The following is a 143,225-nucleotide window of genomic DNA, read 5'->3' as shown; positions in this document are numbered from 1 at the left end:
AGAAGCCTGGCTCTCATTATTTGCAATATATGTATGTTTGTTCAATCCCAATATACACATAAAGTGTATACAGAATTGCTACTCCATAATCCTGTGGGTAAAACAGATTTAATAATAGGGTATGGTATTTATATTACAACCGTTTTTGTTTTCAACCTTACAATATCCAGTCAAGTCACTATTTTTTGAATTTACTTAGGCTAGTACTTTTCTTCCCCATCCCCTTCAGTGTGGTTGTGTTATTCATTTATAGTACATTTGGATTCATTTGTTTCTCTCTGTATTCCATTTTTTATCTTCCCTCAGTCCCCACTTCTGCTTCCTGCTTGATGTGTGTGTATGTTAAACATCACCATGGTCCTGAGTCAAAGTTGTACAAAAACCAGAGAACTGTTACTCCCTCATCCTATTCCTATCCTGCTTGCATTCCTCATTTCCACCCCATTTCCCACAAGCCATGGGTCACCAATCTCTGTTCTTTCTGGTTTCTCCTTCCTATGTTTTTTTGTACAAATAAGCAGCTGAATATGTATTTTCTTTTTAACTACTTCACTGAGTTATAATTTACATAGCATAAAATTCACCAATTCTGAGTAATGTACAAATCAGTGATTTTGAGTAGATTAGTTGAATTGTACAATCACCACGTTAATAGCCTTCAAACATTTTCCTTGTCTCTGTTTCAGCCCCAGTTCCAGGCAACCGCTAACTTATTTTCCTGTTTCTGTAGTTTTGCCTTTGTGACCATTTCATCTAAATAGAATTATATAATACATGGTCTTTTGTGTTTGGCCTCTCGCTTAGCATAATGTTTTTGAGGTTCATCCATATTGTATCCTGTAATGATATTTCATTCCTTCTTATTGTTAACTAGTATTTCATGGATGTTTGGGTTGTTTCACTTTTGGACTCTTATAAATACATGTGTTGCTGTGAATATTCACCTGCAAGTCTTTACGTACACGTGATTTGACATTTCTCTTGGATATATATCCAGGAGTAGAATCTTTGGATTATGTGATAAATTTGTGCTTAATCTTTTAAGAAACTGCCAAGGAACTTTCCAAAGTGACTTATTACTCTTATTATGCCATCTTATTACCATCAGCAATGTATGAGGATTCCCATTTCTCTGCAACCTTGCCAACATTTGACATTGTCTTTCTTTTTAAAAATGCATTATTGATTTTTGGCTGTGCTGGGTCCTCTTTGCTTTGCGTGGGCTTTCTCTGTTTGCGGCGAGTAGGGGCTCCTTTCTCGTTTCGGTGCGTGGGCTTCTGGTTGTGGTTGACTTCTCTTGTTGCTCAGCAGAGGCTGTAGGCGCACAGGCTTCATTAATTGCAGAACAGGGGCTCAGTAGTTGTAGCACACGGGCTTAGTTGCCCTATGTCATGTGGGATCTTCCCAAACCAGGGGTCAAACCCATGTCCCTACATTGGCAGGCAGATTCTTATCCACTATACCACCGGAGAAGTCCCTGTCTGTCTTTTTTTATTATAACTGTCTAGGGAGTGTGGAATGGTATCTCATGATTATAATTTGAATTTCTCAAATAACTAATGATGTACTTTTTTTTATTTTTATTTTTTTTCCATTTATTTTTATTATGATGTACTTTTTTTTAATGTACTTATTGTGTTGGAGTAGAGTGTTAGTCACTCAGTAGTGTCCAACTCTTTGTGACCCCATGGATTGTAGCCCACCAGACTCTTCTGTCCATGGATTTCTCTAAGCAAGAATACTGGAGTGTGTTGCTGTTTCCTTCTCCAGTGGATCTTCCCAAACCAGGGATCAAAGCTAGTTCTCCTGCAATGCAGGCAGATTCTTTATCATCTGAGCCAGTGTATTGTCTTTGGTAAAATGTCTATTCAGATCTCTTGCCCATTCTAAAATTGGGTTGTTTGTCTTATTGAATTATAAGAGTCTTTTATGAGGTATGTGATTTGCAAATATTATCTATCAATTTGTGGCTTCTCTTCATTTTCTTAATGATATCTTTTGAAATGTAAAAGTTTAAAATTTCCACAAAGTCCAATTTATTAATTTTTAAATTTATGGATTTTGTGTTTTGTGTTATATATGATGTTGTATCTAAAAAAATCTTTACCTAACTGAAGATCTCAAAGATTTTCTCATAAAACCTTTATATTTTTTCTCTTAAAAGTTTTCTAGTTCTAGCTCTTACATTTAGGTCTCTGATGCATTTTGTGACTTTTGTGTATGATATGAGATAAGGGCCTAAATGAATCTTTTTTTCATATGGATATCCAGTTGTCTCAGCACCATTTGTTAAAAAAACTATCATTTCTCCCAATAAATTGCCTTAGCATTTTTGTCTAAAGTCAAGTGACCATAAATACAAGGTTTATTTCTAGACTCTTGATTCTGTTCTAGTGATCTGTTTGCCTGCCTCTATGCCAGTACCACACACTGTCTTGATAACTGTAGCTTTATAGTAAGTGAAAATCCTCCAACTATGTTTTCTTTTTAACTCTTGAGTCTTTTGCATTTCCATGTAAATTTTAAAGTAAGCTAATTTTGCAAAAAAAAAAGCACATTGGAATTTTATGTGTATTTATATCTCCTTATTTTTTACATGAAGATAACATATGACAAATAATCTTATGCATTTTGATTTTTTTTTACCTATTAGTATATTCTAAAAATCACTCCAAATCAGTTTGTAGAGATTTTCCCTATTGTTTCTTTTTAACAGCTGCATAGTATTCCACCAAGTAAACGTACCTTAATTCTTAAACTACTTGTTATGGACATTTAGGTTTTTCCTAGTATTTTGTAATTATAAATTCTGCAGTGAATAACCTTATGTATATTAATTTTACTGTTGTTGGAGATTCCTAGAGGTGGGATGGCTGGTTTAAAGGTAAATATATATTTCTCCACACTAAAGCAATAGTGCCTATGTGGCTTACTTCTGTTTTGCTCCTCAGATATTGATGAATGTGGAAATGAGCTCAATGGAGGCTGTGTCCATGACTGTCTGAATATTCCTGGCAATTATCGCTGCATTTGTTTCGATGGCTTCATGTTGGCTCATGATGGTCATAATTGTCTTGGTAAGAAAAATGGGTAGAGATGGTAATTATCATTTACCTCCTCTCTAGCACCCCACCCCTGTCTTTTCTTTGACAAAAACATATTCATTAAAAGAAAACTGGGATCAGAAACTTGTGTTTTCTGGCTCCCCAGAAATCATGCTCCCTAATAGAAAACCAGGGTAAGTATTTTAGTTTTTATGTGGTCATTCATAATATAAACCCTCCATTGCCCAAGGAGGTGGGTGGATATTGTCATTAGTACTTATTGACTTTCTGGCATTGACTTGTTACTTTTAAGATCTTTAGTCTCCTGTTAAAAGGGTCTTGACTTAAAGCTATTTCTTTAATCCTGTAAATATCTCTATTCCAGAATCATGTAAAACTATTTGTCGTAAATATTCCACATGTGTGCTTGGATCTCAGCCAGACAGACTCCCCTCTTTTTTCTTAAAAGAGAGAGAAATTCAAACAGAAACCTTCCATTAACATCCTCCTAGTACCCCACAAACCAAAAACATCTGTTAGAGTTTCAGTCTCTGAGTTAGGAACTGCAAAGAGCATTGTTTACATTGGTTCCTTATGCTAGGAATAAAACAATTTAAAAATAGCAAGCAGTGGATAGGGCTGAATGTTGGATGGTCTTAGAAGATGTGGCACACCTGAAGGAAAGTGTTTATGGCCTATTTGCACTTGAAGGCTGATGTTAGCAGTGGTACAGAAGGACATCATGGGACTCAGAGGACATCAGATTCTTTTGGCATCAATCCTTCGTGTGGTTGACCCACTGATGTCTATTTGGCTAACCAAGAGAAGCTTGAGCCAGGCCCCACCTCTACAGGGACAGCTAATTCAGATGCTCCCTTGCTATGCAGCGGAAATGGCCACTTGATCAAATGCTTTGAGATGAGCATGGTGGTGGTGGTGACTTAGTCACTAAGTTAAGTCTGACTCTTTGATCCCATGATCCCGTGGATTGTAGCCTGCCAGGCTCCTCTGTCCGTGGGATTTCCCAGGCAAGAATGCTGGAGTGAGTTGCCATTTCCTTCTCTAGGGGATCTTCCCAACCCAGGGATCAAACCGGTGTCTGTATCCTGCATTACAGGCAGTCTACTGTACTGCAGGCAGTTTCTTTACTGACTGAGCCACTGGGGAAGCCATAAAAGTCACTAAGTGAGTATAGGCTGAACTTATATTTTGAGTGTTGGGGGAAGGAGAGTATTTGGGACTCAGGCCTGATATAACCTTTGTCATGTCACCTGGAGCCCCATCCTGATGTTGACTCATTCCCTTCCTGCCTGTGTGTGGTATGAGAGGTCCAGCACTGGTTAGACCACTTGGCCTTCCAAGCCTGCAGCTCTCAGGGAGAAGAGATTGAGGGCTGGGAGTCACTAACCCCTCTGCAACTTTCTAGGTCATCAGCACCACAAAAAGACACATTAGAGACACAATCCTGAGAGCAGCAATAAATTGATATTAATTAAAAACTAAAAAGAAAAAAAAAGAAATTATATTTAGTGTGTAATTTATAGTATGTTTAAAAAAAACAAACATTTTCTGGGGGAAATCACTTATTTCCTTTTGATTAGCCAATGGCATGTTAAGGATCTGTAGTTGATGGAAGACCCATTGATCACAGTTGTGCCCAAACTCACAGCCTGGGGGACGTGTGAACTTCTAAAGAACAACACGCAGAACCATCCAGGAGTTAAGGTCTAAGGACCTTGGGTGGGGTCATTTGGAGTTTAAAAGCCTGCTCAGAAATCCCGAGGCCCCAAGTCCTTCCTTGCCTGGCTGCTAACTCAGATATTTCAGCAGACTGTTTCCATTTCCCCCTCTCTGGGGTCTCTTTCTGGGTTTGGTAGCAAGAGTCTGCCTTGCAGAAAGGCCCTGAGCATCCTGAGTACCTCTGAAGGGGCTCAGGATTCCATGAAACGGAAGGCGAGAGGAAGTACAGTGATATGTGAAGAGCGGGGCCAGCACACAGAGAAACCTCTCTGCCATTTGGACTCAAAAGAGCAGAAGCATTTTGTGACAGGAAAGGAGCTTAGTATCAAAATTTAGGAGTGGCAGTTTCCTGTGTTCTCTTGGATGGCCCCTACCTCTCCTCAGCCCCTGACCTTACGCCAGCTGCCCATATATGAGCCAGGATATGCAGAGGACAAACAGCACTGAGTTCTGGCTCTCTACCCAGCTTGCTCCAGGATCTTGGGTGCCTGTGAGCCTGAAAAACAAAATGTAGCTCTTCCAGACAGCTCACCCCACCTGAATTCCATTTCTGTTTATTGAATATCTGGGAGCACGGAATAGCTACTAGGTCTTGTAGCCTATTAACATCACTTGAGAAGTTTAAAATGACACCAGGTCTCATCCAAGGCTAGTTAGACCAGTGTGGTCTGGATATCAGCGTTCTAACCTGCAGCCAGGTTGTGAAACACTGCTTTATGCTCTGCAGAAACTTCACCAGCCTAGTGTGCACGTGAACGTTTGTATTCATTCATTCCCTGATAGCTCAGTTGGTAAAGAATCCAACTGCAGTGCGGCAGACCTGGGTTCGATCCCTGGGTTGGGAAGATGCCCTGGAGAATGGAAAGGCAACCTACTCCAGTGTTCTTGGGCTTCCGTTGTGGCTCAGCTGGTAAAGAATCCACCTGCAATGTGGGAGACCTGGGTTCGATCCCTGGGTTGGGAAGATGCCCTGGAGAAGGGAAAGACTACCTACTCTAGTATTCTGGCCTGGAGAATTCCACGGACTGTGTAGCCCGTGGGGTTGCGTAGAGTTGGACACGACTGAGCGACTTTCACTTTAATCTGAGTGCATCATCCAGCTTGATAATTTCTGATTGCTTTGGAGAAAAGGAATAGTGGGTGAAGCATGGGGTAGGGTGGGGCAACTCAGAGCCGGGCCAGGTGCGGGTGTCCAGAGAGGCAGATTGCTCCTGCTCACCCTGGTCCTCTCGGCAGGAACAGCCGGGCCAGGTGTGTCCCAGCGTCTCTCACCCTCCGGAATGTGCTCCCTTAACCCTTTGGCACGGAGAAGGGCAAGTTTGTTAGGCTTCAGGGGATGGCTGGAGTCCCATCAGTTTAGAAAGGCATCTGCTGGGTAGTGTGGGAGGATGGATGACTGTGAGATCTGAAGCTTGAAACCAGATAACAGATATTTAAATGTGAATGTTCTTGTTACAGATGCCCTCAGGAGCTAGTGATAGGCACATGGGAAATCAGGGCTGGAGAAAATAAATAGCTTTTTACATTAGCCTTCTCCTCGAGCCTCTATCAGACCTGAGATGTTTCTGGAAGTTTCCTCTTCTTTAGCTCTGATGATGCTATGCTCTTCTTCTTGTTTGTTCATGCATTGAAGAGTTAATATGTGCCTGCAGGTTACAGGGCTATGCTAAATATACTTTTAAAAAAAATCTGTCTTCAAGGAGTTTGCAATCTAGTGGAGATGGATAAATAAACAATTTTGAGGAGTCAAAAGGTACAAATTAAAAAAAAGATTTTGAGAATGCATAGCAGTAAGTGCATTGATGGAGCCGTGTACAGGAGTATGTGTGACTCAGTGGAAGAAAGGTCCTCTAGCCTTGCCCTGGGGCCATAGCACTGGGGCAAGGCTCCCTCCCTCCATGCTGATGCCTTCTTTATTGGGGCTCCTGCTCTCTCATCCTGCTACCCTCAGTATTCTCCAGATTCTTCCTCTGGCCATCTCCTCTCTCTCCTTTCCTTTTTCCCTGCCTACACTCCTGTGTTTGACTTTCTCAGCTGCCTCCAGCATTTTATCAGGACACCACAAGTAAGTGGTTTTCAGAGCTGTCTTCACACCAGGCTCAGGTTTCCCACAGCCTACTGGATCTAGCCCTGGATGTCAGCATCTCACATGTATCACCTCCCTGCCCTGCTGGGGACCAACCAATCTCCAGCCCCAGTTCCTCCTCATGTTTCTCAGCCACCTCACCCTATGTCCACATGACACCTTGTCCACAGTTCTCTTTTATTTCTTCCATCCTAGGCATCCCCTCTGTTGTCCCCTTCTCCTCCTGCCCTCAATCTTTCCCAGCATCAGGGTCTTTTCCAGTGAGTTGACTTTTCGCATCAGGCAGCTAAAGTATTGGAGCTTCAGCATCAGTCCTTCCAGTGAATATTCAGGGTTGATTTCCTTTAGGTCACCAACTCAGTGGGCATGAGTTTAAGCAAACTCCAGCAGATAGTGAAGGACAGGGAAGCCTGACGTGCTGCAGTCCATGGGGTCGCAGAGAGTTGGACACGACTGAGTGACTGAACAGCAACAGGCATCCCCACTGCCAGGGCCCAGGTCAGGTCCCCTCTGGCACCAGCCATGGCTATTTCAGGCACATGGTTGAAGCTGGACTCCCAGGTTTCAATTCTTCCCTTCCCTGTGTCCTTCCCCCAGTGCTGTCTTAGCCTTCCCAACATGAGGGGCTGACTGTTGTCATCCCAGCTCCTGTGATTTCCAGTTGCCTCTCTGGTGAAGTAGGAACTTCTTCGCCTGGTATTTAAGGTCTTCTTCAGTGTGACCCCAATTTTTTTCCCCAGTTCTGTCTCCTGTAACTTCCCTACCTGTACCATGCTTCAGTCAAATTGAATGACCCACAGTTATTTGAACAGACTCCATGTCCCCCAGCCTTCCTGCTACACGCATGCCCTTTCTTCTGCCTCCAGTCCCTTCTCCTGATTTCTCATTGAAGAAAGACTGCAAGGCTTATGCCTTCATCAGCTTTTCCAAAGAACCCATCCTGATACCCACAGCCAGATGTGACCTCCGTCCTCTGTACCACCATTTACCTTACCTCACCATTACTAGTACAGTGTCTCTTTTCCTTTGCTGAAGGGGATGCTCCTAGAGCCAGGGAATTGCATCTTACTCGTCTGTTTTATTGTCTCCTCTAGCACTGAGCTTTGGAAAGAGAAGGTAAATACTTACTGGACTGATTACCTTGTGTCCAGGTGGAGGGCCTATCTAAGGGAGCCACAGACCTGTGAGGGCTGGAGTTAATTACCTGCAGTCCCACTGGCTTCCATTCTGAGAGCTTCTGTGACACAGGGTCCTGAAGAGGGACCTCCTCTCTGCTTAGCAGGAGCCCCTGGGCTGCTGGGCAGTGGGGTGGGGAGGGGGGTGGGGGCTGGGAGTGTGTGTGAAGCAGCCCCACAGGCAAAGGCTCAGCCTTCTCCCCCTGCAGATGTGGACGAGTGCCTGGAGAGCAACGGTGGCTGCCAGCACACCTGCGTCAACGCCATGGGGAGCTACGAGTGCCGCTGCAAGGAGGGCTTTCTCCTGAGTGACAATCAGCACACGTGCATTCACCGCTCAGAAGGTAGCTCTGCTCGGCTGGGGGGAGGCGGGGAGAGGGGCAGGGCCACATCTGAGAGTCCCCCTACCCCCCAAGAGACTCTAGAGGGAAAGCACACCATGCATCAAGCCTGGAGGCCTGAGGAGGAGTGGGCAGGGTATTTCAGCTTCACCTTCCTCACCTGGCAAAGTGAGGGGGTTGGTCTGGGTGAGTTCCGAGGTCTCTTCAGACTCTCACAGTTGCTGATTCTAATCTCTAAATAGAGCACATTTCAAACATGACGATGTCTTAGGAGAAATGATGATCTGCCAAGTTTTTGAAGAAGGTGCTGCAAATCACAGCACCAAGTGTGAGCCTGCTCTTAGTGAGGAGGGAGGGAGGGGGCTGGAGCCTTCCTGTGGAGACTCAGTAAACTGCCCTGTTTTCAGCAAGAGTGGGCCTTCCCTGTATTTTCTATTTTTGGACTCTGACCTCTGGGATTCCAGGGGGCAGGTGGGCCCCTTCCCCAGGCTGCGGGGGGCTCTATTTTAGGGTTGCCTTCACCCGTATTGCCGTTCACCGTTTTGCCATAAATTTGCAGAAAACTCCTCTCCTCTGATGGCTTTCGTTCTCTCTGCTTTGTGTTTATACCTATTTTATTTTTCTGTTAGTTCAGTGGATTCTCGGGAGGGAGAGGCATTAAGTTCTTGTGGCCAATCAACCATTTTAAGTCAGTGATGTGCTTTTAATTCTTCCGTGCTCTTTCTTAAGCCAAAGACCCACACTTTGATGGCTGTATGTCTCCCATGGTTGCCCGTGCCTGTTTTTAAGGGAAGTGCCCTAAACACTAGACTGATAACTCCTTTGTGCTGCTTGTTCAGCCTCATAAGTTAAAATGAAGTGATTTTCTACTATTTTCTAATAGTTTTTCTACTATTTAATCTCAGGATTTACAGATTTATTATTTTAATTGTGGTGGTTTTAGTGATTTTTCAAGGGCTTCTTTGTGGAAGATGATTTTTGCCTCATTTTCCAAGAATGATGGCTCCTTCCTTAGCCCTCACCAGCAGGCCTGTTTGGGTGTTAAGAAGAGGAGTCAGAGAAACGGGGAGTCGGATGCTCTTATCCCCCTGCTGCTTGCTGTCAGAGTGTGAGCTGGTTACTCATAGCCCCTGGCTCTCATCAGATGATCTCTTAGCTCGTGCAGGCGTGGCCCTTGACTCAGTAGCAGGTTTGATTTTCATTTTCCTGAGGGGTTCTTTGCACTGTCCCTTGAGCTGTGCCTCGGGTCTGAGGCTGAATTAAGATGCCAGCAGCACGAGAATGATCCTGATCTCAGGGCCCCTCCCCTCTGGCTGCTCAAAGCTGCTTCCTGGAAAGTCCCTCTGGCTTCGTCTTCAGGTGGCGGGGAGATAGATAGAGCTCGTGGTCCTGTAGGCAGAGCTGTGCTTGAACACCCCCAGTATGGGCCCCACCTCTCGTGAAGCCACTGGCAGTGATTAAGACCTTCTCTCACCCTTGCTCCTCCAAAGTGATTCAGCCCCTTCTCCTGTCCCCAAGTCCCCCAGACTGATCACAGACACAGGCTCCTCAGATGCAAGACCATAAGAGCAGTTCCTTTCCACAATCTGTGTTTTCTAAATTCTTTACGATTCAGACATTCTTAGAACCCCTGAAGAGTATTTAAAATGAGCATATTTGTTTGGGGCTAAAACCCAAGTCCAGCTATTGGGGTTGTGGTCTGGAAGCACTCTGTGGTTTTCTGTTGTGTTTTAACCTGGATGCTGGGTGAATTCGCGGTGGCGTGAGCCCACAGATTAGAGCCGCTTGCAGCTGCCCACTTCCATTGTAGGGTTTTAACTCTCCAAATAGAGCCAGCTGTAAACAGTATTCCTCTAGGATGCCCTCCTTGAAGTGCATGTTAAACTCTTAGAATCTATATTAAAATAGACTTTAAAACCCACAGCTGATCCTTTAAAAATGGTTGAAAGAAATACTGCAAGCTAATATTTTCTAGAGTCGCCAATGTTATTAATAATTATATACTAAATGTTCTTTAATATAAGGGATCATACTAGTTAATTCCAAGAGAAACTCAAGCTATTTGTGTTTTTTTTTTCATCCTTAGAGACCCCAAAGTTCTGGTAAAGAGACTGTGTGTTTTCACCCATGTAATGGGGGTAGGCTGGAGAGAGAGACACGGCCCCAGCCTGCCTTTGTCCCTATTCATGGGTGCTCAGGCTCTCAAAATGAGCATTCCTCTTTTGTTTTGTCCTCTCTGAGAATATTTCTAGATGTTTGTACCACTGCCTTTTTAGAGTAGTGGGCAAGGTGGCAGGTTAGTGAGTAAGGGGCTGTGCTGTTAGGAGGGTCTGTTTCTTCCTTTTCTTGCCCTATTTGCAAGGCTTATTTTTATTCAGTTCCCAATAATATACTTCAGTGAGACCCTGGGCCAGGGGTCCCCCAGAATGGGATATTTCTCAGGTTTCTGAGCTGTTTCCTTCCTGGTGAACGAACAATCCTAAACATAACTGTCCAGGCAGTTTCTGGGACAGCCAGGACCCTAGCTGGCTCCCCCAGTTTGGACCAGTCCATCTGCCTGCCCTAGCAGTGGCCTTGTTTTGGGTCAGGGTACTCTGAAAAGCTTCGCGGGCCCCTCTTAAAAAGCCCTTAGCATTTCCAGAGTCATTTAAACTTTCAGTGTCTTCTGGTAACTTTAGGTCTTGCTTGATCTGATGTGACATCAGGGGGCAGCTTCTTTGTGCATCCCCATGGTATCTGGTGCACAGTCAGTTCTTACAAAATATTTCTTGTGCAAATGAATTGCTCTGAGAAGCAGTAAAGGTCACTTTGCAAACATCTTAACAGACTTGTAAACAGAATGAAAAAGAAAAAGAAGCAGCAGCAGTTGATTTGTATGGGAGTGTACTTTGGGGTGCATCCCCCTACTCCCAACCCTGGGAACCATCTTGTGCAGCCCAGCATCAGAAACATCGGGAAGCAGCCGGCATGAGATGTGGAGGATAGTCTCCCGTAGGGAAGGAAAAGGATGTTTCTACTGCTGCCTTTTCTTGGGCACTGTTACGTTTAGCCCTAGGTGCTCCTGGAGCCTGTTATTGTCAATGCCCTGCTAATCCAAGAACAACTGTAATGTAATTCTTAGGAGGACAGGACGCTTCCTGGAGGCATCTCCCACCTCCCGTGCCATCTTAGTACTGGGAGCAAATACTGTCTTCAGAAATCACTAGCCCAAGCCAAGAGAGAGCTCCCCTCCGACCCGGTGCAAGCCTCTTTCTGTGTTAATTGACAGCAGCCCTTGGCACGGGTGAATGGATCCCAACCACTTCCAGCAGATTGAGTGCTGGAGCTCAAACAGCTCATAACTGTCAGATAAAAAACAAGAAGGTTTTAAGAGAATGTGGGATGTATTAGCTCTTGCCCTCTCTTTTGGAATAGAAATGACATCTGTTTGAATTAAAACAATCATTCCTGTTAAGCATAAATCCATGGGTCCCATGGTGAGAATTGGAGAGAAATGACTTTTGACTTCATTAGAACCAACTGGCTAAGGTTTTAGGGGCACAATACAGAGCAGTATTGGATCCTGGAGAAGTCGAATGAAAGCTTTTTGTACTCATGTTAAAAGAGTGCCACTTCCAGTGTTGACAATGTCTTGTCAGCGGAGAATCAATGAGAACAAAATCCCTACTCTTAAAAATGTTTTAGAGTTACATTGCACAAATGCAAAAAAGCATCATATGAATACATACCTATTTAGTTAAGTTCAGTCCTCAGTCATGTCCAACTCTTTGCAATCCAATGGGCTGCAGCACTCCAGGCTTCCCTGGCCATCATGGACTCCTGGAGCTTGCTCAAACTGATGCCCATCTAGTCGGTGATGCTACCCAACCATCTCATCCTCTGTTGGCCCCTTCTCCTCCTGCCTTCAATCTTTCCCAGAATCAGGGTCTTTTCTAGTGAGTCAGTTCTTTGCATCAGGTGGCCAAAGTATTGGAGCTTCAGCTTCAGCATCAGTCCTTCCAATGAATATTCGGGAATGATTTCCTTTAGGGTTGATTGGTTGGATCTCCTTGCAGTCCAAGGGACTCTCAAGAGTCTTCTCCAACACCACAGTTCATAAATACTTCGGTGCTCAGCTTTCTTTATGGTCCAATTCCCACATCCATACATGACTACTGGAAAAACCATAGCTTTGACTAGATGGACCTTTGTCGATAAATTAATGTCTCTGCTTTTTAATATGCTGTCTAAGTTGGTCATAGCTTTTCTTCCAAGGAGAAGGCATCTTTTAATTTCATGGCTGTGGTTACCATCTGCAGTGATTTTGGGGCCCGAGAAAATAGTCTCTCACTGAACGCCATGAACAGTATGAACAGGCAAAAAAGATATGACATGCCTATTAATGTTGTGCAAACCAGGGAGAGGTTTTGAGAATGCTCTTGGGTATGATAACAGTTCCTGCAGAGTGCTAGGAGGTTGCAGGATCCTAAAGAATTGATATTGAGAAGAGGCATGATGCTGGTAAATCACACAGATGTCTGCTTTTCTGTGACCCCATCAATTAGACAGATGCATGCTGAACCATCTAGGAAAATAACTCCCTTCCCACCATATTTACCACAATATCAGGCATAATGAAAATTACAGTTTACCTGGGAAGGATTTTATAGCAGCTCAAGGAAACCACATATATGAGTTCTCTCTCTCTGTTCTTTCTGCTGTTGAACGCTGAGCCTGCTGAGGGAGGGCCCAGGAACTACCTGAAGGTGGTCACATAAGAGAGGTCCCTGGACAGGTGTCCATAGGGTGATGCCAAAATACAGAAGTAGTCACAGTCGTCTCCAGAGTGTGGATTTGGTGAGGGTAGAGAGGAGGGTTGAAATTTTCTGAAAATCATCTTTGAGAATATATGAAAAGGAGGACTTCCCTGGTGGTCCAGTGGTTAAGACTCTGTGCTCCAAATGCAGGGGGCTTGGGTTCAATCCCTGGTCAGGGACCTAAGATCCCACACGCTACAGAGCATGTTGCTTGCCTGCCCCCCGAAAAGAATATGTGAAAAGGTTGAGAATCTTCACCTGTCTATCTGCAGATTTTTGTAGAGAGATTCTCCTTTTCTGTTTGCATTCTTGATCAGTATGGGTAACAACATGGCAGAGATAAGAGTCTGAGGACAAGTTCCGGGGTTCCACAGGTTCTGATTCCACACCCAGCAGAGAGTTCTTAGTGGTACTTATTTTTTTTTAATTTTTTGATCACACCATGTGGGATCTTAGTTCCCTGATGAGGGATTAAACCCAGTCCCTCTGCAGTGAAAGCATGGAGTCCTAACCACTGGACTGTGAGGGAATTCCCTTCTGGTGGGTACTTTCTTCTCAGTGTATTGAGTGGGTTCCTATCCCTGTTGGAGAATTGAAACATCTCATCTTTTGGGTGACATAAGAAAATTTTCACATCTCTGTTAACTGGCTTGATATGAATGACATATTCTTCTAAAACATGGGGCTGATGAACACCAGGCAGGCAGGTCTGTGGCCGGCCTGCCAGCCCCTCCAGACACTCCGGGGCTCTGGATTCTGATGCAACCTGGTCATTGGCTGCATGCTGCTGTTTTGCAGAGGGTCTGAGCTGCATGAATAAGGATCACGGCTGTAGTCACATCTGCAAGGAGGCTCCGAAGGGCAGTGTTGCCTGCGAGTGCAGGCCAGGCTTTGAGCTGGCCAAGAACCAGAGAGACTGCATCTGTAAGTACAGACTGGTACCCTACTCCTGCCCGCGCTCTGGGAACCATGAGCCATCCTACCCCAGAGGTTGTCTTGTGCAGCCCAGCATCAGAAACATAGGGAAGGCAGCTGGCATGAGATACAGAGAATAGTCTCCTGTAGGGAAGGAAAATGATGTTTCTAAAGGGACCAGTCAGAAGGAGCTCACACTCAGGAGTGAGGAATGTGAATGCTGGGGGACAGGTCTCCCTCTTTCCACGGAATAAAATCAAATTTCCTCATTTGGCAACTCTTCAATACCCGCTTCCTGCTTCTTGTACAAACCTCATCGACCTCCTTTCTCCAAACACCAAATTCCTTGCTTTTGGAGGACGGTTCCCATTCTTTCATGCTTTCAAGGTTTTTCCAAGCCTTCTTCCCTTCCTGGCTTGGTGAATTCTCACTCAATGTTTATTTACTTATTTTTGGCTGTGCAGGGTCTTCATTGCTTTGTGTGGACTTTCTCTAGTTGTGACGAGCAGGGGCTAACTCTTCTTTGTGGTGCTCGGGCTTCTCATTGCTTCTCTTGTTGCAGAGCACTGGGCTCCAGGGTGCACAGCCTTCAGTAGTTGCAGCACCATGGGCTTAAGTGCATGTGGGATCTTTCCAGACCAGGAATCGAACTTGTGTCCCCTACATTGGCAGGCGGATTCTTATCCACTGTACCACCAGAAAAGTCCTAACTCAATTTTTAATATCCTGCATAACTTCTAATAATGATAAAGATAATAGGTACTTTGGGAGAGCATTAATTATGTGCAAAGGCTTATCTAAAGAGGTACTGTATCCCATTTAATTCTTACAGGCATCACCTTATGAGCCAAGTTAAGAAAATTGTGGAGAAGGTAAAGTTATAAGGTCACAGAGGGAGCAAGTGGCAAATGTAGGATTCACATGTAAGTCTAGCCTAATTGTAAGGCTTGTGCTCCTAATCACCATGCTACATGACCTCAGAAGCATTCCCCGACGGCCTCAGACAAGGCAGCCAGTTTGTATTTTGGCTCTCACAGTGTTGTTTATTCCTCAGTTATAGCACATGGCTCTGTGGGTTGAATTCTATGTTTATGTGTTTGTTTCCCCAGCTATGAACCTCTCCAGGTCAGGGATTTTGTCTTACTTTTGCCTCTTGGTCTTATCCTGGATGTGTTCAGTACACATTTGTGTAATGGATGAGTCAGTAAATGGTGTACACAGTCCAGGTGCAGCTGCCTCGGGATGAAGCAACACAATAATAGCTCCAACGGATAACAGGAAACCACCAGCTTTAAAGGTGTTTCTAAACCATTATTTATACCAGAGGAAACACTGAGGGTTTCCTTTTAGGAACTCTTCCCAAAGTCATTGGGCTTCCGTGGTGGTTCAGCTGGTAAAGAACCCACCTGCTAATGCAGGAGACACATGAGATGTGAGTTCCATCCCTGGAGGAGGAAATGGCAACCCACTCCAATATTCTTGCTTGAAAAATTCCATAGAGGAGCCTGGTGGGATGCAGTCCATGGGGTCTCAAAGAGTTGAACATGACTGAGTGAACACGCACCTCTGTTACATTTTGGGGTTTCTCAGGTTGCTCAGTGGGTAAAGAATCTGTCTGCAAATGCAGGAGATGCAAGAGTCACAGATTCGGTCCCTGGGTCAGGAAGATCCCCTGGAGAAGGGCGTGGCAACCCACTCCAGTATTCTTGCCTGGAGAATCCCTTGGACAGGGGAGCCTGGCAGGCTACAGTCCATAGGGTTGAAAAGAGTTGGACATGATTGAAGTGACTGAGCATGCACGCAGCATGCCTAAAGTCATGGACCTTTTTTAGAAGATGCCCACAGTTTGCTAGGGTTGGTTGTTTACAGTGAGTAGACCTCCGTGGTTAAGAGAGGGAGAGACAGGGACTTCCCTGGTGGTCCAGTGGCTGAAACTCCACACTCCCAATGCAGGGGGCCCAGGTTTGATTCCTGGTTGGGGAACTAGATCCCACATGCCGCTACTAAGACCTGGTGCAGCCAAATAAAATATTTTTTAAAAAAAAGAGATGGAGAGACAGTTTTGCTGGTGAAAGACTTCTCTCTGGTATCTCCATCACAAAGCAGAGCACAGCTTCATAGCCTGACAAACTAGGGCTGATGCCACCATCACCATCAGCAAGTTCTGACAGCCTCATAGGCCCCTAAAAGTGGGACTGGCTACAGCTATCTTCAAAAAGAGCACCCAGGTTCTCTGCAGGAGACTCACCTGTGGATGAGATTCAGCATTTTACAGCCTTTCAGGAGCCAGTAGAGTACCTAAGAGCTTATTTTTAAAGATTTAAAATGTTTTAAAGATATCATTGCTCAAATAATAGCATAAGATTATATTCAGATATATTATAAAACTTGAAATAACAAAAAAAAAATCCAGAATTCCATCACATAATCCAGCTGTTTTGCTTTTCTCATATTCCTATTTAGTTGTTGATATGCATATGCAATTTTTACACAGCTATAATCACAGAACATTTTCTTTCTCACAGTGCAAATATAGTTTTAGTTCTTTTAAATTAAAAAATTAAAAATGATTGTATAAGAATTTAAAGAGTCCAAAGAAACATATAACCTTCCCCCCTCACATTTCCTTTGCTAGAGGTAACCACTGTTCAGTTTGATGAATAGATAGTTTTGTGGTTGGCTTTCTTCTCCTCCTTGGCTTGTTATCAATGTGTTCATACACAGTCTTTGTAATTATTGGTTAATGTTGCATTAACTGTGTGTGAAGAGTCATCATTTCCTCTGATTACCCTCCCTTCTAACTAATCAGATGTAATCTGATGAGAGAAATCCTAACATATACATATAAATTAAATACCATCTGTTCCAGACATAAAATGTAATAGCATTTCCAAATGTTCTAGTACTTCTTCTGATAGAGCAGAGCACTAGTTTAGAATCTTTTGGTATCATTTCCTCTAAATGGTGAAAATCTCCCCTCACCTTCGCATCTCTGTCTTCCTATAGAGCGTTGCTCAGATCTGTCATTCAGCATTTCTACAAGTCTTATTGTGACTGCTTGCTTACATGGACAGGGCTATGGACTAAGTCAAGGTTCTCTCTTTTATGCACAGTGCCTAGTACATGCTAGGTGCCTGAATACTTTCTGAATGAAAATCAGAGCTCTTCCGGACTAAACACAGCCCCAGGTGTGGACATCTCAGTGTTCCATGTGTTGATTCATTTTCTCCTAGTGACCTGTAACCATGGAAATGGTGGATGCCAGCACTCCTGTGAGGACACTGCTGAAGGCCCAGAGTGTAGCTGCCATCCTCAGTACAAGATGCACTTGGATGGGAGGAGCTGCCTTGGTGAATGGTGACCCCAACACTGGGTTAGGGCCTTCCCCAGCCTGCTCGCCACTAACCGAACCCTAACCCAAACCCTAATTGTTAATAGTGTTTAGAACCAGAGGTAGGGTGTTTCCGGTGCATTTGCCTTCAAGCAGTTTCCATGCTGCTTCACATGGGGCAGGGGGAGTACTCCAGACCTGGAATGGGGGCCCTTTTCTCCCTGTGAGAACTTGGAGAGCCCTTGTTCCTCTCTTGGACTAGGCTGCTCCTGGAGCTGGTATTCTGGAGATTGGAACAACACCTCCCAAGAGACCAGGGCAACCGAAGTTACAGCTAGCCATTCATGATGACAGGGTGGCCTTTGCCGTCAGCAGAAGCCAGAGTTGCATACTTATGGCTTGTTGCCTGCCCTGTCCCATCACGATGTGTCCTTTGCTAGCTCCATTTTAGAGGTTCCCCGATCCAAGATTCTTTTTATCCTGAACTAGGGGTTCTGAAGTGAATCTGAAGCTTGCATTCCCCAGGGTCTGTGGTCAGTACAATATAATAAAAAAACTCTCTTTCTCATATTCAATGTCTATTAAGGCTCTGTGGCCATGTAACACAGCCTCATTGCAACGTGTTTTTATTGAGCAAAGAGTCACATTTCTCACATTGTTCTCGTGTCTGGGATTTCCAAGGAAGTGGTTGTGCCAGGGATGAACAATCTGACTCATTCAGTCTGAGAACTGTGCTCTTTGCGTCTCTTGTAGAGCGAGAGGACATTGCCCTGGAGGTGACGGAGAGCAACGCCACATCCGTGGCAGATGGGGATAAACGGGTGAAACGGCGGCTGCTCATGGGTAGGTGCCTCACACACACACCCAGCCCAGCCGTTGCGTTGTCCCTTTCCCTCCCCAACTTACGGCCTCAGTACTGGGGCCCATTACGGCCTCAGTCCTGGGGCCATGTGCCCTGGACCAGTTGGACCGGAGTCAGCAGCTCCTGTCTGGCTGGGGTGTGTCTGTTTTCCACTTGTTGCTGTTGCTGAGTCACCATCCAGGACCCCTGGTCTGGTGGGAAGAACGTTGGTCCAGCCATCAGCATAGCTGGTTAGCATCTGAAACTTGCCGTGGGACTTGGACAAACTGTGTCCTGGTCTTCCTCTAAAATGGATGTAATACAGTTGACCTCTTTGGGCTATCAGGAAGCTCAGTTAAGACAATAATATGCCAAAGTGCTCAGAGTCCACTGCCTGGGACTTAGTGGGTGGTCAGTATATGTTAGATCCCCTCCACTCTGAGTAACTATGAAGAGAGAGGCATTTTGGGCAGCCCCTGCTTAGCATGGCACTTTGGCTGGGTTTTTGTCCACTGAGTCTTCTAGTTCAGACTCAGCCCGTGTTAATGGCAGGAGAGATGAATGGAGAAGAGTGGCACTTGGCTGAGGGATACAGGGAGGTCTGCCAGCAGGTCCGCTGGAGCTGGAGACAACAGACAGCAGACGTTCAGTCTTGGCTGTGGGGGCGGGAATCAAGCAGCTCCTTTGATGTTATTATTCTGGAGAAAGCTTGGCTTGACCTAAATGAAACTGATCTTTTGATAGCTTCTGGATGTAACAGTCAGGTAAGATACTAAGCAGCCATTGGTTACCAGGCAGGCGACATTTCTGAGCTCTTTTCTGCTCTGCCCTATTAAAATTTTTATTTTTAATTGCCTTCGAACAGTATGTATGAATAATATTAAAACCTTAAAAAGTTAATTAGTATTTAATAGTACTTATAATGAAATAGATCATTTCCTTGTCTCATAACTTGCCATTTGCCAGCGGCCACAATTTTTAATTCTCCTGGTTGTTTCTTCTCCTGACTTACCCTTCCCCATATTTCTGAAAAGGGAAGTGTGTATAGTTATTTCTTGATGTCAGGTTTTTTTTTTCCCCTGCACCACGTGGCTCATGGGATCTTAGTTCCCTGACCAGTAATCGAACTTGCATCCTAGGCAATGAGAGCACGAAGTCTTAAGCACTAGACCACCAGGGAATTCCCTTGATGAGTCAGTTTTAAATATTGGTTTTTGACTTCCTACCACAGAGGATTAAGTTGTTAAGCTCCCTTTTGACCCCCTTCCCCAATACACACACAGACTCCCCCCATACCCTTAATATGTTGTTATTCAGTCACTGAGTCATGTCCGACTCTTTGCAACCCCATGAACTGCAGCACACTAGACTTCCCTGTCCTTCACTATCTCCCAGAGTTTGCTCAAACTCATGTCCATTGAGTCCATGATGCCATCAAACCATCTCATCCTCTGTCACACTCTTCTCTTCCTGCCCTCAATCTTTCACCATTCTTGTGTAATTTATCAACATATGAGTTTACATATTATGAATATCTAAATATGATTCACTGCTGAGTTATATAATGTACTGTAATTATATTTTCTTTGTTTTCTTAGTGGTGGTGGTGGTTTAGTCACTAAGTTGTGTCCGACTCTTTGCGACCCCATGGACTATAGCCTGCCAGGCTCCTCTGCCCATGGGATTCTCCAGGCAAGAATGCTGAAGTGGGTTGCCATTTCCTTCTCCAGGGGATCTTCCCAACCCAGGAATCGAACCTGGGTCTGCTGCATTGTGGGCAGATTCTTTACCAACTGAGCTGTGAGGGAAGCTAGTTTTCTTAGTACCTCTTACCTTTTTTTTCCCCCCAAATTTCTGGCAGAGCTCTAAAACCCTCAATGTGTTCAAATACAGCAGATAACTTGCCAATTCCATTTTTTACAAAAAAGCCCCTTCTGAGGCTTCCAGCCTGCTCCAGTGGGGCCTCACTCCTTGGGCCGGTTGCATTTCTGTCATCTTGGCCTTTCCTGGAGCACCCACTTGGAAATTCCCTTCCCCGTACTCTGCTTTGCTGGGTCCCATGGCTTCTGTTTTGTTAGTTTGCAAGGGTAGATAGAGATTTTTTTTTTTTAACTCTTCACACCCAAAAATGCCTTTATAGTTTACCTTCCCCCTTTCTTAAGAGTTTGGCTTAGTATAGAGTTCAAAGTTGGGAAGAATATTCTGTCAGAGTTTTGAATAATGCTTTGTTGTTTTGAACATTCAGTGTTCCTTCCAGAAGTCTAATTCTTGATTCTTTGTGTTAAACCTATAAGAGCTTTTCTCTGGGTGTTTTCAGGGTCTTAGCGTTGTCCCTGGTGATCTGAAATTTCACAGCAGTGTCCCCCAATGAAGGATTTGTCTCACCTGTTATACTGAGCACTCAGTAGGCCTTTATAAGAGGGACATTCGCATCCTAGGTTCCAAGAAATTTTCTTTTATTTTTCTTTCAATAATTTTCTTTACTTTTCTCAGTCTTTCTGAAACTCCTATTAGTTGACTATTGTAACTCCTGGTTTGCTCCTCAAATTTACTTCTTTTTTCTCTTCTTGATATTTACTTCCTAGGAGATCCTTCATTTGTTCCCCTAAACTTTCTATAGGGTTCTTTTTATATTTCAGCCTTCATATTTTAATTTTTCAAGAACTTTACTTTGGTATTTTGTTGTTGGAACGTGCTCTTATTTCATGGATGGTTTTCTTACCTCCCTGAGGAAATTAATGATAAGATTTTCTAACTTCTCTGTTGTTCCCTGGTATTAGCTTTGTCTTCCCCAGATTCCTTTCCCCTTGTTTGTTTGACTTGGTGTATTGTTTCATACTAGAAGCTTTCCTGAAGTGTCTGGTGATCCTCGGCTGACTTTTCACATTTAAAAGTGGAATATTGAAAAGTCACTTGGATAATCTGTCAGCTGGTGGGCTTTATGCTTGGTGGACTAGGCAGTGGCTTAGTCATTTCATCTGGAGATCTTCAAATGCCAATATCTGCAAGTCTTTTACTCGGGCAGGTCAGTTTAACTGGAGAGGAATCCTTCAGTCTCCTGCTGGGGTTATTTAGGCTTGGCTGCCAGTGTCCCAGGAAATAGGGGGATAGAGGGTGAAAGTGAGAGATCGCTCTTTTCACAGTATAGACTTTCACCTGACAGCATCTCCCCTTCCTTCCTCTGCTATTTCTGGTGCCCATGAGTCCAGGGTTTCTCTGGTCTGACTTTTTTCAGAGAATATATTAATCTTCTTTACCCTGAGTAGGGATGAGCTATGAACTATGGAATTAAGATGGGCATTTGGCGGCTTATTTGTTATACGGACTCTCAAATCAGTCTTCATATTTTAACTCCATCTTCACTTCTGTCTCTTGAGTAACTTTAGTGCTTCCAGTTCCCAAGCCCCTCTGGGATTCTGTGGCTCACACAAGCTGACCACCTGTTGCCATCTCTCTGCAGACTGCCAGGGTTTAACTGCTAGCTACCGTTCCTCCATTGAAATGGCACTTCCAGAAGATTTGACGTCTTTCATCTATTGTTTTCTATTTTATTTGTCTTTAAGGATTTATACTTAAAATTTTATTTACTCTCATTTTAGTGAGGTTTGGAGAGGAAACAGAGATAAACATACTTGTTCTGTCATATTTAATCAGAACTAAGTTTGCCCTCCAAGACTTCACAAAGAGGTAGTTTTGGGGGTAAAGTCAGTTTCTGGTAGCTAAATGCTAACAGTTGAATGAATGTTGAATAGCATTTGTGTACTACTTGGAATTAATGCAGAGCTGAAAGGTTGTTACCTTATTGTTGCTCATCTCTACAGATATGATTTAGTAACTGCAGCTGAGTTTTCACATAGCCATAACAGGTCTTTCTCCTTTCAAGGAAAGGTAAACTTCTAATCTGAGTTACTGGGCAGTTGCCAGAGGAAGTCATTGGTCTGCAGGAAGGGAAGGGTTGGGGCGGGTGATATTTCCCCTTTCTCACTTTACCCGTAACACGCAGTGAACAGAAAAGGTTCAGGTTAAAGGAAGGAACATCCTCCCTTGGCTGTGCTCTGCATTCACATCTAGCCTGCTGGAAGAGCTTGTCATACTCAACCTCTTTAGTGTCTTCACTAAAGAACATTTAGTTCTTTGGTGTCTTCACGTCTTTTAGCGTCTTCACACCTGCCAGGAACTTTTAGTGTGTTCACATCTGCCAATAGAGAGGAAAGCAGGTTGGCAAGGGTGTCCGTCCCCCCGTTATCCTATCAGGTTTCCTTGGGAGATGTCACTTATTTATTTGGCTGCTCTGGATCTTAATTGTGGCTTGTGAGGTCTTTTAGTTGCAGCACGTATGATCTTTAGTTGCAGCATGTGAACTCTTAGCCATAGCATGTGGGATCTAGTTCCCCAGCCAGGGATTGAACCTGGGTCCCCTGCATTGGGAGCGCAGAGTCTTAGCCACTGGACCACTAGGGAAGTCCTGATGTCACTTATGTAGATTGGGGATGGGAAGGAACTGCACTTGCTCTTCCTCTAATTCACCTGTGGGTGGCAGAGACTTGGGGTATGGCTGTGAATACCCCACACACTCCCTGATGTTCATGAATTTTTGTCAGGTATTACCACTGCACAGATGTCCCTTTCCTCCCAGCTGTGCCAGCACTTCTCTATGAAGCTAACTGCCTCTTTCTTACCTCCTTGGCAGAAACGTGTGCTGTCAACAATGGAGGCTGTGACCGCACCTGCAAGGATACTTCGACAGGGGTTCATTGCAGTTGTCCCGTCGGCTTCACGCTCCAGATGGATGGAAAGACCTGTAAAGGTAGCCTGGGTCTCTCCATGCAGCTGACCTGGGGGAGTAAAGGCAGTTCTCCCCCTCCACGCCTCTTGAGTGACTCCAGATTTGCTTATGATTCATATTGATCAAAAGGAAGCGTTTCTTCCCTAGGCTAGTAGAAGGTTATAATTGAGGAAGCTTAATTAGAACCGACTTAATTACAGTAACTGTAGAGAAGGTCAGCTTCTACAGGCACCATCCATTTCAGGCAGTGGCCTTATTAGAAAAAAAGCAGTTGTTCACGGAAACATTCATTTCCAGGAGATAATATCATCCTATCATAAATAACAGCCAAGATTGTTATCCAGAGAACTTAATGAATGTACCATTAACATGTAGTAATGAATAGAGACCCCAGTGACTTAGTATTTCATGGGCAAGAGTACAAAGGTGTCGTTCTTTAATGTGATAAAAAAAAGTAGATAAACAGTTACCAGATGAAACTGAGAAAAGATAAGATTAATCAAGTATCAGAAATCATTTAAAAGCATTGAGGCTATTTAACCGTTATGTAATTTGCCACAACAAATATTCTGGTTTCTTATAGTTTGAATCATGAAATTGGAATCGGAAGTATAGGAAAGGAAGCCATCTCATCTTGAGAGACCAGTGCAGGCATGAGAAAGTAATAGGGCATCCCCATTTCCCCTTAGTTTGTTTCCTTAATGCTGGTTAAGAGAAGGGCAGTGTAAGTCTGAATTCTCCAGGGGATGAGGCACTTGTCTTTCAAAACGGGTTAAGCCAGGCAAGAGAAGTTGTGTAAGATGGAAAACATCAGTAAACATCCTTAAATGCTTTTATGGGTCTCTTTCTGTTTCAGAGAATAATGAAGCACACACAATAGCACTTCAGGGACTTGTGGCTAACAAGGCAAGTACTGCTGTCTGATTTGCCGATGCTTGCCTGTTACAGATATTGATGAGTGCCAGACGCGCAATGGAGGGTGTGATCATTTCTGCAGAAACACCGTGGGCAGTTTTGACTGCAGCTGCAAAAAGGGATTTAAATTATTAACAGATGAGAAGTCTTGCCAAGGTATGTGCTGAAACGCAGCTGTGCCCCACAGTGCCACTGGTTGGATTGGAGAAGATGAAACTTCGCTCCGGCCAAGACCGGCTCGCTGGGCTTCTCAAGGGAGTTGTTAATCCAACCTCCAGCCTGTGCTTCACTTTTCTCATCTGTTAGGTAAAATAAAAACATGAGGTAGCTCGCAGGTATATTTTGGAAATTCAGTTGTTGATGATTAGAGAACACCTCAAAGAACCTGTGTGGTGTGATTACAGCCCAGAGCTGGCTGCTAGAAATGGATCACAGAATACAAGCAGGGTTGTGTTAGGGTTGAGATTATGAATACTTTCCCTTTTCTAAAACTTCCTTGAGTGTTATGGATTTCCTAACAAAATTTGGTGGCAAAAAGATGTTGATTTAATTAACATACCTTTTCTCAGGAAAAAGTTGGGGTCAACTAATTGGTCCCTTTCTTATAGGCCTTGTTTGGATGACCAGCCTTTGGTGTTTGGGGCAAGGGTAGGGAATGAGGGAGGGAGGGGATTGAGCGGAGGAGAGGCTGGGCAGTCCTTGGGCAGGATGTCAAACCCCTTCTCAGACACATTCTTCCCATATAAGGGATGTTTTAAAGGAACTTCTCTGGGTAGCTGTTACTGATATTAATAATTGTTTTGGACAGTGACAAGCTGTTTTGGGTTGAGGGAGCATCTTTTATATTTCCAGATGAGCACCTTTTATGCCCTACTGACATACAGAAAGAAACCCATAGGAAAGATGTGCTGGCATTTATTCCCATTTCATTTCTGAGAATAAGAACAGCCTAACTTATTTTGTTAGAAGTCCCACAATTAAATCAAAATCAGAAAAAAAATCTGATTTCACTTCAAATAATAAAGATGCAACATTACTTTTTAAAAATCTTATGGTCTTAAAATCTTAAGTTTCTCTCTTGGTTTTTTCTTCTTGATACATAATTTGTCAAACTCTTCACATCTAGCGCCCTTTAAAGTCAGCAAGTTCATTTTAGATAACTACTGCATGATTCTCTTCTGTTTGACTTGGAAAGAAAATTTACTGTTCCACATGATGTTTCTTAATGTATAGAGCAAGAAATACTATTTAAGCAGTGTAAACACATTAAAAAGGAATTAGAAAAGTGATCTCATTATTTTGGGCAAAGCAAGAGCCCTTTGTGAGCAGCCAAGGTTAGCTACCGAACAAGCCTACAGTCTCAGTAACTGGCTGATATTAATAACAGAATTCATAGAATGACATCAATTGCTACAGAGCAAATAGACTTTTTCTCATTTTTCACTGATCAGTCTTGGTAGAACAAATATTTGCACAGAACAAACTTACTGAAGAAATTTCCAGGACTTCTGGGAAAAGTTATGGATGAAGAAGTTTTGTAAAAGTTTGCCCCTTTTTATTTCATGTTTTTCATTCCTCCAATTCCTTCCAAATGTTTGCTTTTTATTAACGAAGTTTCTCATGGCTCAGTTGGTGTTGAAAAAGGGATCCAGCAATGGTCTAGTTGGCTTGCACTGAGTCCTGCCTTGGTCCTGGTCTGTCCATCTGGGGACACAAGTCATAACTGTTAAAATCTTCCCAAGAGTTGAGGAAGCAAAACACTGAAATTCCAGTGTACGGGAAAGATGTGTGAACAGACCAGGGAAGAAGAAATGATTAGATCAACAAATGTAGCCTCCTGAGGCTAGTTCCCATGACCTCAGCTGAAGCCAAGGAGGCTTCCATGCTGAACCAGGAAAGGAGGGGTCTCCTGGGACTGAAATAGGAGGGAGGAACAAAGCCAAAGGATTGGCCAAAAGAATCGTATCTGCAATAGAAAATTACTGAAGATGTTAATGTTAATGCTTTTTTTTTTTTTTTTTAGTGCAGAAGGCATTAAAGCTCAGGATCAACTGGCCTCCTGGGGCCAGAAGAACAAATTCTGGCTAGACCCAAAAGAGATATCTCCAGCTCAAGTGTTTTCTCTTTTTAATTGGCTATAGCTTATAACATTACTATGGGTCTTTTACCAGTTAGTAATAGAATAGTAATAATGCACAGGCAGCACCTTGATAGTTTACAAACCATTTTTAGATATGTTAGGGCTTCCCTGATGGCTCAGATGGTAAAGAATCTGCTTGCAGTGAGGGGGACCAGGGTTCGATCCCTGGGTGGGGAAGATCCCCTGGAGGAGGGTATGGCAACCCACTCCAGTATTCTTGCCTAGAGAATTCCATGGACAGAGGAGCCTCATGGGCTACAGTCCATGCGATCACAAACAGTTGGACGTGACTGAGCGACTTTCACTTCTTTTTCACTTTTAGGTATGTTATTTCACTTGATTTCATTTTAGTATCTTAAATTTCTCAGCCCTGCAAATAAGCATGGGTGAGAGAGACCCACTGAGCTTTTTAGTTTGCAATAGCACTTGGAAATAAGGGTCCTAGCTGTGAATATACTTACTGTGAGTTGCTCAGCACTTTCTTTAATACAAGTGAGCAGGGAGAGCTGATAGATCATTCTTTGCTCTGTTGTTTTTGTTATCGGTCAGCAATTAGTGTTCTTATAAGTGTGTTTTTCTCTCTGCTTGTCCCTCAGAGTCAGTTTCAGCTCCCTTCTCCCTTTGACAATTACAGATGTGGATGAATGCTCTCTGGATAGGACCTGTGACCACAGCTGCATCAACCACCTGGGCACCTTCACATGCGCTTGCAACGAAGGGTACACCCTCTATGGCTTTACCCACTGCGGAGGTGAGCAGAGTCTTTCTAGAGTCAGATGAGGCTGGGCCTTACTCCTAAGGTTTCCGGAGATCAGGGCCAATTTTTCTACCTTGGAAGCAGGACTGGACATACTAGTCACTTAACAGTAGTAGGGAGTCCCTCAACTCAAGGGAAACCTCTGCTATGGGAGATCTTCTCACATTGATGCCTTTAATTCATCAAGTGTAAAATGGAGCAGAGAGAAGAGCTGAGCTCTTTCAGCAGTGAATGCTTTATGAACTTTGTTGATGCTGTTGTACTCAGAGAATGGAGAGTCTCTCAGGAGCTGATGCACTGTCTGCTGCAACTTCCCGACAGATAGTAAGTCAGAGTACTCAGAGAGGATTGGCAGTGCACCAACTGATTCCACAGTCTTACTGTGCACAGGGGCTGGCTCTGGGGCTTGGTTCGAGCTCTTTGACCTGGTCTTCGTGCAGGTCTCTCAGCTGGAAGTGGGACCATAGACCCTATCTCTCTGCTCTGAGCCCTTGAAGCAACATCTGATGTCTCATGACCTTACGGCCAAGTAGACTATAGCCCAAGTCAGATTTGGTGTCACTCTGCACCCTCTAATCATCAGATGCATTTAGCAATCTTTGAGAATGCAGATTCTGATTCTTATTCTAAATGGCTAGACGTCCAAGATGATTTTGGGGATCTGAGGCTATGGGAACCACTGGTCTAAGTATTTCCGACCTGATCCTTGTGTCCTATGTCCTTAAGAAGAATGGATAGTAGTGATTTGTCATAGATACTGTTGTGTCTCTTCTCCTTTTCAACACATTCCTGCCATGGCTGAAAACATACTCCTCCAGTCCATCAAGAAAGTTCAAGGAAATGTTTCCTGAATGTGAATATGTATCTGTGTTTTAGTTGGAGTCACCTTCCAACTTGGACTCAGTCTCAGGTTGATGGGGATTAGTGTACATCATTTTTCGTTTTTAATGCCAAAATTTTGACAGCATAACTGCTTCGTTTTTAAAGATTTTATTATTTATTTATTTAGTTAGTTGCATCAGGTCTTTGTTGTAGCACACAGACTCTCTAGTTGTGGCACATGGGCATTTTTCTTATCTATACCGCAACTTTATGAACTATCACGTGGGGAATCCTCATTCTCTCTATCTCCCTTGGGATGTAACTCAGGAAGACAGTGGAGTTTTAACTTGGGAGCCTGTGCTGTGGCTGAGTTGGACCCTGAGAGTAGAGTGTGACCCTTTCTCAATGTGCTCGTTGGGGCAACTGTTTGGTCAAGAACGGAACTTGAGATCATCCTGGTGAGGCTCCTGCCAGGAAATCCACTGAATGGGGAGTGGGTCAGCTGGTGCCAAGTGCACGTTCTGAAGGCAATCAGCATGTTCCCTTAGTGAGTTTCAGTCACGTGACTCCCCTCCTGCTTCTTCCTCGATGGAGGGATACTGTCAGCCAGGTCAGCGACAGACGGCTGTGACAGGAGAGTGTTTTACTTCCCAGACACCAACGAGTGCAGCGTCAACAACGGAGGCTGTCAGCAGGTCTGTGTGAACACTGTGGGCAGCTACGAATGCCAGTGCCACTCTGGGTACAAGCTCCACTGGAATAAAAAGGACTGTGTGGGTAAGAGTCCCCGCGGCTGAGGCTCAGAGCAGCCCAGCAGTTCTCTCCACGGCCCCCCTGGACCCGGCGTGTGCCGGCCAGTCCTCGACTGAACTCTCCTGCCCTCAGCTGCAGCAGCCCATCTTTAAAAGTTCAAAAACAGGAGATACTTTGCAGGCTCTTTGGTGTTTCCTTCTGTGCTTCAGCGTAGGTTGGAACTCACTTCTGTTGGTTGCTTTTCCATATGAAAAGAATAGCAAACCAGAAGCTCGTTTACCCTGGACGGGGGAGTGGTGGGGAATAAGCGGGTGTCTGTGTTTGGGGCTGGGCATCAGCGCTGCCTTCTTTGCTTGGGTCTTTGGTGTGTGGGAGTCAGCTGGCCTGGTCTCACCACGAAGTGTCCTTCTCTTTCTGTAAGTGTCTGCATTTTGTCCTGTCTAGAAGTGAAGGGGGGCCTGCCCACTAGCCTGTCACCTCACGTGTCCCTGCAGTGCGGTAAGAGTGGTGGAGGAGACAGGTGCTTCCTCAGATGTCACTCTGGCATTCACCTCTCTCCAGGTGAGTGGGTCCAAGGCCTGGGGCCAGGCCTTCCTGGCTCGAGGTGTTAGAAGCCCTCACAGGTCTTCCAAGTACTTGACCAGCTGCTCCCTGACCCCTGGAGGCCTGTGCTCTGAGACCCTGTGTTCTGGGGGTTTTTCTAGTGGTTCACGTGGAGTTGGGGGAGGAAGAGACTTGAGCTTCCGGCAGGAGAGACTGTATTCTCACCCACATGCTGACAATCCACCTTCTGTCTGTCAGGACTGCAAGAGGCCTATTCTGTCACCTGCGGCTCTTCCTCTCCTCTCAGGAACAAACAGCAAAAATCAAATGACTCCGCTTTCGGGGGTAATTACCAAATCTGCGTGTTGTCTCTGGGGCTCACTGTGTGCAATGGGCTTCTTTTGTGGGGTGCTGTTCTTGGGCGTTGGCTTTGTTTGCTTTTCTCCTAATCTCTCTGATGCCGCGAGCATGTTACAGGATGTTCTTGCCTGCAGCTCGGTGCCTGCGATCTGACTCACCATATAGCAGACGCTGACTGAGTGTCCACTCTGTCGGGAGGCTCTGTGCAGCCCCAATGGGTCATCATATTGGGCAGAGGACCATTTAGCTCCGGGGCCAGGAGACTGGGGTCTCCCCAGCTCCCCGTACCGTAGAGCATCTCAGAGGCCCAGCAGGAAACACATACTTGGGGTGCATGGCATTGGTGGGGACATGAGCGTGACAGGGGAACAAGGATCCTGTCAAGAGAAAGAAGCCCAAACCCTTTTCGGTTTTTCAAAAGACAAAGAGTAACCTTCAAAGCTTTTCAGAGGCCTTGTTCTTCCGGATTTAGATGGGTTTGTGATGATGTCATGAGCATATCTAAGGAAATGGTTCTAGATGTCCATGTGTTTAAGCAAAGATAGAGGCTCAAAGCATGATAATAACAACTTGTTTGAATGGATGGAGCAGTTAAAACATGTATGAGCTGATTTATTACCATCCATACTATAGCCCTCTGGGGCTATTTTACTGTTATTTTTATTAACCAGATGAAGAAACTGAGGTTCAGAGAGGTGAAGTAACATATCCAAAGTGAGTCAGATGGGACATTAACAGAGCCAGGATTTTGACCAGGCAGTCTGGATCCAGAGTCTTGAGCACTGTCCTTCACTGCTCCTCTTGTCTGATGTTTGCACCCAGTCAGAGGGAACACTATGGTCTGTGTCACTTAGAGATTAAGGCCACTCTAAGGGTGGGCAAGCAAATTATTAACAGTTATTCAGTTCTTACTATGTACCAGACAGTAGGCTAAACATTTTGTTTTGCATAACCTCATTTAGTTCTCATAACAGCTTTAGTAGTGTAGGGACTGTTTTATGGATGAGGACACTGAGGCTTAGGGAGACTGAGTAACCTGCTCAAGTTCTCATCACAAATTGAAGGGCTGGATTGTGAATCCTGGTCGTTGGCTCCAGAGTCTAACACAAGGTTAAGACTGACTGTGGAAGGAGAGCAAGACGTTCTATGTGAGGCCCTCAAAGTAGGACCTTGCTCCCCCACAGACCCCGAGAGTCCTGGCCATGGTTAGTGGTGCCGTCCTTGTCTGGGATGGTGGCTCCCTCAGCTCTGTCCTCCCAGGACAGGCTTATTGAGGAGAACCTGCCTGTCCATTTTTCTCCACTGTCGTGTCCGAATGTGAACTGGGGGATTCTGGCCTTCCTTCTTGGAAAGGCACAGAAATGACCTCATTTGTCATCTCACAGCTGAGGCTGTTTCTGGCCCTTCCTTTGTTATGTTTGAGTGCTGGATTCATCTTAGATGAAGGGACAAGTGTAACTCTTAGGAGGCTCTTGGTGCCGTTCGTCCCAGGGTCATGGGTGCCCCTGGCTCGCAGTCTTTCTTGGTCTCAGGGTAAGAGAGGGGCTCAGGGTATGCTTCCAGCAGTGGACAACTTGCCATTACCCGCTGGGGTTTTCATTCCTTTGCCTCCAAAGGTAACCTCTCTCACTTGTTTCTTTCTGAAGATGTCGCCACCATCAGGACAAGTGTAACCTTTAAGCTAAATGAAGGCAAATGTAGTTTGAAAAAGGCTGAGCTGTTTCCTGAGGGTCTGCGACCAGTCCTCCCAGGTATGGAATCGGATGGCTGGTGCAGGGAGCGTGTCTGCATGCCGGGGAAGGGATCTGTAGCCAGCAGAGCCCTTCAGATGGGATCCTACGGTTCAGACTCTCCATGGCCTCTCTTCTCGAGAGGAAGACCCCTGCCTGGCAGCTCCATACGCCTCTGGGGTTATACATTAGGGCTTCCTTTGCAAGGTACAGAGGGTGAACCTCTGGGGAAATCTGTGAGTTAATAGCAATCAATATGGGCTTAAGATGCATTAGTAACTTGTGATCATACTGGGTTAAAATTTCTAGGTCTTAGAGTTTGCTTAAAATACAATCCAAAGAAATGAAAAAAGGTTTGGCTCAGAAAGGATCATCTTTGGTGAACAAAAATATCATATCCAGCTTTTCTGCTGGATCTCGTCTTTGGAGGCAGTGATGCCATTGGCTTCAGCAGAACAAATACTTTCCAAGTAGACCTGGCTTTATGGAAAGAGCAGAATCCAACATTCCTCTTTCTCCCCTAGCTCACATTTCCAGTATTAGTTCATAGAATAATTTTAGAGAATAAAAGAAAAATCAGGATTCATGTATTAGGGAGGGTTCTTTCCCTAGTCTACCCTCAAATAAATCATACAAACAAATAAAAGCATAGTCACTGTAGTCACATCTGGCTGCCTATTTTAAGTAACTAACCAAGGTTAATTTGGGCACCTCCATTTGATGGAATTGGAGAAGGAAATGGCAACCCACTCCAATATGCTTGGCTGGGAAATCCCACAGACAGAGGAGGCTGGGCACTACAGCCCAGGAGGTAGCAGAGTTGGACACAACTTATCAACTAAACAGCAACATTTGATTGAATATTACACAGCTATTGATTATGGGTTTTCTTGATGGAATATTATGAAGCTATTAATTATGGGTTTTCAAAGAATGTTTAATGACATTAGAAAATGTTGTAATAAAGATGAAAAAAAGTCACATTTTGTATATCTAATACAACCTAAACTGTGCAAAAAAAGCATAAGTAGAAGAAAAACAAAGAAAACTCACCATGTCCTTATTAGTGGGTTAAATCTAGGTGGAAGGATGATGAGTAATTTTAATTTTTCTGCTGAATTTTCCAAATTCCCTAATAGTGAGCATTTATACTTTTAATCGGAGGGTGAAAGCATTATTTAAAGATAGATTTGGTCTTTAGTTCATTTAATGGTATTATACTAATGTTAATTTCTTAGTTTTGATAAAGATACATGTAAATATAAGATGTTAACATTAGGGAACACTGGATGAAGAGTATGTGAGAACTCTGAGTACCCTCTCAGAAACTTTCCTATACATCTAAGCTTACTTCAAAATAAAAATTTTTAAAAATAGATATGGGAAAATAGAAAGTGAAAGAGGTTCAAAATGAACATCTGTTCAGTTTGAGATTTGAAGTGAGCCTTTTGAAAGGTAAGATGGATCTTTAGGGAAAAATTAGTTTACCTTCTCCTTCCTTTGACCCTGATGACCTGCTGATTTGAACATCCTTATAATGTTAAGAGAAGAACATGATACAGATAATTCATCAGTTTAGTTGAGATTACTTCATTGTGTGGATCGTATGTGGATCTGCTCTTTGGTTCTGGTTAACAATCATTAGTCAAAAGATTCACTGGAAGTCATGGAGTGACCAGTGAAGGTTAGAAACGAGGATGTCCAAAGCCCCGCGTTACATAACACCTTCACTCCCATCCCGTGTGCCTTCATGACTGTTTGGATCTGTTGATTCTTTGTGCCATTTATTGCTCCTGGTTATTTCAAAATGAGTCGTCACTGTTGATGTGCTTTCCAGCTTTCCTTTTGAGTTGGAATTACTCCAAGGTCAGTTTGCCTGAAAGCAGGAGTTAATTTCCTTTCTACTCCCATGCTCGTTCCTTACTTGAAGACTCAGCCCCTGCTTGAGGCATCATAGTTCAGCTTTAAAGAAATGAACCCTGAGAACATGAATGCACCTTAGCAAACCACGAGTCAGGAAGGTAAGACAACCTCTGGTTCCCGTCTTCCACATGTGTGGCTGGTCATTCAGAAACATCCAGTATCTGTTCGTGAAAATCAGTTTCGAGAGCTAAGTGGTAAAGTTACATAGGACGCAGTACCGGCTCCTCAAGATTATAATGTCATCGTGCTCCAGGCTGAGGGCTTGCAGTGTCTTGGCATCTGGAGTTAATCATCTGGTCCCCTGAGAGCTGTTCTAATGAAATGTTTACAGAGTTTGAGCGAATGTTCAGCTGAGTGCTTTGCCAGGATTTGGCTTCCGATAATTTTGTTTCTCCATACAGAGAAGCACAGCTCAGTAAAAGAGAGCTTCCGCTACGCAAACCTTACATGCAGCTCTGGCAAGCAAGTCCCAGGAGGCCCTGGCCGACCGAGCACCCCTAAGGAAATGTTTATCACTGTTGAGTTTGAGCTTGAAACTAACCAAAAGGAGGTGACAGGTTGGTTTGAAAATAGTCTCTGGTGCCAGGCTTCTTACAGCTTTCTCCTGCTTCTTTGCCTTTAGCTCTTCCTCATTCTTGTGGGGGGAAATCATACATTCACTTAAGTATCTCCTGTTTTTTTGTTTGTTTGTTTGTTTACCCCCAAACTACACTGAATTGGTTTGGAAACTGATGATTTTATCCCCAGACTACACTGAATTGGTTTGGAACCTGATGATTTTATCTGCCTCATCAAAACTCAAAGCTACCATTTTGGCCAACAAATTTCTGTTTGAATCAAACGCTGCCCAGCCTGCTAGGTGCCCAGCTCCACGTCTCTCCCCACGCTGTCTGCAGGGGGCTGTGAGTGTTGGTAGGCCCTGCAGTCAGTCTAGACATAGTCCAGTAGACACGTACGGCAGCCTGAACTCCCCTCCACTACACTCTCTCTGGTTTCTGCAGCATCTTGTGATCTCGGTTGCACCGTAAAACGAACAGAGAAGCGGCTCCGGAAGGCCATCCGCACGCTCCGCAAGGCTGCCCACAGGGAGCAGCTGCACCTCCAGCTCTCAGGCATGAACCTCGAAGTGGCTAAAAAGTCTCCCCAAACATCTGAACGCCAGATAGAGTCCTGTGCAATGGGCCAGGACCATGGAGGAAACCGATGTGGTGAGTGGCCTGCTAGCCGGAACATTTTTGCTCATAGAACTCTCTTGAGCTCCAAAAACACTAAGGGTAGCCATAAGCAAGTCTGGCCCATCCTTTCTCCCCAGGCTCCTTCCAGAGGACACCCAGGATCCCCACCCTCATTTGAGATCTACACTTGGTATTGCCCTTGCCTACTGAATCAGGAGCCCCCGAGCACGAGGAGTAGTGCCTGGTACTTAGTAAATGTCGGTTGAGTTGAGGGATGGGATGGAAGAGGCAGGGCGGATGGGATGGAAGAGGCAGGGCTGATGGGAAGAGAGAGGGCTGTCCTTTAAGGGTCTGAGGGACTGTGGTCTTCAAAGCACTGTGGTCCCCCAACTGGGGCAGGACTGCAAATATAAGGCATCACTGAGCCTTCTCAACACTCCACTCCCAACAGTTCCCTTATCATCTCCCTGTGGTTTGACCCATGGTGGCAGTTAACAAACTCTTGTCCGTAATTTTGTGGAGGGGAGAGGCTAGGGATCATCAGCTGCATTATGACATCCCTGAGCTATGGCCCAAGCTTCTGATGAAGTTCCAGGCAGGAGGAATCTGGGCAGGAGGTTCCAAAGTGGTCATTCTTGAGGTGTGTTTGTTGTGAGAGATTGTTCTGGGCATTGTGGGAGACTCTACTGAAAGAGTCTTAGACGGGGAAAAGTCGGGTCTCACTTTACAGTAATAATGGTAATGATTTGAGGCTTCACCTGTGAAGGGCATAACACTAAGCATTTTATCTACATTACCTCATTCAATCCTTATAGTCATCTGACCAGGCAGTATTTTTATCTGCATTTTACAGAAGAGCAAACTGGAGTTCAGAGAGGTAAGTATTCTTACTCGAGGTCACATGGATGGTCCTACTCCAAACCTGTGCTCTGGTCCCAAAGAAAGGTGAATTTCAATAAGCAGACCCCTCCAGAGTAAAGTGATCTCCTTTCTAAAGTGTCATTAGAGGAAAAAGGCCTGAGAAATGAAGCTTGAGCAAAGGAGTAATAAATCAGTGTTTCAAAAGAAGCAAAGCTGAGCCCAGAAGCACTTGTTCAGAAAAGTTGTCAGCAGTAGCTCCACAGCCCTATTCTGTTGCTTTGCCAAAACATACTAGAAATCATGTGTAAAATCAAGTGGTAACTGTCTACCAGGGGCTGTTCTCAAATAGTCATAATTCTCATTCCAGCTGACTCTCTTGAAAAAAAAAAAAAAAGATAAAAACAACCCAGCTGGTTGATTTGTTCTCATTTAAAATCTGAAGAGTTCCAGTTTTCATACCAAAATGGTGATGAGAATTGGCTGTTGCTGCCCTAGTTTCCAGGGTAAGCTGCAGAAACTGTCAGGGACAGGCAGGTCTGTCCTGCTTCTGTATTCCACCCCTTCGTCCCCCAAGTGCTGTCCTGGACGTAGAGGCCCTGCAGGCTCGCCAGGGAGCCTTTATGGCCAGTTAAGAGTTCAGAGAAAGCTAATGTCAAGGGCCTTGTGGAACAACTCCCAGTGAGAATATTATTACTACTACTATGGGTATGCTTCTGGGGAGTAAAGACCTCACGGTGTGGATCAGGAGTTACTTAACAGAGGCTTCATGACTGTGACAACTTGAGGAAGACACATAGTATGAGGTTAGTGTGGCTGTTGTGTGTGTGAATGTGTTCCTGCGATGCTTGTCATGCCGAGTTAGGCTGGCTTTACTTCTGAGAGAGCCCACGTGTCTTGTCTCAAGAGCTCCCTCTAGCACTGGATGAATTTTGTAGCCCTCAGGGGACCGTTTCAGGCTCACCTTGTCCGACAGCAGAGTTGACGATTTTACGACGTCAAGGAACACAGCTCAAGGAGCTACCAGTGAAGCTTTCCTCCTGCTGGAGGGAGAAAGTGGGTATAAAGAGGGGTCCTTTAAGTTAGTTGCCAGCAGGCTCCTGGCAACGGCAAACCATGGTGTGTGTGTGTGTGTGTGTGTGTGTGTGTGTGTGTGTGTATGTATGTCTGTCTGTCTGTCTGTCTGTCTTATACTCCTGGTCGATTAATGCAGTTGTGTCCAAGTTTTTCCAGCCCCATGGACTGTAACCCACCAGGCTCCTCTGCCCATGGAATTCTCCAGGCAAGAATACTGGAGGGGTAACCATTCCTTTCTCCAGGGGATCTTCCCAATCCAGGGATGAAAGCCACAGACCCACATCTCCTGCATTGCAGGCAGATTCTTTACCATCTGAGCCACCAGGGAAGTCCTGCATTAATGGTGTTAGAACCTCATAAAGACCATGCTTTACTGGTATATTCTGAACTCTGACAGCACATGCAATGAAGACAAACGGAGGATAATTCTTTTCTGGAATTATTTTATATTTGTGGGACTTCTTTGGTGGCTCAGATGGTAAAGAATCTGCCTGCAGTGCAGGAGACCTGGGTTTAATCCCTGGGTCAGGAAGACCCCCTAGAGGAGTGAATGGCTCCCCACTCTAATATTCTTGCCTGGAGAACTCCATGGACAGAGAAGTCTGGTGAGCTACTGTCCATTTATGTTTCTAGAAAAGAGCCCAAAGAGTGTTTTGAGTCACCTAGAAGGAGAGATGGGACCATTATGTTTTTCCTTTAAAATATTTTTTATTTAGTTTTTAATTACCTGTAAGTGGTACATGTTTCAAATGATATAGAAATGTACACAGGATGGAAATTTTCCAATCAGCTTCCAACCCCACTCCCCAGAAATAATCACTGTCAATTGTTTGCTGTGGATTTTTCTACATCTGTTTTTATGCAGATATAAAAATGAAATTTTATTTATTCATTCAATGAATATTTACTGAGCACCAAATGTGTGCCAGGCACTATTCTAGGTGCTGAAATCCAATAATGAGACAAAAGAGCAAAAATCTCAGCCCTCACCGAGTTTAGAGTTCTAGAAGAGGGAGACAGACCACAAACCAATAAAGAAGAAAGTATATCCTGTAGCAAATGGTGGTGAGGAAGTGAAGAACAGGTAAGCAAGGAAGTAGAATGGAAAATGCCGAGGCGGGACTTCCCTAGTGATCCAGTGGTTAAGACTCCTGCTTGCAATGCAGGAGGCGCAGGTTTGATCCCTGGTCGTGCCTTGCAGCGCAGCCATAAAATAAAATAAATAAATAAAAAGAAAATGCCAGGGAAAGGGGAGGGGTGAGGAGGAAGGTACACTACCAAAATGTAGACTGTGCTCAGGAGGTCATTGAAAAGTGAAATTTGGGAAGAGATGTGAAGGATGGGAGGAACTAGCAGTGAGAACATCTAGGGGAAGAGTCCCAGGTAAAGGCAGCAGCAAGTACTAAAACCCCGAGGTACTGAGGAGAAGGCCAGGATGATGAGAGCTGAGGAAAGGAGGGTGGAGGAAGAAAGTCAGAGCAGGGGCAGAGGGCCAGATCGTGTGGGGAGTGGAAATTGTGGTGAGGACTCTGCATCTGAGTGAGAGAAAAGCCTGAGAAGGGATTTTAGCAAAGCGATAACAAGGTGACTTATGTTTGAAAAGGATAACTTTGGCTGCTGTTTTAAAAATAGGCTGAAGGTTTGTGTGTGATAAAACAGTAAAAAATATATCAATGCAATTTTAATAGTGCTACATATTGTTCTTAACTACACAGTAGATCATGGCCACCTTTCCATGCTAACAGAGGAGCTACCATGCTTCTTTTAAAGCTTCCTGGTCTACGTTTGTTTTAAGACACCAGTATTTATTAGCTGTACTGCTGATGGTGACATTTAATTAAGCTATTCCTAATTTTCCTATTACAAACAATGCTGCAATAAATATTCTTTTTGTGCACAGGCCAATATTTCAGGAAGATGGACTTGTATGTGTTTAATTGCAGGTCGAAGGACGTACATGTTTAAAACTGAATAGATCCTGCTAACTCAGCCTCCAAAAACATACTAAATATATACTCCCTCCAACACTGTGATTGAGTGCTTCCTGCCTCACATCATTGGTAACATGGATTATACATTATTGATCTTTTTAATTTTTGCAAATCTGCTAAGTAAAAATGATGGTCATTTGAACTTGTTTTTCTTTGATTATTAGTAAAACTGAGCATGCTGTCATATGTCTATGGCCATTTTGATTTCCTCTTCTGAGAATATCCATTTTCTTTAGCTATTTTTCCATTGAAGTTTTTCTTTTCCCAACATAATTTTTAAAAAATAAAATTTAAGGCCCCAAGTTTTATCAAAGAACATAGTCACTTCTGACCAAACATTTTCTTTCTTATAATAATTTTATATAGCAAAGTCTCATTATTTTGGCATTAAAGGACTTTGAGGACAGCCCACTCTGCAAGTGATCTTTGTAGCATCTGTGATCAATTTTATCAAGATGGCAAAAAAAAAAAATAGCAATTATATTCTCCAAGGAACAAATTCCTCAAGCTCATAGTAATTCATAAAGTCCTTTGTATCTAAACAAAACTTAATAGTGACTTGGATTTCTCTTTTTCTTTCATAGCTATTTATCCTTTCAGAAAGGGTGCATTATTTAAGGAGTATACTTGCTAAAGTATAAATTTCTGTATTATTTTGAAACTTGCCAAAATTTTAAAAAGACAACCCAGACAATTGGCAAATTGGGATATTCTAGTGCCTGGGTTCTTGAGAAACTAGAAAAGTTTAATTCAAATTTTAGTAGTAGTAGCTTTCTTCTGCAGCAGTTGGGAAAAATTAATTCAAATAGAATTTATTGAGATCCCACTCTGTGGGGTGAACTTGGGATAAGCAGTAAGAATATAATGGGTGAAAACCCTGCTTTTATGAAGTTCACATTCTAATGGAGAGAGATGGATAATCAAAAAGTAAAGGAAAATATAGTTTCAGAAATTATAAGTGCTATTGGACATAATAGGAAGCATCTGAGGGGAGGAGAGAGTTCTACTCTTTACAGGGTGTTCAGGGAAGGCTGTCAGAGAAGGTTACGTTTAAGCTGAGATCTAAGTGAGAAGGAGGAACTGAGCATGCAGACCCAATGGAAGCAGGGGGTGCTTGAACAGAGGAGATAACAGCACGTACAAAGGCCCTGAGGCAGGGAGAAGCCAGGTATTTTCTTCTTAATTTTTTCAAAACTGAGAAATTATTTGGAATTGAGCAGGTGGAAAATTTCTGTTTTAAATCAAGGAAAATGTAAGTGGTATATTAGCAGTATAGACCAATATTAAACTAATATTTATCACCTAGACTTGATGGGAAATTCATTTAATTAAAAAAGTTTAAAAAACATAATTTAGTAAAATGTTGACATCTATGGAACACTTAATGCATTCAGCCCTTTGTTAAGCACCTTACCTGTGTGCGTGTTTAGTCACTTCAATCATGTCCGACTTTTTGCAACCCTGTGGACTATAACCGACTAGGCTTCTCTGTCCATGGGATTCTCCAGGCAAGAATACTGTTGTGGGTTGCCGTGCCCTCTTCCAGGGGATCTTCCTGACCCAGGGACTGAACCCGAGTCTCTTATGTCTTCTACATTGGCAGGTGGATTCTTTACCACTAGTGCCACGTGGGAAGCCCTAAGCACCTTACACTACTCTTCTAATTTAGTCCTTGTCACAAGTCTATCCTGCATCATACCATTTTTATAGATAAGGAAACAAAGGCATGAGAAGGTAAGCAGTTTTCACAATGTCATGCAGCAAGCAAGTGCAGAGCCAGGATTCAGATTTGGGTCTGACTCAAGAGCCCATGTTCCTAACTCTCAATTTGAATACTCTCACCTCTCCTGGGTACTGCCTATGCCCTGTGATTATCCTACTCATACCCAACTCATATGGAGAGTCCTCTGTGGGACAGCTTTGTGGTGGGTGCTGAGGAGGTCTGAATAAGGAAGATAGCATCCCTCAAGTGGTAACCCTCCCAGGGAAGAGTCAGAGAAGCCTTCCCCAAAGAGGAAAAGCCTTGGTGAGCTTTAAAGGGAGCACAGATGATGCATAAACGGGTAGAGGAACAGCCTTGGAGAGTGAGGACCAGCAAGATGTGCACAGGGGATCTTTGGCATTTCAGTATTACTAACCCTGGAGTGGAAGGTGGGATGTGGTGGGCAGCAAGGCTAGTGGGAAAAACATGGCCAAGTCATGAGAGACCTTGAATATGTTTATCTGTAGGTGACAAGTTCATTAGAGGCTTTAATCAGGGAGCATAAGGTCATATTTATATTCTAGAAAGAGCTCTCCGGCCAAATTGAGGGTCAGGACTGGAGGCAGAAAAACCAATTTGGGAGCTTCTGAATGCTTTGCATAAGAGATATTGAGAACATGAAGGCACTAGATGGAATAGAAAAGCAACAGTGGATTGGAGAAATATTTAGGAGGAGACATGAGCAGCATTTGGTGATAAATTGGATTGGGGACTGAGACGAGGAAAGGGTTGGGGTGAGCTCAGAGGTTTCTGACTTGGCCTCTGGTCCCCGCATCTTACCCAGCCCTGTTTCATATGCAGGAGGCGCTGACAAAAAGCCTGTGGGTTGGTTGAATGGTAAGATGAATGTGATCACTGGGGAAGAAATAATCAAAAGATTTATAGGAAAAGCAGGAAAAAAAATGGGCTCTTGAGAGGGCTTGAGAAAGAATGAAAACTCATATACAGAAAAGGAGACTGAAGGCTGAGTTTGAGTTGAAGACACGGAAAAGTGCAGTTTGGCAAGTCGAGGAGGCTTTTGAGGCAGGGAGTGAAGCAGTCAGAGAAGTACTTTAGGGAGGTGAATCTGATGGTAATGGCAGAGCTGGGGCCAGGAGGAACGGCCGGCAAGGGAGTGCACTGGAAGGTTATTGCAGTAATCCAGATACGAGATGGTGAGGAGCAAAGGACACTGGTGCCATAGGGATAAAAAATCGGGGACAGACAAAAGGGACCCAAGTATAGCATGCTGCAGCAGGGAGAAGTCTGGGATAATGTGATTTGGAGCCTTGGTGACTGGGAGTGTAGAGATGCTGTTTATAAAGAGGGTAAAGCCAGAGGGGTAGGAAGGCTTGGACAGGGGAAGGGAAGAGAAGCATTCCCCTTAGGAAAGTAGAATTTGAGTTGCAACAAGACTCCCAGGCAGAAATGTCCACAGGCAGGTGGGAGTCTAGGAAAATGACATCACCTCTCCATCCATAGACTGGCGCCCCTACCCTGCGTCCGTCCACACTTGCTCTGACCTGCCTCCTGTTAAAAGGGGTGAACAGCCCACGCTCTTTCCTAAGGCCCACTCTTCCCCTGGGGCTCCAGGGCCCATTGCCTCTCACCATCTCAAGAACAACGTTCCTGCTCTTGTCCCCACAGCCCCTGCATCTCAGAATTCTCCTTCTCTACTGGATCATTTCTAACAGCACACAAACCTACTCCTGTCTTAAAACCCACCCAAATCCTCCTTTGACTTCTTTTGCTTCTCTCCAGATCCTGCCTCCTTTCTTTGACCCCCTGTCAAGCAAAACTCCTTGAAAGACTTGTCTAAATTCCCTGTCTTTGCTTCCTCATCGACCATTTTCTTCTCCACCCTAACCAACCTGGTTTTCATTCCCAATGCATCCAGGGGAACTGCTTTTCCCTAGATTTCTAACAACTTCCATGTAACCAAATCCAGGTTGCCAGCTGTCACTCAGACTCTGCTGACCCCTCCCTCCTCCCAGAAATTCTTCTCATGGGTTCATACACTACACATCTCTGGTTCTCTTCCTGTTTCACTGGCTGCTCCCTTTTCATTTCCCATGCTGGGGGCCCCCTAATTTTTTTTATCTCTAAACATCAGGGATCCCAGGGCTCAGTCCTCCACGCCCATCCACCCCCCCTCGCCTTTTTTTTAACTCTCTTCGATGACCTCATTCAGTGCTGATAGCTTTAAATACCACCTTGTGCTGGCGACTCCCAAACTGCCCTCTACAACTCTAGCTGCTGAACTTATCTGTCCTAGAGGTGCTGAATGTTTTATCACACATGCACACACACACACAGAGTGAAATACTGTTGAATTTATGAATGTCTACTTATTTAAAATTATATACTTATACTATTGCCTAATATATATATCATTTAAAAAAAAGAAGAGATACAAATTAAATAAAATTTTAAATAGCTGGCTAGCCTCTGAAGGCACCATGCTGATGACTCAGCAAGGATAATTGTTAATGGTAGTGGCTAGAAATCATTTTCTTGCAAATAGTCTTTTTGCTCATTGCTAGTGTTTTGGCTCACTTCTTGTCAGATCTGATTAAATTGCCACTGTTTCTATCTTGGGATGTGGTTTGACAAGAGCTAGCACCAGGAGAACAAGCTCTCTCAGTTCTGCACTTCCCTGGGGTTCACCTGCGTCTACATCACTGGTCCTGCATCATGGGTCCAGGATTTCTACAAGAATTATTGGAAGCTGCTTTCTACTTCTTGATGGTTTGTTTGTTTGAGATCAGATAATATAATCGGGAAATGAATGAGGCATAATTGAAAGTCTTCTCAAGACCTGGAAAAGAAGTGTCAGTTAGTACTTCCCCACTCGAAGGTCTCTTTCTTGGGGACTTTGTATCTTCACATGCGTGTCTGACTTGTGGAGAGGTGGGACTGACTGAGGGGCCAATCTCTCTTCTTTTTTAAACAGAAGAACTTAAAAAAAAAAACTATTTTTTTTCAGTTTTATTGAGATATAATAGACATACAGCAAAGTATAAGTTTAAAGTGTACAGCATAATGATTTGACTTACATGCATCATGAGATGATTACCACAGTGAGTTTAGTGAACATCCATCATATCAAATAGTTATAGCACTGAAGAAATATGAAAAAGAAAGTTTCTCCTTGTGATGAGAACTCTTAGGGTTTACTCTCTCAACATCTATCATGTATAACATACAGCAGTGTCAATTATATTTATCATGTTATACATTATATTCCTAGTACTTATTTATCTTATAACTGGAAGTTTGTACTTATTGACCACCTTTATCCAATTTCCCCTTCTCCTACCCTGATCTCTTTCTCTGTGAGTTTGTTTGTTTGTTTTATAGCTGACCTATTGCACTATGTTAGTTCCTGGTACATGACATAGTGATTCAATATTTCTATATATTTCAAGATGATTATTATGGTAAGTCTGGTTTAGATACTAAACCAATGAACCTTTCTTTATGTCTTATTTTTTAGATAAAATTTAATATGCATGGATGTGAAAATGCTTTGTAAACTGCTGAGGTGTAGTATTCTAGCTTGGAGACCACCAGCATAACGAATGCCTTCTCAATACCAACACTTGCATGGCTCTAAAGTTTCTTAAACTCAACATGTCTAAACAAAACCTTTTCTTCTCCTCCCTCGCTCCACACCAAACCCCCCTTTACCCTCATCTCTGTAACTGGCTTCCCTGTTTGCTTAGTTGCTCTAGTTTAAAGCCTCAGTTTTCTTGACCTCTCTTGTTCTGTCATGTTCCTTATCGAATCCATTAGCAAATCCTGCCAGATCTGCCTTTTTACCTGAGTCTAACTAGTTTTCTCTTCCTCTCTTTTTATAACTCTGTTCCAAACCACCACCATCTCCTGCCCATATTGCAATGGGCTCTGAATTGTTCACGTTCCCCTTGCCTGCCTTCCATCTGTTCTCCGCACAGCAACCAGAAGATCTTTTAGAAACATAAGTCAGATCATGTCCCTGCCCCATTCAAAACCTTCAGCACACTTTGAGTAAGGGCTAATTTCCTTACCGAGACCTTCAAGAATCTATGTAATCTGTCCCTTGCTTCCTTTTAGAGTTCATCTCCATTCACCCAGCCCTTTTCACTATGCTCCTGCTGCACCGGCTTTTTTGCTATCCCTCATTTCACTCTGATCTCTGCTCGCAGAGGCCTTTCTGGGCTCTTCTTCTAAAATAGCATTCATGCAGACCACTACTCTTTGCCTTACTCTCTTCCTGGTTTGAGTTTTCTTCGTTGCACTTACCTCTTATTAGCATTCTACTGTATATTTATTTGTTTGCTCATTTATTGCCCATATTCTCCACTAGAGCAAGAGCCCCTTTAGGGCAGGGCCATGTCTGTCTTCTCTCCTGTATCTCCAGCTCCTAAAATAGTACTGGTGCTAAGTACTTAATTGAATAAATGAGTAGGTGAATCTTCATAGGAACAACAGATGACATCCCGAGGATAGTTACCAACACTAAGAAAGAAGGGGGCCGGGGTAAATCTTTGGGGAAATATTTACGCTGAGGGCGAAAGAGACATCTTAAACGCAGTGAAATCAGTCCCATTAACCAGGCATGAAGAAAACATAGCATACCCTGGGAACTCAACAAGGAAGGCATCAAGTTGGGCTCCTCTCTCCACCCCAACTATAAGAAAGTTTTCCAATAGGAAACCTGACAACACACCAAAACCTGGACAGACATGACAAGTCAACCTCTCAGCCCAAGAGGGTGCTATCTCCTGTCACTCTGAAACACTCATTTAAAAGTATTCAAATCGGGATCCCTAGGCCACAGCACTGCCTCGGGTGCCTTTGCCTCTGAACCGGGACAAAGCAGCAGCTCCAAGAGACCCTGGGAATTCATGTGGGCTGCCTGAGGCTCTCCAGAAGGTAGGGCGTGATCCTTAAGAAAACACTCAAATGCTGGGGAGTGACCTCTTTTATTAGGTTCACCATCTTAACCGCAGAGAGACCATAGTGTTTGTCCATAGCCTGAAATACTCAAAGGCCGTGGTGTTGAAAAGAGGGCCAGCCTTCAGGTCTCTTTGTCACCATTAATCCTGGTCCCCACTGGTCTCTCCCTTTTGCATCAGAAAAGCTTTCTTTTTTTCTTTTTTTTTGAAGAGGAGGAGAAAACAGCTGTGAGGATTTGAGAACGGGATTTTAATGGTCACTGAAGACACACAAAAGCTTTGCTGTGATGGTGAAGTGTTCTGGGGGCAATTGACTCCTTTGTCTGGGGCAGCAAAACAAGCTGGCTGCTCAAGGAGAAAAGAGATGCAACTGGACAGGGATGGAGGTCTCTTGAGGCCAGATCTTCAGCACATTTGCAAAGAGCTGTTTTCAGGCATCTCTTCATGACATTTCAGAATTGCTTTTTAGTGTTTGGCTCATTTTTACCTTGAGAAAGAAACAAATTAATCTGGAAGGTTGTTGGCATGGATTATTTTTGTAGGTTTTGTAGGTATTTCTCTCTGGAAGGAAAATAGAAACTGTGAGTGACAAAGATGAGTTTGTCAATGTGGAGCAGGCCTTTCACGCTGAGAAAAAAGAATCAGTGCTTTCTTTGGTGGGGGGGGAGGTGGGGGATGGACTGAGAGGCATTTCTCAGTTCTTTGCCCACTTGAGAAATTGTAACAGATGTGGGTTATTGTAAGGCTTCACAAAATGTAACCTTGGAAAGAAAAGGTTTTGGGGGGAGGCGGTCAATAGTTTTAAGGAGGAGCGGACATCCATAACAGCAGGAGTCCATTTAGTTACTCTTTGCAGTAGGAACCAGGTCATTTTTGTCCACTCATAGAGGGAGTCTTTTTCTGACAGAGGGACTGTGATGGAACAGACCAAGCTGGTCTGACTCCAAGTTATGATTCGTGGGGCTGTTGGAATCATTGTTGTCCATATGGACACTGTCCCTTTAGGTGAATGGGTGTTATGAAAACAGCCTTTCCCACAATGGAAATGGCTTGGACTAGAGGAGCCCCAGACAGCCTTGATTTTATTTGCTTCTTCCAGTCTTCGTGACAGTTGACTTGTTAGAGTCATGAAGGGGTTAGCTCGCATTTACTGTCTGCTGTAGGCACTGGATGGAGAAGGCATTGGCACCCCACTCCAGTACTCTTGCCTGGAAAATCCCATGGATGGAGGAGTCTGGTAGGCTGCGGTCCATGGGGTCGGTCGCTGAGAGTCAGACATGACTGAGCGACTTCACTTTCACTTTTCACTTTCATGCATTGGAGAAGGAAATGGCAACCCACTCTAGTGTTCTTGCCTGGAGAATCCCAGGGGGATTCTCCCAGGGGGATTGCCTGGGGGAACCTGGTGGGCTGCCGTCTATGGGGTCCCACAGAGTCGGACATGACTGAAGTGATTTAGCAGCAACAGCAGCAGTAGGAATAGTCAGGTGGGACCCAGGATAAAAAGCCATGAATTCCTAGTGCGTAATTCAGCCCCGCTTTTCATGGGTGATGAGCTGAAACAGAGTAATTATGGAAACCATTATCCAGTAGGGCTACATTTAGAGACTAAGTCTGGAATTACAGGCTCTGTCTGCCCCAGTTCAGTGCATCATATCCACTATAATGTCATTTGCCAAGAAAGGAAGAGTTTAGTTCACTTTTAATTTTTTAAAAAATATCATAAAATTAAATAAAATATATGTGAATATTATAAAAGAAAATCCAAACAATATAAAAAAGTATTAAGATTTAGATTTTAGTGTAGACTTTCTTGATTGATATCTTTTCATTGTAAAAGTAATATTTAAAGTGGCATATTTCAGCTTACTATGATTTTTTTTAAGTCTCGTTTCTGTTTTCTTTAGATTATGGAGTAAATAATGAAAATATTTTTGTTACCGGTAATAGAGAAAAAGTACAGAAGCAAATTGCACTTGTAGGATAGGATGAAAACCAATATTACCCCTTACACACATTCAAGGGCTATAATAACTAATTTTATCATGTGATATTTTGCTTTCTAGTTCTGAGCAGCTTAGGTATAAAAGAAAATGTGTTCATTCTAGTCAAACTCCTCATATGCCCCATAGAGAATCCTTGCAAAGTCTGGAATTGTGATTCAGTTGGCGCTTTTGTTCAATGATCTTTTTCCTCTTTAAACTCAAAGCTCTTGATCTCATTGTAGGTGTATTTCACAGATTAGTTGTGGGACTTTGGCAAAATTATTTAATGTCTCTAAATCTCTGCTTCTGTGAAATGACGCTAATCATAGCACCTTGCTCCTTTGGGTTGTTTCCAGGACCAAGTGAGATAATATGTGTAAAGCTTATTGCACGGTTGCCATGTCCTTCTCCAGGGGATCTTCCCAACCCAAGGATCAAACCCGTGTCTCCTACATCTTGTGCATTGGCAGCAGGGTTCTTTACCACTAGTGCCACATGAGAAACCCTGGTAGATCACAAGTAGTCAACAAATGTTAGCCATCAGAAAGCCTGTTTGATGGTTCTGATGATGTTGTTTAAGTATTATACGAGGGAACCCACTTCAGTGTATTTAGTTTATATTCATATCCTAAAATAAGATACAAGATGTGTGTTGTTTAACAACACCAAAAAATATGAACAGAAGCAGTTTATTAACTTCCTTGTAGTTTATTCTTTCAGAAGATGTTTACTAGGATTTGCTCTTTGTAATGTATTGCCATTATTACAAATATGAAGCATGCTATTTTGCATAGCTCATCTGTAAGACACTTGAGATCACATTCCCCATAGCCAACAGTCAGTTCAGTTCAGTTGCTCAGTCATGTCTGACTCTTTGTGACCCCATGGACTCCAGCACTCCAGGCTTTCCCGTTCATAACCTACTCCCGGCATTGCTCAAACTCATGACCTTCGAGTTGGTGATGCCATCTAACCATCTCATCCTCTGTAATCCCTTTCTCCTGCCTTCAATCTTTCCCAGCATCAGGGTCTTTTCCAATGAGTCAGTTCTTCGCATCAGGTGGCCAAAGTATTGGAGTTTCAGCTTCAGCATCAGTCCTTCCAATGAATATTCAGGACTGATTGCCTTTAGGATTGACTGGTTGGATCTCCTTGCAGTCCAAGGGACTCTCAAGAGTCTTCTCCAACACCACAGTGCAAAAGCATCAATTGTTCGGAACTCAGCTTTCTTTATAGTCCAACTCTCACATCCATACATGACTACTGGAAAAACTGTAGCTTTGACCAGATGGACCTTTGTTGGTAAAATAATGTCCCTGCTTTTTAATATGCTGTCTAGGTTGGTCATAGCTTTTTTTCCAAGGAACAAGCATCTTTTAATTTCATGGCAGCAGTCACCATCTGCAGTGATTTTGGAGCCCAAGAAAATAAAGTTCCCACAGCCAACAGAGAGTGAGCATTTCAAAACACAGCTTCTGGTTGTATTCTTTGCCTTTGCCTTTCAATGGCTCTTTCAGGATAAAATCCAATCCTTCAGGATAAAATCCAAAGGCCTGACACTCAAGGACTTTTTTTCAATCTATCTTTCTTCCCCAAAATTTCTTCCTCCTCTTTCCCCCCATATGTCAGATGTGAATCTTTACAAACTTCCCCTTTGCCTATCTGGGGAGCTCCTACTCATCCTTCAAGCCGTCTTGAAGATGTGACCTCTTCTAGGAAGGCTTCCAGAATGCCACCAGCCTGAATTAATAGCACCTTCCTGTCTAATATTCCAATACCAATCCTATGTTCAGTGAATGATTTTCACCTTTATACTTCTGACAATCCCATGAAGTAGGGGATGTCATCAAGTGCTTGTGTTCAAAACTATTGAGGACCACTGTGATCCCCGCCCTCAAGGAGCTCAAGGTCTAGGGAAAGAGGACCTGTAAATACCCCTAACAGAGGGTGACAGGGATCGTGGCAGATGAGTGTGCATAAGGAACCCAGAGATGGCACATGTTCTGAATTGAGGGGAATTGTATAGGAAAGTGTGGGGTCAGTGCCATCAGTTGACCTTCATCCCCAGCACTCATATCATCCTTCCTTGGGCTCTGTCCTCTCACTGACCAGATCATTTCCCCCTTTGGCTAGTCAGTTGCAGGGCTGGGACATATTTTGACGGAGCACAGGAACGCTGTATTTTATGTCCAAATGGAACCTTCCCAAACGAGGAAGGGCAAATTATATGCGAACCATGTCCAAGACCAGGAAGTCCTGGGACCCTGAAGACCCCAGAAGCTTGGAATGTGTCTGAATGTGGAGGTAAGAATCCTGTCTGTCCCTTCCTACTCCTCCAGACTCTGAAATCATTGTTGAGACAGAAGGCATAAATAACATCTTAATGCAGAAAATGTGTACTGCACCATGGAATTCCTACTGGTAGAAACTTTATTGGGCTCATCTTATTTGCTGAATAAATAAATGAAGACCTGATATAATACATTGGCAGAGAAAAAGTGTATATGTTGCAATTACATGTTTCATCATTGTAAATAAGTACCTTCTGAGACCTGAGTGATCAACCAGTGTGGAGGGACGATCTGAAAGTGTCAAAAAATGGAGAAAGTAGCTCTGATTATTTCAAGCTTTCATCTCAAAGTCATAGCTTATTGATTTTTTTTTAATTGGAGGATAATTATTTTACAGTGTTGTGTTGGTTTCTGCCGTGCAATAACGTGAATCAGCCATAAGTATACATATATCCCCTCCCCCTTGAACTTCCCTCCCACCTCCCACCCCGTCCTACCCCTCTAAGTCATCACAGGGCACCAAGTTGAGCTCCCTGAGATACATAGCAACTTCCCAGGAGCTATTTTACATATGGTAATGTTTATGTTTCAATGCTACACTTTCAGTTTGTCGCACTCTCAATTTGTTGCCCTGCTGATTTTTTTTAAAGTGTCCATCTGGCTATTTTGTTAAAACTCCGTGAAGAGTTTTTAATCATCTTCTGTAAAATATTAACTCTGGAGCCACACTTACTTGGGTTCTGTGGGCCTTTTTCCTAGTTACTGGGAATGTCTTTATTAAACAGTAGAAGGGCCAGCTGTCCTGACACTCTGTGGGCTCAAATGGATGGTGTGATTTTTAGGTGATGTCCAGGGCTGAGTGCACTGGGGCCCCAGCGGCCCTGCCTCTCTTTCTAGTGACCTCTGGAGCCAGTTTTAGTTCCCACCTTAATGACTCCAAACTCAGCTACAGGACCTTTTCTGATTTAAAAATCAGATCCTCAGATTGACTGTGTGACTCCTAGCCTCAACTTTGACCTGTTATGAAATCCTAGAACCAATGGTAAGATTGATAAGCAGGTACTTTGGGGGCATCTGTTCACACTTGTATGTGATCTCAATAATATACATATTTATAGTAAATAAGAAAACTAGTAATAATAATTTATTGAATACTTACCTGTGTCAGGCATCATGAAGGCATTTGTGGATAGTTCAGTGAATTACTCATGTGGTTGTTGTATCACTACAAAAACTTTATGAGGTTAAAGTGACTCATTCAAGGTCACACAGCCAAAGAGTAGAGGATTTAGAATCAGAACCCAGGTCTGACAGAATCCAGACTCCTCCCTCAGGTATATTTGTTAAATACCGTTATAGCTATAACTTATGGTTAGAAAGAAAACTGTGAAAACTAATAGAGGAGAAAGGATTAGGAATGTAAGAGACAACAGATTTCTTTTTATAGCATCTTGCTAATGACAAGCTAACTCCTAAGTAAATATATGATTTTAGAAATCCTTTGGTTTATGGCTGTGATTCTTGTCATAAACTAAAATAAATAAATAAGGTGTTTAAGGCTTCCCAGGTGGTGCAGTGGTAAGGAATCCACCTGCCAGTGCAGGAGACTCAGGAGACCTGGGTTCAGATCCCTTGTTTGGGAAGTCCCCTGGAGAAGGAAATGGCAACCCACTCCAGTGTTCTCACCTAGAGAATCCCCATGGACAGAGGAGCCTGGCAGGCTACAGTCCATGGGGCTGCAAAGAGTCGGACATGACTGAGCGACTGAGCGCACACACACACACACACACACACACGTGTTTAGATAAATGCCCCTGGGTCCCTGTGTTACTGTGGATGGGATTGGCTGTATTTAGTAGACTAAATGAGGGAGGCCAGGACACTCCTCAGTGTAAGGAGATGTAACTTAGTAAATATAACTGGTAAAAACCGGTAGACCCTTCCATAACCAAGAGTCTTTTTGTCCCAGGATGTAATCAGCTGGGTGACTGCAGGCAGAGAACCCTCCCTCCGGGGGCTCCAGCACTGCAGTTGCTGCCTGGGCCCAGGTAGTCCTCAGCCGGCAGCATACTCAGGCCTCCTCCATACTTCAGAAGGGTCAACGCTTGTCTCCATCTTTGCCCTGTGGCTAAACATTAGGCACCCACATACCACTTCGTCGGGGTCAGCCGGAGGGCAGGACAAGGCTTCTGCTTGCTGAGGTGGGAGCTGAGGTCAGCGCGGGCGGACAGGCCTGACCACATCTCTCTGATCTCACTTGCAGAGAGGTGGGGCAGGCGCTCCGCCGGGGCCTTGCTCACCTAGGGTCCTTCCTCCCCCAGGTCTGTGCCAACCTGGTGAATACTCTGCGGATGGCTTCACACCCTGCCAGCCCTGTGCCCGGGGCACATTCCAGTCTGAAGCCGGCCGCACTTCCTGTTTTCCCTGTGGAGGGGGCCTCCCCACCAAACACCCTGGAGCCACTTCCTTTCAGGACTGTGAAACCAGAGGTGAGGACTTGGCAGCTTGCCTTTTCCCCAAGTGGAATTTTCCTTTTGAGGACCAAGGAGTCTAGTACAGCTCTGATCAAGCCCAGCCCGAGGCGCCCTGTGTGGAACTCAGTGGCAGAGAGCTTAGATCCCCAGGGTGACTCATTCCTGCAGGATGGGCAGGGAGCACAGGAACTGCCCAGACACGGGCCTCCTCGCCCTCCCGCCTTGGCCCCTTTGGATGGGGCTGACTGCAGGGAGACCAGGGAGAAGCACACAGGTTTAGTCCGCAGGCTCCCTCTGCTCCTTCCTTCCAGGCTTCCTCTAGCGCTTCACCCTTTCCTAGAGCTCCCTGCTCCAGAACAGACCCTGCACCTCCTCTGGAGCCTTACCCGCCTCCTGCCAGAGTTCAGCCTGGAGCCTGGGGTCAGTTCTGTGCCCCTCCATGCTCACAAGCTTCTGTGCGTGAAGACAGAGCTGTGAGCATTCCTGTCTGATGGCACAGACCCTAAACTCAGAAGATACACCCGTACCTCATTCCCTTTGTAATTTTCTCAGTGTCATGAGCCACAGGTCCCACCCAAGCTGGCTATTTAGATAATTAAGTGTTGATTAGCCCCAGATTAGTAGGAAAGCAGTACTTCATTTGGGCATAAACATTTCTTTCATGAACTGTGAAATTTCTTGTGTTGCATTTGATAAAAATAGCCTTTTGTTGTTGTTCTCTCCACCCTCCCCCACTCCTGCAGTTCAGTGTTCACCTGGACATTTCTACAACACCACTACTCACCGATGCATTCGTTGCCCAGCAGGAACATACCAGCCAGAATTTGGAAAAAATCATTGTGTTTCCTGCCCAGGAAATACCACAACTGACTTTGATGGCTCCACAAACATAACCCAGTGTAAAAGTAGGTTTCTCTCTAAGGCTTTTTACGGTGGTGCTTAAGAGGGCAAGTGCCTGGGCCTACCTGGGGGTGGGGGATGGCAGGGGTCCTTGGTTCATTCGGGACCATGGAGCCACTCTTAGCCCTGCTCAGGGCTCTGCTGATCAGCGCTGGACCCTCAGATGCTCACCTGTATTTATCCAGTCTACTTCTCCAGACAGGCAAGCTGTCCTGGCTGTAATTTCCTGCTAAGGGCAAAATGTCAGGTCAGCCCTGTTCAGCAAGCACTGTTTGAGGATCTGTAATGTGTCAGGCACTGCAGGCAGAATAAGTCCTTGATTCGGCAGCAGCACCCGCTGTGGGATTGCGGAGGAAGGAGCCACTCCCTCTGTCTGGTGCTGTGCTGTGCTTAGTCGCTCAGATGTATCTGACTTTTTGTGGCCTCATAGACTGTAGCCCACCAGGCTCCTCTGTCCATGGGGATTCTCTAGGTAAAACACTGGAGTGGATTGCCATACTCTCCTGCAGGGGATCTTCCCAACCCAGGGATTGAATTCAGGTCTCCCGCATTACAGTCGGATTCTTTACTGACTGAGCCACCAGGGGAGCCCCCCTCTGGAGAGATGAGGACAGGCTTCAGGAGGGTAGGAGAAGGTTTTGATGGCGAAAGTTGGCAGGGAGCAGGAGAATGAGCCTCAGGCCCAGGAGAGCAGCTGGGAGGAAGCACAGACTCAGGAGAGTAAAAGGCTTTGTGGGAGGAAACCTCTGGACCTGATCATGGAATGTGCTGAAGGGAGTCTGAGCAGACCAGAAAGGGAGGCCTTATTGACCAGAAAAGGAAGAAAAAGCACAGCCTAAAAGTTGAGAGTTATGTTTTATTCGGTGCACCAAACTGAGAACTTAAGCCTGGAATGCAGCCTCTCTGATAAGGAACTGCTCCAAAGAGGCAAGGGAGGAGCCAGGATACACAGCAGTAAAGAGAGACCATGTCGTCGGAGCATCAAAAGAATACTGTTAATCAAAGAAAACCAGACATCTCAAGTTAAGGAATTTAACACTTCTCTGTGTATGGGAAGATGCAAGCGTCTGGGCTCACTGATATCATTCCTTTGATATGCATCTCAGCTATCTGGGGCCAGTGCCCTCTGCTTTCTCATCCTGAGTCTTCTCGGGGTGCATCCTAGGGGTGCCTGCAGTGTCTCATGGCTTGATGGCCACAACATCCTTTGTTTACTGCTATGGCAGGCAGCATTGTTTCACTGTAGTCTTGACTGCCAGGCTAGAGAGTTTGGTTTGTATTCTGTAGGAATGGAGAGGTAAGTCATTCAACGACTTGTAGTGTGGTTTGTTTGATTGTTGTTTCTAACCACCATGTGAAATTCTCTAGTAAAGGCCAAAAGACAATCTTAGCTGATTCAGTGTCATTAAGACTGCAATGGAGGGGAGCAGAAGGCCTCCCCAAACTGGAAGAGTAGGGGATTGGAGGGGTGAATCATTGTAATTTATGACTGGAAGAGTATCTAGTTTTCTCTCTATCCCAACAAAGTCCTTTTAATAACATCCTCATAAGTGCTGTCATCTCTTTTTGAACATTGTCCTTAGCAGGAAGCTTACTGTTGCTCATGATATCCTAGTCTGTTGGTAGATTAGAGTTGGTCAGTTCACAGTGTGAGAAGATAAGAATTTTTCTCCCTACCAAGATGAATGTTTCCTTGTCCTCCCATCCCTGGTCCTCAATTGTTTCTTAGTTCCTCAGGCGGCCAGTCAGGCTCAGAGGTATCCAGGGCTCTGCCCTCCCCCTTTTCTTTTCCAGGAACAAAAGCCTATTTATTTATTTTTTTCTGTCGAGAATAATAAATCCAAGTTACAACTAGAAAGGTCAAAGGTAGTCCCTTCAAGATCTTCTTGAACACATTCACCTGATAGTTTTAAACAATAAGCTCCTTAAAGGCAAGAATATTTGTTGGATGAGTGGAGAGATAGTGAAGATGTGGCTGAGGTGGAGCGTGTGTGTGTGTGTGTGTGTGTGTGTGTGTGTGTGTGTGTGCATGCCCACAAGTGTGTATTCTCCTTGTCTTTGGTGCCAGAGGCGAATATGTATCACGCCTCATACTGACTGATAGCTGAATGGAATTCTCTTCCCCACTTGAAAAGAAAACATGGTCTTGACCAGAGAGAAAAGTGAGAGTATGGCTGTCAAGTCTTCCTCAGAGATGTCTAGGAAAGGGTAGAATACCCTCTGCTGAACAGTCAGCTCTGTTTTCCCTATTTTGACAGACTGCCAGTTCTGTACCACCCGTTCCCCCAGCGCTTGGACTTTGTAAACAGAACAATAAAAAATAAAGTTATTCTTTTGTTTCACAAACACCTGCCCCTGACCTTCAAGATGAGGATAAAATGGTGCCCTGGGAACTCAGAGGGGTGGGCTCTGAGTGGAAAGTTAATGTACTTGGGCTCCCAGCAGGGGTTGGGGGGTTGGCTGGGTGGGGGCCGGTACAGACTTGTTCCCACAATGGTGTTGCTTTCAGGCCCTGTTCCTCTATGGCAGCAGAGATGCAACGGTTCTCCCTAGCCAAGCGGGTGCTGGCCGTGACGAGATGACGGCTCTGTGGTACTTTCATGACTCGTGGCATTTCCTCTTCCAGACAGAAGATGTGGAGGGGAGCTGGGTGATTTCACCGGATACATCGAATCCCCAAACTACCCAGGCAATTACCCAGCCAACACAGAATGTACCTGGACCATCAATCCACCCCCTAAGCGCCGCATCTTGATTGTGGTCCCTGAGATCTTCCTTCCCATAGAGGACGACTGTGGAGACTACCTGGTGATGCGGAAAACTGGTACGTCTCACCCCTCTGCTCCACTCCCTTTCTGAGGCCAGCAGGGAAGCCCGATGGCACACTACCTGGCTTTATTATTTTTTAAAAAAATTTTTTTGATTTAGAGTTGATTTACAAGATCATGTAAGTTTCAGGTGTACAAAACAGTGATTCAGATTCTTTTCCCTTGTAGGTTATTACATAACATTAAGTATAGTTCCCTGTGCTGTACAATATGTTCTTGTTGGTTATGCCTGACTTTAAACGGGAGATGCAGGCCTAGGATGCCACCCTGTATTAGAACAGAGATGAGACATGAGTTTATAGAGTTTGCCAAGAAAACAAAATTTAGACAAAACCACAGGTTGAGACCTCCTGTTGAACCCTAAAGGAAGCAGTCCTGCAGGTCGGTCTCCCGTTTGTGCTCACTGGGAAACCTTTTTGGCAAGGACACAGTGTCAGTGAACCTCAGGGAAGGCTGACTTCAGGACTCCAGACACAGGCCTTACCCTGGGAAACAACTCATGACTTGGGCACTGACCAAGACCAAGGGCCTGGTCCAGCCAGGAGGGACCTACCTCCTATCCTGATGCATGATCCTGTGTCCATAAAAGGATACTGCCATCAACACAGCTTAGAGGCAGCACACTGAGGGGGCTCTGCAGCTGGACTTCCTGGGTCAGAAGCCCAACTCCGCCTCTTATTAGTTCTATGATCTTGGAATACATTCTGGAACTTTCTGCCTCAGTGTGCTCATCTGTTAAAATGAGGATAATAATAGTTGCTACCTCATAGGGTTGTCATGAGGAATAAATCAGTTTATATTTGCAAAGCACTGAGAATAATAATGACACACCAGGCCACCACATAGTGTTTGCCTTTCTTATTAGTGGTTACAATGTCTGAAGTCAGGTGTGAGTCTGAATCCTGATTTTTTCACATACTGGCTGTGTGACCCTGTGTGATCCATATACTTAATCTCTCTATAAGTGAGGGAACCACTGCACCAACTTCCTCTTGTTGGGGGGAGGGCAGGGTTAAGTGAGACAAAGTCCATAAAGTGCAGAGCACACTGCCTGGTCCTAGGAAGCATGCATCCAATGGTGGTGATTATCACTAGGTTACAGCAGGTTGGCTCTAGAATGTGAGGGCCCTAACTCAGCTCCTGCATGGCTGCTGCAGCCTGAGCTGCTGCCGTTTGCCAGCCAGGGGCCTTGCAGTGAGCTGTCCCTGGGGCCCACTGTCACCAACTACATCCTTTAGATATCCAGTACTAGATTTCCAGTCCCTTCTGAGGACTCCACTGGTCCTGAAGAACCCTTGCACATGACTTGTTCTGTGGCGTGAGTATCTGAAAAGATGAGTGTCCATTGTCTGCAGGCTCAGTGGTGACTTGAACCCCATCCCCTCCAACTTCTCTTGGCAGCTTCATCCAATTCTGTGACAACGTATGAAACCTGCCAGACCTATGAACGCCCCATCGCCTTCACCTCCAGATCCAAGAGGCTGTGGATTCAGTTTAAGTCCAATGAGGGGAACAGCGCCAGAGGGTTCCAGGTTCCATACGTGACATACGATGGTGAGCACTGTGAAGCTCAGGCTGCAACATGTGTAAGGAGCAGCTCTGGTTTGAACAGAACCCACTCTGGCCAGCTGGTGGAGTGCTGACAAGCACACGTGCTCAGCAATGCAGGCAGGTTATGGAGAAAGGACATTGCTGACTCACAAGTGCCAGTTTCTAAGCAAGCATTTGGGGACACTAACTACAGCATGAAAAGATGTTTGAAAAAGTAAATAAAAGTGAACATAGCTTGATGGGGTGGAATGTGAGCGTTGGAGTTAGGCAGGTTGGGTATTATCTCTTTTGTGACTTTCTGATGCTACCAACTCTAGGCTTCATTTTCTTAATATGTAGATGAAGATAGATAATCATTAGACTTAATGTGAGAGTTCAGTGAGATAATCCATAAAGAACTTGGTTTGGTGTCTGGCAATAGTAAATGCTCAGCAAATATTAACTTATTATGATTGTGGCTTTTCTTATATGGAATCCTGAAAGTGAAAGTGAAAGTGAAGTCGCTCAGTCGTGTCTGACTCTCCGCGACCCCATGGACTGCAGCCTACCAGGCTCCTCTGCCCAGGGGATTTTCCAGGCAAGAGTACTGGAGTGGGCTGCCATTTCCTTCTCCAATATATGGAATCCTAAGGATGGGGAAAAAGACCTGAGTTCTGGTCTTGTCTCTACCACGAATTTGCTATTTAACTTTGGGCAAGTTAGATGACCTCTGGTTTTACTTTCTTCTTGTTAAATGAAGGGGTGGCCGATGTGAGCCCTGGGGCCCTATCTAGTTCTGAGACTTGGGTGACAAACATTTACTAGGAACACAAAATGAACTAGATTCTGCCCTGGAGGGACTCATAACCTAGTGGGGGAAGAGTCATCTATTCATCATGAACTTATTCATTCATCCATGCAGCAAATATTTAATGAGCATCTACTATGCCAGGTATTGAATGAAGTGCTGGAGACAATGTGGTTAGTGACAGTCATAAAATGTATATGGTATCATAGATGCTACAACAGGGCATGTACAAGGTTCTGTGTGAGGACAGAGAAGGGGCTGCAGTTCACTTTGCATGGGTTTTTGGAGAGAATAAAGCAAAGTCTCAAGAGGTTTGAGTCAAAAGAACTTGTAAGTTTTCTTGTAAGTGGCAGGAAGAACATTCAGGAAAAGGAAATGACATAGGTGAAATAATGTAGTACTTGGCATGTTGGGGACTGATGATTTGGCCAATTGGTAGGGTGCATGGGGCTCAGCAGTGAGAGATGAGAGTAGTAGGAGGCAGACTTAGGCTATGACGAGACTCAAGTGCCAAGCTCAGAAGGGTAGACCTAATCTTACAGGGAGCCACTGAAGGTATTCAGGCAGACAAGTACGAAAAGTTGGTGTTTTGGAAAAACAGTATTCTATGGAGTTCCTAAGAACACCTCACATAGTTTATTTCTAGTGTGTGATAAAATCATCATCCTGGTGCCTGAAACATGTCAGACACCAAGACAAGGGATCTCAGCATCAGACTCCTAGGTGGACACACGGCTCCCATGTGGCTCTGCCAGGAGACAGAATACCTCCTCTCCCCACGGGCAGCCAGCCCACAACCGCCCCCATCTGGGATGAGGCAGGCACCCAAAAACCACGGAGAAGCCAAAACAAATGTCACCAGAGCTCACACACTTTAGTTCAGGCTGTTCTCAACTCTGTGACACATGAAAACATCTTGCTTTTTTAATTAAAAAAATTCAAATAAAGAGTTGTCGCTTGAACCGGAGAAAATTACATATAACTCTGGTTAGGCTCATGAGAATGGATCTGGCATGTCACAGCAGAAAATAGTTGAAAAATGCTGCTTTGGCCTTGCAGAAGCCTCTTAGTTCCTCACCAGAGCCTATTTAATATTTTTTCTCAACATATATTTCAGACAAATCTGATATCTGGTTCTAAACCCAGAAGAACAGCATTTGCATTGAGGAGGGGCAGCCAAGGCTGCTACAGACTAGCCCACTGGCCTGGAGAAGCAGGAGGGCCACAGCTGTGCTAACGTGTGCTAGACTTAGGAGGACCAGTGCCAAGTGCCCTTGACCCGGCACATTCCTCCCAGCCTCCCAGGCAGTAGATGCAACTGCATCTCTTTCCTGATTTATAGATGAGGCCGCTCTGGCTTAGAGATTTAAGTAAGCGCCCGAGGACACAGGAGGACAAAGTTGCAGGGCCTTTGCGGCTCCTGAGTTCTTTCCTACAACACTGGAGTGCTTTTCCATGACAACTGGAGCAAGTGAGGAGACAGTCATTCTTAAAAGCAGAGGAAAGATTTAAAAAGAAAACAAAGATGGTGCTTTTGAGGACTTCCCTAATGGTCCAATGGTTAACGCTACATGCTCCCAACCTAGGGCTCCCAGGTTCAATTCCTGATCAGAGAACTAGATCCCACATGCTGCAACTCAGACCTGGTGGAGCCAAATAAATAAATAAGAATTTTTAAAAAGACGGTGACCTGGAAGCATTTGGGATAGTGGCAGACAGCTCTCCAGCATAGTGACAGGCATTCCTAATGGTAAACTCCTTATCAGAAGGGGGCTAATTCTCTGAGGTAGAAACTCTGCAGCAGAGGAATTCAAGATTAAAAGAAAAATGTACCCTTATTCATATTTTATAGATTTTGTATTCACTAAAATTAAAGGATAAGAAGAAAGAGACCAAATGAAGAGAGGACCAGAGAATTGTACAGACATGTATTCAATTAGTAATTATGAGTATTATCCTATGAATTTCCATTTCCCATCACTTGACTAGGGGAAACTTTTTTGAGAACTCCTCCCACACAGTTCCAGTGATGTTCTTATGATTTGTTTGGTTTTGTTGCACATGATATGCATACAAAGAGGCACTTTTTTTCTGCCTGGAATTTTAAAGAGATTGTGTCTTGCATATGCTTGATTTGAATTATGACTGTAGGAAATAGTCTAGACTTTGAAACGCTACTGCATCAAGGAGGATGATGACTGAGAATTGAGCTTTCGGATTTAGCGACATGAAGGTCACTGGGGACCCCAACAAGCAGCTTTGGGGGAGTGGTGGGGGCCACTGTTGACTGGAATGGGTTTGAGAGAGAAAGAAAAGAGTAGAATTGGAGGCGGTGATTGCTGACAGTTCTTTCAAGGAGTTTTGCTACAAAGAGGAGCAAAGACATGGGATGGAAGCTGGAGGGAGAAAGGAGGTCAAAAGAAGGTTTTTAAAAAAGCAAAAAACTAGAGACACAACAGCAGAGAGAGACTAGCAGAGAGAGAAAAGTCATAACATAGGAAAGGAAGGGCAGAATGACAGAAATAACGCCCTTGATTTGGTAAGAGAAGAGGGACCTGGTGAGCAAAGTGGAGGGAGGAGCCTTGGCTGGATGCTCTGAGGTTTCATCCGAGGGAAAAGGAACAGGAGAGGGTGTACAGGTGCTGGTGGGTGACAGGAGGTGGGGGAGAGTCTGTGGGAGTCTCTGATTGGCTTCTTAGTATCAGAGGGGTCATTGTTTTCATGGCAGCTGTGTTACCCACCAGGGTTCTTGGCCTTCCTCAATCATTCCTAGAGGCCAGACAAGAAATTCAGGCAAGGCTTTACTGGGGCCCTGCTGCAGCGGCCAGGGGAGGGAGTACAAACAGTTTCCCTTGATTGCTTGCTCACTGCTCCCTGCTCCCCGAGAGGGTGCAAGCTTGTTCCTTATATGGGGTAAGGGTAGGGATGTGTCCAGGGGTCAAGCTGGAGGGGTGGCTTAGGTGTTTTGCCCACCCCTTTAGTGGTGGTGTATGCCGAGGGCATGAGCAGTACCCTGCTTTTGCTCCAGGCTCTTCAAAAGTGGCAGTTGGGTTTTTTGGTCTCCTTGTATCTTTGGGGTCCAGAGTTTGCCCCAACTGAATATGCATGCTGTTATTTTTTGTCCCATTCAGTTTCTTTGTATTTTGTTCCAGGAGTGGTGTGTCTAGGTGCAAGCATTGCAGCACTGCTGCACAGGGCCCCAGGTCCCAGCCTGTCTCAGTTGCAGAAAGGGCATTTCTCAGAACATTATTTGAACAATTAAAGAAAAAAGTGAGCTTGGAAATAACTAAACCATAGCAATGAAAAATATGTCCTTTTTTCAAACAGAGGACTACCAGGAGCTCATTGAAGACATAGTTCGAGATGGCAGGCTTTATGCATCTGAGAACCATCAGGAAATACTTAAGGTGAGTATGTACCTAGGTGGGCATGGCAGTTACCCATGCCACAGAGGAAAGTTTCCTCTCCCACCACATTGCTGCCTTTCAGACACTGAGCCTGCTCTGGGCTGAGGGCAGTTTTGTATCTTCACCAGACTTAGTTTCTTTAAAAAACAACAGCAACAACAACAACAACAGGGAATTGTTTTTAGTGTTGTAGAGTGTTTGTTGTGTTGTTTAGTCGCTAAGTCGTGTCTGAATCTTTTGCGACCCCATGGACTGTAGCCCCACCAGTCTCCTCTGTCCATGGCATTTTCCAGGCAAGAATACTGGAGTGGGTTGCCATTTCCTTTTCCAGGGGAGCTTCCCAACCCAGGGATGGAACCCATGTCTCCTGCCTTTGCAGGTGGATTCTTTACCACTGAGCCACCAGGGAAGCTGTTTTTAGTGTTGTCAAGTAAAGTTGTATTTTTTAATCTAGAAATGTGAGGAAGAGCAGTGGGAAACTTGTTTATCATAAACCCAAGCCGGCAGCAAATCATGTTTTCATGTTTATTCTCCAAATAGTTAAAGAGTCTTGGCTCCTTGTTCATCCTTCAAGCCTGAAGTTCACCAACTTTCAGATATTTATAAGTATAAATAAACACTTGCCATATCACTAACCCTATAAATATTCCCCAAATTCCAAAGTTATCATGTGGCTTAGAAAAACAATTTTTTACATATTAAGTTTTCTGTTATAAAACTAATATGTGCTTTTTAAAGATCCTTGGGGAAAAAAAAAACTGGAAAAAAGGATAAAAATCAGAGGAAACAATTTTCACAAAGTGTTTTTCAGCTGATCAACTTACTGTCTCACAGTGGGACATTATAGTTCCATTGGCAAAATGTCATCATGTTTAAATATTTTGGCCCAGTAACAAAAATTCTGTTCTTTTTAGGATAAGAAACTGATCAAGGCTCTGTTTGATGTCCTGGCCCACCCCCAGAACTATTTCAAGTACACAGCCCAGGAGTCCCGGGAAATGTTTCCACGATCCTTCATCCGATTACTCCGTTCCAAAGTGTCCAGGTTTTTGAGGCCTTACAAATAGGTCTGCCCATGTGCCACTTGACACAGTGTTTGGCCTGTGGGCTGGCAGGACACAGCCATCTGCTTCTGCAGCCAGCATAGATGGATAACGCTGCCTCTAGTAGCAGTGACTGGTTAGAGTTCAATTTTTATAGATAATACAGATATTTTGGTAAATTGAACTTGGTTTTTCTTTCCCAGCATTATAGATGTGGAAAGAGAATGGGTTTGAGTCTTACCTGCTTCTCATTGGTGTAGGCAGCTGTCTTGGATACATCAAGGGCTGGCTGAGCTGAATTTCAGTCAACTTAAGTGAGACTCATCTGTCCTTCTCGGTCCTCACTCCTCTTTGAGGGGGCTGCCTTGTCTGAAACCTCAGCTTCTTCCAGCATAGCCTCCCTAAGGGAGTCCTCTGTACTCAGGTGTTGGCTCTGACCAGGCAGACCAGGAAAGGGGGAAGGGAGGGAAGGGGAGCCCTCCACACACCGCTCACCTCCCCCCTACCCAAGACATGGAAGGACCTGGTTTTCTCCACAGCCTTCTCCAGTCTGTGTGACTTAAATTTGATCCCAGCAGCTTGGATTCTAAGCAGTGATCACCAAAAAATACTTAAAGCAGAAAGAATTAGAAATAAAAAGGTAGAAACTCAGCACTTCCACAGACATGTGGACCTGCCGATGACCTTCCATGCTGCCGGTTTCCATCTCGTAGCAAATGCACTGTGCTTCTCTTACAACTGCAGCTGTGCCTTCAGGGCGCTGCTCTTCTGGGCACCAAGGTGGGGCCTGAACAGTTCAGATCCGACGCGATCTCCTGATGGATGTGCCTCCATCCATCATGAAAAGGAGATTCACACACCCTGAGTCAGTACCACCGAGGGTCCTCCTTCCACCTGGGCTTCCCACCACGGGGCGATGGAAGTCCAGGCGGGAGGTGGTATGGCCCAGCCTGTCACGTTTGCCTTCCTTCCCCCGCTCCAAGCTCAGAGACCGACTGGTCTCCGAGGGCACGAGCTGCACGGCTCAGGGTGGCCTCACTCCCTTAACCGTCACACCACCGCCAAAAGCAGTTACACTAATCCCGGCCTCTGAGTACCACAGAATCGTCTCACTTTCAGTCAACACGGTGGGACCTCACAATCATTTTCTCCCACAGGAATCTGATTTTTTCAATACTATTGAATTTTTAAAAACCAAAATCCACAGGCAAAAATCTTACTACAGTGAATAAAAAAATTCTATCAAATAAGCTGCCATTTCCCTAATGAAAGGGTTGCCTACAGGCAACCATAGTGTTTTATTTCAGTAACAAACTAACTCCACACACAATCAGTTCTCTACACCAAAGTACCAAAAAAATGATCAACAAATATTTCTGAAAAAAATGAAGGTTATTTCATTATTGAATTAACTTTTTACCTCAGTGATTTTTTTTTAACCTATAAGCAATATTGATTTTTTTAAAGCCCTTAATCAAAGTTTTTAAATTTATCTGAATGGTCCTAAATACCCTTTTCTAAGTCTCTCATGAAAAACTTGAACATCTTCATTTTTAAAGGTATCATTAATACAAGTCCTTGGAATTTATAATGCCGGAACTTGGCCTACATTTCTGAGTCTGACTATGAGATGAAAATTCAGATGTAATATAACATGAGTTAGTGACCTGACCGATGGGGTGAGCTGAACTGCACCATTCTGTCCAAGCATGTTAATAACTATATGCTCAGGACTGTCTGGTTCTGTACTGCTGATTTCATAAGAAGGCAGCTGATGGCAGTACCTGGGGGTTGGAAGCAGGCTGCATGAACCTGGTCTCTGTGAAACATCCTCCAGGAGCTGGGCCATGCATGAGCCACTGAGGCCCTCATCCAACTTCCTGTCTATACCCATCAACCACTCAGAGACTCTGGTCCTGTTGGAAGGCTGGTGGGCGGGGGCTACTCATACTGTCTGCTCAATCAATAAATAGTTAACTAGTATCACCTCTTTGCCTTAGGGTTGCACAGTGACAAGACAGACAAGGTCTTGTCATTTTAGAGCTTACCATTTAGGAGGAGGAGACAGACGATGAACAAATCAACATGAAAAGTATCAGCTAGTAGTAAGTGCTATGTTAAAAATTAAAATAGGTTAATATAACGGACAATGGTATGGCTGCTTTAGGTTTGAGAATCGTGAGGGTCCTTCTGGGTTAAATGATATTTCAACTGAAAAAAAAATGGCAAGAATCAGCCGTGGGCCAATCAGGGGGAGGAACATTCCAGAGAGAGGAAACTCAGGTGCAAAGGCTATCCAGGCAGGAATAAGCACGTGTGTGGATCACAGACTAGTGAGAAGTCAAGAGGTATGAGATGAGGCTGGGAAACTGGATAGGGCCAGAACACACTGGGCTTTGGAATCCAGAATGAGGGGTGTGGGTTTAATTCTAAATATGTTGTGAAACTTTTGGAAGGGGTTTAAACAGAAAAGTGGGGTAATCTGATCGATGTTTTTAAAAGAGAGCTCTGGTTACTATATGAAGAATAGGTTTTAGAAAGCAGACACGGAGGCAGAGAGCAGTTAACAAATTATTGCCACCAACCAAGCAGCCATCCAGTGAGAGGTGAGGCTGGCTGGGCAAAGGCAGTCCTAGTGGAGAGGACAGAACAGAAGGATTGTGGACATGTTTTGGGAGAGAGTCCCCAGAACTTCCTGATGATTGGATGGACAGGAAAGGGAAAGATAGCAGCTGAAGGTGAATTCTAGTTGCCCCAATAACTGGTTGATGAAGATTGCAGAAGGAGCAGGTTTGGGACATGTGACAGTTCAAAAACTTGTCTACAAATTCTCTGCTTCTTCCATGGAAAGTTGAGGGTCTTTTACCCCTCCCCTTGAATCTGGAATCTGTGACTGATGAACCAATACTCTATGGCAGAAGTAACATTTTACCAGTTTCTGGACCTGGGACTTAAGATACTGGCAATCTCTACTTCCTCTCCTTAGGAAACTTACTGGGCCCTCAGTCACTGTGCCTTGAGAAAGCCATAGCACCTGGTGAAGAGGATCCCCCCGCCCCCGCCCCCATAGCCTAGCTGACTCTCAGGTGACAGCTAGCAAAACTTGTCAGCTAGGGGAATGAGCCACCTTAGAAATGGATCCTCCAGCTGATGCTTTGCTGGGCAGTTCCCACTGAACCATACCCAAATGACAGGTTTGTGAGCAAAATCAATGATCATTACTAAGTCATAGTGATTTATTATGCAATACAATGCTGGAAAAGAAGAGAAGGTCAAGAATTCAATTTTCGACCATTCAGAGTATGAGATGTCTATCAGGTAACCAAACAAAGAGTTCAAATAGGCACCTGGTTCTGCGAAGTCCCAGGAGAGCTTGGGGCTGGAATATGAATTTTAATGTCACAGGATAAAGGGTAAAACAGATTGAGGTCACCTGGGGAAAGTATGTAGATAAGACAAGGCAACTGTGAATTCTGGGGGTCCCCGTGTGGACACAGGGACAGAACTTACAGGAGCCATTGATTAAGTCAACAGGAAGAGGTCAGAGCTGAGCTCCGCCTTCTCAGAACTGAGTGGCAGAAGAGTCTGAACACGTCCTTCCCTCCAGCTGTGGATACTGTTCTCGAGCCATTTACTGAAGTGCTGCTTTTGTGGCTGTAGCCACGTTCCCCTTGAGTTTCCAGTGCTAATAAAAGAGTGCTTGCCGCTTCACACAAACAGATGATCATCTTCACTTTGGAAAATTGCTTCCTCTGAATCACCCTCGCAGCTATTAAGTGTGTTGTCTGTAGGCACTCACTGGATTTAGGTTTGCAGGTGATTTTATAGCTGTCATGTGGAAACTTGGGAAAGGCAGCAGCTGTACAACATGAAGATTTGTGGATCTTTGCAGGAAGATGAGCCAGGGCTGCTGTCTGCTGCTCTCCACTGCAGACTCCTGCAGCCTGCTGGGAGGCAGGGGGCTCCCACACCCAGCCCAGCCTCCATCACCTCCTCAGCTCAGGAGACATACCTCTGACTGGGGCTGTCAGTATCTCCGCTTCCTTTCACACAGCAGGATGGATGCTGGGAGCCTTACCCATCTGCATCACTCTTGGTCAGTGTTTGGGAGTCACGTGGATTGGGTGGGGCTCGAGTAAAGCAGTTCCTTACCAAGTCAAGAGAACCTTGTCACCTGGGGCTTTCTTTCAGGCAAGGCATCAACTGACTCTGAACCCAGGTCCTGGGCATGGCCAGTAGCAGCCCATCCAGAAGAAATTAGAAGCCATGGTATTGCTTTTTCTCTGTGTCATCTTCTACTCCAGGGCTTGTGAACCCAGCTCAGGGGTGTCCTGGGTATTTGTGGTACTCTGCTTCCTTCTCCCTTCAGGCAGTCCTGATTGGCCTACAGGAGACCAACCTCAGGGCCCTGATAGCCCAACAAGGCTGCCTCTATGATTGACAGCTACAAAGACATAACTACCTAGAAGGGATCACTTTCCAGAGATCACAGTAGGATTGATATAGATTTAGAAAGCGAAACCACTCTAATTCACAAGCAGGATGCTGTAGTGGAATAAAACCTATCTGCCAGAAACAATGGTCATAAGTCATCATCACTTGATTTTCAGAGTAGCTCATTAGTGGAATGTACCTACAGACCTTAGTTTCTAATAATTCTTTGTTACATGTTTGCTCATTCGTTGGTTTATACATGTTTACTGAGGGCTTAAAAAGTATTTGGTATTGAGAAGCTGGTGATACTGTAGTGGGCAAGATGCTCTTGTGAAGTTTAGATTCTAGTTGGGGGAAAGAGAAAATATGCATATAGTAAAGTCAAGGGTGATAACTGTTGTAGAGAAAGTTTAAAAGAGTTGAATATGTAGAGAATGAGGAGGTGGTGGGAGGGAGTTGCTACTTTAGATAGGATGAGCTCATCATTGGAATCGTGAATCCAGTTCCCTCCCAGCGCACTGGCTCCTTAAACCAAGCCTGGCAGCACTGGCCCTGGCAAGTTCGTCTCCTACCCAGCAGGAGCTTGACAGTTGGTCTCAGGCCAGGCTGATCACAGCTCCAAGTGGTGAACGAGGCGTTTTGCAATTCCTAGAACAGGCGCCACCTAGTGATTATAAATGGGATCCACCTGCGTTTCCGTCATCCCACTGCCTTGAAGCTTAAATGACAAGGGGGCTTAAATGCCCATAATTCAAGACTAAATGTTACCAATGGGATGCTGGGGGCTAGGGCTGTGGTTTGATAACGGATTGATTGCGTGTTGAATGTGTCTGTTTAGACCATTTCCTTCTCTCTGCCTGTCCCAATGATTAATGACTAGGTAAGAAGTTATTGATCTTTGCCTGTGTGCGTGTGTGCATGTGTGTGTGCTCAGTCGCTTAGTCATGTCCGACTCTCTGCGATCCTATGGACAGTAGCTCACCAGGCTCCTCTGTCCATGGAATGTTCCAGGCAAGAATACTGGAGTGGGTTTTCATTTCATACTGGAGAATGATCTCCAGGGGAACTTCCCAACCCAGGGATCAAACCCGCATCTCCTGCATCTCTTGCATTGACAAGTGGATTCTTTACCACTGAGCCACCTGGAAAGCCCACAATGATCTTCAGGTCCTTTCAAACTATCAACAGTGCTCTGAATCATGTCCATGTCCAGAGACTCACATACTGCATTCATTCATTCATTGTTATGGTTGGACACATATTCCTGAGACAGGAGGAAGAAGGACTTGAAAGAATGAGGGGGAACAATTATTCACAAATTGTGATCTTGTGTAATATTCACTGCATGTCCTTTCAACAGCTACCACTCTCCACTGACTTGGACTGTCCTCTGATCCTACATTCTTTTTGTAAAAGTTTTGTTTGCTTATTTGCTTTTATTATTATTATTATATTATTTTTTTGGCCACACCACATGACTTTGGGATCTAAGTTTCCCATCCAGGGATGGGAAACAGGTCCATGGCAGTGAAAGCCTGAGTCTTAACCACTGAACCACCAGTGGTTCAGTTCAGGGAATCCCCTGATCCTATATTCTATCCTAGGGCTGAAGGATAGCTTGGAGGCACAGTTTGGAGTTTTCCATCTTTCCCTTGTGCAGTGCAAAAAGCAGAAATACAAACCTATCTCAAATCTGAGCTTTGTTGCTGGCTTTGCCTTGTTGTACACACTTTGTGGTTGAAAAAATTTAATAGTTTCTGAGCAGGAAATGGAACCAATATCCCAGGGAGGACAGACCCAGCAATGTGTGACTGACACAGTCACAGCCAGCAGAAGAGTGTGGCGGGAAAGGGTGTGAGGTAGTGGTGAACCCTGGCCGGGCTTGCTGGGCTCAGTCGTCTGCACCCTCGTGTGTAACGCACTGTGTGTGACCACAGGCTGGTCATCGTTACACAGTGCCAGTGCGGCTGCAGCGAATGGTGCCTGTCCATCCACAGCAGGGTGGTAATGGTGGCAAAGCAAGCACATGTGCCCAGAACCTCAGTGTTAGAACCAGGTGACTTGGTTTGAGGAAGGCAGTTTTTAGCAGCCACATCAAGCACCAAAGCTGAAGTTTCGAGTGATGTGAGTACAACTAGAAGAGGCATGGTAAATCATCACTCAGGGTTTCCAATGAGGAACTGAAGGGACTCAAGCAGCATGATTCACCTGATAGTCCCCCTCTCAGTATTCCTAATGTACTTTTCTGAGAATACATTCATTTTCTTTATCTAAATGAAAGAGTTCTCTAAAATCTACCTTTCATAATGTTTGTTTTCTCCAAGACTCCCATTGTGTCCTCTGCAGTACCTGGATTTGTCCTCTACATCTGCCACTTCATAGCTGTGTGACCTTGCACCAATTACTTGACCTCCCTGTGCCTCCATTTCCTTATATAGTATCTTTTTTTTTGGTCTGGCTATTGAGTGTGAAAACTGATAAACATCTTTTACTATTGTGATTATGTAACTGTTATTTGTTTTAATACCATTGTATCATGATTGGTCAACAGAAAATAATAGAATTCTTTTTTTAATAATAGAATTCTATATCACTAAATCTAAAAACAAAAGAAAAAAAAAGATAAAGATAGTCCCTACTGGATAGGGTTTTGTGAGAATTAGAGTTCAAACATGGAAAACTCTTGGAAAACTGCCTAGAAGGTAGTATGGACTCAATAAATTTTGGACTCATCATCATTATCTTCCACTACTTGAGACTGGAGAAGTTAAATCCAAGATACATTTTAAAAACGGGTTCATAATCTGCTAGTTTCTCCCATTTCACTGAAACAGAAAATCCTTTGGTTACAAGCTTTCTGGTGTGTTGTGTTCTAGGAACAGAAGAATTAGAGGTTGAAGTAGGAATGAAAGGTCATAATGTCAGACTTGGGTTCTCTCCCTCATGACCTTCTGAAAACATGAGACTCCTGAACTGGAAAGGAGAAATGTGCTCTTCCAATCTCCCAAGACTATCTCTCTCAGATCAGAAACAGCACCCATACACAGAGACCTGTCAGTCCTTTATCTTTTCTTATCTCCAGTCCTCACCCTGTGATGTGTGGGGATGGCAATACATCTCCTTGCTGATCTCAGAATCACACTTTCTCCAGAACTGCTCTTTTCAAGTTTAATGTTTCCAGTGTGAAGAGGTCCAGACTTCCTTTACTTCCAAGAGGCTGTGCTCAGGGCTGTAGGCAAATAAGACCGATGAAGACACCTACTTTGGCAGGGTGTGAATTCCACCTGAACTGAGTAATTTGCGTGAGCCCTTGTGGTCAGTGGGACAAAGTCCCTGATGAGACTGGAGAACATAGGCCTGGCCAAGGTGGTCTGAGCTATCATGCAGCATGTGTCTTGGAGGGCACAGAACTCAAAGTGAAGTGTGCTAATGGAGTGTAGACAGCCTGAAAAGAGAGAATTTCACCTTTCAAAAAAGCATAAATGGGAGGGGCGAAAAGGCAGTAATTATACAGTGCAGAAATCAAGCAATATCTTGATGAGGTGATCAAAATTAGCATCTTTATTAAAAGGCAGATGGACAACATGTGGCTTTGGAGGAGCACGATATCACCTACACAGTACTCAGGCCAGGAATACAACCCTAACTGGGCAAACACAAAATGAGAAATACTCTATTGTTTAAAAGAGAGGGGAGTTGAGACACAAATAACTTGCACATCAAGGAAATTTAAAACGTTTGTGTTTCAAAGGACATAATCAAGAAAGTAAGAAGGCAAAACATATCACGGGGAAAATTTTGCAAATAATTTACCTGACAAAGGACTTGTAGCTAGAATATACAAAAGCTGTTACAATTCAATAATTAAAAGACAGATAACTCAAAATTATCTGGAGAAGTATTTTTCTAAAGAAGAAAAATGGCCAATAAGCACATGAAAAAGATGTTCGACATCATTAGCCATTAGGGAAATGTAAATCAAAGCCACAATGAGACACCATTTTTTTAATACCCATTAGGTTGGCTATAATCAGAGACAAGTGTTGGTGAGGGTGTGGAGACACCGGAATGCTCATACACTGACGGTAAGGATGTAGAACGGTATAGCCATTCTGGAAGACAGTCTGTTAGTTTCTCGACAGATTAAACATAGAATTACCCTGTGCTGTGCTTAGTCCCTCAGTCATGTCCAGCTGTTTGCGACCCCGTGGACTGTAGCCCGCCAGGCTTCTCTGTCCACGGGGATTCTCCAGGCAAGAATACTGGAGTGGGTTGCCGTGCCCTTCTCCAGAGAATCTTCCCAAACCAGGGATCGAACCAAGGTCTCCCGCATTGCAGGCAGATTCTTTACTGTCTGAGCCACCAGGGAAGCCCAAGAATGCTGGAGTAGGGAGCCTATCCCTTCTCCAGGGGATCTTCCTGACCCAGGAATGGAACCGGGGTCCCCTGCATTGCAGGCAGAGTCTTTACCAGCTGAGCTACCAGCGAAGCCCAGAATTACCATATGACCCAGCAATTCCACTCCAAGAAATGAAAACGTGTGTCCATATAAAAACTTGCACACAAAAGTTCACAGCGGCATTAGTCACGATAGCCAAATGAGGAAACAACTCAAATGTTCATTATCTGATGAATGGATAAAGAAACTGTGATAGTATCCTTACAATGGAGCAGTATTTGCCATAAAAATAAATGAACTACTGATGCATGCTGCAGCATAGATGAAACTGGAAAGTGAAAGCAGTCAGTCACAAAGGGTCATATATTGTGTTGTAGTTATATGAAGTGTCCAGAATAAGTAAATCCATAGAGACAGAACCTGTAGATGACAGGTTGCCTAAGGCTGGAGAGGTTGGGAGGAAATGAGGAATGACTGCTAATAGGCACATAGTTCCTTTGGGATGATGAATATGTTCTAAAATTGAATGTAATGATGGTTTCCCAGCTCTGTGAATATATTAAAAAAACATTGAATCATGTACCACTTTAAGTGGTACACTGTATGGTATATGATTAATGTCTCTAGAAGACAGTTATTTAATAAAAAAGATGGAGGACTATATTCTTCAAAAATGTCAGTGTCATAAAAGACAAAGAAAATTGTAGACATGTTCCAGATTAAAGGAGGCTAAAGAGACATGACAAGTTCAACCCCTGACCCTAGCCTGGATCCTGTACTAGAGGAATATGTCAAAAAGAATATTATTAGGTCAATTGAAAAAACTGAAACATGAACATTAATAAATAAAATTATTGTACCAATGAAAATGTATGAGGTTTGTATTTGTACTGTGTTATACATGAGAAAAATCCCTATTCCTAGGAAATACATAATGAAATCTTAGTGGTAAAGGGTCATAATGGATGTAACTTTCCCTCAAATGGTTCGGAAAAACTTTTTTGCTTGAGTGTATGTTTGTATGTGTGTGGGCATATGTATGGATATAACCAATGGAGTAAAACGTTAATGATCTGGTTAAAGGATATACAGGTGTTCTTTGTATTGTTTTTATTTTTGCAAGCTTTGGTTAAGTTTGAAATTGTTTCCAAATAAAAACTTAAAAAAAAAAAATCACAAGGACTTATCTTCCCCAGGCAGTGTAGAGCTGCATGAAAATAGGTCAGTGAATGCCGTGTGAGTGTGTGTGGTGTGTAGATGTCTGCACGCCCAAGCATGGAGCCCTTGGCCTCTCTGCTGCCATTGACCCAAAACCCAGAGCTTGTCCAGCGAGGGCCACTGGCCTGTCACTGTCACACCCAAGCAGCATGCTTAGTTACTTAGGCGGAAGGCGGTGGTGGCCTTCATGCTCCTGAGGTAGACAGAAGTAACCAGTGTGCACTGAGCTGCCTGATAGGCCCTCTCACCCTGGACGGGGTGACAGAAAAAGATCTGGATACAGCACATCAAGCCAAGATTGTGCTGCATTCTGAGAAGCTCGCCCTCTTCACAGGGTGTGTGTACGTGCTAAGTCACTTCAGTCACGTCCAACTCTTTGCGGCCCTGTGGACCGTAGCTGGCCAGGCTCCTCTGTCCATGGGATTCTCCAGGTAAGAATACTGGAGTGGGTGGCCATGTCCTCCCTCAGGGGATCTTCCCAACCCAGGGATGGAACCCACATCTCTTACATCTCCTGTATTGGCAGGCAGGTTCTTTACCACTAGCGCCACCTGGGAAGCCCCATCTTCACAGGTGTTTCCAGATGGAAGAATTCTCCCTTGGCCTGTGAAGGGCGCCCTTTCTCCAGGTTCTCTACTTGTGTTGGGCAAAGCAAGGAAAGTAGAACAGGACTCATATTTATTGAAGGCTCACTTTGTGCCAGGCCCTGGGCTTTACATGCTGTCTTATTAAAACCACACAGAGCCTGGCCAGATGGATGAACTGAGGCTCAGAGAGCTGCAGTAACTTGGCTGAGGTCCCACAGCAAGCAAGGAGCAGAAAATGCCAAGCGAGGCTCTTTCCACCAGATGCTTGAGGTATTGAGATTTCCCCCCACCTCATCCTCCTCTCTTTTGCTGTCTTATTTGAGGCCACAGCCTGTCCTCATCCCAGGAAAGGAAACAAAATCGTCGCTGACAGGAATGGATTCAAAAGGCCCAGCCAACTTTGGAAAATGCTGGCAGGGCTGCCGTCAGCCCTGTTTAATGAGGCTGTGGTAATGTTGGCAATAACCCTGAAGGAAGAAGACAGAAATAACGCTTGTCTTTGCAGTAACCTGCCAAAGTCGACAGTCTTCAGGGCTGGATGCCAACTGGCAGGCACCACGTAGCCAGAGATACTGGTAGGCATATAACACCTGCCGTGGACAGCTGTTTGAAGAATCTTTCTGCCAGAGGGATTTGGGGTGGCACTCAGGACACCAGAGGAGGAAGGGGATTCTGCAGTTACATTGGTGGAGATGGGGAGTGAAGGGACGTGCAGACAGTGACCATTACTTCCAGGGTGTGTCCAAGGGCAAAGTCAGAGCAAAATATGCACAGGTGGGAAGGGAAGGGGGATGAAAATTCCTTGACTGTCTCTCCTTTCTCCTCTTCTCTTCTCATCTATTTTTCTGGCCTCCCACTCCCAGCACTCATCCTGTAGACCATCCTCCAAGATCTCCCTGTTACCTGCAGACCCAAAGGAGAGTTTCTAGGTGAATAGATGGTAAGCCTGGAGCTACTGACACCCATCAGACTAGAAGAACCTGCCTACAGTGGCATCAGCTCAGAGCTGAAACACAGTGATGATGTTTGAGCCTCCGGATTCAGCCATGCCTGAAATCCCTACATTTTATTTTAATCTTACTTTTATTTATTTATTTTTTTTTGCTTGCGTGACATGTGGGATCTTAGTTCCCCAACCAGATATCAAAGCCTTGCCGCCTGCACTGGAAGCATGGAGGCTTAATCACTGGACCACCAGGGAAGTCCTTGTGTTTTTACATTAAAGGGACAAGAAGTTTTCCTTTAAAAAAAAAAAAAGGAAGTATAGTTGATGTACAATATTGTGTTAGTTTTAGGAGCTAAATTTTCATTTTCGCTTAAGAAGTTTTCAACTAGGTTTCCTGTCACTTATAAGAAGAAGAACATGAATAAAATCCTAACTGAAACAGCATTAGCTTGCTAAGCATAATTTTCAAGGACAGATTCTCTTTAACAACCCAGACAGGATGTAGAGGATTTTAGAACAGAGCTACTTGACATGGTAAATTCAGAATTCAGAGGCACCTGAGAGAGAAAGAGAGGGGGCCAGCTCCTGCCCCAGCAGGCCTTGGTTTGGGGAAGCGGGCAAGATGCTCAGGTGTGAGGGGAGGAAGCATAGGTCAGAGCCAGTTCTTAGGCTTGGCAATCCCGAGACTGTCTCAGGTAATGATGGTAGCTACCTTCTGCTGAGCCCTTCCTACATGCCACAGTGTGCTATGTGTATGATTATTTCATATAATCTTTATAATATCCCTCAGAAGTAAATATATCAACAGCATCATTTTCTCGACAAGGAGCTGAAACTCAGAGTGGTGAAGTATCTTGTTGCATACTACTGAGTAGCAGAGCAGAGATTCAAACCTAGTGCATCAGACTCAAGAAACTTTGCTTTTAATAACCACATTATACTCTTCCCAGATGTGTTAGTGGGACGGGGGAGGTTATTAAATGGAGAATTAATAATAATCTTTCCTGTTGGGATAGCCTGCCAGAGTTTACAAGCTCCAATTTTATAAGCAATCTTACTGCATCCATTTTACCGATGTAGAAACTGAGGCTTAGAGGTAGGAAGTGACTTGCTCAAACTCATTTGGTCAAATGGGATAAACTACCAAGAGGTCCACAGTCTTCAGAAACTCAAAGGGGATTTGCAGGGGGTGGGGTTGGTCTTCTACCTTGACCCATGCTTAACAGCGGTGATGTGTTAGTCTGGCTGAGGAAGATCTCTGAGACACGAGGTGACCAACCATGGTTGTGGCCATAGATCCAACTGCAGAACACAAATCTCACTACAGCAAAGAGCTCTACATTCACAAAAAGATTCTCAGCTCTAGCCAAGGCCCTTTTTACTTTCCCATAACACTTGATATGGACAAATTCCTATTCAACTGGAGACATTCAGCTCCTGGTTTTCTGGGTAGGGGTGTGGAGGGAATCTAGCGATGAAAGGAGGCCCTTTCTTCTGTCAGGACATCCTCAACAAAAGGCTGCAAGACCGAGCTGAGCTGCTGGCGGATGGGGAATTGGAATCTGCCTGCCTGGCTTCCTCTCAGAGGAAAGTAGCTGTCCTGGCCAGAGCCCCAGGGGCCCTTATTGTTGGACCTGTCCTGATGGTTTACCGAGCTCGGAGGCACCTGTCCTGGAAAGACAAGGCCAGGCTGTCTTTCACTGTTGCCTGGGCGACTCAAGCTTGGAGAAGTGACCAGGCAGGGATCCAAGAGACAGGACAGAAGGGACCAGGGCAGCCACTGTTGTTTACTTCTGGCAGCATGCCAGGGGGCTAGAAGGTGAGCTGCAATCCCATCCCTCCTCTAGGAGACTGTGTGTTCAATGTGTATGTTGAGGCACAGGGAATCCCTTGGGCCTCCCTGAGGCCAGATAAGCAGCCTTCTGCCCTTCCGGATTTATTTCCCTGCAGCAGTATGTGAATTCTGAGTCTAGGGCAAGTGCTAATGGCAGGAACTGAAGGAAAGAAACAGAAGATCAAACCCAGCTCTTCTGGATCTGGGAAGTTCAGTGCAGGTTCGGGGGCAGACAGCCTGGGGTTAAAATCCCAGCTCTACCAGTAGCTTTACTTGGACAACACTTTAACTGCCTGCTGTACTTATACTAGTATTTATTGAGCATCTTCTGTGAGCTAGGGATTCAAAGGTAAGCAAAAATGGACTCAGTGGCCTTCTTGGAGCTTATAGTTAATGAAGGAGGTAAATATTCACCAAACAACCAATAACATCCCCACCTCAACCACCAAAAAAGAAATATCTAGGAGAGATGCATAGTTTATAATTAGCAACAGTGCACTCTCTCTGGGAGGTCAGAAAAGGCTTTCCTAGAAAAAACCATAATGGAACTGGGTCTGTTTACTGCACAAGGTAGGAGGAGTCATTCCATGCAGAAGGAACAGGATATTCAAAGGTAAGCCATTTGGCAAGAGAGCATGGCTCCTCCACGGAACTGCAGGAAAGAAAAATCATGAGGCCTAAGTACAGAGTGGAGACCCAGGTGGGTGCAGATTGGGCAAGAATGTGAGTCTTTAAGAGCAATAGGAAACCTTTTGTGGTGCTTTAATCAGGGATGTGAGATGATCACATTTGCAGTTTGAAAAGATTGCTCTGGCAGCAGCAAACAATGGATTGGAAGAGAACCAAGGCACATTCAGGGGACCAGTTAGGTCTCAGATATTTGTCTGTAAAATGAGGATAATGACCAGGTGGCGCTAGTGGTTAAGAACCCGCTTGCCAATGAAGACAGATGTGGGTTCCATCCCTGGTTGGGGAAAATCCCCTGGAGGAGGGCATGACAACCCACTCCAGTGTTCTTGCCTGGAGAATCCCATGAACAGAGGAGCCTGGTGGGCTACACTCCATGGGGTCGCAAAGAGTCAGTCAGACACTACTGAAGCCACTGAGTAGCCACAATAATACCCTCTCATAAATTGATGCCAGGAGTCAATGAGAGACTGAATTTTAAGTATTTATTCTGGTGCCTGGCACATAGTAAAGGCTCAGTAAATGTTACTGTTTCTTTTGTTGGTTTTCTCCAGAGAGCAGATCTTTCTGCTTTATGCCTGCTCTCCTGAAATGGGGTGGTAGAGGGTAGGGGTGGTGGTTTCTAGTCTGGAAACGCGGTTTGTACTAAATCACAGCGTCGAGGCCAGGGCCCAGGACGCCTGAAGGCTCCATTAGAAGGCTTGAAAAGATGACAGATTCACAAAGAAAACCGGGTTCCAGTTGCTCCCGGGCATGCTGGAGAGACCGGTGAACGACCCTCTGGACCGTGTTGGCTGAGAAAAACGTGCTTTTCTGCCGGGTTTTCCGAAGAGCAAGTGCAGGACTTGTACTCGTGTGCAGTCGCGCGAGGACCCTCGCCACTCCTCAGCCCCAGGCTGACTGGCAGGCATCGCCAGGCCCTGCTCCCCCAGCTCGGACGCGCGAGTACCGGGAGGAGGAGAGTCCCCAGAAGGTGGACTCCGGCCGGCCCGCAGGGGCTGCCCCCCTCCCCAGTCACGTGGCCTGGTGGGTGGGGACCGATCTGAAGTTGGAGAAAATCAGAGCTATCCCAACTTCAGAGTGCGCCGCCCGTTCCTCCCGATCCCGGGCTCAATTTGAGCGTGGGGCTCCAGGAGGAGCGCGAAGGTGGGAACTGGTGAAGCCGAGCAGCGACGCAGACGGCGGGACTCCGGGCATGGCCCAGCTGTCGGTGATCCCGGGGTCGGCCACGGCGTGGACAGGTGAGCTGAAACCAGGTGGTGGCGGCAGCCGGCGTGGGCGAGGCCGCTCGGAAACTGCCTGCCCCTACCCCCACCCCCCACACACCTCATCTCAGTCCAGGGGATGCTGGGCACCTACAACGGGAGGGACCGGTTGGGTAAAGCGGCGGTAGAAGACTCTTGGCTCTCCGAGTCAGTCCCGCTAGCGCCACTCCGCGGCCCCCGAGTCCCCGCAGCCGGGTGACGCGGTGGTGGGCAGCTGCTGGGAACGCTGCGGGGCCGCGAGCCGGCTGGGGGCGCTGAGCCGGCCCCGCCCCCCGCGCGTACTCTGACTGCTCCGCGTGGCGTCACGCTCGGCTATAAAAACTGAGGAGCGCGGCTCTTGCTGCGCTGGAGGAGCTCGAGGCTGAGGGCTGCCGGAGAGCGGGGAGCGACGGGGACGCTGGGCAGCGGGCGCCTCAGCGATGTTTTACTCAGGGCTCCTCACCGAGGGCGGCCGCAAGGAGACAGACATGCGGGAGGCGGCGTCGCTGAGGCAGCAGCGCCGGATGAAGCAGGCCGTGCAGTTCATTCACAAGGACTCGGCCGACCTGCTGCCCTTGGACGGCCTCAAGAAGCTGGGTTCGTCCAAGGACACGGTGAGCCCCCGCGGCCGCACCCGCCTCGGGGACCCCGCGAGCGGCGGCCTGTCACCTTTGCGCTGTAAGGTCTCTTGGGGCCCGCCCTTCGCCGCTTTCACTGAGTCACCGGCTCGGTCCCCTCCGTCTCCAGCGCTGTCCGCTGTCTCTGGTGCTCTGTTGGGGATTCAGCTCCATCAGCATCCCCCTGCTTCAGTTTTCTCTCGGGATTCCAGAGTAGCTTTTCAAGCTCGCCCTCCCTTCAGCGCACCCTCCTCCCTTCTTCTTTCTCCTCTGGAGTAGAAGAGACCCTGCCTTCTTGCCCTCAGCTCCCCTTTCCTTTATTCGCAGTGCCGAGTTTGATTGCCCGGGCCTTGAGCCTCGCGGCCAGGGTAGCTCCCGCTGTCTCCTAGGCTGCTTGGCCCGTCTTGTGACTCCTAGTGGGTGTGAGGAGGAGAGAACGAAGTGGGAAGGGGGCTTTCTGGGCAGTCACCATATCCAGATCGCTTTGGGTTGAATCCATTTCCTCTCTGTGCAAAATCTACTTCTCCGTTTGATTTTGGTCTCATCTACCCTTGACCTTCCAACGGGTGGGGGCGGGGAGAGAAAAAGGGTGACCGTGAAGGTTTCCTGAGCCCCAAACCTCTCTTCATTTTTTTCCTCTCCTGCTGCTCCATCCCCAAAGAGTGGATAAAGGGAGAAAGCCAGGCTGCTCCCTCTCATCAACGGCTAGTGTGTGGAGCTGGTGCTGTGCTGGGGCTCCGGCAGTTCTTTCTTTCTTTCCCAACAAGGTTGTTCTTGGCATTAAGAAGGAGAAACTCCAGAACTGAAGGTCTTGAGTTCAAAGACCATACTGTCCTCTATCTATAGGAGGGATCCTATAGGGGGATAAAGGTTAGTTTGAAGTTTGAAGAACTGTATCTGACTCCCCTCCTTAATTCACTGTAGTGGTGCTGCACCAAATTGATGTTGAGTCTTGTACTTTCATCTGGAATTTTCTTGTAGTTTAACTTGTTTTCTTGAAGTTCATAATCACTTTATTCATCTAGGCAATAATTTATGAAGCTTTATTTAAATATCTTAAATGAAGTGGATACTTTGTATAATTTTGCCAGTATTTTTGAGCTTTTGGAATGTTTAATTTGTCAGGGAAGAGGGTATCAGCTTGCAACACTGAAATTGCCATTTCAAGCCACATGTTGGGTATGGAGGGCAGAGCTGCTGAATCCATTTCTCTCCCTCTCTCTTTTTTTTAAATTTTACCAACTCTAATGAGACATAGATACCAAGATCAGATTTGCCCTCCCCCATTGTGATAGAGAATTATTTTTAGTTATTTATGTGCAGGGGATGTCTACTCAGTTATCCTGCTGTGTTTTTTAAAGGATGTTTTACTTGAACAAGCCACAGGATAGGTAATCTAATTCATGCTAACTCAGAGTGGTGGATAAATGAAATGTATTCCCAGAAAAGAGATAACTGTCTTTCTTCCTTCCTTCCACTTTACAGCAGTCTAAATTCATTTAGCAAATCTGGTACAAATCTTCTTACTTTCAGGCCAAAATAATCCTAGTTCTTGGAAGCCTCAGGAGCCAATAAACAGTAATAGGAAAATAAGTCAAGTGTGGAATTCTGCCCCCTTCATGCTGAATTTAAGATATGTTTCACATTTGGTTGTCCTGGGATGTCGAGGAGTTTCCTAGCCCTGAGGAACTGCCTCTCCATTCTTCTGCCAAGCATTCTTTATACTGCTTCATCTTGTGTAGGAAGAATTCCATCTGCTTTTCTGACTCCAGTCTGTCTCAGTTGAGCCACACAGGAGCTGCTAACATGGAACAGGCAGCAGGCCAGAAGGAAGAAACATCCTCAGAGCAGGTTATTGCCATGGATGTGACACACTGCAGTTTACCGTGAGCCCCTGACCCATGGTTCACAATTTCTCTCCCTGGCTGCCCTCCACTGCGAGGGAGCTAGTACTCTCTCACTCTTCTCACACCTGGAGTATGCACGTGATTGCACAGAAGAGTTAGAACCAGTCACAGAGGTCGAGGCAGACTGAGATAGAGCTTGGAGAGCTCTGAGTACTGGAATGAAGTAGCATGCTTAAACTTTCTTGGAGCTTATGCTGCAACCTCCAAATAATCTTAGAAATAACCTTAGAAGTACTGTGTCACTTATCTTTATGGTTATAGCTGGTAGTGTAGACCAGTGTTGACTCAATGTTCTGTCACCGAAGTGAAATTTAGAGGATACCAAAATTGATTAGATAAGTCCATAGTATAAAGCAGGCAGATTCTTTACCACCTGAGCCACTACTGAGGCCCAACATTGATGATACGAGTCTATAGTACAAACTCAATAGAAGTGGGACAAGAAAAGGAAGGGGCAGCACCAGAGGAAGATAGGAGGGAAAGGATGAATTAGTTCTCATTGACTTTGGGGTTTGTGCTAGTGAGAAGATTGTAGGTTGTTTTCTTCATACTGGTGACCTATATTAGAATTATATTGTTGAGTATTCTGAATTATCTACCTTTTACCATGCTGTTTCTATAATATTCACTATTTGAATCCAGGCTGCCAATGTTTTTTTTTGGATTGGCAAAGAGCATCCATAGACAGTCAAATGTGGTCTTGTTCTCTTGGCCCCAGGGAAGTGCCTTTGCCCTATTCCTGTTTGTGTGTAGTTGGCTGCTACAAAGTCTACTGTGGAAATTAATCTTATTTCTAATGTGTGGCTCTCTTATTTCGTTTTTCCTTTCATCTTGTGCAGTTTGTGTGTGCATGTGTTTGTGTGTGTGTATTAGATTAAGAACTAAAATCAGAGATATAAGTGAGTAATATTTTATTTCACTTATTAGTCAAGTTGATGAAGCTAGAAAAAAATCACTCTTGGAGCTTTGTGTATTCTAATTTCTTTTTTTTTTTAGCTACCAGATTAATAAATATTCTTCTCATTGAGGTGAAGACTTTTCATCTTTTAAAAATAGTCATGTCATAGTATAATATGCTGTCTTTCCTATATGGTAATAGTACTGACCATCAGGGTATAGCCTTACTTATTCAGCAATAAAAAGAGAGTTTTGCTTTCCTATCTATGATTGCTTCTGCTTATAGCCAAATGCTTTAGGAAAACTCACTAAAATTAAAAGGCTGGGGAAGGAAATAAAGCAAAGCCAACCGACCGTGAAATGACCAGCCCTGTACTCTGAGTACGGGTTTACCTGGTGGCTCAGTGGTAAAGAACCTGTCTGCTAATGCAGGAGATGCAGGTTTGATCCTTGATTGGAAAGATCCCCTGGAAAAGGAAATTGCAGCCCACTCCAGTATTCTTGCTTGGGAAGTCACATGGACAGAGGAGCCTGGTGGGCTGCAGTCCATGGGGTCAAAAAAGAGTCAGACACAACAGCAACAAGGAATACTCTGAGTATCTGATCCTCCTGATAGAATCTCTATCAGTGAGGGCAGCCTTGCGTGTTACCCTATAGTTTTTCATAATGCCACAAGACATCCATAATGCTATAGATTTTGGGCCAGAGGACTTTGGAATTTTAGAAGAGGAGCATGAAATACCAGTATAAATCAGGATCTGGTGCAAACTGAAGATTTCCAGAGCCACGATCAAATCCTAATTATAGCAAACATTATTTGAACACTAGCTGTGTTCAGGACACAGTGCTAGGACCACAAAGAAGAAAACAGCAAAGTTTACCTATACAAGAAGTTTATAGATTGGGGGAAGGATAGGACCAATTTATTATTTATTCCCTAAATATTTATTGAACACTTATTACATGTCAGGCGTAATCTAGGTATTGAAGATATAATAGTGAACCAAAACGGGTTTCCTGCCCTCACAGAACTTGCATTCTTGTGGGCGAGAAGGTAGAAAATAAATCAAGTAAATATATACTATATCAGGTTATGATCAGTGCTATGGGGAAAATAAACCAGGATAAGGGAATAGAGAGTGTAATGGCCAGGTAGGATGAAGTAGAGCCTTACTGTTTTATCTAGGGTGATCAAGGAAGGCATCTCTGGTAAGATGACACTACAGGAGATATTGAAGGAAATGAGAGAGCAAAATATCTTGGGGGAAAATGTTACAGGCAGAAGGAACAGCCAGTGCAAAGGCCTAAACATCATTGTGCTTGATGTGATTGAAGAATTATAAGAAGGCCATTGTGGCCAGAGCAAAATGAGCACCAGGAAGTGATAGGAGATCAGAGAGATAGTGGGAGGCCAAAATACTTAGGGCCTTATAGGTCATTGTACAGATATTTAATCTGATAAGGGAAACTGGTGGAAAACTTTTTGCAGAAGGGTGAGATGACGTGACATTTCACAAAGCAGACCACTGTGTGGATTAGGCTGTAGGGGGCAAGCATGTAAGCAGGCAGACTGGTTAGGAAGCTGGTTAGTTAGCATTTAGATAGTAATCTAGGTAAAGATGATGGTGCCTCAGAGCAGTGTGCTAGCAGTGAAGGGGACAAGAAAAGACCAGATTCTGGGTTCTTTTGAAGACAGAGCTGACAAGTTTGGTTGAGAGTTGGACTAAAGATCTGAAAGAAAGAGTAGTTAAGAATGACACTAATGTTTTTGATCTAGTCATTGGAAGCATAAAGTTTGTCATACACAGAAGTGGCTAAGAGGTGCAGGTTAAGGATAGGAAATAAGAATCAGGAATTTGATTATTGAATAAGTTAAGTTTGGAACATGTATTAGTTATTTAGGTGTAGGTGTTGAATAGATAGTTCCATGAGAAGATGAATAATACCACCAGGAAGCTTATGTGCTATCAAGATATTATAGTCCATCAGCGCTAGAGAAGTTCAGTGGAAGCAGTGACTACTCTGGCCTGGTGTGACAATAGTGATGGAGAACAACATCTGATAAGAGTTTCATCATCCCCTGGAGAGTCAACTGTGATATATAGAGAGGAAGCTGCTTCCAGAGCATGTCCTATAGAACCTCAGAATAAGAACTTTATAGGTTATCTGGTTGAATTCCCTGCCCCTGTGTAAATCCTTTCCTACAATAATGCAGCCCACCATGGGTAACTGAGAAACCACCATCTCAGGAATAAGGCTGTTCTCTTTGAAAAAGCATGATTATTGGGTCATAAGGCAAAAGTAAAGAGACAGAACACAGAAGGCCTGGGGCAATGTGATAGACTGCCTTAGGCAGAATCCCATGTGATTTTGAGCAGCTGTAATCCCAAGGATAATCTGTGTTTCTATGGTGTAGAAAGGGTCACGTGTTGTATATTCAGCTTGTCAATAAAGAGAAAGCACAGAAATTAGTGCCCCCTTTGATTTCCAAGACCAGATAGAAAACATGTATATTGGGCTTGAAGTGAGAGTCAAGTCAGGAGTCCATGTCTGTCTACAAACTATACATGAGGATGAAAATGGAGTAAGCTGATTTCATGCCCTTTTAAGAAAAAAAAAAGTGATCAGCTTCAATTTTAAGTTGAATATGAGGTTTTAAAATACATATATACACATACATATAATTGTTAACATTTGCATGCTTACTCTATACCTGACACAACGAATGCTTCATATGGACCATCTCATTTCATCCTCACAAAAGCTCTGCAGGGTACTTACTAGCTTGAACCCAGCTTTGTCTGACTCCAAAGCATATATATTTTAAACAATACTCTAAGTCAAGAGTTGGCAAACTTTTTCTGTAAAGGACCAGATAGTAATTGTTTTTGGCTTTGCAGGCCAGTCTCTGTCTCAGCTACTCAACTGTGTTGTTATAATGCAGAAGCAGCCATAGACAGTAAACAAATGGGGTTGATTGTGTTCTAATAAAACTTTATTTACAAAAGTGTGCAACAGGTGATTTGACTTGTGGGCCGTATTTGCTGACCCCTATTTCTAAGTGTTCTATTGCTAGCTAGAAACCTTGGGTTTCTCCTTTGAGAGTAGATACTACAAAGAAGGCAGACTTCTGTAATTTCTTCTATTTTCCAGTCTGGTCCATCCTATGGACCACAGAAATCTATTAGACTGATTCTGTACAGATTCAGTTTTCAGTAATTCACATTACCTATGCTGATTCTGTACAGCATAGGTAAGTGATTGAGAAGGTGACCTTAGACGTTCTTGTTTAAATCATGATCCCTTGGTATCCTGCAGTATAGCCTGCTTCCTCTCACCTCACTTTTGTTCCCACTCTACAGGCCAGTTAGAAGAAATATTTAATATTTAACCTCAGCTGTGCTACCTAGCATACATCACTGCCCACAAGGCTTATTTCCTTCAGAAGCTTCTGGTGGTGATAAAGACCTCATATTTGAGCTTGCCTGCTTAGGATTTAGATGCCTAAATGCTGGTTAAGGTTTAGCAGTCACATTAGCAGGAATAGCAGAGAACCTGGTGCTACTTAGGTTAGTAGTTGCCTTGTTGAACTAAAACATAAAGCAGGATCCACGTCAGGAAGATGACTTGATAGCTATGTCCAAAAGGCCACCATAGTACCTGCAGCATCTATCTGACTAGTGCTGTGTATCTTGAAGGATATCTGGAAAGTAGAAGATAGCCCTTGGAAAGCAATATTTCAATAGACATATAAATAAACCACTTAAGCAAATTTACAAAGCCACACTCAAGGAGTGGGAATACAAGTAGTACGAACTATGTAATATATGAGTATTGAAGGGATTCTGAAAGAAAGAACTAGATGATGTTGATCAAGAAAGCTTTCTGGAAAAGTGAAATATAGATTTGTTCATTCAGTATTAATTCTGAAAGTAAGAACTAGATGATGTTGATCAAGAAAAGTTTTTTGAAAAAGTGAAGTATAGAGATTTGTTCATCCAGTATTATATCAAGACCTGGAGATATAGCTGTGATCAACACAATCAAGGCCCTTGCCCTTGTGAAATTAATACTCTAGTGGGGGGGGGTGAAATAAGAATTAAATAAGCAAAATAATTCTGAACTTAGAGTTACTATAAAAGAAATAGTGGGATATGTTAGTAAGAGGTGGAGTACCTCCTTTTAATAGTATGGTCAGGGAAGATGTTTTTGAGAAAGTAATGTTTGAGCTGAGACTTGAATGATGAGAGCAAGCTAACTATTTGAAGTATTAGGGGGAGGACATTTCAAACAGAAGGGAATGGCAGGTGCAAGGGCATTAGAATGGAAAAGAGTTTTTGAATGTATATATAGAATGTATGAAAAGTTGGCAAGAATACACAAAAGAACTGTACAAAAAAAGCTCCTAATGACCCAGATAACCACAATGGTGTGGTCACTCACCTAGAGCCAGACATCCTGGAGTGTGAAGTCAAGTGGGCCTTAGGAAGCAGTCCTATGAACAAAGCTAGTGGAGGTGATGGAATTCCAGCTGAGTTATTTCAAATCCTAAAGACAATGCTGTTAAAGTGCTGCACTCATTATGCCAGCAAATTTGAAAAACTCAGCAGTGGCCACAGAACTGGAAAAGGTCAGTTTTCATTCCAATCCCAGAGAAAGGCAATGGCAAAGAATGTTCAAATTACCACACAATTGCACTCATCTCACACGCTGGCAAGATTATGCTCAAAATCCTTCAAGATAGGCTTCAGCAGTATATGAACTGAGGACATCCAGAAGTACAAGCTGGATTTAGAAAAGACAGAGGAACCAGAGATCAAATTGTCAACATATGCTGGATCATAGAAAAAGCAAGAGAATTAAAAAAATATATACTTCTGCTTCATTGACTATGTTAAAGCCTTTGACTGTGTGGATCACAACAAACTGTGGAATATTCTTAATGAAATGGGAATATCAGACCACCTTACCTGCCTCCTAAGAAACCTGTATGCAGAACAAGAAGCAACAGTTAGAACTGGACATGGAACTACAACCTGGTTCCAAATTGGGAAAGGAGTAAATCAAGGCTGTATATTGTCACCCTGCTTATCTAACTTGTATGCAGAGTATATCATGCAAAATGCCCAGCTGGATGAATCAAAAGCTGAAATCAAGATTGCCAGAAGTATCAGCAACCTCAGATATACAGATGATACCACTCTAATGGCAGAAAGTGAAGAGGAACTTGATAAAGGGGAAAGAAGAGAATGAAGAAGTTGGCTTAAAACTCAGCATTCAAAAAATGAAGATCATGGCATCCGTCCTATCACTTCACAGCAAATAGATGGGGGAACTGTGGAAAGTGTCAGATTTCAGGGAAAATGTGGAAACTGTCAGATTTCATTTTCTTGGGCTCCAAAATCAGTGCAGATGGTGACTGCAGCCATGAAATTAAAAGACACTTGCTCCTTGGAAGAATAGCTATGACAAACCTAGACAGTGTATTAAAAAGCAGAGACATCACTTTGCCAACACAGGTCTGTCCAGTCAAAGCTATGGTTTCCAGTAGTCATGTATGGATGTGAAAGTTGGACCATAAGAAGGCTGAGCACTGAAGAATTTATGCTTTTGAACTGTAGTGCTGGAGAAGACTTTTGAGAGTCCTTTGGACAGCCAGGAAATCAAACCAGTCCATCCTAAAGGAAATCAGCTCTGAATATTCATTGAAAGGACTGATGCTAAAGCCGAAGCTCCAATATTTTGGCCACCTGATGTGAAGAGCTGACTCATTGGAAAAGACCCTGATGCTGGGAAAGATTGAGGGCAAGAAAAGAAGGGAGCAACAGAGGATGAGATGTTGGATGGCATCACTGACTCAGTGGACATGAGTTTGAGCAAACTGTGGGAGATAGTGAAGGACAGACAGAGAAGCCTGGCATGCTGCAGTTCATGGGGTCGCAAAGAGTTGGACATGCCTTAGTGACCGAACAACAATAATGGTATGTATGTGGAGGTTGGAGAGATAGACAAGGACCGTATGGTGCTGAGCCCTATAGACCATGGTAAGAAGTTTGACTTTTGTCTGAAGAACAATGGAAAGTCATTGAAGGGCTTTAAGTAAGGGAATGTATTATCTCACTTATATTTTTAAAAGTTCGCTCTGGTTGCTGTGTAGAGAATGATTTGGAGAAGAGTGAAGGAAGAGGTGGAAGACAAGCCAGGGGGCTGTTGTAGCACAGATAAGAGATGACAGTGGCTTGGATTAGACTGGAGGTAGTAAAGATGAGGAGAAGTAGATCGATACTAGATAAATTTCAGAGGAAGCAGCAACAGTACAGATCATCCTCAACCTACGATGGGGTTACATCCTTGTAAATACACTGTAAGATGAAGATATTGTTAAGTCAAATGTTCATTTAATATACCTAGCCTATTGAACATCATATTTTAGCCTAGCCTACCTTAAACATGCTCAGAACACATTACCCTGCAATTGGACAAAATCATCTAACACAAAGCCTATTTTATAATAAAGTGTCAAATATCTCATGTAATTTATTGAATATCACACAGAGAGTGAAAAAAGAGAATGGTTGAATGGGTCCAAAAGAGTTGTAAGTGTTATCAGTTGTTTGCCTTTGTGTTCATGAGGCTAACTGGGAGCTTCAGCTTGCTGCCTCTGCCCAGTGTCATGAGAGAGTGTTGTGCTACATGTCACTAGCCTGGGAAAAGATCAGGATTCAAAGTATGGTTTTTACTGAATGTGTTTTACTTTGGCACCATCACAAAGTTGAAAAATCAGAAGTTGAACTGTTATAAGTTGGGGACCAACTTGGGATATACTTGAGATGGAAAGTTAGGAAGAGAATCAAAAGAATCAAAATGGGCGGGTGGGTAATGGTGCCATTTTACCAGGTTAGTGGAAAGGAAGTAATCCAGAACATTAAAATGGAACAGGACTTTGGAGCTCACACCTCTTTTATTACTGATGAAGAATGTGAGACTGATAAAAAAAAGTAATACTTAGAGAGATTAGTGATTTACTCAAGGTAGTATGTGACAAGTGGTCATTTTGCTGAAATAGAAAGCCTTCATGGAGGAAATAAAGGTAAGATTGGGAAGCAGGATGAGTTAGTGGAAGATCTTAAATGCTAAATTGTGTATTTTGTGTTTGATACAGCTGGCAAGAGGACCACTGCAGGAGAAGGAGACCATGATATAATGTTTTAGGAGATTATTTGAACCTAGCTATAACAGCAGAAATGGGGAGGAATCTGTGAGGTGTTAAAACAGCAGAATTTCACTCACCAAGATGAAGATTATGGAAGAAAGCACAAGTTTTGTGGGAAAGATCAGTGGGACAAGTTAAGTTTGAAAGTGCCTGTGAGGTGTCTAAGTGGGGAAGTTCAAAGAGACAGTTGGTTCTATGGGTCTGAAACTCAGAAGTGAGGGCTGGGCATGAGACAGAGTCATCATCATAAAGGCAGTAATTTACAAAGTGAAAGTAGGTAAGATTGCCCTTAAAGGTTTTGTCAAGCGAGAAAGGGACCCAAGGAGAGCAATCAGGAACACTTAACATTTAGGAAATGAGCAGAGGCAAAGGAACCAATAAATGATGTAGAATAGACAGAAAAGTGGTTTTAGAAGCCAGTGGAGGAGAGTTTCAAGAAAAATGGAATGTTGTTTATTAAAGCATTGTTTCTAATGGTAAATATGTAGGAACAATCTAAATGTCCATTGGTAGTTATATAAATTGAGGTGTGTTTGTACCACAGACTCACATGTTTACAGATGGTGTACTATTTTAAAATGCAGAGAGTAGGGCATATATGAAAAAAAAAAAATAGGTGCTAAGATTGCTGGTTATAGGATAATCTGACATTACATCTGCATTGAACTGCAAGGAGATCAAACCAGTCAATCCTAAAGGAAATCAGTCCTGAATATTCATTGGAAGGACTGATGCTGAAGCTGAAGCTCCAATACTTTCACCACCTGTTGTGAAGAACTGACTCATTAGAGAAAACCCTGATGCTGGGAAAGATTGAAGGCAGGAGGAAAAAGGGACAACAGAGGATAAGATGGTTGGATGGCGTCACCAACTCAATGGACATGAGTTTGAGCAAGCTCTGGGAGTTGGTGATGGACAGGCAAGCCTGGCGTGCTGCAGCCCATGGGGTCGGAAAGGGTTGGACACGACTGAGTGACTGAACTGAACTGAACTGAAGTTACATTACTGGAGTGTGTGTGGGGGAGTATGAGCATGCGTACATGTGTGTGCATATGTACATACACTTTAGTTTTTGCACAATTTTACAGACATTGTTAGTTGGCTAAATTATCACCCATTTTCAGCCCTTTTCTATCTATCTGACTCCTCTATGGAGAAGCTAAATTCATTTACATTCCATTGCCGTTAGAAGTGGCCATGTGAATTCTGACCAAGAAGATATAGGCAGAAAACTGCTGAGAGAACCTCTGGAAAAGTTTTTGCTTTCCTGATAAAAGGGATAGATGACAGAGAGTCCCCTCTTCTTTCTTCATTCCTTGGATGTGGATGTAATGCCTGGAGCTGGGGCACCCATCATAAGACCATGAGGGAATATCCATGACAATTACAGAAACAATAGCCCTGAAATTGTTAATCTGCTGAATTAATGCCAGCAGCTATCTACCTCCAGTCTTCTTGTTATATGAGGAAAAAATATACCTCCATTCAAGCCCCATAAAGTTGGTTTTTCTTGTGGCTGTATGCTTTCTTAATGTATAGGGTATATTTTTAAAATTTACTTTTTATTAAAAAAATACATGTATATAATTTAAAACTTTTAAAAAATTTTGAACTGTTCCTTAATTCTGTTATTCCCCTCCATTGTGTCCCCTCTTCTCCTATGCTAATATTGTAATATGTTAGTAACAATTAAATAGCTATTTTGAGTCAAATCAGTATTTACTGCTTACATTATTATGACTATATTCATGTTATTTACAGCTGAGTCAAATACTATATCATAATTATGTCTCCTTTCTCATATATATATTTTTAATAATTACCTAGTTTTTTCCCTTTGTTTAATTTTTTATATAAAATTTATATTTCCTCCAAGAACCTTAAAACTGTAGATGATCTAGCAGGTTCTTTTTTTTCCCTCCCCTTAGAGACATTTTTCCTAGAATGCTCTATCCTCCTATTTCATTTTGGACTGTTTGCTCTCAAGGCCTGCTACACAACCAGTATCCTGGACTTTTCCCTCAACATCATTTTCAGAATTTCTCTTGTTTCTCTTCTCTATTAGAAACTCTGTTTCTTGGATCCTGTGTTTTTTCTTTGTTTGTTTGTTTTCCCTCTCTTTGGCAGAGCATATCCTTCAGAAGCTGCTTGAAGATGCTCGGGAAATAATTTCCCTGAGGTTTAATTGATACTTTAGCTAGGTTATCCCTGGTGGCTCACACGGTAGAGAATCCGCCTGCAATGTGGGAGACCTGGGTTCAATCCCTGGGTTGGGAAGATCCCCTAGAGAAGGGAATGGCTACCCACTCCGGTATTCTGGCCTGAAAAATTCCATGGACAGAGGAGCCTGGCAGGCTACAGTCCATGAGGTCACAAAGAGTTGGACATGACTGAGTGACTTTCACTTTCAGATTTTGAAAAAAGTGTCATTCCACTGTCTTTCAGTTCAGCTCATTTCAGTCGCTCAGTCATGTCGAACTCTTTGTGACCCCATGGACTGCAGCATGCCTGGACTTCCTGTCTATCACCAACTCCCAGAGTTTACTCAAACTCATGTCCATTGAGTCGGTGATACCATTCAACCATCTCATCCTCTGTCATCCCCTTCTCTTCCTGCCTTCAATCTTTCCCAGCCTCAGGGTCTTTTCAAATGAGTCAGCTCTTTGCGTCAGGTAGCCAAAGTATTAGAGTTTCAACTGCAACATCAGTCCTTCCAATGAACATTCAGGATTGATTTCCTTTAGAATGGACTGGTTGGATCTCCTTGCAGTCCAAGGGACTCTCAAGAATCTTCAATACCACAGTTCAAAAGCATCAATTCTTTGGTGCTCAGCTTTCTTTATAGTCCAACTCTCACATCCATACATGACTACTGGAAAAACCATAGCCTTGACTAGATGGACCTTTGTTGGCAAAGTAATGTCTCTGCTTTTTAATAAGCTGTCTAGGTAGGTCATAACTTTTCTTCCAAGGAGTAAGTGTCTTTTAATTTCATGGCTGCAATCACCATCTGCAGTGATTCTGGAGCCCCAAAAATAAAGTCTGCCACTGTTTCCACTGTTCCTCTGTCTCTTTGCTATGAAATCATGGGACCAGATACCATGATCTTTTGTTTTCTGAATGTTGAGCTTTAAGCCAACTTTTTCACTGTCCTCTTTCACTTGCATCAAGAGGCTCTTTAGTTCTTCTTCACTTTCTGCCATAAGGGTGGTGTCATCTGCATATCTGAGGTTATTGATATTTCTCCTGGCAATCTTGATTCCGCTTGTGCTTCCTCCGGCCCAGCATTTCTCATGATGTACTCTGCATATAAGTTAAATAAGCAGGGTGACAATATACAGCCTTGACGTACTCCTTTTCCTATTTGGAACCAGTGTTTTGTTCCATGTCCAGTTCTAACTGTTGCTTACTGACCTGCATACAAATTTCTCAAGAGGCAGGTCAGATGGTCTGGTATTCCTATCTCTTGAAGAATTTTCCACAGTTTATTGTGATCCACACAGTCAAAGACTTTGGCATAGTCAATAAAACAGAAATAGATGTTTTTTCTGGAACTCTCTTGCTTTTTTGATGATCCAGCAGATGTTTTCAATTTGATCTCTGGTTCTTCTGTCTTTTCTAAAACCAGCTTGAACATCTGGAAGTTCACAGTTCACGTGTTGCTGAAGCCTGGCTTGGAGAATTTTGAGCATTACTTTGCTAGCATGTGAGATGAGTGCAATTGTGTGGTAGTTTGAGCATTCTTTGGCATTTCCTTTCTTTGGGATTGGAATGGAAACTGACCTTTTCCAGTCCTGTGGCCACTGCTGAGTTTTCCAAATTTGCTGATATATTGAGTGCAGCACTTTCACAGTATCATCTTTTAGGATTTGAAATAGCTCAACTGGAATTCTATCACCTCCACTAGCTTTGTTCGTAGTGAGGCTTCCCAAGGCCCACTTGACTTCACATTCCAGGATGTCTGGCTCTAGGTGAGTGATCTTACCATCATGATTATCTGGGTCATGAAGATCTTTTTTGTACAGTTGGGTACTCTTGACACCTCTTCTTAATATCTTCTGCTTCTGTTAGGTCCATACCATTTCTGTCCTTTATTGAGCCCATCTTTGCGTGAAATGTTCCCTCGGTATCTCTAATTTTCTTAAAGAGATCTCTAGTCTTTTCCTATTCTATTGTTTTCCTCTATTTCTTTGCACTGATCACTGAGGAAGGCTTTCTTATCTCTTCTTGCTATTCTTTGGAACTCTGCATTCAAATGGGTATATCTTTCCTTTTTCCTTTGCTTTTTGCTTCTCTTCTTTTCACAGCTATTTGTAAGGCCTCCTCAGACAGCCATTTTGCTTTTTTGCATTTCTTTTTCTTAGGGATGGTCTTGCTCCCTGTCTCCTGTACAATGTCACAAATTTCCGTCCATAGTTCATCAGTCACTCTGTCTATCAGATCTAGTCCCTTAAATCTATTTCTCACTTCCACTGTATAGTCGTTAGGGAATTTTTTAGGTCATACCTGAATGGTCTAGTGGTTTTCCCTACTTTCTTCAATTTAAGTCTGAATTTGGCAATAAGGAGTTCATGATCTGAGCCACAGTCAGCTCCCAGTCTTGTTTTTGCTGACTATATAGAGCTTCTCCATCTTTGACTGCAAAGAATATAATATTATCAATCTGATTTCAGTGTTGACCATATGGTGATTTCCATGTGTAGAGTCTTCTCTTATGTTGTTGGAAGAGGGTGTTTGCTATGACCAGTGCGTTCTCTTGGCAGAACTCTATTAGCCTTTGCCCTGCTTCATTCTGTACTCTTAGGCCAAATTTGCCTGTTACGCTAGGTGTTTCTTGACTTCTTACTTTTGCATTCCAGTCCCCTATAATGAAAGGGACATCTTTTTTGGGTGTTAATTCTAGAAAGGTCTTGTAGGTCTTCATAGAACCGTTCAACGTCAGCTTCTTCAGCATTACTAGTCAGGGCATAGACTTGGATTATGGAGATATTGAATGGTTTGCCTTGGAAATGAACAGAGATCATTCTGTCATTTTTGAGACTGCATCTAAGTACTGCATTTCAGACTCTTTTGTTGACTGTGATGGCTACTCTATTTCTTCTAAGGGATTCTTAGAAGTAGCCCTTACTTAGAAGAAGGGCTTACTAGAAGTAGCCCTTACTTAGAAGAAGCCCACAGTACTAGATGTAATGGTCATCTGAGTTCAATTCACCCATTGCAGTCCATTTTAGTTTGCTGATTCCTAAAGTGTCGACATTCACTCTTGTCATCTCCTGTTTGATCACTTCGAATTTGCCTTGATTCATGGACCTAACATTCAAGGTTCCTATGCAGTATTGCTCTTTACAGCATCAGACCTTGCTTCCATCACTGTCTTTAAGCTTCCATTATTACCATTGAGTAGTCTTATGTAATTCTGATTCCTAATCCTTTGTATTTGAATCTTCTTTTTCTCTCTGAAAACTTTTGGAATCTTTGTCATCCATGATATTCCAAAAATTCTTAATGATGTGAAATCTTGGTGTGGATCTTTTATGTTTCATTATGCAAGGCTCCATATGAGCCCTTTCAATCTGTAAGCTCATATCCTTCAGTTCTGGTGTAGTAGGACACTCCACCCTCATCCTCAGCTGTTGTAGGAATCTGTTCTAAGCCTAGCCAAACTGTCAACCAACCAAAATCTTTTTATTTACTCTTACAAAAAAGAATAAAGTATTGTCATTCTTCCCAGTTGTCTGGGTCAAGTAGGAGTCTCATGCAGGCTTTGTATTAATCTCTTTCCAACCCTATTTGTACCCTCCAACTGTAGTTTCTAATACCTCTATTCATCAGCTTTCCCAGGGTTTTTAAGTAGGAAAACTGCTTTTACAGCTAGACCCCAAAGTATCAGTTCAGTTCAGTTGCTCAGTCATGTCTGACTCTCTGAGACCCCATGGACTGCAGCACACCAGGCTTCCCTGTCCATCACCAACTCCTGGAGTTTACTCAAACTCATGTCTATCAAGTCGGTGATGCCATCCAACCATCTCATCCTTCCCTTCTCCTCCTGCCTTCAATCTTTCCCAGCATCAGAGTCTTTTCCAATGAGTCAATTCTTTGAAGGTGGCCAAAGTATTGGAATTTCAGCTTCAGCATTTGTCCTTCCAATGAATATTCAGGATTGATTGCCTTTAGGGTTTACTGATTTGATCTTCTTGCAGTCCAAGGGACTCTCAAGAGCCTTCTCCAACACCACAGTTCAGAAGCATCAATTCTTCAGTGCTGTTTTCTTTATAGTCCAACTCTCACATCCATACATCATTACTGGAAAAATCTTAGCTTTGACTAGACAGACCTTTGTTGGCAAAGTAATGTCTCTGCTTTTTAATATGCTTATATATGCTTTATACCCCCAAGTATAAAATAGTTCAAATGTAATAATTTATTGTTTTTTTAAAAGTAACAGTTCTAGTGGAAAGGTCAACAAGATAGCCCTCTTCCATGTAGTCATTTGGGGATCCAGGCTGATGGTGGCTTTTTATCTTAAACATGTTACCTCTAGGAAGGTTACCCTAGGGGTCATCTCCATTTCAGCCAGTCAGAATAGGAGAAGAGTATGGAGGAGTATGCATAGGAGAATTTTATGAGTCAAGCCTAGAAGAGGTGTGTGTCACTTTTCCTCACATTCTGCTTGCCAAACTCAGTCATATGGCTTTATCTAACAGGAAAGACTGGGAAACATAATCTACGTGTCTGTCCAGAAAGAAGAGGAAATCATGGATTTTAGTTAGTAACTGGTGGCCTCTGCTACTGTAGTGTTCCATGAAGTAGAATGGTGTGAAGAGTTTAGCTTTCTCTAGTCTAGGTCACTTACCAGTTTTTGGTCTGTTTTTAGATTCCAAGATTTTGTCAACATCTCTCTTGTTTTTGTTGTTGTTTACTATTCTCTTTGTGAAAGGTTTAGGCCTTTCTAACTCCTTGACTATCATTTTAGTGACATTTTGGTTGGGAGCAGAGGTAAATGTGCAGTTACATTGTCATTTAAAACATGAGGGCATAATTAAATGACTACAGAAAAGCATCTCTGAGATTCACATGAGTTTATTGGCTGTGAATTTTCAACTCCTGAACTATACTGTGAGTACTTGTAGTTATAAAAATGAATGAAAATAATTATATGTACTGACATGGAAAAATGCCTTTAATATATTAAACAAAATTTTAAAAATTTAGAAGAGTGTTATGATGTGATCCTATCTTTATTTATGTTTGTAAATGCATTAAAATTTGGGGGGGACTTCCCTGGTAGTGATTGAAATTGTGTATTCTCAATTCAGGGGGCACAGGTTCAATCTCTGGTTTGGGAACTAAGATCTTGCATGGAACTAAGACAGCAAAAAAAGGAAGGATATTCTTCTAAATTTGATGGTTTTTATTTGTAGGGAGTGGAACTAAGAAGGGTGAGGTGCTGAGGAAGCTTTCCCTTTTAATTGTATATGCTTTAGTGATATTTGAATATTTTACATTGAACATGTGTTATGTTTAAACCTTTTTGGGTTACTAAACAAAGGAATAGTCAACAGGGCCAAATGCCCTAGAGAATGAAGGCTGAAAAATGTCTATCAGGTTTGGAAATTAGGAGATCATTATTGGTATTGTGGGATCAGAAGTGATTTCAGTGAAAAAAATATAGAATGTCAGGAAATAGAATAGTGATTTCAACCTTTATTAAAGGCCAATTAAGACAAAGGTATGATTAGATTGGGCTTTCCAGGTGGTGCTAGTGGTAAAAAACCTGTCTGCTAATGCAGGTTCAGTCCCTGGGTTGGGAAGACCCCCTGGAGGAGGGCATGACAGCTCACTCCAGTATTTTTGACTGGAGAATCCCATGGACAGAGGAGACTGGCGGGATACAGTCTATAGTGTCGCAAAGTGTTGGACAAGACTGAATGACTTATCACAAGATTAGATTAGGATGTGGCATTGAAGAGACAAGGTCTGGACTTCTGTGGAGGAGTTTTCTCCCCAGTATATGAGAACTTGGAGTATGTATTAATATATAGCCTGTGGAGAGGGGTCTAAGAGGAAAATTCAGAAGAGAGATGACTTAAGGGAAATGGTTTCAGAACCTTCCTCATTTGCCTCATCTGTCCGATGATTAGATTCCTATCAAGATTTAGAGTATCCAGGTAAAGTGGTGTTCAGCAAGACCACTGTAGAAGGAAAACCGCAAACTTTAGGTTAGGAGGACCTAGGTTAGACAGCATTTCAAGTCCCTTCCAGTCTTCAGTTCTACAAATCCAACTTATCTGAGTTGGTTCTGCTAAGCATGGATCTGACAGAAACAAACACCTGCTTTCATATAAATCTAGGCTTATTAGTGAAAGAGATAAGAATGAAGAATTACTGTTTCTTTTGCAGAGCAAAGCATTCTCCCAGGGTCAAATCGGGAAATCTGACAAAGTTAGCACTTCCTGTAGCTCCTTATCAAGTTAAAGAGTCTCTCATTTTCATTTAAATGCCCCCCCCCACCTCCTTTTCCCAAGGATGCTAATTTAGAATCTGCCTTGCCAAGAATCAGTGTATTTTGGGAATCTGTTTCTTCACCCCACCAGGGTTACAGTGAGTCATGGCTCTGACTCCTTTCTTCCTCAGAAATCTGTGAGATGGTGGATAATGAAGACTTCTCCAGTTCTACCCCCTTGCTGGGGAAGGTTCTAGGCTCTGGGCTTTTAGGAGTGACTCTCTTCCCTTCAGAATTGAAATGCCGTCTAGAATGTGTCACAAAGAAACTTGGGATAAGGCTCTATCCTTTGAGAGATTTTAAGTATTATTGTAAACTGGGAATAATATGCTCCTGCAGAGATTTCTCAGGTCAAATGACTTCAAGAAGTGGTTTACACTTTCTAGAGGCCTCTTGGAGTAGAAAGTAGAGCGTAGTTATATCTACCCTAGTAACTCTTCTAAGCCCTATCAAAGAGCACACTTGAATTCACATTCCTTATTCTGCATCCTAACATTAGGTATCCTGGCACGGATGTAAGGTCTAATTAAGCCCCCTGCTTCTTGGTCAGTTTCTGCCCCCTTTATACTCCACTTTTGGGACATTAAGAGAGAGAATGGATAACAAGCATATGGCAGGAGGAGCTTGATGCTTCTTGAAGTCCAGAGGAAAATGGTAAGGATAATAGTCATGGGTTCTGCCAGGTTCTAAAGTGTATCTCCTAAGAGGGTTATTCAGCAGGTATAACCTGTCTTCCTACCTCATCCACCCCATGGATGACTCAACCCACAGGAGAGAGCCAGGTCACGAAGGCATACGCGTTTGAGTCGAAAAGATGACTGTGAGGAAGTGAGACTTGAAACATAAGTACACAGAACTCCTGAAAACCAGTGGTAAGAAGGTTTCTTTGGCCTGTGAGAATTAGCTGCCCTTACTTATAAGTCCTCTGGAAACATATATTTATTCCATATATACTAAAGCCACTTTTCTCCTGAAATGCCATTGTAAGGGAAGGGAAGGCAGCAAGCCCACGTAGTACAAATCACAAGAGTCCCTTACTTTTCTTTAGCCATGGAATACCCCCCTGTTCATATTTCCCAGAGTCCCATATTGCTTTTTCATTCACTGAGGTTGGTCTACTGTTCTGATAGTTCCTGCTCTGATAATACTCATGAAATCCGTACTTGAGGGAAGAATAAATAAGAGGCAAAGGTGGAGCCTCAGTTATGTGAGGCTCCTTCATTATTTCCATGGCACCTGGGGGACAGTGGAGGAAGGGGAACATGGCCTGTCACTAAGAAGCCTCTGCTTTCTGTTCCCCAAGCAACCTCATAACATTCTGCAGAGGCGCCTCATGGAAACCAACCTATCTAAGCTCCGAAGCAGTCGTGTCCCTTGGGCCTCCAAGACCAACAAATTCAATCAGGCCAAGACTGAGGGGCTGAAGAAGTCTGAGGATGATGACATGATTTTGGTTTCTTGCCAGGTAAAGTTCTGATAACAACTTTTCCAGGTTTTCTGCTGAGTTAGGATTCAGGTCTAATATGATGCTAATAATGGGGCCCTTTCCTCCAAATTGTATAGAATGTGGATGTTATCATGGAATTCATAAATGAGTTTTAAGGGGGCACTCTGTGCATCACTGGAAGTGTATGCAGTATTTTGTATGCATGTACATCCTTTATGGGGAAAAGGACTAAATGTTTCATCAGATTTGTAAAGGGACATGTGATACCCACACACACACAATTAAAAGCCACTTTGTGTATAGAAGGAAACATCCCAAAGTCCTTTGGGATCCTCTGTCAGCTCTACAATCAGCAGGAAAAAGAACCCCTCAACAGAGACACCACAATGGATACAGGTGGGACACTACCGATCCATAAATGTGAGGATGCTCTCCAACCCTGCCTTTCATGTGACATCCGCTGCTTGCTCTTTGGATTTCTCTTCCCTTTTGCGTCTCTGGCTTCTGTTGAACAGTATATTTTCTCTCTACAGTGTGCTGGAAAGGATGTGAAAGCCTTGGTTGACACAGGCTGTCAATATAATCTCATCTCTTCAGCCTGTGTGGATAGACTGGGGTAAGTAGCCACTTGTACTGGAAGTCAGATGCTATATGCTCTTTGCTTGAATTTATTTTGCAGTTCAGGCTTTCCATTGAAACTGAAACTGTTAGTCATTCAGTCATGTTTGACTCTTAGCAACCCCATGAACTGTAGCCAGCCAGGCTCCTCTGTCCTTGGGATTCTCCAGGCAAGAATACTGGAGTGGTTTGCCATGCCCTCCTCCAGGAGATCTTCCCTACCCAGGGATCGAACCCGGGTCTTCCACATTGCAGGCAGATTCTTTACCATCTGAGCCACCAGGGAAGCATTATCTCCCATTAATTAAGTTTTGAACAAAGACCTTTGGGCTCCAGAATGAGAGAATATGAGATCCTTGACTCATTGCATGCCATGCCCTGATCCTGATTTGTGCCCTTCCCAGACAGCAAATTAAAAAGAACTGCCCTGTAGGTATAGCCCCGAGAAGTAGAATCAGGGGTGTGGTTGACCTTGGCTTACTTGGAGTTCTGAGGTCACCCTGCCTGTCCCAAGAAGCATCAGTCAGACCGTGGAATAGAGCTATTGGGCCTGAACCATCACAGGGGTGATTAGTGTCTTTGCTTTCTGCAAATAACATGTAAAATCAGATCTTACTGCTGCCCCTGCTGGGGATTGGGTGTGAGGCAGACACCTTATATAATGAATATATTAAGTTCTCTAAAAGCTGGAATTGGGTTCTCTCTCTTTTTTAGTTAGAGAAAGTCATTTTGTATCTTTCCTCCTTTTCAATCAATCCATCCTTTTATTCTCTTTCTTCTTCCTTCTCTTTTCTCCAAAGTACCAGGTGGGCCCTGAGGTCTAGCCCAGAATTGGGAGGATCAGTCCAATATCTTTTTCCACTTCTCTAGCTATAAGTACAACAAAGCATCCCCCAGCCCAGATCTCGTTATTGAAACAATGACTGGAGTAGATGTAATGGCCCATTTTAAGCTACTTTTAAAAATATTCTTGTTCTTAGGCAGGACTTGCCCAAGTCTTGATTTGTATATCGGTGACTTCTGCCCACAGGACCTGTTCCTTCTCGTTTCTACCTTTTCACCCCTCACCGCTGACTCTTTGCAGTTGGCTCTTTGGGTTTTGTGCATTGCTATTTAGGGTGGTGGGGGAGCCAGAGACACAAGCGCTCCTGTGGGAAGAATCCTGAGCCTTTTTATGTCGTGAAGAGATGAGCTATAGTGCAACATGATGTTTCCAGAAAGACTAATAATGTCCTGGTGCATAATTAGGCAGCAGACTGCCATGATTCCAGAGGAATTAATAACCATCTATAAAACTGCAATTATTTTCCTTTTGCATGGGCTGTAACACCAAAAGAGAGAAAATGGAGTAAAGCAGGGAGTATTGGCACAGAGAGTCCATAATTAAGTATTTATCCACCAACTCATAATAGCTCGGATGCTGGCTGTTCCAACCAGCTTACGTAACTGTGTGAAACCTTGGTATTGTTCTTCCTTTCTCTTCTAGACAGACAGGTTAAATTAACTAGGAATTAACCAGTATCAATACATTCAACAAGTAAGTACCTACCTCTACCAACCTTATAGCCCAAGACTAAGTGAAGAAGACTAAAACAAACAAAGAGAAAATTAGACATTGAGCAAAGCATCTTCTAAAATTAGGATTAACCTGCCCACTCAGATCTTTTAGCCACAGATGTGTAAATGGCTATGTTAACTAAACTGCCTTGCACATAGGTGGGGATATTGGAATGCAGAAAAGGACTCTCTGAGTGTGTGCCACCAGTGCAAATAGTGACATAGCTTTTTAGAACAGGAGCTAAATCTTTATATATATTTTTATATACCCCCTGGCATGTTTAGGATAAAGTGCTCAAACAAGAAATGCAGGCTAACGTTTTCTTTTGGTAAATTAACCCAGGAAATCCCTGGAAAATTCCAGCTGTGGGTCAGAAGGTAAGCATTGCCAGATTCCATCAGAAACCTCTGCCAAGGGGATTCTGGTATTTGCTCTCTGGTGCAGACTCAAGGAGTATGTCAGATCTCACAAACATGAAGGAGAGAGGCTTTCTCTACCCCGGCATCTGAAAGTTGTGGGCCAGATTGAGCACCTGGTGATCACATTGGGCTCCCTCCGCCTGGACTGCCCAGCAGCTGTGGTTGGTGAGTTGAATTGGGGAACTGGACCTGTGGACCCCTAAGGTAAACCCTCTCCCTCCTTCCACCAAACCCTCATGGGATCTCAGGCCTGTAAGTACTGACTTCTTCAAAACCCCAGGTTTCCACTTTTTATACTATAAACTTTGTCCCAGTTTTTGTCTTCCAAAGTACCAGATGGGCCTTGAGCTACATTCAAGACATGTTGAATATCACTCAGAGAATAAAAAATTTCAAGGGGTAAGAAAACAAAAATTTCTGTGTGCCAGTAAAAGTAGCTCCTGAGAAATTTCCGTGGGCTAGTTGGAGGTAGAGGGCAAGATCCTCTTACTCCTTTGCCATAAATCCCATCATAACTTCCGACCAACTCCTGTACTTTCTCTCATGTACTCTATTTCCCAATACTCTAAGTTCCTGGTTTTTGTTCAAAGGCCTTTCTTTGTCCTTTAAAGTTAAGAAGACCTGGGTTTGAATCTTGACTCTACCACACCACCTTTTGTCATTCAGTCATGTCCGACTCTTTGAGACCCTATGGACTGTAGCCCACCAGGCTCCTCTGTGGGATTTTCCAGGGAAGAATACTGGAGTAGGTTGCCATTTCCTTCTCCACGGTATCTTCCCAGCCCAAGGGTTGAAACTGGGTCTCCTGCATTGCAGGTGGATTCTTTACCACCTGAGCCACCAGGGAAGCTCAAACTATAATGATCTGGGGAAAATTACTTAATATAAGAAATACTCAAGTCTGCGGACTTTTCCAGCAGGCGAGAGGCAGTCCACACAGACCCATTTGGCCTGCAAAGGGGCACCGCGATGGTACTTGGACCCTGGTGGCTCCAGGTGCGATGGGCGGGGTAATAGCTGCTTCTCATAGGATTCAGAAGTAAGCCATGTATGATTGGCTGCCCGGGAACCATATTTTAATGCGGCTTGTTGCTGCTTTGAAGTGTTTCTGAACCATTTATGAGCAAAAATGGTGTTTTAAAGTTTGCCATTTTACTGAATTATGGGATGTAAGATGGAAATATTTGTGAGGGAGTGACAAAAATGTGGCTATCAGTAGAAAGTGAGCAGCTCTCACAGATGCAGCAGCAGCTTATGGCAGGAGATTAAGACTACGCTTTCAGGGTTCATTGCTAGAGAATTTTTCTTGAGTGGGTATTGTACTCTTATTTGTACCCATAAGCCACGAGGGAGAGGTACAGTGTTCCTTACTGAATGTGAAGTCAATTCTTGGTAGTGTGTTTTTTCTTTGTAACTGTCATTGGTTGTTGATGATCTATTTTCTCATTATTTGAGAGTTAAAAAAAAAAAAAGGTTATGTGAGTGGTTTTGTAGCAAAATAAAAAAGAGAGAAATGCTTAATAGATGTTTATTAGATGGATAGGAGAGAGGGAAGTTGTATAGAACCTAAAGGTGATAAGGCTGATTTCTAAACATGGAAATGGTTAAATTCTAGGTGTTTTTTTTTTCTTATTAGAGGATAATGAGAAGAACTTGTCTCTTGGTCTGCAGACTCTCCGATCCTTGAAGGTATGATTGGTTCTGCTAACCCATTGGTACCTTTTGCCTGAGGTAAGGGTTCTCTTACACAGTGAAATCATTGACAGTAACCAGTGATCCTGTTTTGTTTTCAGTGCATCATAAACTTGGATAAGCACCGGCTGATCATGGGAAAGACAGACAAGGAAGAAATCCCTTTTGTGGAGACAATTTCCTTGAATGAAGATAAGTGAGTGCCAGAATGAGTCAGGTCAAGTCAAATCCATTTGTCATTAACTGGAGGGGTTCTCACACAGAATATTGGATTATATCCTGCTTTTGACTTTCAATCACATAACAATGACACCTCTCCTCACCCCGAGTTCACAATCCCACACAATTCTGTAGCCCATGTTTCAGAATGAGTAGTGATCGATACTGCATAGTGTGGTGGAGGAAGTGAGTAGCTTTTAAACTGATATTGTACGTGCCTTCAGCCTAATTTATTTGAATTTGGTATCATTTCTTCCATTTCTTTCTCATTTCAGCACTTCAGAAGCATAACTACAGCCTACAGCATGTCTGCACGTGTGCACACATACCAGGTTGACAGATTGAAAAAACTGGGTTTGAACCAAATGCAGCAGCAACTTGCTGTGGACCAAGTCCTACCCTCTAATAGAAGCTCCAGGGGCTCACTCCCTCCCAGACCTCTCTAGACTTTAGTCTGTGCTTAGAGATCTTGTCTGGTTATAGCCATTGTTTTTTACTCCTTTGACCACTTAATTTATAGATCTTTTTGACACTGCCAGGTCTCACTTATGGCCTATTTCTCTGCTTCTTCAAGGAATTTGCTTTTATTAGTCAAATATAGGGGCTGCCAGGTTCTATTTCTCCACAGATAACTTGCTTCTTCTCCTAGAGCTAACATATGTAATAAACAGGAACCTGACCTTTACTTCTTATGCAGAATACCTATGGCTCTGAATTAGAATCTCTTCTAATTCATTTGTTGATTTCTCAAGTATGAATTGAACTGAAAGAACTCAGAGAGATGGGCTAGTCCAACCATTTCATTTAAAGGACCAGAGAGACAAGTGAATTGTCTAAGCTCATATACTGTCAGTGGCAGAGGGCATCTAGAACTCAGACCAGACAAGCCAAGGCCAAGGCCATGTTCATTTTCATTTGTGGCTTCAAGCCTTGAGAGGAGGATGAAGAGGTAAGGGTTTGTAAAAAGGCAGGGTAGGGGAAGGATATGCTTTGGGGATGGATGCCAGAGGACCTGGGTGGCCCTCCCTCCTGTGTGCTACGCCCACTAAAAGTCCCCTGACCCACGCTATCACATTTAGGTGCTTATCTTTGTGCCTAAAAGTCACAGGTACAAAGATGAATGAGGTGGATCCTCACCTTGAACTTCTTGGAGGGGAGAAGGAGGAAGGAATCACAGATAGAAACACATTAACTACTCTCTGAGATGGAATTGAAGGCTTCAGTAACTAACCTGGGCATTGTTGTCAGATGTTGATAACCCCAAGATCCAGTCAGTATTTCTATCTAGCCTGTTATTTGTCTGCCTCAGACTCAAACAGCTGGGAGCAGGAGTAGGGAAAGAAGATGAGAAGACCTAGAGCAGGTCCAAAACAGAAGGATAGAGTCAGTTGGTGGGAATGCCTACCTAAGGAAACGTTTCTGGGATGGAGATCTGGGAATGAAACGTGCTGGTAGGGAATTGAGGGTTGAGGAGTTCTTCACTTCTGTCCTGGTGTAAGGAAAGAGGCATGGTAGGAGCTGGTAGTGTTAAGGACAACTTTTTCTGACTGCTTAGTACTTCCTGACCCCTCTCAAAGAGGTCACAGGGTTTCTTGAAGCCTCCCATTGGGGTGTCAGTTGGACATATAGATACCTATAATGGAATCTCTCTTTTCAGTTTGGTCAGAGATGTGCTCAGAAAAATCAGAAAAATAGTCAGCTGTGGGTGTCCCTATAGGAGATTCCCAAGTCTACCCTTGGTTCTTAGCAGTAGTTCCTCAAGTATTCGCTGATCCTACTTCAGACTTTGCCACATCCCCACCAACCATTTTGTCCAGTGTTCAGCTACTGTTTCTACCAGACGGCTCTTTGGAACTCTGAATGTTGTTAGCTTTTCAGAAGCTCCCTAAAGACTATGAGCTTGGTGACATGACCCCCATTTGAACAGCTAGGCAGCCATACTGTAGCCAGTTGTCACTGGCTCAGCCCTGGCCCCATTCTTGTCAGCTTCTACAGAGAAAGCAAGATGGAAAACTAGGCCCAGCCACAGTAGGGGAGGCCACATCTGATGCTCCACAGGGGTGACCCCATATTACCAGTCTTCAGTGCCCGCTCAATTCACCCTTGTTTTCTTACACAGGGAGCACCTGTACTTTTCCACTGAGGCCTCTCCACTCTCCTCCCTCACCTTTCATGGTACCACTTTGGCCTGCTTCTCACCCTAGGGCTGAGTTGAAATACTTCACCTCTTCCTTCCCTAGTTGGAAGTCCCAGTCTGAGCCTCGACTCTTGGCCACAAGAGAGGCATGTTAGAAGTTCCTTGGCCTGGTTTATCCTGAATACCCTGTGGACCAAGTAAGGCCAGGAATTCTCAGATACTAGAAAGATGCCGCTGAATCTGACCCTTTGAGTTCAGGATTCTATGGCATCAGGGGGATGATCAGATGGCCCTTAGTGATCTTTCTGGCCTCTGAGAATCAGTCAGTGATTTTCCAGTTGTGGAATAGAAACAGTTGGGGTGATCTGAGCTTAGGGTATCATAATCCCACTCTATGTAGTCAGATCATTTGAATTCACTAACCTAGTAATTGTGCTTTAAACCTTTGATAGTGGTACCTAAAGATGTCTAAAGATAACTGTAGAAAGTCTTGAGCTTCATCAATGTTATTTAAATGCTGCCAGGTTGGTTACTCTGATAGCGCCTATCTCCTTGATTTTCCTGAGGAAACACTGAATCCACATTTCTGGGGCTGGCTAGGTAAGCAGGTAAGGTCAGTTCTTCCCAGAATTCTAGAAAATTCTCACTGGTACCTCTGATTGAAGGTGTGGGAAGAGAGTGACCACGTAGGTCACAGCTCAGAAGACAGGCAGTAGCAAGAAGAAACCATGTACAACTATAACCCTCTCATTCCTCATTAGATGTCCAAATAAAATACAGGGAGTTTGAAAAAAATATTGTTTTTGTCATTTGGTATTTCTATGCTTGACTTATCTGAGGAACAAATGTTTTCTGACTTTTCTATCTCCTTACCTTGCACAGACCCCACCTGGTAAGAGCTCCTGTTCCTTAGCTCTAAGTGTATTGACGGATTGCTTAGTATGTCAGCCTCCCTTACTCTCGTATAGTAGAAAATCTTTCCAGGCTGGGCATGTGGAGGAGACGAACTGGAGTCCTCCCTCCTTCTGTTGGCAGGCCTCTGCACTGGCATTTTTCTGCGCAGTGTTTCTGGCTGTGTTGGGTTTATCTGTGAGATTAATGTAACAATAAAGTGAAATCTTCCCCTCCGTGTGCTTGTCTGACAGTCTCTTGTGTCAGGGCCCCTGGAAGGTGGGGGAGCCTAGGCGAAGCCCAGTGCGTCAGTGTTTCACTTATAGGATCTTGTGAACACAAGGCTTTGTGCCCTCATTTCCTCCATTGCTGCTAGTCCTTCAGCTTTCTCTCATCAGCTGTATGTTCTTGGGCAAATTAGTGAACCTCTGTGAGCCTGGCTTTGTAATCTATAAAACAGAAGTGATAATAGTACTTACTTCACGGTATCAAATGAGATAACCCATGTAAAGTGGTTGCCATATGAGTCCCTCAAAGATTTCACTGTATGTGGCAACAGTGTTTTATGGTGGATCCTTAGTGTGTGAGAAAACATTTACTTCTAGAAATTTTATTTAGAAATTTACTTTTTATACATTGTTTATTTAGAAAGGAAATATTTACTTAGTTCAAGCAAATTAGAGGTTTGGGGAGGGGAAGTATTGAATGAACCTTAATATATAACTAAATGTCTAAATGATATTCCAAATAACTGCATTTTACAGATGATACTTACCTTGTGTTAATATTTTAGTACTTAAACAGTATAGTTATGAAATAGTCAATAAGAAACATTCTATACGTTATGACAGTGATTATCACAATCTAGAATTATGTTTCTACCATTCCTCAGAAAATACTACCATTCCACCTCAAAAGGTTTTCTGCCTTATTTTTGTCCATTTATTCTAAATATAAATGTAAAAATACTTAACCAATCTGACTCTAAACAATGAGCCACAGAATCAAGATTCATAATCACCTTAATAGAATGAAACCAACAAAATTAAATACAGAGTTTAAAAAATACATCCTGACTTTCACTTTTAAAAAATCTATTGCATTTACACAGTGAGGGGAGAACTTTGATAACAAAAATTCAGGTGAAGGTGATATTGTTGTTTAGTTGACTGCACATTCTATATGTAGAAGGATCAAGGACTCTGTGTGTAGATGTCACTTGTATTAATAAGACAGGGATGTATATATAATTTGTGGCGCATCTAGAAAAGGGCATGGGTAACCTTCAGAGCTGTCATGTGGAAAGTGTTCTTCCTAGCGCCAGAGGGCAAACATTTCCAGTAGGTGGAGGCTGTAGAGAGGCATTTCCTGATTCAGTTGGAGGGAAGCATCTACTTTGAACCAGAGACTACCAACTCCTGCAAAGAAACTAGTATTGTTCACAGTTTTGCAGAAGGAAAAGCTTAGTTGTACAGAGATATAACTATTTAGCACAATTAAATGGACTGTTTATAAATTCTTTTTCACTGGAAGTGAAAGGTGGGGTGATCATTTCCTAGCAATATTAGAAAGAGACTTATGTTAAATTAGGAGACTTCCAAAGTCATTTCTAATGACTAATGGCAGAATTTTGTTTGATTCTAGGACATCTTTGTTAAATGGCATTGTGAATCAAAATGTAGCTTCTTTTTGACTCATTGCCATCACTACAAACATAGACTCATTAATTTGGACTGAAATTATGAGCTTTTTATCCAGTTTTGAAGAGTTGAAGGCTACTACTGTCCTCAGGAAATCAGAAAACAGAGACATACTAGTCTGTCTGTTGTACTGGTCTGTGTGCTATTAGATTGGACTCCTCTGTTAGCTTCTACTTCTTTCCATTATCACTGTATCCTGAGCTGAGCTACTGTTTAATTTTATCCTTACTTGTCTGGTCAATGGCCTACTGGCAGCTATTTTTCAAATGGTGTCAAGCATGTGGGCATTGTGACAGCTGTTTTCTCAGAGACCTTTTTACTCAAGGGTTGTGGTATGTTTCAGAAGACTGGGGCTGCCAGATGCCTGAGCAGAATGAAGAAACATCTGGGTCTTTACCTGCTTTTAGGTAGACTTGTCTAAAGGTTTTAGTAGCCTGGTAACTGTTCTTTTTTTCCAGTAAATACTAGCCACCAAAATTAGAGAGGGGAATTCAGTCCTGGCATTGTTTTTGCTAGAGGCAAGGTAGCCTCCCAATTTGTGGTTAATATGAAAACATAACTTTTCAGGAAACCCACATAATCCAGTGCTGACATACTCAACTCCTCCAGTTGCCCTGAACAGGAGAAATAGGTTGGGAAGAGGGAGTATGGCTGATCTAGTAAATCTAGTAAAGTCTAGAGACTTTGAGGACAAAGGGAATAGAGATATAAAACCTTCTGCACTGTAAGCCTGTATAACAGGAACTTAACTTTGCTTTCATCATTTGGCAAACTAATATGGGATATCTTGGGATTCTTTTATGAAACGCTGAACTCCTTGGATACACTGGATGACCTGGTACTTGGGAGGGGGATGCTACAGTGGTTTTCGTCTTATTTTGAAAATGGGTAGACATGAGAATGCCATGGTTTCTGGGGCTGACTGAGGAATCAGTTATTCTGTTTTGAAAGTTCTATGAAACTATCCCCCATGTGTCTGGGTTCATAATAGTTTCTCTGTAATATATAGAAACCAGTTGGGGAATAGAAAGTACAATAAAGTGAACAGGTTTCACAAAGATCAATTCAGTCACAGGGGTGTATGAAGAGGGCCTGTTCTGAGAAAGGGCAGCCAAGAGGAAGATCCAGCTTGGTATGCCCCATGGAGGGTAGAATTTCATAAATAAAGGCTCAGTATCAGCAGGTAAGGCCTTAAGAGGAAGGCCAAGAATTGAAAAGAGTAATAATTAAAGGAAAGGGGAAATGGGTGGGAATCCTAGCATTAGATACACCATGTACCTAAATTAACAAGGCATACTACATAACTAACATCTGATGTATACATCTCATACAATTTTTAATTTGCTCTGTTTTATAGTGGTAAAATATCTATCACCAAAGACTGCATGAGCCACTAAAAAAGTAAGATGATTACTGAAAAGACTGAAAGTTAGACCTGAGATCCTCACCCCTTAGTCATTCATTTGTTTATTCTCTGGAGAAACTGAACTAGGTGGAGCCACCAAAAACAACTGTATTCTTCACCAAAAAAGAAAACAGAACAGCTGGTAGCTGAGAGGAGAGGCATCCTACTGAAAATGGAGGTTTAAGTTTCAGCGTTGTGGAGCATCAGATTCCCCTTTCCCTTATTTGGGTCCCCAAACCCGAATTGTGGTTCTTCTCTTAGGCCAGTGCTTTTGCTGCAGCCCTCTCAAGGTAGTTTTTTCTCCCACAGTTCTATTAGTGGTCATAGAGATGGGGTAGATGGTCTCCTTGTACCCTATTCTTGCAGACACTTCTTCCTATGCTTTCCCTTAAAACTCCCCAGCTTTGAGTCTCATGCCATCAAATTATATCACTTAGGTCCCTTCATTGTTGTTAATCATCCACAAAGTCTACAAGCCCCTGGGTCATTGCCCCTCCATTTTCAGTAAGTTCAGCTCTTGGCTCACTTCACTCCCCCCAACACTACTCCAGATTTAATTCTTGGTGATTTAATTACACACATGGATGACTTTTTCAACACTCTGATACACTGGTTCCTTAAATAAAGTCTTCCACTGATATTATCCTACACCATTCCTTGTCATTCATTTTCATGGTCATACCTTAGATCTTGTTTATTATCCCAGACTGTAACCCCTCTCTTCTCTCAGGCTCATGTATCTGACTCTCTGACCACCAACTCTATCTTCCAGACTTCTAGCAGCTTGACTGCAATACTCCCTTGATTATCACCTTTCATTGTCCCTAACCTCCCTGAGTTTCTTTCCTCTCTTCATAAGCAACTTAAATCCCTGGGTCAGTGGTTATGATTCACTTAAATATGCCTTTCTCTTTTTTTTTTTTTTTAAAGAGGAACTGACTGTTCTTGATTAAATCAGAGGGATTCTCTATTTTTAAATTAATTTGCTTGGTTTGGAGGTGAACCAGGATCCACTTGCTTAGAAGTCATGTTCCAAAATTCATACCACTCATTTCTTTGTGATAATGAGAAAAATATTACACACTTTGTAGATTGGGCTAAAAATGTGACCTGATCAGAAAACAAAGACCAATGAGAATTTTGCAAAATCACTGTTTAAATATTTGCTATTGAATAAGAAAATTCTTATCTGACATTAACTTAAAACTGTTTGTCATGTTTTAACCATACAGAATGTTTAATATTTTACAATGTTTGGGGATAAACATACATTTTTTTAGAACAAGTATTAAAAGCATGATCAATTATACTCAGTTTTTAAGTATATCCATTTTGCATTGCATAGATGAAAAGATACATTTTTATGATTTCTCTACTAGCTAACAGTAAGAGGAAGAATGGTGTTCAATTTGAAAGCCAGTGTTTTGAGAAGTAGAATTTGAATATAAAGACATATGTGGCTGTGTTGGATGCACTACTGGACCTGTAACTAGCCTCTTTATGAAATTCCTCTTTTTTCCCACTTGCAAATACCTTAAACTCGGTTTACCCTCTTTTTGTTACACTCACTTCGCAAAACTAAAGTTTTAGTCAGAGCCAGCTCTTTGCCTACTTTTATGCAGCAGCCATGCTGACTGGCCTCATTTTAAATTCATGTCCATTACTCTCAGGCCCTTAACACTGCCCAACAATCGTATTTTGCAAGTCATTCACTTTCTTATGCTAGATGCAACATTTTTCTGCAAAAGGCCAGGTAAGTATTTTAGGCTTTTCGAGTCATATAGTCTCTTTCACGACTACTCTATCTGATGTTGTAACAAGAAAGTAGCCAAAGGCAACATGTAAGTAAGTGAAATCTGAATTTTATGTAATTTTTACATGTCACAATTTAGAATTCATCTTTAGTTTTTTACCCCCAGCCATTTAAAGTATAAAAATTATTCTTAGCTAGGAGGCTGTACAAAAACAAGATTTGGCCATGGGCTCTAGTTTGATGGGCTATGTTCCTAAGTTATTTCATACCTTCTCCTTTCTTCTCAAGTCTCTAACATTGCCTTCTCAGATGATGGCCTTGCTTTCTACTTCATTCATGAAATAATCAGAACATTCACCACTCCTACCACATCTACCCTCCTTCCAGCAGTTCTATGCCTATATTCAGTTTCCCTTTCTGTTACTGTGTTTTCATAGCATGATAGCTAAATACTGTATAACTTAACTGTGTTTATTGTTTGTTCCCCTGACTAGAATGTTAGTTTTCAGGAGGGCAGAAAGTTTGATCTGTTTTACACATGGTTATATACCAAGCACCTAGAAGAGTGCTTAGCACATAGAAAATGCTCAACAAATACTTGATTGAACACTGGCTACCAGACTAGCAGGCAGGCAGTTTAGAGAATTTTTCTCCAAAGAAACTTACCTCTTTCCAAGTAAAAGAACGCATCTTGGCAGCTGGAGATCCCCTTGAGCAGCCTAAGTGGTATTTTTTCCAAACTTCTTTGAAATTCCCATTCTATGGAATTGACTCAGTACATAATATGTATATATGATGTATATATGTGTATGTGTATGAAACCAAAGTTTCACAAAACAATTTTCTTTTTATGTGTGATGTATTCTGACATAGTATTTTCTACTCTACTCTGTCATTTAGGGAAAAAAATTTGGTTGCAAGTGATTAAATGGATTTTACAAACCATTAATGGGTTTGCAACCAGAAGTCTGAAAAATAGTGTAGTGTGTTCTACTAATTACAAGCCTTGTTTATGTACACAGAGCTTCCAACCAGTCTTCTAATGTCTCACTCTTACATAGGAATGGATAGTCAAAGTTCTCCAAACATTTAAGAAATGCTTCTGGAAATTCCCTGGCAGTCCAGTGGTTAGGACTCTGCTTTCACTGCCATGGACCTGGGTTCAATCCTTGGTCAGGGAACCTGCACACCGTGGCCAAAGGAAAAAGCTTCTAATAGGAAAAAAAACAAACCAGAAACAAAGACTGACAAACTCAAAACATTAGAAATATCCTTAGAGAAGTAAGGTGTATTCCCAGATGGAACAGATTGCTATTTAAAAGGGGAAGGGGTGGTCAAGAAAGTAGTAAATTTAAAACACAGTAACAGAAATGTGAAAATTCCAAGGAAGAGTTGGAAGATAGAAATCTTTCAGAAAAACAAAAAGGTAGAAATTGAGAAGAAATGATTCAATTATTCTAGGGCAAAACTTGGGTGGTAGGCTTAAAGAATAACTAGTCCAGTATGAAAAAGGATGATGGACTCCTGGGTGGTTGTCTTCAATTAAAAACATATAAACTGATAGGCAATACGATGTGTTTGAAAGTGTTGAGAGTTTGGGATAAATTGGGAAAAGAGGCAATGGCTAACTTCAATCAAAAAAAGTAAATGAAATTATGCTAATTGGATCATCTATGAATAAATATGTACAGTCATAATAATATAAGGAATAGTGATTTTACCTAAGTAAGATAACATAGATATTGATATATTGAGGCATGATGGAGGATGAAGAAATAATACATTTGTTTATGAGAGGGCATTGGAGTGTAAATACATAGCTTATTTCCTATATCAAGAAGCAAAATAATAGTCCAAACTGAAGAATTGAGAATGAGTAGTATAGGGATGCTATTAAGAAATAGGGAGATAAATCCCAAAGGAGCATTATAAAAGATAAGGTTACCTCTGGGGAGTAGAAATTCAGAGTGCAGAGGGCTGGGGTAGGGTCAGCTGTGCAGTACCATTTGATTTTTAACATGTACTATATGGGGGACTTCTCTGGTTGACCAGTGGTTAGGACCTTGTGCTTCCACTGCAGGAGGCATAGGATGGATCCCTGGTCAGAGTTCCATGGGGCCAAAAGAATTAATGTACTATATTAGTAAAAATAAAAATGAATACAGTGTTTCAATTATTTGAAAATGCTAGTAGTCAGAGAGAAGGAACTATTTCCCTCAGGTATTGTTAAGATGTAAGATACTGGGAAACCAGGAATACTGATTTAGCACCCTTCTGAAAGAAACTAAAAATTCTCCTTGCTTTGGTACTAAACCTTGTGTTGCTGTGTTATTGTTTCAGACTCCAGTAACTTGTCAACTATTGCTGATACCAGCATCTCTAGGAACAGATATAATTCTGGCCTCATATATTGTAACGTGGTGGAAGCCAGCAAATGACAGCATGGTATACTCATGTGGCTTTACACAGGGCAGGCAGCAGACAATCTCACTAAAGGGGGCTTAAGTAGGAGGCAGCACCCTGGTGATGCACATGGTAAAGGAGAGGGCTCATGTAAGACATTCCCAGAGCGTGCTCAGAAAAACTTCTGGGGGCATGTGTATGTCCTGCTGTAAGCACTGGAGACAGTCCATGGAAACCATCTTATTGACTCTGTGCATGATTCCATTTGTTCTCCTGTACCGCCATGGCCTAAGAAAGGGCTGAGTAGATCAGAAAGGATGAGGTGGAGAAATAAGACTGGGGCAGCCAGAGAGCTGTGTGAGCACTGGAGGGGAAAGGGGGTGAGGGGACTGCAGACAGAGCCAGCAAAACCTTGGTCCCAAATACATCTGTCCCAGATCCATAAATTGGCACGTCTGCTTCCTAACCTTCTGACTTCCACACTTAAATTTAGAGAAGACTCTTCTCACTCTTCTGGCCATCCCCCACCAGGGCATTTTTTAGGTTTTACAAAGTGAGAGGGCCCATGCCTGGTAGGAAGGTGAACCTGGACTTTTCACTCCTTAAATGGATTCTAGTAAGGAAACCTAGTCACATGTAAGCAGGGAAAAGAGTGCATACTCACTGAGGCCAGTCTTGTCTGTAAACAGAACAACCCTGATGTGACCTGAAGGTCTAGGAAGATCCTAGGTCAGAAGTCTCCCCTCTACTACCTCTCCTACCTCCCATGGGTTGCAAAGAGTCAGACACGAATGAGCAACTGAACTGACTGACTGACCTACTATGGTGCCCAGATTCCACATGCACTTCTTAGGGCATCTCAGCATCGCCCTCTCATGGTCAGAAGGGAAGTAGGATTCAAGTACTGTAGGCACCTGGTTCTTGAAGACTGACCAGAGGAGCCTCTTCTATTCCTTTTTTCCTTTTCCAGGTCCCCACAAACATTTATTAGTTTTTACTCTATCTCAGTCTCCAGGTACAAAGATAATAAAAACCCTTGCCCTCAAAGACTCTGCCAAGTTTGGGTGGAGGTTGGGAGTTCAAAGGCAGATATGAAAACATAATTTTTTGTAACGGATTAGGTTAGGAAATAGATCTGCACAAATACAGATGAAAATGCATGTAAGTTAGGGAAGGTTTTCTAGTTGAGAAGACCTCTGACCTAAGGGAAAAGTAGGAGTTATCTAGGTATGAGCAGGGTAGAACAAGAATCAACTCCTCCACTTCCATTGTATCACCTGGGATTATATTGTTTAGTGACATATACCCTACCCCCCCCCCCCCCCCCCACCAATCCTTGGCTCTAGCTGTGCCAGTTAAACTGTCCCCCTTCTCCTTACCCAGGTCTGAGTCTTCATTCAGACTCTAGCCAGGCAACCAATCATCTTACAGTCACACTCTACTCTGGGCAGCCACATCTTACATTCTAGAACAGGTATGTCTACTATAAACATTAAATTTCCTAGTAGCTACATTGAAGAAGTAAAAATAAAAAGTGAAATTGTTTTAATGTTTTATTTAACCTAATGCATCCAAAATATTTCAACCTTAATACAAAAACATTGAGTTTATGGTTAACAGGAGATATTGTAATATGTTTTTTATGTTAAGTCTTTGAAATTCAGTACATTTTTACACTTATAGCGTATCCCAATTCCAGTCAGTCACACTTCAAGTGCTCAGTCGCTACCTGGGGCTAGTGGCTACAATGTCAGAGAGTGTACTTGCTGAGGTACTACTATATATTCCTCTAGATCTCTGTGCCCCCAGTCAGGGCCCTGAGAACAAATTTGAAGAAGAAAGGGAAGCCCTCTGAGGTTTCAACCAAAGAGTAAAAGCACTCCTTCAGATGCCAGAACTAGACAGCTAACCCTAAACTGATCCCAAACTTGCTGATGAGACAGCTTTTAGCAATCACGAATCCACAAGTGCATCACAGTGAGACACATTTGACACTGGCCAGTAGGATACCCGCTAAGAAAATCTGACAATTAAGGAAAGTGACAGGGCAGCCTGGAGGGGCCTTGGTGAAAGGTCATCTAGTCCTCCCATTCTGGTTCTGGTTGAGACTGGGCACCACTTGCCATTTGGGACTCAAAGGGTCTAAAAATACTTGGCATATTTTTATATGCCAAGTATAATATCAGACACCTTCTTGTGTTGGTCTAGCAGCAACAAGAATCACATGTGAGAAAAACACCGAGAAAATTCAATCTATTAAAACATTTCCACAAACTAGGAAAAGACCACTTTTAAGTTTTGCTTAGAGAAAGAAACACGGGTATTCCATGAAAGCAAAATTTGAAACCCACAGATAAGAGTTCAAACTTCTAATATTAAGCCCAGAAAAAGGAAGTGTTTGGACCAAGATGTTTCAAAAAATCCGCAGAGGCTATGATGAGCCCCTGCATTCTTTCCACTATGCCCTTTCCACTACTAACTGAAAAATAGTTTAATTGGAGAGACTGAAGAGTTGACTCATTGGAAAAGACCCTAATACTGGGAAGGATTGGGGGCAGGAGGAGAAGGGGACGACAGAGGATGAGACAGCTGGATGACATCACCGACTCGATGGACATAGGTTTGGGTAGACCCCGGGAGTTGGTGATGGACAGGGAGGCCTGGCGTGCTGCGATTCATGGGGTCGCAAAGAGTCGACACGACTGAGCGACTGAACTGAACTGAACTGTACCATCTCCAGGATTCTCCCAAATTATCCTTCAGGATGACCCCGCTTAGGAAGATCGTCAGCGGTCCCCTAGTTTTGAATTAGGAGCCAGCCGCCCTGAACAGGATTGTAGCACCGTGATCCCCCATCTTCTGAAATCTTGGGCGGAGGCGGCTACTAGGGGGGGTTCTTTCGCCAACTCCACACCTTCCGGAGCCTGGCCTGGCCCGGCCCTAGCCCCTCTGCTGTGGCCCAGTTGCTGGAGGCAGGCCGGGCCTAAGCAGTCAGCCCCCAGCGGAAGGGCAGCAAGGAGCCCAAACGGAGGCCACACCCACGAAGGCAGCTCACAGATTGTTAGCAGCCTACCCGGGAACGGTTTCCGGGAGGCGAGTGGACCGCAGGTCAGTACCAAAGTGCTGGAGAGGACACCCTCGACCCTCTAACTGCGGGTGGGCTTCCGGGGAAGGGATGGCTCTGTCAGTATCATACCTGTTCCCAAGCTTAGCACCCACCCCGCCTGCGCCGGCCGGGACGAGCCGCCTCTCAGCAATTCCTGAGGCTGGGGCTCACTCTGTCCTCCTGAGGCTGGGGCTCACTCCGTCCTCGTAAGGCTGGCAACGAACGGCTCCGGCCGCGCAGGGGTCGCTCCGGTGAACCGCGGGCTTGTTGGGGATCTGACATCCGGGCGTCCTGCGGCGGGTGGGCGGGAGAGGGGGGTTCTCCCTGGATGGGAGGACTTCCCAGCTCACTGGCGGTCCGCGGCCCGGCTGCTTCTGTGCCGGGGTAAGATATCCTAGCGCCTCGAAGCTCCGCCGAGCGTAGGTTGTGCCCGGGAGAGGCCGCCTAAGCTTCTAGGGCAAGGCGCAGCCTCCCGGCCTCCGCACCGGGAACCGTTTCCGGGGCGAGTGCTTTTTGTAGCTGACCCGGCGCGGCCCGTGACGCGAGGGCCCAGACGGAAGTGCGGGCGGAGGAGCCCGAGCCGAGCCGGAGCCCGGCCGGGAGCTGCTCTCGGGGGCTCCGGCTGTGGCGACTGCTGGGCCTGGCCGCGATGGCGACCCTGTGGGCCGGCCTCCTCCGTCTCGCCTCCATGCTCAGCCTGTCCTGCCTGGCGCTCTCGGTGCTGCTGCTCGTGCAGCTGTCAGACGCCGCCAAGGTGAGTCCCGCCCAGCCTTCGCTTCAGACCGGCGCGCCTCCGCTGCCTCCGGCCTTGTCCACCTGAGCCCCACCCCAGTCCTCTGCCAGTCCTGCCAGCCCGATCCCTGGCGTCACAGCCCTGGCAGACCCCCGCTTGAAACCCTCCGGACAGCCGGATGGCACTCCCGCCCTCCAGCCCTGACAGCGGACAGCGCCCGCACCCACCCCCTCCCACCCCCGGCGCTGACACCCCACCCCTCCCCACCTGGTCCAGACGGGGCCCGGACAGCATGTCCGGCTCCTTAAATTTCCCTCCCCAGCCCCGACAGGACCCACTTTCAACTTTACAGCCTTTCCAACTCTGAGAGCTTTTAACTTGAACTTTACACTTAAGCTCTGACAGTCTACCGTCACCCTTCGCCAGCCTCACGGACCACCCTCCGAAATCCCCCAATCCCGGATAGGAAGCCCCCAGCTCACAGGTGTCTTACCTGTTAGGAACTCCTCTCAACTCAACCCTGAACAGAGTCCCTTCCCACTGTGGGAACTTGCCTCTCCTGGCAGCCTTCCTTCTCACTAGAAATGACCTACAGGGTCTCTCACCAGCCTCATATCCTCACCTCACTCCTTCCAGGATCTCCTGGCCCATTTGTTGCCTTCTTTTCTTGATAATTTAGTGGGTAAGGGAGGATCCAAACCATAGGCGAGGTGAAGTTGTGGCCTTCTCCCCTGCTCCATTTCTTGGCCCTTTTCATCCCCTTGATTTCTGATGCGCGTAGCAGTAAGAGGCAGCTTGCAGCAAGCAGCAGCCAGCAGTAGCTGGAAGCCAGATCTTAGTTTCCCAGACGGGGAGTCCTAACCAGTTGACCACAGGAGCCAACAGTTAGGGCTAGGGTCCCTAGTATTACCTGCCTGCTCAAGAACGAATGCAGGCACGGAGGCAGAAACTAAAAAGTAAACTAAAAAGTTTATTGAAAAGAAAAGTACATGTGGAAAGGCTCATGGGTAAGCTCAGAGAGAATCGGGCTTTTGGGAAGTTTAAATCCTTTGTAAAGGGGCAGTTTTCCGGGTCTTCCTCTTCCCTCAGGCCAGTCACCTTGCTTTGTTGTCCCACCCCAACCCCCACCCCGGGTTAATTTGTCTCAGGACCCTCCCCTGGGGTGTGCACGCTTAGCCAAGATGGATTTAAAAGTGAAGGCTTATTGGAGGAGCAAGACTGATTGTCGCCTGGAATTATCCTCTGACTTTTGATTCCAAGGAGCCTTTGTGTGCATGTGTAGTATCTTCCTTATCAGACAGGATTTTTTCCTTACTTTGTCCTTGCCATGATTATTCCCTTCAGTAAGAGACAAAGACTGGCTATTTACCCTGTTTTTGTTGACTGTAAATTCCTCAACTGGAGCCCACCTGTATCTTATCTCAAAAAATGCAAAGAGGATGGTTGTTGTTGAGTCACTCAGTCAAGTCTGACTGCCGCCTCATGGACTACCGCACACCAGGCTTCCCTGTCCTTCACCATCTCCTAGAGCTTACTCAAACTCATATCCATTGAGTCAGTGATGCCATCCAACCATCTCATCCTTTGTCCTCCCCTTCACTTCCTGCATTCAATCTTTCCCAGCACAAGGGTCTTTTCTAATGAGTCAGTTCTTTGCATCAGGTGGCCAAAGTATTAGAGCTTCAGCTTCAGCATCAGTCTTTCCAATGAATATTCAGGATTTATTTCCTTTAGGATTGACTAGTTTGATCTCCTTACAGTCCAAGGGACTCTCAAGAGTTCTCCAACACCACAGTTGATAAGCATCAATTCTTCGGCATTCAGCCTTCTTTATGGTCTAACTCTCACACCCATGCATGACTACTGGAAAAGCCATAGCTTTGACTGTATAGACCTTTGTCAGCAAAGTAATGTCTCTGCTTTTTAATATGCTATCTAGGTTTGTCATAGCTTTTCTTCCAAGGAGCAAGCGTCTTTTAATTTTGTGGCTGCAGTCACCATCTGAGGAGGTGACTAATAGTAAATTTCCAACCTGGAACTCATCTATTTCCTACTTCACCTTCATGCTTCTCTCTAGTCCCCTTCACGCCCATACCCTCCAGACCTGCCCTGTGCTTTCTCCTTGATGAGCTAGCTCATTACTGGAGGAAACAGAAGGCATTCACATTAATATGATGGGAAAACAGAATGATGTTTGCATTTTTTAAATTGGAGCTTTACTCTATAATACCTTTAAATACAGGAGCTAGGAAAGATGAGTGACAAGCATACAGATGGGGAGGTTTGGTCAGGGATTCTTTTTTTAATTGAAATAGAGTTAATTTATAATGCTGTGTTAGTTTCAAGTGTACAGCAAAATAACTCAGGTTCGCTTTCATTATAGGTTATTATAGCAGGTCCTTGTTGTTTATGTCAAGGTTTCTTTTTGAAATCTTCCTCAGTTCCCTTCAGAAACAGGGACAGCAGCAAGTCTCCTGATTTTCAAAACACTGATGGCACTTCCTGCATATCTACTGTCATCACTTTAAGTTGTTTATTACTGTAACCGTGTATTTGTCAGTCTTCTTTACTTGGGTGTGTCCTAATTGCAGGCAGGAACTATGTCTTAGACTTATCTGAATCCACCTCCTTTTGCACAAATTCTGGCACAGGACAAATGCTCACTAAGTAACTGCCGAATGAGTAAACGACTTATCAACAACTCTGCCAGACATACCACTATATATAGGAGTTCTGGGCTCCATCCTCTGGAAACTAATGAGCCACTGCCTTCCTTCTGAAATTAGATTCCCTTTTGCTGAGAAAGCATCTCCTACTCCCTCTATTCATAAATTTAGTCACCTCTTCACTTCTTCAAACTTGCTTTTTCAGTAGTTGTCCTCTCTGTCTCCCAGGGATTAGAAGCAAAGTTTCCTGGGAAGAGTATGCCAAACTGATCTCAGCTATATTCAAGCTACTTCATTTATGTACTTCCTTTTTTTTTTTTCTTTGGTAGCTGAGTGCCTCTAAAACTTCATCCCTTCTTTAGGACTCTGGCCCAACTCACTTAGCCATATCAGTGCCTTTATACCAAAGGGTGGAAGGATGATGGGTAGAATTGTGACTTGTTTTGCAATTTTTAGTTTGATATTTCCTAATCCTTCAGTAATCAACATTCTTATTTGCAGGCACAGCTGTCAGTCTATTGTGTCTTTCTACTGGCAGATAAATGATAATAACATTAGCACAATTTTGTCACGTGACTGAAAAATGTGATTAATAAACCACAGATACTATGTGTTATTTCAAAATAATTTTATGTATTATATTATTCATGAGCATTACCAGTGGTTTTTTAAAAACTTGTATCTCTTAAAGTTATTTAAAAATTTAAATAAAGAGTTTTAGAATAGTTGGCAGGGGATGCTTAACAAAATGTGTAAAGTTGCAGTTTCTAAAAATATTGATGATAAACTGTCAACAAGCTATACTAAGTTTCTATTTTGGTTACAGAATTCTGAGGATGTCCGATGTAAATGTATCTGTCCTCCCTATAAAGATAATTCTGGGCATATTTATAATAAGAACATATCCCAAAAAGACTGGTAAGTATTCCATGTTACTGAATTACCTGTCACATTTCTTTCTTTGGTTATCACTGTTAGCCCTGGATATGCATCCAATGTATTGTTTTCTTTGTAACTATTTATTTTTAAGCAGAAGTGTTGAATTCCATTTCCATTTGAAAAAGTGAGAGTAAGACCCCGTGTGCATCAAGTAAGTCTAAAGGAATGTAACCAAAAGCCCCAGGCAGGCAGGATTTTACATTGGGGTGGGGCTGAGTTTGTGGCATCTGAATTCCCCATAGCTACCCTTCTGTGTGCCCTTAAATTTAGGCCCTTCTTGCTTCTCAGCTGAAGGTAAGCAAGCCTCATTTATCTGAGTTATAATTTTTATAACTCGTGGGTTTTGATGCTATATTGTCAGATATAGGAGACTGTGTTCAAAAGTGTCAGAAGGCTCAGGAAGGAGTGGGAATGAGCCATAGGTATCAGAGTTTACCAATTGGTGGGCCAGTAGGTTATAGATATGCCAAGTCATTGATCCTTTGAGCCCGTGGTATATAATCTGGCAATGACTGGGATCCTGACTGGTTTGTCACCAGCAGTCTTCTCTGTTTACCTCAGTGAGCCTTTCAAATGATAGCTTTTTCTACACATGCCATAAAATGATTGGGAAGCAGTCATTTAAGGATAGGTGGGCTCCTTACCCTGGACTGGGACATTTTATGGTTTGCAATGGAAGATTGACAGGATAGGCATAGAAGAAAACATGTACCTGATTTCACAGTGAAATAGACCTAAAAGTTTGACAGCAGAATTAAACTTATTCGGTTACACTATTCCAAGCTGACTTTGAATAAGAAAATGCAGACTTTGAGCATGTTTAGCTTTTTTGATACCATTGTCTATTCTTCCCATGAAGTTCAGTCCCTAAATTCCCATTTAAGTTTAATCTGACATTTGGTAAGTGTGTTCTTGAGAACTTCTGTGTTCCACTTTAACTTGTTTTGTATTACACAGTGATATGACTATTCTTTTAGGTTTTATATCCACAAGTTATTTTATATGAAAAGAAAATTCAAATAAGTTATTCCTGTAAATTTCCCAAATGTATCCAGCACTTATAATCAGTTTACTTTATTATCAGTAATAGAGTATGACGCTTGTTATTTGAGTGGCAAATGAACTCACTGTTCAAGTGTTTAGCTCCAATCTTTTCACGGACTTTTTTTACTCCAGGTTCACAGAGAGTCATATGTCATTTATCCCTTGTTACTGGTGAAAATAGGGAGCTTTGAAAATAAACAACTGAAAACAAGGCTTGCTTTGGAATTTTTCTTCCTTCTCACTCTTGCTTCCTGTCTACAGCTTAGCCTTTTATTCTGGATAGGTTCACAGATGTCACTGAAAGTTTTTAACTGGCTTTAGAAGGGTAGGCAAGTTATGACTAATCAAGATGTTATAGTCTTCCAAGGCTTCCAGTATTTTATCTGGCTCTATATGTATGTGTATGTATGTGTGTATATATATAGATATATGGATATCTTATCTGACACTATATATATACACATATATATAAGTGAAAGTGTTAATAGCTCAGTCATGCCTGACTCTGTGACCCCATGGACTGTAACCTGCCAGGCTCCTCTGTCCATGGAATTCTCCAGGCAAGAATACTGGAGGGGGTAACCATTCCCTTCTCCAGGGGATCTTCCTGATCCAGGGATCAAACCCAGGTCTCCTGCATTGCAAGCAGTTAGATTTACCACTGAGCCACCAGGGAATACCAGTATTTACCTCCTGGTAAATGTAATGTATTTACTTCCTGGTAAACACACATATATATATATATATATATATATATATATAAATATATATTTACCTCCTGGCCTCCATTTTGTCCTGTTGTCAGCTTTAATTCTTCATTGACCTATACTGTGTAGCTTAAGAAAAGTCTGAGTTCTCTGGTTTGTATCAGGGTGTGATTCGAAGCTGATAATGTCCTCCTTTTGGCACTAGGGGGAGGTGTTGCCTAGTTCCTAAAGTGGCTGAGTTCTGTATTTGGGTTCTGTATTTACAGTGACTGGCCAGACAGCCCAAAACTTCCTGTTTCCTCTCCCATCCTGCACAGCACTCAGAATCTCTTTGTTATTAACTGTATTTGTACTTCCAAAGATTGTGACTAAGGCTTCTGAAGCTGATCTAGGAAACTAAGTAGGAGATAAATCTCAATTTTCCTGAGGTTCAAAGAAATATGGGTGGGGTAGGGGGGAGGGAACTGTTAGGTGTGATTAGCTATTCATATACCACACTGTGACAGTTTAGATGTTGTTGGTTAATTCATGAAAGAATTAATCTTGTATTTGAATAATAGTCCAGGTCACCTTAAATCATTTAAAGCAAGACAGAAATACAACTGTCCGAGGAGGCCTTTTATTCCAATCCTTTTAGCTGTTCATTTAGTCTGACCTCATGCAGCAGGTGAGCTCTCTGAGAGTTCTGGGCTACATGCCCTCCATGGTTCTGAGCTGGATACCCCTGCAGTGGGATTTAGCTTCCTCTGTCTATTTTATGCCTGCATCCAGCTGGATACATTCCTGGTCTTCAATACATTTGGAACAGATACCACACACTTGTATGGTGTAAGTTTGGAACCTTACTCTTGTTTGAAATTCTGCCAGTTGAGACTTACTTTTTTGTTATTACCTTTGTTAAAATTAAATTACCTGTTAAGGAAAACTGACGGAACTTTTATCACTTATGCCGTTTGGGGTTTTCTTTGTTCTACCACAGTTCACAGGGAACAGAACACAAAAAAGTATGTTCTGATAGGGCAAAAGGAAAGAATCAGCCTGGCGCATTGGGTGCTGCCAAGAAGGTGGGTAGAGTGAGACAGACAGGATGCCTGAATGAGACAGGATGCTGTGGTCGAGTTCTTAAGGCAGCCAGAAGTGCCTAAGGGACAGGTGACGAGAGGGGCCGGCAGGAGGACAGGAGAGCTTTGCCTGCCTTTGCTGAAGGGGATCAGAGTGGGCTCTTAATAGCTGTGGAGAGTAAGAATTTAATTATTTCCTAGAATTGACAGACTTCTAGAAAATAAGATTTTTTGAGTAGAATTGCTTTTTCATAAGCCATAAATAAATGGCAAATGGGGAGAAAATAAACAACATCCAACAACAAAAACATTCAGCCTTTTATTATGACTTATGTACTGTTGCCAGGTAATGTTTTCATTTTTAAATATTTTTGTTGTCCTAAACCTACTTCTCCATGCTTTTTAAATAGACTCCTTAAGAAAAGTAATTATTTCTTACTCTGGTGTTCGGTTTTCAGAGTTTCATAATTTACCATCTGTTAGGTGTGATTAGCCATTCACATACCACATGTAGCAGTTCAGATAATGTTAGTTAATTCGTAAAAGAGGTAATTGTTTGAATAATGCCCCAGATCACCTTAAATCAGTTTAGCAGTTTTACTTGCTAAATGAACAGTCTAAATATGACTTGATCTGCTAAGTAGCTTTCAGTCTCATTTGGGATTTTTAGGGACATTTTTTAAACTATGAATAGCACTTTTGAAAAATAGCTGCTGCATATGTATCTTTATGGTTGGATCATTGAAAAAGCAAAAGAGTTCCAAAAAAACATCTACTTCTGCTTTATTGACTATGCCAAAGCCTTTGACTGTGTGGATCACAACAAACTGTGGAAAATTCTGCAAGAGATGGGAATACCAGACCACCTGACCTGCCTCCTGAGAAATCTGTGTGCAGATCAGGAAGCAACAGTTAGAACTGGACATGGAACAACAGTTCCAAATTGGTAAAGGAGTACGTCAAGGCTGTATATTGTCACCCTGCTTGTTTAACTTCTATGCAGAATACATCGTGCAAAATGCCAGGCTGGATGAACCACAAGCTGGAATCAAGATTGCCAGGGGAAATATCAATAACCTCAGATATTCAGATGATACCACCCTGATGGCAGAAAGCAATGAAGTCCCCCTCTGCTTTGCTAAAGAGCCTCTTGATGAAAGTGAAAGAGGAGAGTGAAAAAGTTGGCTTAAAACTCAACATTCAGAAAACTAAGTTCATGGCATCTGGTCCCATTACTTCATGGCAAATAGATGGGGGAACAATGGAAACAGTGACAGACTTTATTTTTGGGGGGCTCCAAAATCACTGCAGATGGTGACTGCAGCCATGAAATTAAAAGACGCTTGCTCCTTGGAAGAAAAGCTATGACTAACGTAGACAGCATATTAAAAAGCAGAGACATTACTTTGCCAACAAATGTCCATCTAGTCAAAGCTTTGGTTTTTCCAGTAGTCATGTATGGATGTGAGAGTTAGGACTATAAAGAAATCTGAGTACCGAAGAATTGATGTTTTTGAACTGTGGTGCTGGAGAAGACTCTTGAGAGTCCCTTGGACTGCAAGGAGATCCAACCAGTTCATTCTAAAGGAAATCAGTCCTGAATATTTATTGGAATGACTGATGTTGAAGCTGAAACTCTAATACTTTGGCCACCTGTTGTGAAGAACTGATATTTGAAAAGACCCTGAGGCTGGGAAAGATTGAAGGTGGGAGGAGAAGGGGACAACAGAGAATGAGATGGTTGGACGGCACCACTGACTCAATGGACATGAGTTCGAGTAAACTCCGGGAGTTGGTGATGGACAGGGAGACCTGCTGTGCTGCAGTCCATGGGGTTGCAAAGAGTCAGACACGACTGAGCAACTGAACTGAACGGTTTATTAGACTGTTGTATCTAATAAAGCCCGCCAGGCTTCTCTGTCCATGGCATTCTCCAGGCAAGAATACTGGAGTGGGTTGCCATTTCCTTCTCCATCTTAGACTGTTAGATCTTACCAAATTGCTAATATTGAGAGGAAATGATTTCAGTTCCCTTACTGACTGTTTGTTCCTTATGTTACTTCATTGGGTAAGCTCAGTGATTATTCTGGATTTCAGGAAAGGTTTGATCAGTGTGAGTAGAAAATCCAGCTAGGTTTAGACAGTATTTTATCTTTGATTTTTTCAGTGATTGCCTTCATGTTGTGGATCCCATGCCTGTGCGGGGGCCTGACGTAGAAGCATACTGTCTTCGCTGTGAATGCAAATATGAAGAAAGAAGTTCTGTTACGATCAAGGTAAGAAAAGAAAAAAATCCATCTTTTCTGCTTCTGAAACAGTTTTTGATGGTATCTAAACTGAAGCTGAAACTCCAATACTTTGGCCACCTCATGCGAAGAGTTGACTCATTGGAAAAGACACTCATGCTGGGAGGGATTGGAGGCAGGAGGAGAAGGGGACAACAGAGGATGAGATGGTTGGATGGCATCACCGACTCAATGGACGTAAATTTGAGTAAACTCCGGGAGTTGGTGTTGGACAGGGAGGCCTGGAGTGCTGCGATTCATGGGGTCACAAAGAGTCGGACACGACTGAGCGACTGAACTGAACTGAAACAGGAAAGAAAATGCTGGACGTTGGAATTCTATTTAGTTACCTGAACTATTGCTCTTCCATCCTCTTCTCCAATACCCTCTTACCTCCTTCTTCCTTATCCCCAGCCCCCACTCTGAAAGGAGTAACAAGCCTACTCTCCACCTGCCTCATTGAGATGCTTTGTAGATGAATTAGGGCACCTTAGATGGGTGTGACGTGTGAAATGGCCCAAAGCAGCCCTGTGTGTAATAAGCATTTCCCAGAAAGACATTCCAGCTTCTCCTTGGTCCACGAATGCCAGAGATTAGTGAGAAAGCAGCATAATTAGACCTTCTTCCTGCCCTCTCAACTCTGAGAAAAAGTTACATATTTAGTGACTATACTATCCTGGAAACATCACTGCTGGATTTTAAGATTTTCTTTCTTTATCTTTTATAGGAAATGGAATGTAGATCATTTTCATCACAATTTGGACCTCTAATGAGTTCAGTTACTTTATTATGGTAGCTAGTAGTTCTTTTTCCCAATTTTTATATGGGGTTTCCCATTTCTGTTCCCCAAAAAAAGGCTTCAGGGGAGTCTGGAGTGGCCAGCTGTACCAGTTACAAAATTCCTGTTGTGATTGACCATGCCAGAGAGCTTCTACTCCAGCAGGATGCTGTCCTGTAGAGAAATCATCATAAACTTTTTTATTTTTTAACAAAATTTTAATGTGTAATTTGCATCCCCAAATGTCACTCCTATTAAGTGTACAGTTTTATAAATTTTAGCAAATTTAAAACCATTTTTTTAAATCCAGTTTTAGAACATTCCCATTACCCACAAAAGATCCCTGATGCCCATTTATCATTGATCCTATGCCTACCTCCAGCCCTGAAATTGAAGTGAAAGTGTTGGTCCCTGAGTTGTGTCTGACTCTGCATCTCTGTGGACTGTAGCCCGCCAGGCTCCTCTGTCCATGTGATTCTCTAGGCAGGAATGCTGGAGCAGGTTCCCTTCTCCAGGGGATCTTCCCAACCTAAGGATTCAACCTGGGTCTCTTGCATTGCTGGTTGATTCTTTACCGTCTGAGCCACCAGAGAAGCCCACCCCCAGCCCTGGATAATCACTGTTCTGCTTTGTATGTCTAGATCTGGACATTTCATATAAATAGAATCAGAAAATGTGTGCTTTTCTACGACTGGTTTCTTTCACACAGCATAATGTTTTTGAGGTTTATTCATGCTATAGCATGTATCAGTACTTAATTACTTCTTATTACTGAATAGCATTCTACTACATAAATATACCACATTTTCTTTTTCCATCCATCAATTGATGGACATTTGGATTATTTCCAGATTTTTATTCTTAGGAATCATGCTGTTATGAATATCAGTGTATGTGCTTTGGATATATGTTTTCCTTTCTCTCAGATAGATTCCTAAAAGAGGTAAGTTTATATGTAACTTTTTAAGAGTCTGCCAGATTGTATTCTAAAATAGCTATACTGTTTTACATTCTTAACCAGCAATGTATGAGGTTTCAGTTTCTGTGCACTCTCACTAACATTTGGTATTGTCTGTCTTTAACTGGAGCCATTCTAGTGGGAGGTGTTACACTCTACTGCTTAACACCACACAAATTAAGATCTCAAGAAAATCTTGTGCCTAAAATGTATTTTTGTATGTCTGAATTGATCTAAAACAGTATGCTGTTGAAATTCATTAAATTACATTTTCTGTTAGGGTTCCTAATGGAAAGTAGTCTTGACTGCAGTGCTGTTGAATCTAGGACACTGTATTCAGGTGAAAAAGGAAAACTGCTTTGCTATCAGTGGTAACAATGATTAGTAGTAGGTGAAGATGGAATTTCGAAGACTTGTGAAAAGGCCCCAAAGACAAAAATATGCTTTCTTTCCTATTTTTCTATAAATAATACTTTGGTGAAGAGCTGAGTTTGTTTCTTACACTGGAATCTGGTTTGTATAGAAATCCTGTGTGCTTAACAGATGGGTCAGTCTTGACTATGGCTTTAGTATTATTATACAAAATTCTGATTTCTTGTCTTGAATAGAGATGTAACTTATTTTCAATTTCCTTTAGGTTACCATTATAATTTATCTCTCCATTTTGGGCCTTCTACTTCTGTACATGGTATATCTTACTCTGGTTGAGCCCATACTGAAGAGACGCCTGTTTGGACACTCACAGTTGATACAGAGCGATGATGATGTTGGGGTAAGTTCTTAACATGCCTCACTGTTCAGAGTCAGTCTCTGCCGTCATCTGATGTAAGGTGCAGGTGAAGAGTAGCTCCATATAAATGTCCATGTGCTGGAGCACATCCTCGACCAGAGAAACTAAAGACGAGTCTAATATTAGTGTGTCTCTTTATGAGGAAATTGCCCTGTAAAGCTGTAAATATGGTGGCTTAGACAGATGAGCCTTGGTGAGTGTGCTGTACAAGGTTTTTGCTTTCTGTATCAGGGGCACAGTTTTCATCACCTTTTCCTGTTTACGTTGAGGAAAGCATCTGAGATAGTTTTCTCCCCAGGCTCCAACCTAAACTACCACCTTTCCTGTCAACATCACCAAATATTTTGAAAGGCAAAGAGGCTTTAGTGGAGGGAAACATGAAAACCATGATATTCTTTACTTAATGAAGAACAGCGTGATAACTTGCTGATGTTTTGTATTTCCTATTTTCCTCCTTCTTTAAATAATCTGTGGTCTTGAATTCTAGAGAAAAATAAAATCATCACTCCTGATTCTCTTCCTATCTTTAAAACACATTCAGAGTTGTATATATAATTAATATTATATCACTCAAAACTACTAAGAAATTGACATAGTCCATAATTTGTTATTTAGTATGTCTTTATCATTATTTGGGTTTGTTTCCAAATTTTCCACTATTTCATCATTATATATATATAATATTTTTTAGAAATTATGTTGTATTTTGGATTACTTTATTGAACTATGTTTCTTAAAGTGGATAAAATTTAGTAGAGTTTCAGGAATCAATTTCAAAAGCCAAAGCCGGAGTGAACCCTTACCAACCACAGTCAAAAGTCCTTTTACGCTGGAATAGCTTGTGGGCCCGTTGGTAAAACATGAGAAAGGAGATCCCAACTGAATGGCTCAAGTTATACCTACAAACAGAGCCTGCTTGTTTCATGAATATCAGTTATGAATACTCAACTTACTTGAGCAAGATTTCATTTTTGTTTTGTGAAGAACTTTCATAGAAACACCACTGTTTGCCTCTTTTCCCCTTGCATCCTTTATTAATCAACCAACACATAATGAGTAACTTTTCCATATCAGGAAGCATTAGCATCTCAAATACTGTTCTCATATAATTTTCATTCACATATGACATTTCCCATTGACATTTTGGGTCAGATGATTGTTGTATTCACTGTATGATACCTAATGGCATCCCTGACCTCTACCCACTAGAAACGAGTATCACCCCTTATCCCAATCCTGACAATCAAAAATGTTCACAGACAATGCCAGATGTTCCTGGGGGTCAAAATCACCATCAGGTGAGAACTACTAACATATAAAAATGTTATATGTCCAAGACCACACAAACCATTTCATTATAGGCACATAGATCAAAGCTGTGGCTTATATACATTGCTTATAGCACTAAATATCAGGTTCCTGACTTTAGAAATAGACAATATTAGTGCTTCCCTGGCAGCTCAGATGGTAGAGAGTCTGTCTGCAATGCAGGAGACCTAGGTTTGATCCCTGGGTCGGGAAGATCCCCTGGAGAAGGGAATGGCAACCCACTCCAGTATTCTTGCCTGGAGAATTCCATGGACAGAAGAGCCTGGCAGGGTATATAGTTCATGAAGTCACAAAGAGTCAGACATGACTGAGTGACTAACACTGTCACTTTCAATATTAATTTAATACACAGAACATAAAATAAATGGACACACAAATGTGTAGATGAAAACAGGTAGGAAAGGCATTTGATTGATGGGACCTTGTGCTTAGTAACCATTTTGTTCACCAGGGACTGATCCTATGTACATGTCAACCATATAAGAACATTGTCTTTAGAGGCCTGGCTGACTTTTGGATATCTGTTAAACTGATTCTGGGTAGAGAGAGGTTTTCTAAGCAGAGCAATGAATGTATGATAACAACTCTGTACAATAAGAAGTTGAATTAAAATTCCTACAATTGTTGCTAATCCAAGATGAGAGTTCTTCACTCTTTATGTTCCTTTAAACATGCTTTTGTTAAATCCTCAGTTAACTTCTGTTTTATTTTTTTCCGTGTTTGTTGGGCGTAGAGCACTTTGAATCAAGTGAGAGCACAAATAGTTAAGAAGTTCACTGCAAGTTGTCACAATATTTACTGTATCATATATCCATGACACGTCATTGCTATTATCAAAGCATTACATTAAAACATGTTTTGTATTTATTGTAATTTTATCCGGTATAAAAAGAGCAAATATATATAAAGGGTAAATCTCTATGTGAGTTCTCCCGGCATACATGAGCAAGAGCAGCTAGTTCAATCTTGTTCTGATAGACGGAAGATAGACCAAAAGGATTAACTTGTTTGTTTAGTCCTTTAACTTGTTTCTTAAGAAGATGTTTCTCCCCCTACCTTGAAGAGTAGATAAAAAGACTATGAAATTGAGAAGTACTCTGCTGGTAAGGCACATCCCTCTTCCCAGTCCTGTTTATGCCAAAACAAACCAACGGTAATAATGTTTTATATACAACTTCACTAAAGCGCTGTGTTCTATAGTGCCATTTTAATCTCCCTGAACAAACTCTGTATGTTGACAAGATGTGACACCAGGTCAAGGTTAAGGGAGCTAAAACTTGTGTTTGTGCTTATTTATTAGATGACCTTGGATTGGTTTACTTTTTCATGGGAAATACAGTAATCTAACAACAAAATACTCTGTCTTCCTTTTTCCTAACCTCTTTTCTTACATCTTTGAAACATTTGAACTTTATGGAATTGTTTTTATTATTTTCATTTATAAGGTTAAAAAAAATAGGGTTTGTACAAGATATTCCCTAAATTAAGTGAAAAGTTGAAGCAATTTTGGTAAAGAAGGCAGGGGTAGATTCTTTATAGAAAACTCTTTGCTGTCTTTGAAATGTTGACATTATATAGATATCTTGCTATAAAAAGAAGACCAGGTATTAAAACACTTTATATATAGTTATATATATATAGTTTTATATATATATATGTGTGTGTATACATATATATATATATAGTTATGCAGTTATCTACAGCTTTCCATAGACATGCTGTCTCCTGCCCTGGGTATATAACAGAGCTTTGGCAAACATGCACAAGCCAAACAATATTCTTTTCAAGAGGCAAGTTAAAAGCACTGACTTGTGACTTACATCCTATGTTGGAACATTTAGAAGCTTTGCTTATTCAAGTTCAGGAAAAAGAGATCAAGGAAAAGACAAACAAAAGCAATAAATTAGTACTGAATGCCTTTTGTCATTTGGGCAGCTGTGTTTATATCTTGTTCATAGATAGATTAGCATGGTGGTTTCCTATGTAATGACGACAAACATCAGTGGTATTGGTTTATTTTGACCAGGATAGGTTGGTTTTCTCAGTAGTCTCTCTTCTCAGGCATCAGCTAACATGGAAGCTACTATGTGCTCAGCAATGGAAGATTCAAGACTTTATCAAATAGAAATGCTGAAGTAATAATCCTTTACTGTCCTTAGCAGTCGAGGGTAATTGTAGCACTTGAGCTATATCTCTGTCCATTACAGATTGGGGAAGGGGATGGGGAGAATGAAAAAGTTTTAAGTGTGTGTGTTGAGGAGCATAAGAAGAAATTAAAACCACCCAAGGTGGGACATCCTGGTGGTCCAGTGGCTAAGACTGTATTCCCAGTGCAGGGTATCTGAGTTCAATCCCTGGTCAGGGAATTAGATCCCACATGCTGCAACTAAAGATTCTACATGCTGCAACTAAAGATCTCACATGCTGCAAATAAGACCCGGCATAGCCAAATAAATAATAAAAGTAAGTAAGTTAAAAAAAAAAAAACAAACAAGTTAGGATACAGTCAACTCATCTGCCAGGATGAATGTGGTCCCAAGCTGGCAAGTAACAATTCTAATATATATGAGAGTCAAGATAGTATATTAAAAAGACAGGTCTTTCCTCAGCCACAGGTTAGCTGGATGGTATTGAATAAAGCAAGGCAAAGCCCTACTCTCTATCTATAACTTGTAGATATTAACATGCAAATAGATTTTCTTTCCACAGCTCATCAAGAAAGGCTTCTCTCACACAAATGACCACTGTCTTTATCTTGGTTCCTGTTTCTTAAGGGAAATGTCTGTGAAAATGGTGACTCATGGGAACCTTGCACAAATACCTCCTCATAGCTTGTTTTATTTGAATCACCTATTTCTGTAGTTGAGTTCATCCTGCTTCTGGTGTTGAGTGCCTAAGAATGCTTGGCTGACTTAGATGGTCTGTTTAAACAGTCCAGCTGCTCCAGTCTCTGTGGCTGGATAACTGCTATTGTGCGTGTGTGTTTTACATGGATCATGCTATCTGATGTTCTCCATTCCTACACTTTCAGGATCACCAGCCTTTTGCAAATGCCCATGATGTGCTGGCCCGCTCCCGCAGTCGAGCCAACGTGCTGAATAAGGTCGAGTATGCCCAGCAGCGTTGGAAGCTTCAAGTTCAAGAGCAGAGAAAATCCGTCTTTGACCGTCATGTTGTCCTCAGCTAATTGGGAATTGAATTCACGGTGACTAGAAAGAAATGAGGCAGACAATGGGAAAAAGATTGACTGAGTTTTCCTGGATTTTGTTTTAATGCCCTGTTGATTTCGCCAACTCTTTCTGGAAAATTCAAAACTGGAAACAAAAACACGCTTGTTGTTTTGTTTTCTCATTAACGTATTAATCAAGGCATTTTTTTAAAAGCACACACCTCAAACAGTGTCAGCCAATAAATCTTTTCCTATTTGTGACTTTTACTAATAAACATATGTCTGCCTGTAAATTATCTTGAAGTCCTTTACCTGGAAAAAGCACTCTCTTTTTTTACCACACAGTTTTGACTTGGTTTTCAAGATAATTTTCAGGTAGGGTTTTTGTGTGGTATTTTTTGTTTTTGGCAGAGAAGGGGAGGGATGTGTGGGAAGTGCTTAACATAACTTTTCTCAAGTCACCTTACTAAACAAACTTTTGGAGATAGACTTTGCCTTTTATTTTCAAGATTCATTTATATTTTTCAGTATGCCAGCCTCATCTGGGAGTTAGTGATGGACAGGGAGGCCTGGTGTGCTGCAGTCCACGGGGTCGCAAAGAGTCGGACATGACTGAGTGACTGAACTGAACTGAACTGAGCCTCATCAAAGCCCCAACTTACCGATTTGAATTTTTGCACTGACTGTATTATCTAGACATCTGGTTGGCCTATGGCTGCACTTTATGGTAAATTAGATCTGAAAATACACAGTGGCCCTTCACAAAAAGCAGATTTTCTTTAGGTACTATGATGTCTGATGCAATGCATCTTAGAACAAACTGGCTGCTGGCTAGTTTAATGACTAAACATAGTCTTGGTGTGTGGTCTTTCTCATCTTCTAGTATCTTTAAGGATGAATCCTAAGGACTTGGACACTTGCAATAAAGAAAGTTTCTTTTAAACCCAAGCCTCCCTGGATTGATGACATACACATATTTGTCAGCACCTCCAGTCAGGTTGAGAGGCAGCTGTTTGGGTTCTGGTGTGTGCAGCTTTGAACTAGGACTGGAGTTCTGGTTGCCTCCCTCTGAAAGGTGTAGCAGTTATTGGATAACTGGCTTTTTTCTTCCTATGTCCTCTTTGAAATGTAACAATAAAAATAATTTTTGAAACATCTACCAGTGTATCTATCCCAACTTTTCTCTCCTCCCTCTTTTGCTGTATGGTGAACTTGAAGATATAAAGACAACTTATACCCTGATGAGAGACTTGTTTTATACAGTCTAATCAAAAAACAGTGGTACTAAATTATCTCTATGTGCGTGTGTATATGGAGAGAGAGAGAGAGAGAGAACATGGGTACTTAGATGGGTCTCTGAAAGTACACATATATTATTTGGATAAATTGAGGGATTTAAGATGCATGAAGGAGTGCTTGTTTTAAGAAATTCTTGGCAAAAATTAGTATTTAGTATTAGAAATAAATTACATTAATTTCATAAGGATGAGATTTTAGGAGCTATAAATTGGGTTTTTGGTTAGTGAAAAGCTTTTTTAAACTCCCAAATCAAACCTAAAATTATTGATTTTATTGTTAATATTAAAAGATGTAAGTTTAACTACAACCAAGTGAGATTTATTCCAGTTTTGCAAGACTTGAACATTTGAAAATGAAATCCACCGCATCAACAGACTAAAGAAGAAAAATGACACGATCTTATCAATAGATTCAGAAACATCATTTGACAAAATCCAACACCCATTCATGACAGAAACTGAGTAAACTAGAAATCGAGGAGAACAAGATAAGGATGTTCATTCTTACTACTCATTTTCAACATCATACTGTAAATCCTAGCTAATGCAATAAGACAAAAGATATTCAGACAGGGAAAGAAAAGATGAAAGACTACCACTGTTTAGAGATGACATGATTGTAAACATGTAGGAGATGCAAAAGAATTTTTTAAAAAGCAAAAAAAACTCTCCTGATACTAATAACTGATTTGATTATAGCAAGGTTTCAGGATAGAAGGTTAACATACAAAAGTCAATTGCTATCCTTCAGTTCAATTCAGCTGCTCAATCCTGTCTGACTCTTTGCGACCCCGTGGATTGCAGCACGCCAGGCCTCCCTGTCCATCACCAACTCCCAGAGCTTACTCAGACTCTTATCTATTGAGTCGGTGATGCCATCCAACCATCTCATCCTCTGTTGTCCCCTTCTCCTCCCACCTTCAATCTTTCCCAGCATCAGTGTCTTTTCAAATGAGTCAGTTCTTCACATCAGGTGGCCGAAGTATTTGAGTTTCAGCTTCAGCATCAGTCCTTCCAATGAATATTCAGGACTGATTTCCCTTAGGATGGACTGGTTAGATCTCCTTGCTGTCCAAGGAACTCTTAAAGAGTCTTTTCCAACACCACAGTTCAAAAGCATCAGTTCTTCGGTACTCAGATTTTTTATAGTCCTAACTCTCACATCCATACATGACTACTGGAAAAACCATAGCTTTGACTAGATGGACCTTTATTGGCAAAGTAATGTCTCTGCTTTTTTTTAATAAGCTGTCTAAGTTGGTCATAACTTCTTCCAAGAAGTGTCTTTTAATTTCATGGCTGCAGTCACCATCTGCAGTGATTTTGGAGCACCAAAAAATAAAGTCTGTCACTCTTTCCACTGTTTCCCCATCTATTTCCCATGAAGTGATGGTACCAGATGCCATGATCTTAGTTTTCTGAATGTTGAGCTTTAAGCCAACTTTTTCACTCTCCTCTTTCACTTTGATCAAGAGGCTCTTTAGTTCTTCACTTTCTGCCATAAGGGTGGTGTCATCTGCCTGTCTGAGGTTATTGATATTTCTCCTGGCAATCTTGATTCCAGCTTGTGCTTCATCAAGTCCAGCATTCTCATAATGTATTCTGCATATAAGTTAAATAAGCAGGGTGACAATATACAGCCTTGACGTACTCCTTTCCCAATTTGAAACTAGTCTATTGTTCCATGTCCAGTTCTAACTGTTGATTCTACTAACAATGAACAAATGAAATTAAAAGCACAATTACCATTTACATTGGTATCCCTCCAAATGAAATATTTATAAATCTAACAAAATATGGATAAAATGTATATGAGGAAAACTACAAAACTGATTAAAGAAATCAAAGAACTAGAACTAAATAAGAGATATTCCATGTTCATGGATTAGAAGACAAGATTATCAAGATGTCAGTTCTTTTCAACTTGATTCAATACAATCCCAGTCAAAATCCCAGCAAGTTATAAGCAAAAGACCCAGAAAGTAAATACAATGTTAATTAAGAAGAACAAAGTGGAAAGACTGACACAACTTATTTTCAAGACTTACTGTACAGCTGCAGTAATAAAGTCAGTGTCAGTGTGGATTGGCAAAAGAATAGACAAAAGAGATCAATAGAACAGAATAGAGAGCCCAGAAACAGACTCAGTAAATACAGTTAACTGACCTTTGACAAAGCAACAATAGGAACACCATGGAGCAAAGTCTTTTCAATGAATGGTGCTAGAACAACTGGACAGTCACATGCAAAAAAAAATTAAGCTAGACACAAGCCTTACAACCTTCAAAAAATGAATTAAAAAAGGCTCATAGACCTAAATGCAAAACAGAAACCTACAATACTAGAAGACAACATAGGAGGAAATCTAGTTTACTTTTGGTTGGTAATGACTTACTAGATACAATATCAAAAGCACAAATCAAGAAAGAAATCACTGATAAGACAGACTTCATTAAAATTAAAAATTTCTGGTGAAAGACTGTCAAGAACAAGAACAGAAGCCACCAACTGGGAGAAAATATTTGTAAAAGACATATCTGACGAAGCACTATCTTCCAAAGCATGTAAAGAATTCTTGAAACTCAACAATAAGACAAAAAAACTTGATTTTAAAATGGGCCAAAGACCTGAACAGATGCCTCATCAAAGAAGATATACAGATGACAGATAAGTATTCAAAAAAATGCTCCATATCACACGTCCACCAGTGAAGTTGCTCAGTCATGTCGGACTCTTTATGATCCCATGGACTGTAGCCTACCAGGCTCCTCTATCCATGGAATTTTCCAGGCAAGAGTATGGGAGTAGGTTGTCATTTCCTTCTACAGGGGATATGCCCGACTCAGGGATCAAACCCAGGTCTCCCACATTGCAGGCAGACGCTTTACCGTCTGAGCTACTAAGGAAGCCCACCCCAGCATGTCCACAGAGAAATGAAAATTAAAAAAACAATGAGATACCACTACACACCTATTAGAATGGCCAAAATTCAGAGCACTGACAACCCCAAAACTTGGTGTGGATGTGTAGCAACAGGAACTCCCATTCATTGCTGGTGAGAATGCAAAAACGGTATGGCCACTTTAGAAAACAGTTTGATAGTTCCCTATAAAACTAAACATACACTTACTATGTGATCCAGCAATTACGCTTCAGTATTTATTATCTGCAACCCCATGGACTGTAGCCTGCCAGGCTCCTCTGTCCATGGAATTCTCCAGGCAAGAATACTGGAGTGGGTGGCCATTCCCTTCTCCAGGGGATCTTCCCAACCCGGGGATTGAACCAAGGTCTTCCGCATTGAGGGTGGATTCTTTATAGTCTGAACCACCAGGGAAGCCCATTTAATATATAAGTTAAGTTAAAATATTAGATCCTTATGAAAACGTTGCATATGGGTGTTTATAGCAGCTTTATTCATAATTGCCAAAACTTGGAAGCAATCAAGAAGTCCTCTAGTAGGCGAATGGACAGTAAACTGTGGTACATTCAATGGAATATTTTTAAAATTTATTTTATTGAAATATAGTTGATTTACAATACTGTGTTAGTTTCTACTGTATAGCAAAGTGATTCAGATATATGTGTGTCTATATTAATATATACTTTTTCATATTCTCTTCTATTATGGTTTACCACAGGATATTGAATATAGTTCCCGCTGCTATACAGTAGGACCTTGTTGTTTACCTATTCTATATATATTAGTTTGCATCTGCTAATCCCAAAATCCCAATCCATTGTTCCCCCACCCTCCTCTCCCTTGACGATAATAAGTCTGTTCTCTATGTCTGTGTGTCTGTTTCTGTTTCATGGATAAGTTCCTTCGTGTCATAGTTTAGATTCTACATATAAATGATATCACATGGTATTCAGACAATGGAATACTGTTCAGTGCTAAAAACAAATGAGCTATCAAGTGAAAAATATGTGGAGGAGCCTTAAATGAATATTACTAATTGAAAGAAGCCAATTTGAATAAGCTGTATACTATATGATTCCAAGTATACAACATTCTGGAAAAGGAAAAACTATGAAGTAAAACAAAAAATCAGGTATTGTCAGGTACTGGAGGGAGGGAGGAATGAATAGGTGTAACAGACTCTTTAGAGCAGTGAAACTATTCCGTATGATGCTATCATGGTGGATATGTGTCATTATACATTTGTCAAGTTGCATAGAATGTATAACACAAGAGTGAACCCTGGGGACTTCCCTGGTGGTCCAGTGGCTAAGATTCTGCCCATGCTTCCAATGCAGGGGGCCCGGGTTTGATCCCTAGACAGGGAACTAGGTCCTACATGCAGCAACTAAAAAAAGTACCATATGCCACAACTAAGACCTGGCACAGCCAAATAAACAAATATTTTTTAAAAAAGGGTGAGCCTTAATGTAAACTATGGGTTCTGAGTGATAATGATGTTATCAATTGTAACAAATGGATCACTGCGGGGCTGGCATTCTAGTAGTGGAGGAGGATGTGCATATACAAGAGCAGGGGGTATATGGGAACTATACTTGATGCTCAGTTTTGCTGTGCATCTAAAATTGCTCTGAAAAAGGCTATTTAGAAGGAAACAATTTTAATAGATATACAGTAAAATGCAGGTTCATATTGACCTTCCTGGTTAGCATCTTTAACCTCTATTTTAAAAATACTGACAATATTTTCACATTAGGAGATTATTACTTAAAGATATTTTCCATAAGCAATTTTTATATAAAATTAAATAACCCAGGTGAGTGGAGGAACAAAATCTTCTTGAAAAGAATTTGTTACAAGAGTCCAATTTTGTAAGCAAACTTTCTATTTAGTATTGTTGCATGTTGTCGTATCTACATATTAGGTAGAGAAAATCGCTAAACCAGCCTGAGCAGTTCTGTTTAACTGTAAACTATTTTGCATGTTGTTACTAAATGATCACATATAAATCAGGTTAAGTCTAACTCAGCCCCAAATACAGAATCTTGGCAACAAAATTCAGGTAAGAGACTCTTCTACAGAGTGGCCCGTGGGAGAGAATAAGAACATGGTTTTTAAGAAAATCCCTAGGCACAGTTGAAAAATGATGATTATTTTCAGGTGATTATACCATTATCTTTAACAAATATGCTTCTGTGTTGAAAGATTCAGTTTTACTGTTGATTAAATCATCTGGAGGAGTAGAAAGGATTTAGGGGATTGAAAGTCAGGAGACCTAGGTTCTGACCTCTGACCTCATAACTGCAACAATCTGTGAGGGATTGGATGAGAAGCTTTCCTAAGGTTTCTCCATCCCTAACATTCCATTATTCATAATTCCATAATTCATAATGTGCAGTAGTAGCTTTTTGTTTTCTACATGCTAGATATTTATAATGTATCAGAAAGTTGAAACTTTAATGCTAAGCAGAGCAATCCAGAATTTCATAGGATTTTATCATTAAGACCTTACCCTTTATTTCCCAGAACAGCTCTAGGTCAGAAACCTGAGACTTTCACTGAAAAGATAGGTGCATTTGTTTTTAGCTAGGTGTATATTTGGCTTCAGAGTCCCAGCATCTTACAGCTTTTGTTGTTCTCTCTCTCTCCTTTCTAAGACTTTTTTTTTTTTTTAATGTGGACTATTTTCAAAGTCTTTATTGAATTTGTTATAATATTGCTTCTGTTTTATGTTTTGGTTTTTTTTGGTCCTGAGGCATGTGGGATCTTACCTCCCTGACTAGGGATCAAACCCCCACCCCCTACATCTGAAGGCAAAGTCTTAACCACTAGAACACCAGGGAAGTCCCTATGTTACACTCTTTTAAAAACTTTACTCAGTTTCTACAAATGTATCCAGTTTCCACTAGCCTTCCTATCTTGATCCTCACTGCTTCATTTTTCATTCTATCACTGTTGTAGTTAAATTTTCTTCTTTGAATAAAAGACAAATGCTACTACATTAATTGGTGAACCTTTTGGAAATGCTCAATAGAAAAATTTCCTCCCTCAGTGTGTCTCCAAAGATACCAGGCTCATTTCCCAAGAATTCTGCAAGGTCTTGTTAAAAATCTAGAAAGTTTATTTCCTTGGATATGTTCCTGTGTCTCCTAGCTTGTAGTCTATGGGAACTTGAATAGAATTTGTCCTGCTGTGGTGTGAAATCTTAATTATGTTGAACTGGTTCATAGTGCTTTTAAGGTCTATGGTATCCTTCTACTTTTCTGTCCATTCATTCTACTAATATTTGAGAGTTTGATATTGAAATTCCAACTAAAAATCTTAATTTATCTACTTAAAAATAATTGTGATATATAACAGAACTGTATGTAAGTTTGTTCTGTATTTTCTGTCTCCTGTAAATGCATTATCATACTTGAAGAAAAAAACCTAGAGATTTTTAACTACTTGTGGCATATACAAACTACTCAGATTTCATCTGGATCAAGGCCTAAGATGTTATGAAAATTGTCAGTCAAGATGACTATACCCAAAGAATTCTTGTGAATTAGCTTTGATGACAGCTGTTCTACTTTTCGGTACCCTATTGTAGCAGTTCTGGCATGTTAGCTACAGGCAGAAAGAAGGTTCTGATGTTCTCAGGAATGTAGAAATGGGGGCTCCACACTCACTGTGCCATAATTTCATAGTTTCTACCATGAACGTTTTTTTAAATCTCTTACCCTCTAGAATTCCTAGCTCAGGAATTTCCTCTTTTTCTCTCAGCAAATTTTTCTTTTTGACAGGATCCTGGCTAGTTTGTAATCCAGAAATTTTTATTGTATATTAGTTATTTTAGGCCATTGGATCAGTAATTCGGCATCTTTCATTTTCTGTTCCTCTGTTTTGCTTTTTATTTGGACCTATGGCACTTATCTCATTCCTTCACCCCCATCCCTCTATTAGGAAGAACTTTTCCTGACATTTATTCCTTTTCCAGCCTGTTTCACCATAAATTATTAAACTCTCCTCACCGCTCACACTCCCCAGCCCTCATACCCCAACTTCCATCCCTTCTTGTCCTTTCTGGTTCCAGAGTCATTTGTCTTTTCAGTAGCCGTACATGATAGGATAGGTTTTTTCACAAGAATTATAATATGCTGTATTGCACTTGAATTCTGGTGCTGAGAGACTGCTCCTGTCATTACATAGTGCAGCCTGCAGAGTTTCATTGTACTCAGGTAGAGAAACAAGTGCCGGTGTTACCTACTCTTGCCCATAAACATTAGGGCTGATTTTTTTTTTTTTTTAGGAGAAAGCAAGCCCTATTTCCTCCTTTTCTGAAAGCCACAGTTAAATTTCATGTGGCTTTTCGCTTTCCACTTTGGGTACATTCTTCATCTCTCAACAAATGTGCTTCAGACAAACTTGCCAAAGAACACACAGCTAAGAAGATGCAAAGCCAAGACTGAACTTGAGAAAGTTAATGACTGAAAGAAAAATGCTCTTTTTCAGCACTTCCCTGATTTTGCATCAACTAAAGTGTAATGTCTCTGTGAAATCTGTTGTGACCACATTACTACAGTTAAAGGTAAAAAGTAATGGTAGTGTAATAAATGAGCTGAATACAGATCTATTCAGAAAGAGGGAATGTGTTGATATGGGACCTTTTGGAATATAATACTTTAAGTTCCATGAAAAAAAAGCCTAAATAAAGTTGCACTTTACTCAATATGTTTGAAGTTCTAAGTAAATATGTAAACTGATTATGTTATAAATGTGTTAGGGGAGTTTCTCATTTAGGCAATCTTACAGTAAATTTTTAAGAGCAAATCATTCCTTTCTTATTTCGATTTTCAGTTTTGCTTCTGGCATACCAGGTATCATTTAAGAAGGCTATGCCTGTGAGGTTGCATGATCATTAACTAGTTTGTAATTTCTCCAACATGTATTTGAATACTGTGGTGTTTCATTGTTTCCCAAATGTTAGTATTTGCATACACTTTCACAATCTTCATTACATTGCTGCTATACAGCACCTGTATTGCTGTTTACTTACTTTTTTTCTGTGAATTGGTTCACATTTTTAACTCAAGTAGATTAATTTTTAAAAGAGACTTTGTATCACTACTGTAAATGTGAAATCAGCATAATTCACAATAAATAGAAATTAATAGTAAAATATTATTAAATTCTAGCTAGATACTATTCCTGTTGAAGGCTTCCATCTGAGGAGGATTAGAAAGCATTTTAATAGTGTGGAAGACACGTTCTTACCAGATTAGAGATATAACCTTGTAATCATAAGGATTGACAGAGAATTGAAAGGAAATAACTTTCTCACAAGGCAAGTCAATGTTATTTCGGGCTGTTTCTGTGTACCGTCAAAAATCCTTTTACTACCCACAAAATACTGTAATCCCATCAAGTATTCAGAATGAGCTCAAAAACTATTCATGAAAGCAGGAAAATCTCTGATGTCTGAGAAAGTCAATATCTGCTCTCTTTTGATCTGGCCAAATTCATAAACTTGGTTCTGTTTCCAGGCTAAAGAGGAAATGATGGACAATAGAAGCTACTCTAACATGCCAGACAAACTGCCTGTCTTCACTGATTCCTCCCACTTGCCACTGACCAGGTCCTTCTATCTGGACCCCATGGTCACGTTCCACCTCTACCCAGAAGGCCCAGTGCCATCCCCTTACTCGGAAAACTTGCCATTGCTGCCTTTTTCCAGTGACTCCCTGATTATGGAAAATTATGGTGAACCCTGTGCCTTCTCCTTCCCAATGCCTTATCCAAATTACAGAAGGTGCGACTATTCCTACGGGCCAGCCTTTATCCGGAAAAGGAATGAGCGGGAAAGGCAGCGGGTGAAATGTGTCAATGAAGGCTATGCTCAGCTCCGACATCATCTGCCAGAGGAGTATTTGGAGAAACGCCTCAGCAAAGTGGAAACCCTCAGAGCTGCCATCAAGTACATTAATTACCTCCAGTCCCTGCTGTACCCTGATGAGGCTGAGACCAAGAATAATCCCAGGAAAGGTTCCTCCATAATGGCAACCACCACCCGCCACTCTGACTCCATTTTTAGAATCATTTGATTCCATGTTTCCAAATAGAAACACTTTCACAAAATCTGGTCCCCTACATTATTCAGTAGTTTCCCTAATGTCATTTTTGTGTGGGCAGATAATAGTTCAAATGCTAACAGATGCTGGATATGTTTTACTTGGATTTCAGATGTACTAAACATTATCTTATGTAGACTGAGAAAATGCTTCTTAAGCTTTGGTGATTTCTTTCAAGAACATTAGGGAATCAGGAGTCCTGAAAATTCTCTATGCCTCTCAACTTGCCCTTCTCCCACGCTTGACCAGAGTCTCAGGTGTGAGAAACTCACAAAAGTAATGTAAAGGATGATTAATGCCTAGTCAATGCACTTTGCAGATGTTTCATGCTAAGCAGCACAATGAACCTTTCTTGATTTGTCAAAATTTGGTGAGTTTTATTACTTGGGGTTAGCAAGAAATTTACGCCTTACCCATAACATGATGGGGAAGTATTTTGGGGCTAAAGCAAAAGTAATTAACAAAACCTTGTTGTCATTTGAAATTATTTCAGAATCATCTTTGTCCTGCATGCAGCAGACATCCTCTGGTAGCTTAGTGTAGGGCCTAAGCGGG

At 42.8% G+C, this 143,225-nt stretch overlaps 4 protein-coding genes and 2 non-coding genes across 10 annotated transcripts in view; 5 read left to right on the top strand and 1 right to left on the bottom strand.

Annotated features, from left to right (window-relative positions):
* SCUBE2 (signal peptide, CUB domain and EGF like domain containing 2) overlaps window positions 1-62,230 on the top strand; it is a 67,369-nt gene extending 5,139 nt beyond the window's left edge. For 2 of the 5 annotated variants that reach the window (XM_070473364.1, XM_070473365.1), the window contains 21 exons: window positions 2,952-3,077; window positions 8,255-8,389; window positions 13,981-14,106; window positions 17,331-17,447; window positions 18,182-18,271; window positions 22,960-23,076; window positions 24,004-24,126; window positions 26,745-26,861; window positions 28,344-28,466; window positions 28,887-29,003; window positions 29,244-29,330; window positions 30,992-31,096; window positions 33,400-33,555; window positions 34,000-34,206; window positions 48,899-49,069; window positions 51,378-51,545; window positions 52,274-52,435; window positions 55,057-55,254; window positions 56,660-56,812; window positions 60,924-61,003; window positions 61,918-62,230. In XM_070473364.1, coding sequence (XP_070329465.1) covers window positions 2,952-3,077; window positions 8,255-8,389; window positions 13,981-14,106; window positions 17,331-17,447; window positions 18,182-18,271; window positions 22,960-23,076; window positions 24,004-24,126; window positions 26,745-26,861; window positions 28,344-28,466; window positions 28,887-29,003; window positions 29,244-29,330; window positions 30,992-31,096; window positions 33,400-33,555; window positions 34,000-34,206; window positions 48,899-49,069; window positions 51,378-51,545; window positions 52,274-52,435; window positions 55,057-55,254; window positions 56,660-56,812; window positions 60,924-61,003; window positions 61,918-62,070 — 2,831 coding nt within the window. In that variant the 3' untranslated portion in view covers window positions 62,071-62,230. The remainder of the gene's footprint in view (window positions 1-2,951; window positions 3,078-8,254; window positions 8,390-13,980; window positions 14,107-17,330; window positions 17,448-18,181; window positions 18,272-22,959; window positions 23,077-24,003; window positions 24,127-26,744; window positions 26,862-28,343; window positions 28,467-28,886; window positions 29,004-29,243; window positions 29,331-30,991; window positions 31,097-33,399; window positions 33,556-33,999; window positions 34,207-48,898; window positions 49,070-51,377; window positions 51,546-52,273; window positions 52,436-55,056; window positions 55,255-56,659; window positions 56,813-60,923; window positions 61,004-61,917) is intronic. The other 3 variants (XM_070473367.1, XM_070473366.1, XM_070473368.1) reach the window with 3 other exon arrangements.
* TRNAG-CCC (transfer RNA glycine (anticodon CCC)) lies at window positions 22,658-22,730 on the bottom strand. Its single transcript has one exon. It is a non-coding gene; the product is annotated as a tRNA-Gly (tRNA).
* A 15,395-nt stretch (window positions 62,231-77,625) lies between the features above and the next one.
* NRIP3 (nuclear receptor interacting protein 3) lies at window positions 77,626-105,749 on the top strand. Its single transcript, XM_070473363.1, has 7 exons — window positions 77,626-78,009; window positions 97,836-97,997; window positions 98,513-98,595; window positions 100,600-100,739; window positions 102,211-102,263; window positions 102,368-102,462; window positions 102,761-105,749. The coding sequence occupies exons 1-7, from the start codon at window positions 77,836-77,838 to the stop codon at window positions 102,774-102,776; spliced, it is 723 nt and encodes a 240-aa protein (XP_070329464.1). The 5' UTR covers window positions 77,626-77,835; the 3' UTR covers window positions 102,777-105,749.
* Window positions 101,842-102,061, top strand: LOC139037274 (small nucleolar RNA U3). Its single transcript, XR_011490099.1, has one exon. It is a non-coding gene; the product is annotated as a small nucleolar RNA U3 (small nucleolar RNA).
* A 10,675-nt stretch (window positions 105,750-116,424) lies between the features above and the next one.
* TMEM9B (TMEM9 domain family member B) lies at window positions 116,425-132,632 on the top strand. Its single transcript, XM_020870809.2, has 5 exons — window positions 116,425-116,634; window positions 120,106-120,197; window positions 125,198-125,306; window positions 127,689-127,823; window positions 132,202-132,632. Exons 1-5 carry the CDS (start codon window positions 116,530-116,532, stop codon window positions 132,355-132,357), a joined length of 597 nt encoding a protein of 198 aa, XP_020726468.1. The 5' UTR covers window positions 116,425-116,529; the 3' UTR covers window positions 132,358-132,632.
* Window positions 132,633-142,097: 9,465 nt separating this feature from the next.
* On the top strand, window positions 142,098-142,677 carry ASCL3 (achaete-scute family bHLH transcription factor 3). Its single transcript, XM_020870807.2, has one exon. The coding sequence runs from the start codon at window positions 142,098-142,100 to the stop codon at window positions 142,641-142,643; it is 546 nt and encodes a 181-aa protein (XP_020726466.1). The 3' UTR covers window positions 142,644-142,677.
* Window positions 142,678-143,225: the final 548 nt, after the last annotated feature.

Source organism: Odocoileus virginianus, chromosome 10 (assembly GCF_023699985.2).
Source record: "Odocoileus virginianus isolate 20LAN1187 ecotype Illinois chromosome 10, Ovbor_1.2, whole genome shotgun sequence".
Taxonomy (NCBI): domain Eukaryota; kingdom Metazoa; phylum Chordata; class Mammalia; order Artiodactyla; family Cervidae; genus Odocoileus; species Odocoileus virginianus.
Note: the sequence above shows the minus strand (reverse complement) of the source record. Positions and strands in the feature narration are given on the sequence as shown.

What these genes read in the sequence shown, in the direction of transcription:
- NRIP3 (XM_070473363.1), top strand. Translation starts at nt 77,836, where the DNA reads ATGTTTTACTCAGGGCTCCTCACCGAGGGCGGCCGCAAGGAGACAGAC. An exon ending in CTGCCCAGCAGCTGTGGTTG is followed by an intron (nt 100,740 to 102,210) that starts GTGAGTTGAATT and finishes TTTTCTTATTAG; the next exon opens with AGGATAATGAGAAGAACTTG. An exon ending in AGACTCTCCGATCCTTGAAG is followed by an intron (nt 102,264 to 102,367) that starts GTATGATTGGTT and finishes TTTTGTTTTCAG; the next exon opens with TGCATCATAAACTTGGATAA.
- TMEM9B (XM_020870809.2), top strand. Translation starts at nt 116,530, where the DNA reads ATGGCGACCCTGTGGGCCGGCCTCCTCCGTCTCGCCTCCATGCTCAGC. An exon ending in AGCTGTCAGACGCCGCCAAG is followed by an intron (nt 116,635 to 120,105) that starts GTGAGTCCCGCC and finishes TTTTGGTTACAG; the next exon opens with AATTCTGAGGATGTCCGATG. An exon ending in AACATATCCCAAAAAGACTG is followed by an intron (nt 120,198 to 125,197) that starts GTAAGTATTCCA and finishes TGATTTTTTCAG; the next exon opens with TGATTGCCTTCATGTTGTGG.
- ASCL3 (XM_020870807.2), top strand. Translation starts at nt 142,098, where the DNA reads ATGATGGACAATAGAAGCTACTCTAACATGCCAGACAAACTGCCTGTC.